Genomic DNA, 144,179 nt, shown 5'->3' with positions numbered 1-144,179 from the left:
CCTCCTAACCCTAGCCGCTCGACCACTCAACCCCTCTCGTTCCCCTCCGCCGCCACCCACACACGCAGGCATCGAGCCAGGAGAGCCCTGCTCAATCCCCTCTTCCCTCGATGCGCTGTCAGAGAGAGAGACCAGCGCCGCGCCCTCGTTCCGTTCCCGTCTGCCTCCTCCTCGTTGCCAGAGTCCAGCCACCTGACTAGCAGGAGGCCGCCGCCGCCATGATTGCCCGCAGGAGCACCAACGCCACCAGGCCGCCGTCCCGCGCCCAAGCTCCTCCGCCCCGAGCTCCGTTCGCGCTGCCGTTTTCCCGGATCCGGCGCCGGCCGACTGGATCCACCCGTCTTCGCTGTTCCCGGCGCTGTCGGAGCCATGCTTCGAGTCCTCGCCGTCAAGCTCTACGCCGCTCGCCAGCCTCGTCCGCTCCGCCCCTTCCTCTGCTCCACCTCCTTAGCGTCGAGCGCCGCCCTTCGCGCCCCTCCGTCGTTCGCTTCGGGCACCTCCGACCTTCCTCGCGCCCGATCTGCTCCAAGCCACGCCACCGGCCGAGTTCCTCGACCTCCACGTGTCCCGGAGTCCCTCGCCCACTGCTGCACGTTCCAGTCGTTGCTCCTCTCGGCTGCGCGTGTATGTCGACGCCAAGTTCTGTTGCCTGCTCGCCGCCATTGCCCTAGCAGGAGCTCCGCCTCCCTTGCTTCATGCCAAGACCAACGCCGGCCACTTCTTCCAGCCGCTGCTCGGCCATGCCCCGACGACCAGCAGCTCGTGCTACCTCCACGCACCTCCTGTGACCTCCCGAGGCAGGGCCTTGACAAGTCCCTTGACGCCCCTCCAGATGTGTCAATGCCTCTATTTAACCCATGTACAACTATCCGGTGATGCGCCAAGTACCCCCTCGGATCGTCAAGTTCGACTACACGGAACCGCCAAGTACCACTACGATTGCCGTGTACATCTACGGACGCCAAGACCGGAAAAACAGGTACCCCGACAACGTGTGTAACTCTAGCGTCGACCCCGTGGACGTCAAGTACCTCTACCGACGACCCCGAACATCTATGAAAATGGTACCACTACCGTCGCCGTGTACCACTACTTCGCTCGGCGACCCGTGAACAACTACTTCCACTACCGTCGAACCCGATCCACTCCGAAAATGCACGCTTCGATGGTATAACCGCCGAGACGACGCCCGTGAACGAATGATTGTGATGTATGAGTTGTTCATGTTCGAACCGTGTCCCAGTTGTCGCTTGCGTGTTCCTTGTTTCCATGCCACCGACATGTGGGACACCCGGTAATCGGGATCACCCCACCATCTTTTGCATGTTTCACACATCCGCACACTTGCTCTTTTGCACCGGTATCTCAATGAGTTATCGGATCATCGGAATGTTGTCGTGGCACCATTTTCGTTGTTGTTGCCGTGGCACCCCTTTTGTTCCGCCATGGTGACCAAATGCTTCATAACATGCTCATGTCAACATTTTCATAAAATTGCTTAAAACTTGCATATGTCATCCGCATCATGATAACAAAATTTAAAATGTTTATATTTGTTGTTTCCATTAAATTGCTAAATGACATGGAGATTTTCCGGAATTGTTGTTTATTGTCCCGGCCTCATTTAAACTTGCCTAGATAGATAGTCTTACTCTTCTTCACCCCTTGCCACGTTTAATAACATTTAATATTATTGGGTACATAACCGAGAGAGAACTAAATATTTGAATGTGGTGTTTCGTCAATATGCAACTCGTTGCATATTGAGCTCCACCTAATTTGTAGTATTGTTTGTTGCATTTTTCCATGCCATGCTTCATTTAAACCGGACATGCATCATACTTGATTGTGCATCATGCCATGTGTATGTGGTGGTTGTTTACTATGTTGTTTGCTTCTTTCCGGTTTGCTTCTCTCGTTAGCTTCGGTTTCGTTCCGGAGTTGTGAGGATCCGTTCGACTACGTCCGTTAGTCTTCTTCATGGACTCGTTCTTCTTCCTAGCGGGATCTCAGGCAAGATGACCATACCCTCGAAATCACTTCTATCTTTGCTTGCTAGTTTTCCGTTCTATTTCTATGCCGCGCTACCTACCACTTGCTATATCATGCCTCCCATATTGCCATGTCAAGCCTTTAACCCACCTTTCCCAGCAAACCGTTGTTTGGCTATGTTACCACTTTTGCTCAGCCCCTCTTATAGTGTTGCTAGTTGCAGGTGAAGATGAAGTTTTTTCCATGTTGGGACATGGATATGTTGGGATATCACAATATCTCTTATTTAATTAATGCATCTATATACTTGGTAAAGGGTGGAAGGCTTGGCCTTATGCCTGGTGTTTTGTTCCACTCTTGCCGCCCTAGTTTCCGTCATACCGGTGTTATGTTCCTTGATTTTGCGTTCCTTACGCGGTTGGGTGTTTTATGGGACCCCCTTGACAGTTCGCCTTGAATAAAACTCCTCCAACAAGGCCCAACCTTGGTTTTAACATTTGCCACCTAAGCCTTTTCTCTTGGGTTCTGCAGACTCAAGGGTCATCTTTATTTTAACCCCCCTCGGCCAGTGCTCCTCTGAGTGTTGGTCCAAACTAGAGCACTGTGCGGGACCATCCCTTGGCAACTTGGGTTACGTCGGTACCTGTACGCTTAGCTTATCCGGTGTGCCCTGAGAACGAGATATGTGCAGCTCCTATCGGGATTTGTCGGCACAGCGGGTGGTCTTGCTGGTCTTGTTTTACCATTGTCAAAATGTCTTGTAAACCGGGATTCCGAGACTGATCGGGTCTTCCCGGGAGAAGGAATATCCTTCGTTGACCGTGAGAGCTTATAATGGGCTAAGTTGGGACACCCCTGCAGGGTATTATCTTTCGAAAGCCGTGCCCGCGGTTATGTGGCAGATGGGAATTTGTAGAGAACTTGACACTCGACTTAATTAAAATACATCAACCGCGTGTGTAGCCGTGATGGTCTCTTCTCGGCGGAGTCCGGGAAGTGAACACGGTTCTTGTGTTATGGTTGTGCGTAAGTAGTTTCAGGATCACTTCTTGATCATTACTAGTTGACGACCATTCCGTTGCTTCTCTTCTCGCTCTTATTTGCGTATGTTAGCCACCATATATGGTAGTGCTTGCTGCAGCTCCACCTCACTACCCTTTCCTACCCATAAGCTTAAATAGTCTTGATCTCGCGGGTGTGAGATTGCTGAGTCCTCTTGACTCACCAGATACTTCCAAACAGTTGCAGGTGCCGAGGAAACCAGTGCAGGTGATGCAACCGAGCTCAAGTGTGAGTTCGACGAGGACCTTGGTCGTTACTATGTTTCGTTTCTTGTTGATCAGTAGTGGAGCCCAGTTGGGACGATCAGGGATCTAGCATTTGGGGTTGTCTTCTTTTATTTTGGTTCCGTAGTCGGACCTATGTGTGTACTCTGATTGATGTATGATTTATTAATGTATTGTGTGAAGTGGCGATTGTAAGCCAACTCTTTATCCCATTCTTGTTCATTACCTGGGATTGTGTAAAGATGACCCTTCTTGCGATTAAACCACAATGCGGTTATGCCTCTAAGTCGTGCCTCGACACGTGGGAGATATAGCCGCATCGTGGGCGTTACACTATAGCCTGATCTTACCTAATGACCATGTCAATGCTATCTCGAAGCATGTCTGTGGTACTCCAATCTTCAATAAAAACATTTGAAACACAATGCTAAATTTTCGTTATCAATTATTCAAACACCGTTGTTTGGGTAATGTCATGAACTTCCTCATCCCTAACCTAAATGGTTCTCTTCTAACCATTGTCCTTGGGAAGGATATACCCCTGAAATATGTGTTTAAACACATTTTCCTTTCCATTGTTCTGTTTAATCTGATAATCATATTTTCCTTTCCATTGGTTGGTTTAACGTTTCTGGTGATCATTATGATCTAAGTAGTATTAATTCCCTGCTTGTGCAAACACCTCGGTGTACAACTCTGTTAGTAAGACCCTGTTACTATTGTTGGTGACATTCGGTAACCACCGATGGTCGAGAACTTTGCGTACTGGTCCGCCTCGTCTTACGAGAAGGAAAATGGTTCTCTTCGTCCCTCGCCCTTGGTACCAACGTTGTTGCCAACATAATTGACAGGCTATTCTCTGACCTGCCTTGCCATCATGACCGTGCAAAATGATAGTGCCTTTCTAGTTTTAACCCACATGGTGGGCCCATAACCCACAGTTCCATAGGATCGGACCCTGACTCCCTTACATCCTTGATTCCGAAGCATCATTTTTCACTTGCCTTCATATGTAATTCATGTGCCACCTTCCTAGTGATCTATTCTAATATCAAACGCAATAATTTTTGTTGTTGTTGCTCTGAACCCCTTTCACCTTTTGATTAGGCATCGAATGATTGCCTGCCCGTTAAAACTTCTCATGGTACCTTCATACTTTGCTCTCGATGTTTTATTGAGTTTCAACTCGGGAGATACTTCCACCTCATTCCCTGAATTGTTCACCAGATAATTAACCATATAAGGGTCAGTTACTCTTTACTTCCCCACTTAAATCTCGGGACGAGATTTCTTGTAGTGGAGGAGATTTGTAACACCCCCAGTGTCATGCTACAGTAAACCACTGTGATTAAAGCAGATTGTTTTGCTAAACAGTGATTGATCAACTTCAATTCAAATATCATTTGAAATTCCACTTTGAAATGAAATTCTATTTGCAAGTGAAATATGGAGTTGCACCAAAGTTGCTGCAAAATAGTTCGTCATTTAGCCAAAATTCCATAACACTTAATTGTTAAGGAAAACAACATCACCTAAGAGCTAAGATGGACTGTAGCAATTATTACAGTGCAATTTCAGCATTTTAAAGTGCTATTTTATTTGTGAAAAATGCAAATGGATTCCTTTGGCCTCCAAACCTTTTTGTGGCACCGCCTAAAGATGCAAACTATTTAATAAGCCAAGTCCCACATTTTCTCAGCTCTTTTGGTTACCCTAAATAGTCATTTTCTATCTTTGTTTTTCAATAAAAGAAAAAAGAGAGAAAGAGAGAACCCCCCTCCCCTGGGCCTCTCGGTCCAGCTGGCAGCCGGCCACGGCCCACCCGGCACAACCGGCCACCCATCTCTCTGGCCTACTAAGGCCGCTGCACCCACCCGACAGAAACCCTAACCACTATCCCCACGAACCCCACTCTCTCCCTCGTCTCCCCCACTCGCCTGGATCTGGATCGGGGAGGACCCCATCCCGCGCCGCCTCGCGCCCCTGACGCCGGCGCCCATCCCCGACGCCGCCCCGCAGCCTGCTCCGTCTCGCCTGCCGCACAGGCTCCTGCCCCTCGACCGAGCTGGATCGGGGGCTCGACCCCGCGGCGCCCCGAGCCTCGAAGCCGCGTCGTCGCCGCTCCCCGCCACCTCGTCGCCATCGCCTTAACTCGCCCCCGACGCCCGTCCGCGTGCCGCCCTCGATCTGGAACTGGGACTCGGCCCCGAGGCCACCGCCACTCGGAGTCCCCCTCGCCGGAGCCACGACGCTGCCGGACCGCGTCCACGTCCCCTCCTCGCGCAGCTTCATCAAGCCTCGCCGCCCCCGTTCCTCTACACGCCCGTGAGCTCACCCTCTTCCCTTCCCCTGGCCTGGGCCATGTCCCGACGTTGCTAGCGCCCGCACGCCCCGGTCGCTGCAGCCGCACCACCGCGCCATTGCTCGCCGTCCGCCCGCGCCCCGCAGCCCCGATCCGGCCAACCGCCCTCGTCCGCGCCCAGCGCCACTCCGCTGCGCCACGCACTCCGGCGTCCGACGCCCGGTGCCCGCGCCCCCTGGGGCTCCGCCCCTGCCCGTTCGCCCGTAACCGCACATCCGCCCCGTTAAGGCCCTGGGCCTATGGCGGATGGGGCCCACGCCCCTGTCTTAAGAAAAACAAAAAAAGAAATGTTAATAAAAATAAAATAAGTACTAAATTAATCAGTGGTTCAGTTAATTAACATAATTGATTTTTCCTAATTAACTAATTAGCTAATTAGTTAGTCAGAGGACTCTATGACAGTGGGGCCCACCCCTAGTTAGCTTAATTTAAACGCCCCTTTTAAAATATGTGACATTGACAGATGGGCCCCATTGACCCTGTTGACTGGTCAATTTTGACCCAGTCAACGCTGACTGGGCACTGACCGGCCCCACACGTTAGGGTTGACCATGGTCAACTCAGTTGACTGATGACATCATGCTGACGTCATGCTGATGCAGTAATGCCATTTTCGAATTAAATTAATAATATTGATTTATAAATTGATTCAAATCTTTAAAAATGAATATGAAATAAACCGTAACTCGGATGAAAATGTTTTGTACATGAAAGTTGCTCAGAACGACGAGACGAATCCGGATACGCAGCCCGTTCGTCCGCCACACATCCCTAGCATAGCAAACTCGTAACTTTTCCCCTCCGATTCATCTTTCCGAAAACGCGAAACACCGGAAATACTTTCCCGGATGTTTTCCCCCTTCGCCGGTACCACCTCCTACCGCGTTAGGGCACACCTAGCACCGCGCATTGTCTTGTCTTCCATCGTCATGCTTATGTTTGCATTATATTCATTGTTTCTTCCCCCTCTTCTCTCCGGTAGACTACGAGACCGACGTCGCTGCTAGTGCCCCAACCGACTACGCTGTTGACGACCCCTACTTCCAGAGAAACCAGGAAAGCCCCCCCTTGATCACCAGATATCGCCTATTCTTCTCTATACTGCTTGCATTAGAGTAGTGTAGCATGTTACTGATTTCGGTTAATCCTATTCTGTTGCATAGCCTGTCATTTTTGCTACAGTTGTTACCGTTACCTGCTATCCTACTGCTTAGTATAGGATGCTAGTGTTCCATCAGTGGCCCTACACTCTTGTCCGTCTGCCATGCTATACTACTGGGCCGTGATCACTTTGGGAGGTGATCATGGGTATATACTATATAATTTATATACATGACACATGTGGTGACTAAAGTCGGGTCAGCTCGTTGAGTACCCGCAAGTGGTTCTGATGAGGGGGCTAAAAGGATAGGTGGCTCCATCCCGGTAGAGGTGGGCCTGGGTTCCTGACGACCCCCGACTGTTACTTTGTGGCGGAGTGACAGGGCAGGATGAGACCACCTAGGAGAGAGGTGGGCCTGGCCCTGGTCGGTGTTCGCGGATACTTAACATGCTTAATGAGATCTTGGTATTTGATCTGAGTCTGGCCATTTGGTCTATACGCACTAACCAATTAAGCGGGAACAGTTATGGGCACTCGGCGTCGTGGTATCAGCCGAAGCTCTATTTGACGTCAGCGACTGAGTGGCGCGCGCCGCATTGGACCGTAAGCTCGCGCTTCTATTAAGGGGGCTAGGTCTGCTTCCGGCCGCGTACGCAACGTGCAGGTGTGCAATGGGTGATGGGCCCAGACCTCTGCACGCATAGGATTTAGACCGTCGTGCTGACCTCTCTGTTGAGCCTAGGTGGGGCTGCGACGTGTTGATCTTCCGAGTCCGGGCATGACCCAGGAAAGTGTGTCCGGCCAAATGGGATCGAGCGTGTTGGGTTATGTGGTGCACCCCTGTAGGGAAGTTTATCTATTCGAATAGCCGTGTCCCTCGGTAAAAGGACGACCCAGACTTGTACCTTGACCTTATGACAACTAGAACTGGATACTTAATAAAACGCACCCTTCCAAGTGCCAGATATAACCCGGTGATCACTCTCTAACAGGGCGACGAGGAGGGGATCGCCGGGTAGGATTATGCTATACGATGCTACTTGGTGAACTTACCATCTACTCTCTCCTACATGCTGCAAGATGGAGGTGGCCAGAAGCGTAGTCTTCGACAGGATTAGCTATCCCCCTCTTATTCTAGCATTCTGCAGTTCAGTCCGCCGATATGGCCCTTTACACATATACCCATGCATATGTAGTGTAGCTCCTTTCTTGCGAGTACTTTGTATGAGTACTCACGGTTGCTTTTCTCCCCCTTTTCCCCTTTCTATACCTGGTTGTCGCAACCAGATGCTGGAGTCCAGGAGCTAGAGATCCCGAGGATGATTCTACGTGGAGTTCGGCTTCGAGGAGTAGTTAGGAGGTCCCAGGCAGGAGGCCTGCGCCTCTTTCGATCTGTATCCCCGTTTGTGCTAGCCTTCTTAAGGCAAACTTGTTTAACTTATGTGTGTACTCAGATATTGTTGCTTCCGCTGACTCATCTATGATCGAGCACTTGTATTCGAGCCCTCGAGGCCCCTGGCTTGTATTATGATGCTTGTATGACTTATTTATGTTTTAGAGTTGTGTTGTGATATCTTCCCGTGAGTCCCTGATCTTGATCGTACACGTTTGCGTGCATGATTAGTGTACGGTCAAATCGGGGGCGTCACAGGTTGGCATAGATCGAGATTAGGATTTGTCACTCGGAGTATCGAAGAGGTATCTCTGGGCCCTCTTGGTAATGCACATCATAATAAGCCTTGCAAGCACTGTGACTAATGAGTTAGTTGCGGGATGATGCATTACAGAACGAGTAAAGAGACTTGCCGGTAACGAGATTGGACTAGGTATGAAGATACCGACGATCGAATCTTGGGCAAGTAACATATACCGATGACAAAGGGAATAATGTATGTTGTCATTACGGTACGACCAATAAAGATCTTCGTAGACTATGTGGGAACCAATATGAGCATCGAGGTTCCACTGTTGGTTATTGACCGGAGAGGTGTCTCAGTCATGTCTACATAGTTCTCGAACCCGTAGGGTCCGCACGCTTAACATTCGATGATGATTTTATATTATATGAGTTATGTTATTTGGTGACCGGATGTTGTTCGGAGTCCCGGATGAGATCATGGACATGACAAGGAGTCTCGAAATGGTCGAGAGGTAAAGATTCATATATAGGACGATGATATTCGGACACCGGAAGTGTTCTAGGGGTATCGGGTACATACTGGGGCACCGGAAGGGGTTTCGGGCACCCCCCGGCAAACTACATGGGCCTAATGGGCCAAGAGAGGGACAGACCAGCCCCTAAGGGGCTGGTTCGCCCCCCTATAGGCCGAATAGGAGGAGAAGGAAAGGAAGTGAAGGGAGAAGGAAAGGGGAGGATTTAGCCTCCCCTTTTCCTTCCCTCCCCCCTTCTCTTTCCTTCCCCCTCTGATGAATATGGAAGGAGGGGAGGCCGACTTGGAGGAGGCGCCCAAGTAGGATCCCTCCTACTTGGGGCGCCCCTTTCTGCTCCCCTCCCTCTCCCACCTATATATATGTGGGGGGAGGGCACCGCTAGAACACACAACATTGATTCATAGCCGTGTGCGGCGCCCCCCTCCACAGTTTACGCCTCCGGTCATATTCACGTAGTGCTTAGACGAAGCCCTGCGCGGATCACTTCACCATCACCGTCACCACGCCGTCATGCTAACGGAACTCTCCCTCGACACTTTGCTGGATCAAGAGTTCGAGGGATGTCAACGAGCTGAACGTGTGCAGAACTCGGAGGTGCCGTATGTTCGGTGCTTGATCGGTTGGAACGAGAAGAAGTTCGACTACATCAACCGCGTTGTCAAACGCTTCCACTTTCGGTCTACGAGGGTACATGGACACACTCTCCCCCTCTCGTTGCTATGCATCTCCTAGATAGATTTTGCGTGAGTGTAGGATTTTTTTTTGAAATTGCATGCTACGTTTCCCAACAATACCGATGTATGCGGTCCGGTTAGTGTTGAGGCTCGCGGCGGGTATCGTTATTTTCTAAGCTTCACAGATGATTTGAGCAGATATGGGTATATCTACTTAATGAAACACAAGTCTGAAACATTTGAAAAGTTCAAAGAATTTCAGAGTGAAGTGGAGAATCATCGTAACAAGAAAACAAAGTTTCTATGATCTGACCACAGAGGCGAATATTTGAGTTACGAGTTTGGCCTTCATTTAAAACAATGTGGAATAGTTTCACAACTCACGCCACCTGGAACACCGTAGCGTAATGGTGTGTCCAAACATCGTAACCATACTTTATTAGATATGGTGCGATATATGATATCTCATACCGATCTACCACTATCGTTTTGGGGTTATGCATTAGAGACAGCTGCATTCACGTTAAATAGGGTACCATCTAAATCCGTTGAGACGACATCTTATGAACTATGGTTTGGCAAGAAACCAAAGTTGTCGTTTCTTAAAGTTTGTTGTTGCGATGCTTATGTGAAAAGGTTTCATCCTGATAAGCTCAAACCCAAATCGGAGAAATGTGTCTTCATAGGATACCTAAAGGAGACAGTTGGGTACACCTTCTAATCACAGATCCGAAGGCAAGACATTCGTTGCTAAGAGTGGATCCTTTCTAGAGACGGAGTTTCTCTCGAAAGAAGTGAGTGGGAGGAAAGTAGAACTTGATGAGGTAACTGTACCTTCTCTCGAATGGGAAAGTAGCTCATCACAGAAAACCGTTCCCGTGATGCCTACACCAACTAGAGAGGAAGCTAATGATAATGATCATGAAACTTCAGATCAAGTTACTACTGAACCTCGTAGGTCAACGAGAGTACGTTTCGCACCAGAGTGGTATGGTAATCCTGTTCTGGAATTCATGCTACTAGACCATGACGAACCTACGAACTATGAGGAAGCGATGATGAGCCCAGATTCCGCGAAATGGCTCGAGGCCATGAAATCTGAGATGGGATCCATGTATGAGAACAAAGTATAGACTTTGGTTGACTTGCCCGATGATCGGCAAACCATAGAGAATAAATGGATCTTCAAGAAGAAGACTGAAGCTGATGGTAATGTTACTGTCTACAAAGTCGACTTGTTGCGAAAGGTTTTCGACAAGTTCAAGGAGTTGACTACGAAGAGACCTTCTCACCCGTAGCGATGCTTAAGTCTGTCCGAATCATGTTAGCAATTGCCACATTTTATGATTATGAAATCTGGCAAATGGACGTCAAAACTGCATTCCTTAATGGATTTCTTAAAGAAGAGTTGTATATGATGCAGCCAGAAGGTTTTGTCGATCCTAAAGGTGCTAACAAAGTGTGCAAGCTCCAGCGATCCATTTATGGACTGGTGCAAGCATCTCGGAGTTCGAATATACGCTTTGATGAAGTGATCAAAGCACATGGTTTTATACAGACTTTTGGAGAAGCCTGTATTTACAAGAAAGTGAGTGGGAGCTCTGTAGCATTTCTAATATTATATGTGGATGACATATTGTTGATTGGAAATGATATAGAATTTTTGGATAGCATAAAAGGATACTTGAATAAGAGTTTTTCAATGAAAGACCTCGGTGAAGCTGCTTATATAGTGGGCATCAAGATCTATATAGATAGATCAAGACGCTTAATTGGACTTTCACAAAGCACATACCTTGACAAAGTTTTGAAGAAGTTCAAAATGGATCAGTCAAAGATAGGGTTCTTTCCTGTGTTACAAGGTGTGAAGTTGAGTCAGACTCAATGCCCGACCACTGCAGAAGATAGAGAGAAAATGAAAGTCATTCCCTATGCCTCAGCCATAGGTTCTATCATGTATGCAATGCTATGTACCAGACCTGATGTGTGCCTTGCTATAAGTCTAGCAGGGAGATACCAAAGTAATCCAGGAGTGGGTCACTAGACAACACGGTCAAGAACATCCTGAAGTACCTGAAAAGGACTAAAGATATGTTTCTCGTTTATGAGGTGACAAAGAGCTCGTCGTAAATGGTTACGTTGATGCTAGCTTTGACACTGATCCGGATGACTCTAAGTCACAAACCGGATACATATTTATATAGAATGGTGGAGCTGTCAGCTGGTGCAGTTCCAAGCAAAGCGTCATGGTAGGATCTACGTGTGAAGTGGAGTACATAGCTGCTTCGGAAACAGCAAATGGAGGAGTCTGGATGAAGGAGTTCATATCCGATCTAGGTGTAATACCCAGTGCATCGAGTCCAATGAAAATCTTTTGTGACAATACTGGAGCAATTGCCTTGGCGAAGGAATCCAGATTTCACAAAAGAACCAAACACATCAAGAGATGCTTCAACTCCATCCATGATCAAGTTAAGGAGGGAGACATAGAGATTTGCAAAATACATACGGATCTGAATGTGGTAGACCCATTGACTAAGCCTCTTCCACGAGAAAAACATGACCAGCACCAAGACTCCATGGGTATTAGAATCATTACAATGTAATCTAGATTATTGAATCTAGTGCAAGTGGGAGACTGAAGGAAATATGCCCTAGAGGCAATAATAAAGTTGTTATTTATATTTCCTTATTTCATGATAAATGTTTAATATTCATGCTAGAATTGTATTAACCGGAAACTTGATACATGTGTGGATACATAGACAAAACACCGTGTCCCTAGTAAGCCTCTACTAGACTAGCTCGTTAATCAAAGATGGTTAAGTTTCCTAAACATAGGCATGTGTTGTCATTTGATGAACGGGATCACATGATTAGGAGAATGATGTGATGGACAAGACCCATCCGTTAGCTTAGCATAATGATCGTTACGTTTTATTGCTATTGCTTTCTTCATGACTTATACATATTCCTTTGACTATCAGATTATGCAACTCCCGGATACCAGAGGAATACCTTGTGTGCTATCAAACGTCACAACATAACTGGGTGATTATAAAGATGCTCTACAGGTATCTCCGAAGGTGTTTGTTGGGTTGGCATAGATCGAGATTAGGATTTGTCACTTCGAGTATCGGAGAGGTATCTCTGGGCCCTCTCGGTAATGCACATCATGATAAGCCTTGCAAGCAATGTGACTAATGATTTAGTTACGGGGTGATGCATTGCGGACTGAGTAAAGAGACTTGCCGGTAATGAGATTGAACAAGGTATGAAGATACTGACGATCGAATCTCGGGAAGGTACCATACCGATGACAAAGGGAATTACGTATGTTTTCATTACGGTTTGATCGATAAAGATCTTCGTAGAATATGTAGGAACCAATATGAGCATCTAGGTTCCGCTGTTGGTTATTGACCGGAGAGGTGTCTCGGTCATGTCTACATAGTTCTCGAACCCGTAGGGTCCGCACGCTTAACGTTCGATGACGATTTATATTATATGAGTTATGTGATTTGGTGACCGAATGTTGTTCGGAGTCCCGGATGAGATCACGGACATGATGAGGAGTCTCGAACTGGTCAAGAGGTAAAGATTGATATATTGGATGATAGTATTCGGACACCGAAAGTGTTCCGGAGTGTACATAGTTCTCGAACCCGTAGGGTCCGCACGCTTAACGTTCGATGACGATTTATATTATATGAGTTATGTGATTTGGTGACCGAATGTTGTTCAGAGTCCCGGATGAGATCATGGACATGATGAGGAGTCTCGAACTGGTCAAGAGGTAAAGATTGATATATTGGATGATAGTATTCGGACACCGAAAGTGTTCCGGAGTGTATCGGGTACATATCGGAGTACTGGGGGGAGGGGGTTACTGGAACCCCCCGGGGAAAGATATGTGCCATATGGGCCATAGGAGGGAGACACCCCATCCCCCAAAGGGGTGGCGTGCCCCCCACAGGGAAGGAGGCCGAATTGGACTAGGGGAGGGGGCGGCGCCCCCCTTTCCTTCTCCCCCTCTCTGTTTCCCCCTTTTCCCCTCCGATAAAAGGAAAGGGGGGGGGCTGAATCCAACTAGGAGCCCAAGTAGGATTCCTCCTACTTGGGCGCGCCTAGGGCCGGCCTCCTCCCCCTCCCTCCTTTATATACGTGGGGAGGGGCGCCTAGAACAAAACGACGAACATTGTTAGCCGTGTGCGGTGCCTCCTCCACAGTTTACGCCTCTGGTCATATTCACGTAGTGCTTAGGCGAAGCTCTGCGCGGATCACTTCACCATCACCTTCACGAGGCCGTGTGCTGACGGTACTCTCCCTCGACACTTGCTGGATCAAGAGTTCGAGGGACGTCATCGAGCTGAACGTGTGCAGAAGTCGAAGGTGCCGTACGTTCAGTGCTTGATCGGTCGGAAGAAGAAGTCGACTACGTCAACCGCGTTGTCAAATGCTTCCACTTTTGGACTACGCGGGTACGTGGACACACTCTCCCCCTCTCGTTGCTATGCATCTCCTAGATAGATCTTGTGTGAGCGTAGGAATTTTTTTGAAACTGCATGCTACGTTTCCCAACAGGGGAGAGTTCCAATTGATATGCCACTGTACCAACCTTGGACATAACTGGAAATGGGCTAATATACCTTGGTGCAAGCTTTCCCTGAGTCTGAAATCTCTTGATTCCTTTCATAGGTGTGACTCGGAGGTAGACATATTCACCAGGTTCAAAACTGATCCGTCGGTGCTTAGCATCATAGTAGCTCTTCTGTCGAGACTTGGCTAGTTGTAATCTGTCTTAGATTCCCTAACTTGCTTCGCGGCTTCCATCATCAAGTCAGTCCCGAAAATACGACTGTCTCCAGTCTGGGACTAGTTTAAGGGGGTACGCACTTGCGTCCATACAAGGCTTCATATGGTAACATCTTGAGGCTGTCTTGATAGCTGTTGTTGTAGGAAAACTCAGCGTAGGGTAAGTTGTCTTCCCACTTGGGTCCTTGAGAGAGAGCACATGCCCTAAGCATGTCCTCAAGTATTTGATTTACTCGCTCCGTCTGGCCATCTGTCTGAGGGTGATAAGCCGTGCTATATTTCAATGATGTCCCCAAGGCTTGGTGAAGACATGCCCAGAATGCCGAGGTAAAAAGGGATCCTTGATCTGAGGTGATAGTTCTAGGTACGCCATGCAAACTGACGATTCGTGACACATAGAGTTGAGCCAGGTGATTTGTACGGTATGTGGTCTGGATAGGAATGAAATGGGCCACCTTGGTCAGCATGTCCACCACGACCCATATAGCGTTGTTTCCACAAGGGGTGGTTGGAAGACCGGTGATAAAGTCCATGCAGACATCGTCCCATTTCCATTGGGGAACGGGCAAAGGTTGAAGTAGCCCGGCGGGTTTTGATGTTCCGCCTTAACCCTATTGCATATATCACAGCAAGCGACGAAGTATGCAATATCCTTCTTCATTCCATCCCACCAAAACGTTTTCCTGAGGTCCTCGCACATTTTGGTATCTCCGGGATGGATCGAGTATGAGAATTCATGTGCTTCCTTTAATATCTTCCCCCTTAACTCTTCTACTTTGGGTACACATATCCGTCTTCGAAATGCAGGGTGCCCTGCTCATCCATCAGGAAATCTTGAGTCTTGCCTTCTTTTATCCGAGTGACTTGGTGTTGCAAGAACATATCTCCCGACTGAGCTTTGCGAATTTCTTCTTCTAGAGTGGGAGTGACTACCATCACATTGGGGCAGTCATCCTCTACAATGATCAAATTGAGTTGGGCCATTTCTTCTTGTAGCTCGGGAGGCAAATATGTCATTAATGTCTTGACTGTGGCTGGCTTGCGGCTGAGAGCATCTGCGACCACGTTAGCTTTACCCGGGTGATAGTTTATCCCGAGGTCATAATCCTTGACCAACTCAAGCCATCTTCTTTGTCTAAGTTTTAAATCAGGTTGCGTAAATATGTACTTTAGACTTTTGTGGTTGGTGAATATTTGACACCGCTTGCCAATAAGGTAATGCCTCCAAATTTTTAAGGCATGCACAACGGCTGCTAGCTCCAAGTCATGAGTAGGATAATTTCCTTTGTGTGGTCGTAGCTGTCTGGATGCATAAGCCACAACCTTGTCATCTTGCATGAGTACACATCCTAGGCCCTTTCGAGATACATCGCTGTACACATCAAACCTTCTATAGATGTCTGGGAGTGTCAACATGGGTGCTGAGGTCAAACGAGTCTTTAATTCGTTAAAGCTCTTTTCACAATCTTCTAACCATATGAACTTTTGGTCTTTCTTGAGCAATTCTGTCATGGGCTTAGCAATTTTGGAGAAGCCTTCAATGAATCGACGGTAATAACTAGCAAGCCCTAGAAAACTTCTGATTTCTGTCACTGACGTGGGTGCTGGCCATTTTAGCACATCCTTAATCTTGCTTGGATCCACAGCTATTCCTTCAGCAGAGAGTATGTGCCCCAAAAATCCAACTTGCTTAAGCCAGAATTCACACTTACTGAATTTTGCATATAACCGGTGGTCATGAAGCCTTTGCAACACTGCTCGGAAATGTTGTTTATGCTCTTCTTCTTCCTTTGAGTATATGAGAATATCGTCGATAAAGACCACCACAAATTTGTCCAAGAAATCCATGAACACTTTGTTCATCATATGCATGAAGAATGCAGGAGCATTAGTCAGCCCGAATGACAAAACTGTGTATTCATATAGACCGTAACGAGTGGTGAATGTGGTCTTAGGAATATCTTCTTTCCCGATCTTGAGTTGATAATACCCGATCCTTAAATCAATCTTGGAAAAGATTTGACCTCCGTGCAGTTGATTGAACAAATCATCAATTCTGGGGAGCGGGTATTTATTCTTGATAGTAACATCGTTGAGCTGACGATAGTCTGTGCACATCCGAAGACTACCATCCTTTTTGTTCACAAATATGGCAGGTGACCCCCAGGGCGAAGAACTGGGGCGGATGTATCCTTTCTTGAGCATCTGATCAAGTTGTTTCTTTAGCTCAATCAGTTCGGATGAAGGCATCCGGTAATATTTCTTGTATATGGGTGCCGTTCCTGGCACGAGATCAACCGCAAACTCGAGTTCCCGGTCTGGTGGCATTCCTAGTAATTCTCCAGGGAATACATCTAGAAACTCACTGACCACTGGTATTAATTCCACATCTGAGGATATTGCTGCAAAAGCCATTTCCTTCTTAGGCATGGTTCTCCAAGCCACAAACCTCGTTATCTGTCCTACCGGATTTGTTAATGTAGCTTCCCTGGTTGCACAATTTATGCAGACCTTATGCTTTGTCAGCCAATCCATTCCCAAAATGACATCCAACCTTTCGGATTCAATGACTACCGTGGCAGGGAACATGACTTCAAGAATCCGTATTTCCAAGTCACGACATACCAAATTTTTTTTGAGCATGGATCCCGGGGATTGCACCATCATTCCTTTCTCAAGAATAGAGCAAGAAGACTTGTTTTGGGTAACAAAACTCCACGAAATAAAGGAATGGGAAGCCCCCGAGTCGAATAAAATTATTGTGGGTATGTTATTAACAGAAAACATACCGATGACCACTTCGGGGTTTTCTTGGGCTTCTTCGGTGGAGAGATGATGCACCTGGCCTTGGATCAGCTCCTCCTCGGTGTAGGATTCCATGTGGTTGACTTGAGACTTGAGGGGTGCATTTGGCTTGTTGTTTTTGGGACACTGTTTTGCATAGTGTCTGGTCTGTCCACAAGAGAAACATGCGTTGCTGCGCTGATAGTCTTCCCGGACAGGATTGGTCACAATGTTCTTGACTTGATTCTTTGTCTTGTTGGTATTCTGCTTCTAGGTTGGTTTAAACTCAAACTGAGGCTGCTGCTAGGTACGAGCCTTCTCCACTGGCTGTCCATCCTTCTTAGGCTCGAACTTGTGTTTCTGATCATTATAAGTGGGCTTGTTTTCGTGAACGAGCTTGTGCTCCCTTTCTGCAATGAGGGCCTTGTTCACCAAAGTCTGAAAGTTGGGGAAGTCGAACATGCTGAGTGTGCATCGGAGGTGCTAATTGAGTCCTCCAAGGAATCGACCGATCTTCCTTTCTTCAGTGGCCACATCATAGAGGGAACAACAAGCCAGGTGATTGAATTTATGCAGATACTCATTTATTGTCAGATTTCCTTGAGTGAGAGCGAGGAACTCACGCTGCTTGACTTTCATGATACCGGCGGGAATGTGGTACCTGCGGAAATTTTCCTTGAATTTATCCCAAGTGATCTCATCGATCGCGGGCCACATAGCTTTAGCATTATCCACCATATAGCGGCAGCTCCTTCAAGATAGTGTGTAGCAAATGAAACCTTATCGACTTCTTTGGTGCGGGCAATTTCAAGCTTCTTCTCAATAGTCCGCAACCAATCATCGGCTTCCAAAGGATCGACAACCTGTCTGAAACTGGGAGGCTTAGTCCTCTGAAAGTCTGATAGTTTGGAGTAATTGCCATACTGATTTGCATTCTGCCCAACCATAGCCTGCACACTTCTCAGTATTTCCAGTAAGTCCTGGTTTCTTCTTTCTTCGAACATTCTCATAATCTGCTCTATGGTAGGTGGTTGCGGTGGAGGAGGTGGTGGTGGCTGATATGGTTCAAGGGAATGCCCTGCTTGTCGAGCGGAGCAACCAACAGGAGTATCGTCATCTGCCTGACTGCTGATACCTCCTCTTGTCATCCTATTTTTGTTTCCCAATACGAAGCATCGAGATGAGCAACATCCATAAATGGGGAAGAAAAGCAAGCGACAAAGCCCGAAACAAAGCAACAAGAAACCAAGGCGAATAATAACGGAAGAAGTTCGAACATAATTATACATAGACTCATACATGAAATGAAACATCATGACCGGCACGACTACACTCATACATGAAAGGAAACATCATGATAGGTACGACTACATCCGTACATCCAAGCATCATGACAACCTCAGATACTCTGGTGATCTAGTGCTCTACTGGTCCTGCTGGGTCCTCTCCTCACCCGGACTCGGATCCTGAACTGACGATGTTAACGGAAACCTCCGGGTTAAAGGTAACATGATGACGCTTCCTGAAGGGCTCTCCTTCAGGGGCGGGTGCTAGATGAGGCTGGAGCATAGGGGCTGCAGGAGTAGCGAGAAGTGAAGCCCACTCGGCAGGGGCACTGTGGGGAGTCACGGTCGAGGTGCCCGAGCTACTCGAAGGAGTAACCGGGGTAGCTGGCGAGCTAGAGCTGTGGAAATAACGGGGGTAAATCCTATGGAATGTGGAACGAAACTGGACCTAGCAGCCACCAAAGTAGTACGAGCTCGAGTCAGCTCTCGGGCCAGCTCGTGAATCAGAAGATAGCTAGCAGTGATATAAGCGGGAAAGGTGGCTAGCGGGACTCTCGGCCGCCGGATCAATAATAGGAAATTGGACACGCCCATCATCGTGCAGGGATGGGTAGTAGTAGAAGCCTGGGTGAGTCTGCATTTGGATCTCATTATAGCGTAACTCAACGAGAATCTCAAACGCAACAAACTGAACAACCTGAGTGGGGGTAGAAGCGAAACCACTCCTAGAAGAACGGGTGTATGTGCCAGATGTCGAACTGCAACGCAAGGTAACCACCGTGTTATACTCTAATACTGAGTCTGCTAGGCGCTCTCGGTACACCCGATACACTGGGTCGTCACCGTGAGGGTAGAGTCGATGCCAAACGCCTCGAAGAAGGTGCAGCGAAGTGCATGATGCCAGCTCCAACTGACACGCATACGGTACTGGAGCCATCTACACTCACAACCATTAGTTGGTTAGTAATAAAATAAACTATATACATGCAATGCATCAACCAAAAGCACACAAGCACTACCGACACTCAGAGTTACTATCTACCATTTGGACTAACACGTTAGCTATCTAGCGTGTCCTACAGTCAGCGCGGCTCGGATGCCAATTGTTGTGGCACCCCGACTCAGAGCGACCGGTTAGCCTTGCATTGCCAGCCCAGAGATCATGTCTTCTGGAAACACACAACAGATTGGTACAGAAATACAACCGCTTTATTGGTACTAGCGGAACATAGAGTTTGATATTACATCAAGTAGCGAGGCCAACTGGCACACACGATGCTGCTGAACATATGTACATTATTTAGTAGACATGAGTAGGGGCCTCGACATCACGATAAGACTACACGGCAGCGAAACGACGACGTAGAAGGACTCAATCTCACAGGGACACTGATGTGGACACGGTCTAGACTGCGATGCGATATGCAATTCCAACTCCGATATGATTTCTCCCAAAACTGGCATGACACGCCAGGTTAGTACATTGAATGTACTTGCAAGCTCACACAAACAAAGCAACAATAGCAAACAACAACAATGATATTTAAGTAGGTTAAATGCAAGAATTCAACATGCCTTTCATGAAGTGATTGTGCTCATAACAGGGCCTTTTAGACACGCTTACCATCTCGGTTACCTCGTAACCATGAACCTCATCATATCAAGGTGATCACTTCCGGATCACAAATGAAACTATCTCGATGGTCTCAACAACTTCACCAACATAACCAGTGCCACAAGTATTCACTTAGTGTGCAAGTTTTAATATTTTTGTTGTTCCACGGTGTGACCTACTACGAACTTGTGTCCATGACCGAGGACGCGGCTATTGATAGATTATACACACTCTGCAGAGGTTAGTACACTGTACCCACACCACGGAACCCATGGCCTCGGACTCCCATTCGGGTGGACCAACGATGTTCCGACAGAACCAGTCTATTGCCATGACACTCTCCCGGCCACTCTGAACAACTCCCCTTTGGGCTAAGTCATGGGTGGCCCCGATGCCACTCCGGGCATCCAACGACCACCGTCGTGGCAAAAAAATCATCCCAAATGGGGACATGGTACCAAAACAACTACGGGCACACAAGATTATACCTGCCTACCAGGCGAGGGTAGCGCCAGCGAATAACCTTCCCTAGTTGGAGGCAACAGTTAGAGGCATAACAATAACCGAGAAAGGCCCCCCCCTCATAAAGGCAAATGTGGTTGCACTTAGGGAAGCTCGATTCGGTGGCACCATGACTCAATCAACAACATGTTCAAGTTGGTTTATTATCAGGTTTCAACTTGCAAATAATTTTACCGAGTCATAGTATGCCATGAACCATATATTCATCATTTTAACATAATACCGATATGAACTAGATCAAGCATATTATCACCTTACTTTATCGCATAAACTTAGTTATTTAACAATAATGCTACTGATAACAGAACAAACATAGCAAGAACTTGTACTAGCATCAAATAACTTTATATGAATTTCTATATGCGTTTAAAATGATCATATTCAAGTAAAAACCATAGTTATTGAAATGACACTCTTGCAAATATTTGTGATGGCTTGCCTTAGTGCAGAGGAGGGCCACACTCCCTCTGGTGATCTTCAAGGCAAGTTTCTTCCTCTGAAAATAATTAAAATAGCAAAAAGAAAATGTCACATAACATTGTTTAATTCACCAGAAAATAAAGCAAAAATCTCATCTTTTGCATGCTGATAGAGAATTTCAACACAAAACAAATGCAAACAGAATCAGGTCATTCAGACTTATAGAATCGAAGTTATGGCTGGTCAAAGTTTGGTCAAATTTCTGATTCAAATTGATTTTCAGAAAATAAGAAAGGGGTGACGTCGAAGGGGTATTTTGGCCGATACGCCTCCGCTCATACCGCTTCGAGCGCGAGTGGTGAGGCTGACAGTGGTACCCGATCGTCATGTTTAGAGAGAGGGAGAGAGAAGCAGAGGAGGGACGGTTCATCGTCGGCGTTTCTCCGACGAGGAGAGGTCGGCGGCCGCCGGGGAAGGGATGGGAGGACGCGCAAGACTATGGCGCACCCGCACGTACCTGTAGCTTGGCGAGAGGTGGACGGACGATCTCAGTGAGGTCATGTCCAGCGGCTGCAGCGGGAGGAGCTCGTCGGTGAGGAAGACGCCTGCGTCGCGAGGTCGTTCCAGTGGCTCCAGAGGCACCAGCTAGCACTAGTGGATCACCAGGAACACGCCTGCGCAGTCGGTGGAGCTCGAGAGGCAGTGGAGTGGGGAGGGGCAGAGGAAGGGGATCACCGGCGAGCTCGGGAGAGGAACGGCGGCCAGAGGCCTGCCCTGCCGGGCCGCTGCTATGTAGGAGGGGTTGTGGTTCTAGAGGAGTGGAGTGGTGAGGAGAAATAAGCTCGGCAGGGTCCTATTTATAGGCGGAGCCGAGGCGGGGATCGAGAGCTCGCCGGAGGCTCCGGAAGCGGTGCACGACGACGAGAGGCGCCAGTGAGAGAGGGGGAAGCCTCCATGACTCACACGGCTATTATGGGAGGACAGGGACAAGCATAGGGCGCGGGTGGAGACAAGCACATTGGCACGGGCGCACTGTGCACTTGGTCGTGTCGTGCCCATGCTTGCTGTGGCGAACTCCAGCATCGACGAGCAGTAGGGAGAGGTCAAGGGCGATGAGTCGAGGCAGCAGGCGCTTGGTGGCAAAGTGGTTTGGCCTCGGGCGCATGCACGAGCGAAACAGAGGCGTCGGCGGCACCCAGAGCACGTCGAGCGACTGCCTGGCACCGTGTCCGCTCGCGGTCACCATGTGAACTTTGGCTACACAGCACGCCGAGCATTAAATTCATGTCTACGGTGTTGTTCATGCAAGGCTAGATCGATCCAATCATTTGAGTTGAAGCCAGGTCGACTGAGTGAGACTGTAGCCTCTTGGCAAGTTTCTGGACAGAAACTTTGGAGCTTAATAGATAAGAATATAGAGAGAGTTAGGAGCTGAGTTTTGGTGGTTAAGGGTTTCTTAGGAGGGTAATGAAGCCCTAAAAATTTCAGCTCCATTGGATAAAGGAAAAATGCACTTCCTTCACAACATGCATTTTCTGGCCAGAACAGAAAAAAGATTTCTGTAGCAAAATATTCCAAATAACCATGAAATAATTTTGCACAGGGAGGTTTGCCAAGGTCCAAAGAATATTCAAGAATTTTCTCAGATTTTTGTGGGCAAGAAAAATGAGGGTTGCTCTAGAGTAGAAGTGACCGAAAGGTTATTTCAGAGAGAAAATGAATATTTTTCATTTAAGAAAAATATTTCCATGGCCATATTTTGATATATCAGAGAGAAAGAAATGAGTTTGAGAGTGAGATGAGTTACTTGGGTGAAAGTCAAAGAAATTCCCAAGTGATTAAGTCCAAATGAGTTGATTCAAAACTCAAATTTAAATAAAAAAGCAAATAAATCCAGTAAAAGAAAGTGTGCAAAAACCAGGGTGTCAGAATCATATCATGTCTAGGATAGTTGTTCATCCATTTTTTCCATGTGTCGTATAGTTTCTTGTTAATTGTTTGACAAATGAAGTGGTTGATATAATGTAGTTGATCCTATTTTATTTTAATAATGATTGAGGGCTAGACCTAGATCTATTCAAGTCATGTTGTTGAATTGTGTTTGATTGCTTAACTTGTATGGTTTACAATGTTGGTTTGGTTGTCTTGTGCAACACTTGCTTTTCAGCTATTATATAATTGATGTATATGTTTGACTGCTATTGACCATTATAAATATTAGATTCTATCTAAATATTTATTTGTGGTTAACTTTTTACCTTCATCATGTCATGTTGTAATTGTGTGGTAAATGCATAGGATGGTTCCTTTTCATGTGTGTTGATGCCATTAGGTTTGTTATGTAATAGTTTCCGTATAGTAAGCTCAGATGTGTAGTGCTCAGATGTGTAGTGGGCACTGCTAATGGTTAGTATCATAGTTCGTATTAGAACGTTAGTCTTGTTGATAAGATTTGCTTAGTCATCTTCAACCTAAGCCCTACCTATCAGTCGAATACTTTGTACTTACCTTCCAATTGTGCTATCTCCTTTTGGAATCTCCATCTTGATCAATATCTTGCTATCTATCCACTCTTAAATTGTTTTGGATGTTATTTGGATTTGATATTGCTCTGGTATTTATAGTTTGTCTTTTTCTATCGTTATAACGAGTAGGGAGTGACGAGGTTGGACATCAACAGAACCAGGTTACCAAAGAAGGACTCAACAATGAAGGCATGCCTCCTTATTGATCATACTTATCCTATATTTTACAAAATTGCATTGTTTTTTATTGTTACTATATGCATACTATTTTAATTCTTGTAGCTAGTGTGTCGATTGACACATTACCTTGCTCCGTTTGTCGCCTATTTACTTGACACCTGAGTAGAAGTATATAGCTCTGGTAGAGTAGAAATGCTTAGCCATGCTAATCACCCTATAGGTGCTTTGTTGAATGACCTTTGGGTCATTGACACTTGAAACTTAACGCTGAGCTAGGCCAGTTGGCCCTTGTTGACCTTCTCTATCCTCTTCTACTCTGGGTGAAACTTACCATCTGAATACCGGCGCGGGCGACAGTTGAATCAAGGATTGAAGGAGCGATTGGCTGCCCTTCACAAGTTGAAGGGGCAATCAGTCGTCCGTGCCACAGAAGGCCTAATAAGTCTTGGATATGAAGATTGTGATAACAGTACAGCCACATGCTATATGGGCACTGGCTTGGTCAAGTAAGCTAGTCAGCCTTAGGTGCTGATGTCGCCGTACCGCAGATGGGATAGTTGCCCTATGGGGAGTATCCTTGGCACTGATGGGGGACCGGTTTGAGGACGTACTCTCAGTTGCGTGCGCTAGACCCGGTGGACATGTCACATCTTTGGGGGATCTAGTCCAAAGACCTCGTCACAATCTCCCTGCGCGTATACCAAATGGTGTACTATAACAGCGGCCACTGGTGGCATCAAGACGGGATTGTGTCATGTGGGTAAAGTGTACAACCTTTGCAGAGTGTAAAACTATTCGAATAGCCGTGTCCACGGTCATGGACGACACATGAATCTTTCTTGACATACATGCTCCATCTTGCTTATTCCCTCTTTGCCCCTATTCTTGGAACCTATGAAGAGTGTGAGCTGATCGATCCTCACTTTGATGAAAGTTATTCTGGACATAAAACATGTTTTCATCTAAAACTGCTTCTATCCAACTACTATGTTTAAAAAAATAGCTTTATGCAAATGAGCCATACAACCTTCCTTTGAAGCTACATGTAGCTGTTAGGTCCTTCTCCGATGGAGGCATGTTGAGTACGTAATGTACTCATGGCAATAATTTTCTTGAACAACAGAGTTGCACGAAGACGAAGGTTATGACTACAACGACTATGGCGAGCCGTAGGAGTGAGGTCACGTGGACTACATTGAATGCCTGTGGCTGATATGGAGTCGCTACGCATTTTACTTTTTGTTGTTTTCTGACTGTAATAAATGTCATGAGACATTTCACTAGGTATGTCTTGTGCAAATGTACTACTTGTAATACTTTTACGTATTGTGCAATGATACAATTTCTCTATGTTGTCAACAATGATCCTGGGGTTGACAAATATACACAGGAGGGTCTGGAAGTTAATTCCGGGTTCTCACAGATCCAATGAATTGTGGGTTTATGATCAGATTATCGATTGAAAGTAATTGAGTTTTTTCTGAATTTTATTATGCATGATTGTTATAGCTTTGTATTTCTCTCCTATCTATCCATTTGGTTTGGCCAACTAGATTGTTTTATCTTCAGTGGGAGAGGTGCTTTGTAATGGGTTCAATCTTGCGGTGCTCTATATCCTAGTGACATAGTAGGGGACAAGACACGTATTTGTATTGTTGCCATTAAGGGTAAAACGATGGGTTTATTCATATTGATTGGGTTTACTTTGTGTACATCATGTCATTTTGCTTAAGGCGTTACTTCATTTTTCATGAACTTAATACCATAGATGCATGCTGGATAGCGGTCGATTGGTGGAGTAATAGTAGTAGATGCAGGCAGGAGTCGGTCTACTTGTCTCAGACGTGATGCCTATATACATGATCATTGCCATGAATACTTCGTAACTATGCTTTTCTAGCAATTGCCCAACAGTAATTTGTTCACCCACCATATGCTATGTGTTCGAGAGAGAAGCCTCTAGTGAAAACTATGGCCCTCATGTCTATTTTAATCATATTATAAAAAATACTTTGCTGCAAATTATTTACTTTTATTTTACATTGCAATTTATCCATCTACCTATACAAGATTTGATCCTTGCAGCTAACAAGTTCAAGGGGATTGACAACCCTCTTGCCCGCGTTGGGTGCAAGTATTAGCTTTTGTGTGTGCAGGTGCTGAAGACGGTTATTTACGTGGTTCTTCTATTTGTTTGACAAACCTTGGTTCTCACTGAGGGAAATACTTATCTCTACTGTACTGCATCTCCCCTCTCTTCGTGGAAAATCCCAACGCAACTCATAGGCAGTAGGAAGAATTTATGGCGCTGTTCAGGGGAAACATCATCAAGTTCTTATCAAGTACCTTCACACAAACTATCATCTACTTGCTCTATTTTTTATTTTCCTTTTTATTTGCCTCTCTTTTTCATCTCCCCCACTTCTCATAAAAATCCAAAAACACAAAAAATATTTTACTTTGTTCTTTCCTAGTTTGCTTGCTTTGTCGCTATGTCTCAAGAAAACACTCAGTTGTGTGACTTTTAAAATACTAATAATAATGATTTTATTAGTACTCCAATTGCTCCTCCCGCCACTAGTGCAGATTCATATGATATTAATGATGCATTGGTAAATGATTTTATGAAAGAACAATTTTCTAGAAATCCTGATGAGGATGCTGCTTCCCATCTTAATACTTTCGTTGAATTATGTGATATGCAAAAGAAAAAAAGATGTGGACAATGATATTATAAATTTGAAGTTATTTCCTTTCTCGCTAAGAGAGTGTGCTAAAACTTGGTTTTCATCCTTGCTCTGTGATAACCCACAAGTATAGGGGATCGCAACAGTTTTCGAGGGTAGAGTATTCAACCCAAATTTATTGATTCGACACAAGGGGAGCCAAAGAATATTGTCAAGTATTAGCAGTTGAGTTGTCAATTCAACCACACCTGGAAAACTTAATAACTGCAGCAAAGTATTTAGTAGCAAAGTAGTATGGAAGTAACGGTAACGATGGCAAAAGTAATAGTAGCAGCTTTGTAGTAATTGTAACAGTGGCAACGGAAAAGTAACTAAGCAAAGATCATTATGTGAAAAGCTCGTAGGCATTGGATCAGTGATGGATAATTATGTCGGATGCAATTCCTCATGCAACAGTTATAACATAGGGTGAGACAGAACTAGCTCTAGTTCATCAATGTAATGTAGGCATGTATTCCGAATATAGTCATACGTGCTTATGGAAAAGAACTTGCATGACATCTTTTGTCCTACCCTCCCGTGGCAGCGGGGTCCTATTGGAAACTAAGGGATATTAAGGCCTCCTTTTAATAGAGTACCGGACCAAAGCATTAGCACTTTGTGAATACATGAACTCCTCAAACTACGGTCATCACCGGGAGTGGTCCCGATTATTGTCACTTCGGGGTTGCCGGATCATAACACATAGAAGGTGACTATTGACTTGCAAGATAGGATCAAGAACTCACATATATTCATGAAAACATAATAGGTTCAGATCTGAAATCATGGCACTCGGGCCCTAGTAACAAGCATTAAGCATAGCAAAGTCATAGCAACATCAATCTCAGAATATAATGGATACTAGGGATCAAACCCTAACAAAACTAACTCGATTACATGATAAATCTCATCCAACCCATCACCGTCCAGAAAGCCTACGATGGAATTACTCACGCACGACGGTGAGCATCATGAAATTGGTGATGGAAGATGGTTGATGATGACGACGGTGACGGATTCCCCTCTCCGGAGCCCCGAACGGACTCCGGATCAGCCCTCCCGAGAGAGATTAGGGCTTGGCGGCGGCTCCGTATCGTAAAACGCGATGAATCCTTCTCTCTGATTTTTTTCTCCCCGAACATGAATATATAGAGTTGGAGTTGAGGTCGGTCGAGCCTCAGGGGACCCACGAGGTAGGGGGCACGCCCCAAGGGGGTGGGCGCGCCCCCCACCCTCGTGGACAGGGTGCGGTCCCCTGGCATTGATTCTTTTGCCAGTATTTTTCATGTATTCCAAAAATATTCTCCGTGAAGTTTCAGGTCATTCCGAGAACTTTTATTTCTGCACAAAAATAACACCATGGCAATTCTGCTGAAAACAACATCAGTCCGGGTTAGTTCCATTCAAATCATGCAAGTTAGAGTCCAAAACAAGGGCAAAAGTGTTTGGAAAAGTAGATACGATGGAGATGTATCAACTCCCCCAAGCTTAAACCTTTGCTTGTCCTCAAGCAATTCAGTTGACAAACTGAAAGTGATAAAGAAAAACTTTTACAAACTCTATTTGATCTTGTTGTTGTAAATATGTAAAGCCAGCATTCAAGTTTTCAGCAAAGATTATAAACCAACCATATTCACAATAACACTTGGGTCTCATGTTTACTCATATCAATGGCATAATCAACTAGCGAGCAATAATAACAAATCTCGGATGACAACACTTTCTCAAAACAATCGTAATATGATATATCAAGATGGTGTCTCGCTAGCCTTTTCTGAGACCGCAAAACATAAATGCAGAGAACCTCTGAAGATCAACGACTAACTAAACATTGTTCCGAGGGTGATGGTCTTAATGATGAAAATGATAAAAGTGGGTTTGGAGAGGTCAAGACTTTAAATAGTGATTTTCCCACTACTTTGGTTTAGAAGAATTTTAATTTTGATAGTTGTTTTTAATTGAATGTATTTCCTTGTTGCAATCCATGATAAATTCACCTAATTCTATGAACAAAATAAAGATTTTATTAAACATACTGTAGAAGCTATGATAAAAGCTTGAGAAGAAAAGCTAGAATTGGAGGTTTCTATACATAGGAAATTGCATGATGAATGGGAACCTACTATTAAAGTAAATATTAAAGATTATGAATGTAATTATTTATGTGATCTAGGTGCCAGCGTTTCCACTATACCAAAATCTTTATGCGATGTGCTAGGCCTCACCGATATGGCTGAATGTTCCCTTAATTTGCACTTAGTGTATTCAATTATGAAGAAACCATTGGGTAGAATAAATTAAGTGCTCATACTTGTTAATAGAAATTATGTGCTCATGGATTTAATTGTTCTTGATATTGAATGCAATCCATCTTGTCCTATAATACTTGGTAGGCCTTCCCTACGAACCATATGTGCTATTATTGATATGAAAGAAGGAAATATAAGGTTCTAATTTTGATTAATGAAAGGGGTGGAACACTCCCCTAGAAAGAGAATTAAACAACCATATGAATTTATTATGAGGTCCACCTATGGAATTAATGTGAAAGATGACAAAACTTGAAACAATGCAGCCTAGCTAAGAGCATAAAACAATAACACTTCTGGGGAGGCAACCCAATAGTTATCTTAATTTTTTGCTTTTATTTTATGTTTTGGTGTGTTGACACAATTATCACTACTGTTATGATTGTGTTTTTATGTTTTAATTAGTGTTTGTGCCAAGTAAAGCCTTTGGGATGATTTGGTTGATGGTTGATTTGATTATGTGAAAAAACAGAAACTTTTGCGCCCAGTACTGGAATTACTATAATTCACTGGAATGCGATAAAATTCTGATTTTTTACACATTATTGATATACAAATTTTCCACGTTGTCCTAATTTTTCAGAATTTTTGGAGTTACGGAAGTATAGTGGTTTTTCATATCATTACAGACTATTCTGTTTTAGATAGATTCTATTTTCTATTGCATAGTTTGCTTGTTTTAATGATGCTATGGATCATATCGGGGGGTATAAGTCATGGATAAGTTAGAACACAATAGATATTATGGAAAATAAAATATGAATGGGTTCATGACAGTACCTAAAGTTTATGATTTGCTTATTATACTAACGGATCTCACGAGGTTTCTGTTGAGTTTTGTGTGCTGAAGTTTTCACGTTTTGGGTGAGAACACGATGGATGAAGGAATAAGGAGTGGAAAGACCCTAAGCTTGGGGATGCCCAAGGCACCCAAAGGTAATATTCAAGGAAGACCCAAATGTCTAAGCTTGGGGATGCCCCGGATGGCATCCCCTCTTTCATCTATAATCTATCGGTATATCACTTGGAGCTATATTTTTATTCATCACATGATATGAGTTTTGCTTGGAGCGTCTTGTGCCATATTAGTTTTTGTGTTGTTTGATTTTTAGTTTTTTCACAATCATTGTTTTCTGCACACACACCTTTTGAGAGGGACACACATTTATTCATGATTTGTTAGAATACTCTATTTGCTTCACTTATATCTTTTGAGCTAGGCAGTTACTCTAGTGCTTCACTTATATCTTTTAGAGCATGATGGTGGTAATATTTTAAAGAAATAGTTGCACCCTCATGATTCACTTAAATCTTTTTGAGATTCTAATAAATATTAATGGCAATTTGGATGGGTTATAAGACTAATCCATATAGGAAGGTATTGAAAGGGGATATAATAAAAAAAATCATGTAGATCACTAAACATGATAAGTTTAATTTCTTGCAATAGTTTTGCGATATTAAGAAATATGTGGGGGTACAAGTGTATGATTGTGGTTTAGTAAAAAATTTGATGTTAAGGTTTGTGATTCCCGAAGCATGCACGTATAGTCTCTAGTTTTGTGATGAAGTTGGAGCAGGACTTATTATTGAGTGTCTACCTTATGAGTGGCGGTCGGGGACGAGCGATGGTATTTTCCTACCAATCTATCCCTAGGGGCATGCGAGTAGTACTTTGCTTCGAGGGCTAATAGTCTTTCACAATAAGTATGTGAGTTCTTTATGACTAATGTGAGTCCATGGATTATACAGACTCTTACCTTTCCGCAATTTGCTAGCCTCTTCGGTACCGTGCATTGCCCTTTCTCACCTCGAGAGTTGGTGCAAAATTCACTGATGCATCCAAACCCCGTGATATGATACACTCTATCACACATAAGCCTCCTTATATCTTCATGAAAATAGCCACCATACCTACCTATTATGGCATTTCCATGGCTATTCTGAGATATATTGCCATCAAACTTTCGCCATTCCATTTTTACGACATACACATTCATTGTCATATTGCTTTGCATGATCACATAGCTGACATAGTATTTCTGGCTTAGCCATGGTTCATCACTATCATACATGTTATGCTAGATCATTGCACATCCTGGTACACTGCCAGATGCATTCATAGAGAGTCATATTCTTCTAGTTATTGAGTTGTAAGTAAATAAAAGTGTGAAGATCATCATTATTAGAGCATTGTCCCAATGAAGCGCTACGGGCCCCAATCACCCGCAGGCCAAGCTGACGCGTGGCGCTTGATGGGACGTGGGCGTCTCCACTTCCCCACACCGCGTAGCTATCATTGCCCGCTGCACTGGCCTTCTGCTCCCCTTCCTTCCCGCGGACTTGCGCCTTCTTCACCAGATTCCACGCCAGCTCCAATTCACTCCGCCGCCATGGCTCCCAGGACGAAGAAGGGGAAAGCCTGTGTGGCCGCGGAGCCCTCTCCAGGGCCGAAACCAGCGGTGGACCGGTCCACGATGATCAACCAGGAGGGGCTGGACAAGGTCCGGCAAGCCCTTGCCGCCGATTCCAACGATTGGAAGGCGACAACGGTCTGGCCTACCTCCCGGACCTTAGCAGACATGGAGGCCACCGAAATCCCCCTTCATCTCCACGCTCTCTTTGCCAGCTCGCTGCCTCCGTCCTCCAATTTCTTCAACGTCGTGCTCTCACATTACCAGATCCAGGCGCTGCATCTAGATCCTGGATCCATCATCCTCCTCTCTGCTTTCGCCTTCTTGTGCCAGGCCTTCATGGGCATTGCTCCGTCCATGGCCTTGCTCCGCCATTTCTTCTCCCTCCACCTAGTTAATGGTAGGCAATGATAACCCACAAGTATAGGGGATCAATTGTAGCCTCTTTCGATAAGTAAGAGTGTCGAACCCAATGAGGAGCTAAAGGTAGAACAAATATTCCCTCAAGTTCTATCGACCACCGATACAACTCTATGCACGCTTGACGTTTGCTTTACTGGAAACAAGTATGAAACTAGAAGTACTTTGTAGGTGTTTTTGGGTAATCTTGCAAGAAAGTAAAGAGCACGTAAATAAAAGCTAGGGGCTGTTATTATAAAGACACAACTAAATTAGTTTTAGTAGAGAGCTTTTTGTCACGAGAAAGTTATTTGTCCCTAGGCAATCGATAACTTGACCGGTAATCATTATTGCAATTTTATTTGAGGGAGAGGCATAAGCTAACATACTTTCTCTACTTGGATCATATGTACTTATGATTGGAACTCTAGCAAGCATCCGCAACTACTAAAGATCATTAAGGTAAAACCCAACCATAGCATTAAAGCATCAAGCCCCCTTTATCCCATACGCAAACAACCTACTTACTCGGGTCAGTGCTTCTGTCACTCACGCCACCCACCATAAGCAAATCATGAACATATTGCAAACCCTACAGCAGGAATCCCTCACACTTGCGCGACACGGAGAGCACCATAGGATAGCACCAATAATAAAACATGCAACTCAAACCAATCTTAATCATCAAATAGCCCATAGGACAAAACGGATCTACTCAAACATCATAGGATAGCCATACATCATTGGGAAATAATATATAGCGTTGAGCACCATGTTTAAGTAGAGATTACAGCGGGTAGGAGAGAGGTTACACCGCTGCATAGAGGGGGGAAGAGTTGGTGATGATGGCGGTGAAGTTTTTGGTGAAGATTGCGGTGATGATGATGGCCACGGCGGCGTTTCGGCGCCACCGGAAGAGAAGGGGAGAGGGGGCCCCTTCGTCTTCTTCTTCCTTGACCTCCTCCCTAGATGGGAGAAGGGTTTCCCCTCTGGTCCTTGGCCTCCATGGCGTGGGAGGGGCGAGAGCCCCTCCAAGATTGGATCTGTCTCTCTGTCTCTCTCTCTTTCTGTGTTCTGTTCTGCTGCCCTTTCACCGTTTCGTATATATATGGAGATCCGTAACTCCGATTGGACTGAAACCTTCGTCGTGATTTTTTTAACCAAAAATTAGCTTTCTTCGGCCGAAGAAGGGCATCAACCGCCTTACGGGTGGCCCACGAGGGTCAGGGGCGCGCCCAGGGGGGCAGGCGCGCCCCCTGCCTCGTGGCCACCTCGGGCACAGTCTCGCGTGGATTTTTCTTCCGGAATTTTCCAAATATTCCAAAAATAAGCTCCGTCCGTTTTTATCCCATTTGGATTCCGTTTGATATGGATATTCTGCGAAACATAAAACATGCAACAAACATGAACTGGCACTGGGCACTGGATCAATATGTTAGTCCCAAAAATAGTATAAAAAGTTGCCAAAAAGTATATGAAAGTTGAATAATATTGGCATGGAACAATAAAAAATTATGGATACGAGGGAGACGTATCAGCATCCCCAAGCTTAATTCCTGCTCGTCCTCGAGTAGGTAAATGATAATTTTTTTGATGTGGAATGCTACGTAGCATAATCTTGATCATATGTCTAATCATGGCATGAATATTAAGACACGAGTGATTCAAAGCAATAGTCTATCCTTTGACATAAAAACAATAATACTTCAAGCATACCAACCAAGCAATTATGTCTTATTGAAATAAGATAGCCAAAGAAAGCTCATCCCTACGAAATCTTATAGTCTGGCTATGCTCCATCTTCACCACACAAAATATTCACATCATGCACAACCCCGATGACAAGCCAAGCAATTGTTTCATACTTTTGATGTTTCTCAAACCTTTTCAACTTTCACGCAATACATGAGCGTGAGCCATGGACATAGCACTATAGGTGGAATAGAATATGATGATGGGGGTTATGTGGAGAAGACAAAAAAGGAGAAAGTCTCACATCGACGAGGCTAATCAACGGGCTATGGAGATGCCCATCAATTGATGTCAATGTGAGGAGTAGGAAGCCCATCGTTGGAATATACAAGCCAAGTTCTATAATGAAAATTCCCACTAGTATATGAAAGTGATAACTCAAGAGACTCTCTATATGAAGAACATGGTGCTACTTTGAAGCACAAGTGTGGTAAAAGGATAGTAACATTGCCCCTTCTCTCTTTTTCTCTCATTTTTTTTCTTTTTTTGGGCCTTCTCTTTTTTTGGCCTTTCTCTTTTTTTTCGTCCGGAGTCTCATCCCGACTTGTGGGGGAATCATAGTCTCCATCATCCTTTCCTCACTGGGGCAATGCTCTAATAATGATGATCATCACACTTTTATTTACTTACAACTCAATATTACAACTCGATATCTAGAACAAAGATATGTCTCTATATGCACTACAAAACAATACACTTCCGTGATGATACGTGTTTGTCACAGTAGGTCGCGTTTTTTGTCATGCATGTACATCCATGACAATTTTATGACAGAATCAAGATAGTCATACCTGTGCTGTCGTAGAAGTGTTCCATGACATTACCAAAATTATCATCACGGAAGTGTGCACTTCCACGACGATAAATCGCGCGTCACAGAAGTGCTTTCGTCAAGGGTGACCGACACGTGGCATCCACCGTAACAGACCGCCGTTAAGCTATCGGGTCGGGTTTTGGATCCGATAACCCGTTAACAGCCCCGACCAATGGGGATTTTCCACATGTAAAATCATCATTGGCTGGAGGAAACACGTGTCGGCTCATCGTTGGGACAGATGTCATCCACTCATTGGACAGAAGGCGCCTATGATACGTCGACACGTGGCACGGCCCAACAGAGGCCCATTCCTGTGAAAAGGCCGGCCCGTTTGACTTGGTCAAAAGGTGGCGGGCCGGCCCATGGAAAGCCTGTTAACGGCCTGTTCGCATATAGCCCATTTACAGCCTGCTAACCCAAGGCCCGTTACGCCCTATCCGAATTAGGCCCAGTAGCGTCATCTGGGCCATCCAATATGATTCCAGCCCGTTTTCACTTCTGGCCCATGTATGGCCCATGACGTCTTTTGGCCCATATGAGGCCCTATGTAACTCTTGGCCTATTAACGGCCCGTGGTGAAACTGGCCCATAATGAACAGTGTATCACTTTACACCCATTAACGGCCTGTGGTGAAACCGGCCCGTAATGAACAGTGTATCACTTTATACCCATTAACGGCCCGTTATTCTGTTGGGCTGTTTCCAGCCCATGTTATCTTTCGGCCTTCTCAGAGTCCATTTATTCTTGGGCTCATTTCCAGCATTCGTTTACTTACGGCATGTTACTGTCATTTTCTGCTTGTGGGCCAAATTCAGCCCGTGGTTACAGTCGGCCCGTTTGTGGTCCATTAATACGTTGGGCCGTTTTCATAGCGTCATCAAATACGGCCTATTAATGATGGCCCGTTATGGTCGGCCCATGAACGGACGATTCCAACTCTAGCCCGTTTACGGCCATAATGCGGCCTGTTATTGGCCCATGTTTGGCAAATCGATCATACGGCCCATATAAGGCCCATTGATGATACGGCCCGTAGAAGGCCCATTGTTTCTACGGCCCGTAGAAGGCCTACTGTTTCTACGGCCCGTAGAAGGCCCACTGTTTCTACGGCCCGTAGGAGGCCCAGTGTCACTACAGTAAATATTAGCCCATGGTTATTGTGGCCTAGTTTTAAAAAATAGGTTATTGCAGCCACTAGCAAACCGCGGAAAAAGAACTGCACTGACTACAAGCAAACAAATAAACAAGACAACAAGGAAATAAATAAGCAAGCAACTTATGCTAGGCTATCACGGCTATTACACATATTACATCCACTGGGCATCAAAGTTCGCCACCAGTGCAAATATAGGGAACAAAGCAGCATATAAACGCCGCAGCAAAACAAGTCCAGAACTGAAACCACTTCAGAAGAGTTCAAGAAACAATATCCTGGGTACCCATAATGTTGGCAAGATGCTTAGCAAGCTTATTAACTTTCTCTTGTTTGGCGCTTAAATCCTCCAGCGCTTGCTGTTGCACAAGAAAGTATGCATCTGAATTCTGCGGGGACTTCCTCAGTCCTTCGGCTTCTTGCCGCAGCACAGCTGACTGATGCCTTTCAGCTTGTAGCTGAGACTGAAGAAGCCGAAGTGATTCAGGCAGCGAGTTCGAAGAGCTTGTGCCAGCGGTACTAGCCAGTAACTCGAACACTACATCAATGCAGGACTGTGGGGTTTTCTCACTGTCTACAAGATCGTTTTTATCACCTTTCTTGGAGACCAACATGGTTGTCTCACTATCTTGAACCTTATCTGCATTACTTTCTCTACCATTGCATAGTGGGGTGCTCTTCTCCAATATTCTGTTTGCATACTACAAGAGAAACAAGCAGACACATCACAGGTTTAGCTTGTAGTATACGAAACTCATTTTGGTAAACCGGTTCAGTAGTAAGGTGGATAGGATAACAGCATGAAACAAATATATATCTATGTACTATGGTCACTGTATTGTCCATATCATTCTAGTTTATGTTCCCTAATCAAGATAGAGACACAGTTCAACTCATATATTTTTAAGACATAGCAGCATAGACAGAATATAAGTGTGAGAAACTACACAACATTGGCAGCACTTGTAATGTGCATCACATGAGAACATAACTGTTTATACAACTTAAACTGAAATCAACATAGAGCAACAAGTTAGAACAACAATCCAGTTAAAGAAATAGGTTTAAAACATACCTGTTGCGCCATTGGAGTTTCGGATCCTTCAAATTCGAAAGTAGTTGGTATGAGTAAATACAGTGATGCAACATCAAAGGAGTATGGACCATAGCTACGGAATCTGACCTGAGAAGAGTTGCTCTTCTGCTTTAAACGTGGAGTTTGGGTTAGCTGTGGTGGTCTTCGTGCTTTGGGCACTGCAGTATCTTTACAAACTGCTCGTGTGGGGGTACTCTGTGGTGGACATGGTGCTTTGTCAACTATAAGTGGGTTACTATCCGCTGGGGTTGCGGTTAGATGGGTTGTAGCTGGTTCTCTGCCCAACGGTGTAAGTGTGTAATCTGGAAGAGTCTCGATTATGTGTGGTGGGGCTAGTTTGTGGGCCAGTACAACCATGGTTCTATCTGCATCGACGGGTAGCACTGTCTTTTGTGAAGAACGGGTTTTTGCTCCCTTAGATACTGCCATCACCCCCTCCAATTCAAGTGGCTGATAAACAAGAAAAGAAATTGAGCGTACAGACATTGTATGATAGACAGATGTGGTAATTCACATATATGTTGTCTAACCAAACAGGACAGCATGACACAATTTCACATATATGATGCCTAACTAAATAGGATAGCATGACACAGTTTCAGACATATGATGGATAACTTAACATGATATAATCGCATAATTCAACATATGATGAGTACCTAAACAGGATGACATGACAAAACTATATGATGTCTTTCTAAAATAGGTTGGGATGAAATAATTCACATACATGTTGTCTAAGTATACAAGATGGCATGATATAATTGACATAATTGATTCATATACTAAGCAGCTGGCACTCGCATGTATGATCTCTAAACTAAGCAGATAGAATTCAATATTGTGCATATGATGTCTAAACTAAGCAATGCAAGACACCATATGCATCATATGAGAAATATAAACATTGCAACTTAGAGCATACACCTCAGGTGGGATATAGGACTGGTCATCTGTCTCTGAATCCTCCTTTGAGGAGCTCCCTGTAACCATCGAGATATATGCTTCAACAGGTACCATTGCCTACTCTGAAGACCTTGTTTTCACTCCAGATTTTTCCGTAACCGGCTCAAATGGCTGATACACATGAAGAGTAGTTCAATATACACAGATTGTCGACAAATGGAATACGTAATGAAAAAAAAGATGGCATGAGATAATTCACATATATGATGCCTGGCTCCATGGCGGTGCATAATTCACATATATGATATCTCGCTGAAAAACATGGCATTACATAATTCACATATCTGATATAGAAAGCAAACAGGAGGCATTCACACAAAGCATGTCTAATCTAAGCAGATGGCATGGCAATGCAAGACACCATATGCATGATATGAGCAATATAACCCAGCCAAGTTAGAGCATGCACCTCGGGGGGGGGGGGGGAATATGACTGGTCATCTCTCTCTGAATCCTCCTCTGAGGAGCTACCTATAACCAGCAAGAAATCTGCATCGACAGGTAGCACTGACTGCTCAGAAGACCTTGTTTTCACTCTATATTTTCCCATGACCGACTCAAATGGCTGATGCACAGGAAGAGTAGATGAATGTATAAACATTGTTGACAAATGGAATACATTATGGACAAAAATATGGCACAATACAATTCACATATACGATGACTGGCTAAACAGGATGGCATTGCATGATTCACGTATATGATGCCTGGCTAAAGAAGATGGCATTGCATAATTCCCATATACTCCCTCCGTTCCTAAATATTTGTCTTTTTAGAAATTTCAAATGGACTACCACATACGAATGTATATAGACATATTTTAGAGTGTAGATTCACTCATTTTGTTCCATATGTAGTCACTTGTTGAAATCTCTAAAAAGACAAATATTTAGGAATGGTGAGAGTATGATATAGAAACCAAACAGGTGGCATTCACACAAAGCAAATCTAAACTAAGCTGATGACATATAAGATGTTTAGGGCGTTCGAGCACTAGTAGCAGAGAAGCAGTGATCTAAATCAGCAGACGCTCGAGCAGGGAACGCACTAGCAGAGAGCAAGTCGTGCAGTAGCACCGCGAGCGAGTGCTAAAGCAGTAACTCCTGTAGCTGCCGGAGGTCGTGCAGCAGCAGCAGCGCAAGTGAGAGCAAGAGCAGAGCAGCAGCACGAACGAAAGCAGGAGCAGTGCAGCAGCGCGACCGACAGCAAGAACAGAGCCGCAGCGCGAGCGAGAGCCAGAGCAGCTGCAGCTAGTGCCATTGTGGAAGTCGCCGCCGAGGAAGCAACGACATGGGGGAGAGACGCCGTGGATGATGTGGCCGGCGACGGCGCCGTCGATGGAGGCACGCCATGTCTGCTCGGTATCGAGCACCAGCAGCCCCGTGAGATCGAATAAAAGATAAAATGCAGCGGTGAGTGCAGAACCTCCTTGGTGGCGCCGAGTTGGCCTCGGCTTCATCGGAGGAATTGGTGAGGGTGCTGCGGTTCCGGTGGGGCAGGTCAAGACGGCACTGTGGGGATTGAGGTGGCGTGATAGACGAGGCGAACGTCGGGGCAGCTCCTTGGAGGTGGAGGACGGGGCGGCTGATCCGGTGGGACGACGAGATCGACAACGGATCCTCATCCAGTGCGGTGGATGAGGGACGGCGAGCTGTTGTGGTGGACGACGTAGTCGGGGAAGAGTCTCCGGCTGGGCGGCGGTCGGGAGGCCGACGGAGGAGCGTGGGTTTTTTTGGGTTTTGGCGGCCTCGGTGTACGATTGGGGGGGGGGGCGAAGGGGGAGGGGGGAGCCAAGCTTAGGGACGCGCTTGTCCGAAATGTAGGGTAAGTTACCAGCGTACCCCCACCGGTTTTGACACCGCGACGTGGAGCTTCATTTCCGGCTGAGGGGTAGAAGGGGGATTTCGCGTGTCTGAGCTGCGGGAGCGATTTCGTATGAGGAGGGAGTTCTTGCGCGCGTCCAAATTTCAGGATAACAAGGCGCGGCGCGGGTTGAAGAAGCGGGAGTTTCAAAGCAGGTGAGACAAAAGATACTCGAGCTTGAAAATTTCGGGATAACAAGGTGCAGATTCCTTGTTCGGCAGAACAAACTTAACGTGTAAAAAAAACAATTCATACAAGACACAAGAGTCATGTCCCCTTTTACTATATTGCTATAGATGCCATTGAAAAAACTACAAGAAAAATGTAAAAAAAATCGGGAGAACAAGATTACCCTGCACAGTACCGAATCGATTCGCACTTCCCTCAACAACAACAGAAAACAAATCAATTCCCACCAAAGAAAGAGTAATGTCCCTTTTTATATGATTATAGATGCCATGATCTTGAATTTCAATTTTTGAATCCACGTTATGTTGAATTCGAATATATCGTTAGGTGACCTTGCGGTTTATAATTGATGTAGTCGTACATTTTGATCTTCCATCATATATGAACATTTTACTCCACCATGTGAACATATATATTGTCGTCTACCATATGGACTAAATTTGAATCAATTTTCCTTATTTGAATACGATTGTTGTCAAGTTATACAATAATTTAAATATTATCTTGATAACAAAAATATACATATAGCAGTAATCATATTTCACTATGAACTACATGTACCATACGCTCTCCAATTCAAATATTTGTATCCATTTTATGTTGAATTCAAATCATAGTATATTATTGGTCTAGGTAGCGAGATGTTTGGGATAATCTAAACCCTGTTTTCATACGTATAATTTTTGGCTGAATTGGGACAAGTTTTGGTATAAGCCTCTTGCAAAACCGGAGATTCTCTCAACAAGCCTCGTGGTTCCAAGAGGGAACGTGTCACCTTTGTGTGCGAAACGATATACGCTGCCTCCCCCTGATTTTATTTACAGAGGCAACATAGAACTATATGAGTGCCCTGTTAAATTTTGGAATTATTTCGGGTTCATTTGGCCTTTTTATACAGTAATTGAGTTTCTGGACTTTTAATGTGCATAATCTAAATATGAATTGCATGCACACTACAGGAAACAGCTACTTTGCCGTCTGCCACGGCGGACGGCAAAGGCTCGAAAGGCGGACGGCAAAAGGCTCCGGCAAAGAAGGCTACGGTAAACAGCTGCTTTGCCGTCTGCTTCCTGGCGGCGGACGGCAAAGGCTCTTTGCCGTCTGCGGCGGACAGCAAAGATAGCGGACGGCAATAATTGCGCTGTCAGTCCGTTAAGTGGCTAACGGCAGACCTTTGCCGTCCGCCGCTGACGGCAAAATTTCTCTGGTCTTTGCCGTCTGCCGTATGATGTCATCTACACGTCACTAGATGGCAGGTTCTTTGCCGTCTGCCACAGATGGCAAAGTGCAGGTTCTTTGCCGTCTGCCACAGATGGCAAAGTGCAGGTTCTTTGCCGTCTGCCACAGATGGCAAAGTCTTTGCCGTCTGCCACTGTAGGCAAACTGACCAAATGGGTCAGCTCCCAGGAAGCACAGTTGGCTGCCACGTGGCTTCTTTGCCGTCCGCGGTAGACGGCAAAGAGCTCTTTGCCGTCGGTGGCAGACGGCAAAGAGCCTGCATATTGGCTGTTTTTTCTGTTTTTTATTAAATCCCACAATTTGCACAGAAAATATATATGACATATATAGATATATTTCCATATCACATATCCAGCACATAAGTTTCATATCACATATCACATATCACATCAGTTTCATCCATACACATTGTTCATACATAAGCAAGTTCCATCCATACACATTGTTCCATCCATATATATATATTACAATGCAAAGTTTCATCAAGATAGCAAGTTCCATCATAGCAAGCTAGATACAATGCAAAGTTTCATCAAAGGAAAAGCAAGCACTCCATCATAGCAAGCTAGCTTCCATGAAGTGAATGAAATCTGCAAAATGGTAAATAAGAAAGTTAGAAATAGGTGACTAGAACAAGAAGAAGACTAGAACAAGAAGTATAAACTGGATCATTTATAAGCTAACCTAGGAGCTACTCAGGTAAATTGGGTCATTTTAGAGCTAACTTGGATAAACTGGATCATTTATAAGCTAACCTAGGTAAGATGGGTCATTTTGGAGCTAACCTAGGTGAAATGGGTCATTTTGGAGCTAACCTAGGTGAAATGGGTCATTTTAAAGCTAACGTAGGTAAAATGGATCATTTAGGAGCTAATCTACGTAAAATGGGTCATTTTAGAGCTAATTTAGTTGAAATGGATCTTTTTGAGCTAACTTAGGTGAAATGGATCATTTAAGAGCTAATTTAGGTGAAATGGATCGTTTTTTAGCTCACTTAGGTCAAATGGATCGTTTATGAGCTAAATTAGTTGAAATGGATCGTTTATGAGATAACCTAGGTAAGATGGGTCATTTTGGAGTTAACGTAGGTGAAATGGGCCATTTTAAAGCTAACGTAGGTAAAATGGATCATTTAGGAGCTAATCTAGGTAAAATGGGTCATTTTTGAGCTAACTTGGATGAACTGCATCATTTATAAGCTAACCTAGGTAAAATGGGTCATTTTGGAGGAAAATAAGCTAACTCTAGGTCATTATGGTAAGCATATTGGAGGAAATAAAGCTAAGTCTAGGTCTTTATGCATTTGTTAAGCAAAACACTAGAGAAACTTACCGTGATCAGGGAGGTGTAGGAGCGGGGTGGCTAGTGCCGCTACCTGGAGAAGGATCGTGCGATGCGTTTCTGGAGTTAAGCTGCACCAAAGATCATTTCCAATGTCTCGTTAGCATTACGACACTCAAATGTTAAGACTACCAAGTAATGTCCATTCAAACTAAACTCACCGTGCTCCCAGGAGCAATCACTGGCATCGGCGGAGCGGGCTGACCGGACTTCTCGCACACAGACTGCACATTTGGTTTTCAGAACAGAGTCATACTAGTTAGTAATGAGACTCAAATGTTAAGACTAGCAAGTAATCTGCAGAAGAAACTTACCACAAGGAGCTCGTACATGGCCCTTGCCTGCATGTCATTCCGTGCCCTCTCCTCCTCCATCATCTTTCTCGTCCTCTCCTCCATCTCCCGCTGCCTCTCCGCCGCCTCCGCCAGAAGTTTCTCCGTTCTATCTCTCTCAGTCTGTATAGCAGCCTGCAACACCACTCACATGACCATTTGTAATCATTGATGGAAGCGCACACAATGTAATGGAGAAAGATAACTGAGTACGTATCACTAACCTTGATGGCGAGTTGCACTGGCCGTTCACGAGGCCTTATCTCAGGAGCGGAGCTCGACTGGCGCGCCTTGATCTCCGGGAGAGTGCTAGGACAACGGATAAGTCCATCTCCAATGGCTATGGAGCCATGGGACCTCCCGCCACCAGATATCATCACCAGCTCTGGATCAATGGGACCCTGGCTCGGGTTAAAGTCCTCCCCTTTCCTCGCCTTCCCCTCATCTCTATATCTCACGAGCTTGTTGTGGGAGGAGATGTTGGTGAAGTTGTTTGCATCATCGAGGTCAGACTGAGAGAAAGCCTTGACTTTCTTGAAAGAGCCAGTGTGGGCCATGGCATACAGGTCGTACACCTCTGGCACCTTATCCGCCTTATTGTGGCGTGCCTGAAAGAGAGAAACAATGAAAATTAGTAATTAAAGGGCTCAAGCTAGCATGATGAATGAATTGCATGAATCATGAAGCAAACCACATACCCAGTTGCGCCCGAACTGATATAAGTTGGAGCTGCCTTGATGGTGTGGCACACCTTCCATTTGGGCACGTTTGTCCTTGGCCTGGTTGTGGAGGGCTAGCCATTCTTGTGAGCACCACTCATCGACCAACACCTCCCAACAATCCATCCGATCCGCACACCATCTCGGAGGCGCCTAAGTTAGCAAATAGAAACTTGAGCGCTACGGCTAAGAATTACTAAATGAAGGAACTTAAGTAGAAGGCCTTAAGAATTACCTTCATGTACTGCTCCTTACTCAGGAACTTATCGCGGCACGCCGGCTTGGTCTTCTTGATACCACGCAAGGCGTAGTAGTCTCGAACAGCCTGCACCCGAGCCTCGTGCCGTAAGTTCTGGAGTAGGCGCTTGCAGACGTTCTGGATAACATTTGCGCTGTCCTCCTCGTATCCCTCCTCACACCTGTAGAATGTCTGCAATCAAATGAGACAATATTGATTAGTACAATTAATAACTAGCTAGTTGAAGATTTTGAAATGTGTAAAGGAGAAATTACCCAGAACGTCCTGATCACCATGTCTGCCCTCGTGTCGCACACGACACCGTCGATAATGACATCCGGCGGGGCCGGGGCAGCCACGTAGTGCTCCCAGCTCAACCCAAGCTCTGGAAGCCGACCCTCACCAGGCAACGTGACAAACCCCGGGAAGTTTTGCCGGCAAAGAACTCCAAGGACGGAGTTGGGCCGGCGGACACTATGATGGTGGTCCCAACCCCTGCAGCATGACAAGGCCAACGCATTAGTTATTTGAAGAAACGTGAATGCAGAAGGTACAAAAATATTAAATGCACTTACGTACCTCTCCCCATCAGGGAAGATCAACCACCTCTGCTCGCGGGTCGCCGGCACGGACGGGAGCCGTGTAGCACCACGCTGGTAGACGGTGCCACCCTCCTCCTCAAGATCAGTCGGCTCCCCGCCATCATCAGCATGGCCACTCGGCTCCTCGGGCTGATCCGGCCAGGTACCCCATCCGGACGTGTGCTCCTCCGGGGTCTCGTGGGCCGAACTCTCGTGGGCCGAAGGCCAGTCGACCCGAGGCTCGTGGGCCCAAGACCCGTGGACCGGAGGCTCGTGGACCGGAGTCCGTGTAGCCTCCTCCTCGGACGAGTCCACCCTAGCAGTCACGTGCTCGGGTGAAACAGCTGGGGGTGGCGGCGAGGAAGGCGCCGTAGCAGTCACCCTACCTCCTCTCCCGCGACCACGTGCCCCACCTCCTCTCTTCCTACCTCGTCCCCTGCTGGGCACCGCGGTCGACGAAGAAGGGCCCGGCGGTGTGGACATACTGTCCAGCAACGCTCGGCGGAGAGGTACGTCTGGAATCGAAGACCTCAGACCACGCGCCGACGAAGAAGGGGCCTTGGCGCGCTCCCGACCAGCGCCCACCATCTTTCAACACCTGCCATGACAAACAGTAAACGAAATTAGTACAACATAAAAAAAGACCGACATGAATAATAATATGTGTATCACTTAAGTGTATCATCATCAAGTACAACATTAAAAAATTTAATACCTGACACTACTAATAATCTCGATCAGTATCATCAATAAATGCATAATCATCATCATCACTATAATCAATGACGGGCTCATAGGGTTCAGTGGCATCAACATGTGCAAGGCCACCTTGACGTAATCGGTCAAGCAATGACAGGTCATCCGCAGCAGTAACCTCTTCTTGTTCCGGCTCTTCTTGTTCCTCCTCTGGGGTGATGTCGGATTCACTGTCGCTGTCTACTTCAATGTTTTGGGGTGAAGTATAGCGGTTCTTGAAACGCTTTTTGGAAAGACGTGTCTCTTGGAAGAATTCTCCTTCATATGTGTCTGGGTTAATGTGAGGTTCATAATCCTCTTCCTTTGGGGGAGATAGTCTAGCACGTGGCGGCACTTCATAAACGACATCCCAACCTTTCAGATTTGGATTAGTTTGGCAGGCCCACGGTAGATAGAATACTTGGGTCGCCTGTTGAGCCGTAATATAGACATCAGGAACATCTAAATGGGTGCTTTGGTTGATTTCAACTAGCCCTATATGTTCATGAGTCCTTCTAGTCTCCTTCGGCTGAAACCAATAACATTTGAAGACTACGACATTCGGTGGGTTTTCACCATAGAATAGAAGTTCATAAATTGCTTCAACTCTCCCATAATACTCGGTACCTCCTTCGCCGATAGCAGATACACAACAATTTGTAGACTTTCGGTCGGCCATAGATAGCTCTTTGCCATAGGTACGAAAGCGATACCCGTTGATGTCGTATTTGTCAAATGAACGGACCTTATAGTCAAAACCATTAGCGACTTGTCTCAATTCGGCGTCCATAGACTCTGAATTAGCCTACAAGTTTAATATGAAAGGATTGTTGCATTACGCACAAATTAGCGAATGAAACCGGGATAGCCGCCTACAAATTAGCCTACAAGTCTAATAGAAATTACCGTTTGTTTGAACCAAGAGATGAAACCGGGATAGCCGCCTCCTTGCTTTGCGAGAAGCTCATACTCTTCGACAGAATCCTTTTGGATCACCGCTCCATACGAGAATAAGGCGACGTATCGACTGTATGAAATATCCAGGAATAAGAGCAGTTCAAAGGAAATAGAAGTTGCGAAACTATGTACCGAGAACTTACTCGATGTACGGCCGCACTTCTATCAGGTTGTTGAAGATATACAACGAAATGGTCCGCCATTGTTCGTTATCCAAAGATACTGGATTTGAAACACTGGCTGGTGCGAGATTCCCTTTGAATAGGCTGAGGTTGGATCCACCCTTTTTAGGGTCGTCAGCATTGTACCGAGGCTTCGGATTATGCAAATGACGATTTTTGGCTTCGTAGTGTGCTGTCACGAAGTTTGCCGCCTCCTCAGTGATGAATGCCTCAGCCATCGATGCTTCAATTCTACGTTTATTTTTACATTTTTGTCGAAGCGTCTTCTGCATCCTCTCAGTTGGGTAGCACCAACGATTTTGCACGGGCCCCCCCAATCTTGCCTCGGTCGGGAGATGCAAAATCAAATGTTGCATTGGATTAAAGAAGCCCGGTGGAAAGATCTTCTCTAACTTGCAGATCAACTCCGGCGCCAACTCTTCCATTTCTTCTAGCACGACAGGCGATAGTTCTTTCGCACAAAGAACACGGAAGAAATAGCTGAGTTCTGCCAGTACTAGCCATTCATCCTCAGGGATGAAGCCACGCAACATCACCGGCATTACCCGCTCAATCCATATGTGCCAATCATGACTCTTGAGACCAAATATCTTCAATTTATCAAGACTGGCTCCCCTCTGTAGATTCGCTGCATACCCATCGGGGAACATCAACTGCATTTTCACCCACAAGATAATTTCCCTCATAGCTGGCCTTCCAAGATTGAACCATGCCTTTGGCTTCGTCCAGTTCTGCTTTCCTTTCGGTTCTTTCATGTTTTGTAACGGCCTATCACATAGCGCCTCCAGATCGACTCTAGCCTTAGTATTATCCTTTGACTTCCCATCTATGCCGAACAATGTACCAAAAAGTGCCTCGGCGATATTCTTCTCAGTGTGCATCACGTCGATGTTGTGTGGGCAAAGGAGGTCTTTGAAGTAAGGCAGATCCCATAAGCATGTTTTGTGAGTCCAGGCGTGCTTAGAATTATACCCCTTGAAGTACCCTGGACGCTCTGGATCTGGCTCGAGAGCGTTTAACTGATCCAGGGTCTGTTGGCCTGTCAATGCATGTGGTGCAGAGTTTTTGACAACTCTACCTCTGATGAAGTTCTTCTTGTCTTTCCTGAACTTATGGCGAGGATTCAGGAACTGTCTATGCATGTCGAAGCAAGAAAACTTGCGACCGGCCTGAAGCCAACGAAACTCAAGAGCTCCCTTGCATGTGGGGCACGGGAACCTTCCATGCACACACCAGCCAACGAATAGCGCATACGCCGGCAAGTCATGCGTCGAGTACATGTACCAGACACGCATTATGAAGTTCCGTTTGCTATAGGCATCGTATGTCTTGAACCCATTATCCCAGGCTTCTTGCAATTCGTCCTTAAGCGGTTGCATGTACACATTCATATTTTTCCCCGGATAGTTGGGCCCTGGAATTATCAACGTCAGGAAAATGTTCTTTCTTTGCATAATCTGTCCGGGGGGAGATTGAGTGGAAAGACAAATACGGGCCAACAACTGTATTGGGCTGCCGTCATACCAAACACACTGAACCCATCCGTGCTGATGCCGACTCGAGGATGCCTCGGATCTGCCGCTTTGTCACCATGTAATTCATCAAACTTTTTCCACGCAACACCATCCGATGTGTGTACAATCATCAGATTCCCATCTGCATCTAGTTCGGTTCTTTTGCCCGTTTTGTGCCATGTCATCTGTCTGGCCGTCTCTTCGACCATGAAAAGACGTTGAAGTCTTGGTACGATTGGCATATACCGAAGAACACTAACGGGGATTTTGGTCTGTGTCTTCTCACCCATACCGTTGTCTACCACAACATACCTGGAAGACTTGCAAATGGGACAATAGTTCAAGTCCGCATAGTCAAGCCTAAACAAGACACATCCTTTCTCACAGGCATGTATCTTATCATAGGGCATCTTCAGTGCACGGAGGATTTTGTCCGACTGGTACAGGTTTGCAGGCATTACATGGCCTTTGGGTAGAAAGCGTCCAAATACTGTCATCATTGCATCGTAGCATTCTCTGCCCAAGTTGAACTGAGCCTTCAGAGCCATTACTTGTGAGATGGCATCCAACTGACAAAGCTCAGTGTGCTCATGGAGCGGACGTTTTGAAGACTCCAACATTTCATTGAAGGCCTTTGCAGATTCCTCCATCTCCTCGTCCGAATCCCGAGCATCATCAAAGTCTTGCACCATGTTTTCCATCCCGGTACCATGCTCGTCGGTGCGACGACGATCCACCTCAGCTCGGTCACGTTGGGCAGACTCACCATGAAATGTCCACACCGTATAATCGGGCGTAAAACCACTCTTCTGCAGGTGTTTGCCCATTTCAGCCTCTGTCCTCTTTTCCCAATTGCCGCACCGTAAACAGGGGCACCAGGTTTTCCTCTGGCCATTTGCAAATGCGGCTCGCACAAACCCCTTGGTTTTTGTGAACCATTCAGTGCTCCATTTGTTCTGACCAGTGTGACCGGTGTACATCCACGCACGATCACTCATCTTGACTTTCAGAGCTACTAGACACACAACAAATATATATATATATATAATTCACCATGTATGTATTCATCAGTTGATCTACTTTGTCAATTTTATTACGTCCATGCAACCTACACTCTAATAGGTAATGATAGGTCCTAATCCCACCCGAGTATGTTTAGATTGGGTTCATTTTCCCATGCTATGCCCCGGATCCTACGCAAAATTTCGGCAGCACCTCCCCGCTGTTCTCCTGATACACGTCTCTGCAATAAACAGAGAGGATGTGTACCCGGAGAACAACAGGGGAGGCACTGACGAAATTTATGCGTCGGATCCGGAGCAAAGCATATGGGAAAACGAACCCAATCTAAACATACTCGGGCTGTCCATGGATAGCGTTGGACAATTCGAAAGAATCAAGGTTATAAATATGCAAATGCATGCATATTTATAACTATGACGCTTTCGAACGGGAGACACATATTGGTTACGCATACTGATGATTCAAGACACATATATATCTAGCTATCAAGTTTCATCGGAATAGATCAAATAATTAATGGGGGAGGAGGACATGTCATTTGTGCTCACCCACGAACGAAGGGGCAGAGCTCGTCAAACGCACGGCGAGGTCGTCGAACACCAAACCTCGCAGCGATGAAACAACTGCACATTTAAAACTACCCGATCAACACAATTATATATGATGTTTTTCATAACAAAATCGAAAGATATATGACCTAACTAATAATTCACAAATATATGACCCCGTCGGCTTCTGGAAGGCCAAAGAACACCTTTTCGGGAGGTGTCGGGGGTCGGGGTGTCGTGTCGGTCTCGGGGTGCCGTGTCGGGGTCGGGGTCTCGGGGTCGGGGTGTCGGGTCGGGGTCGGGGTGCCGTGTCGGTGTCGGGGTCGGGGTGTCGGGTCAGGCTCGGGGTCGGGGTGTCGGGGTCGGGGTCGGGGTCGGGGTCTCGGGGTCGGGGTGTCGGGGGTGTCGTGTCGGGGGTCGGGGTGTCGTGTCGGTGTCGGGGTGCCGTGTCGGTGTCGGGGTGCCGTGTCGGGGTCGGGGTGCTGTTTCGGGGTCGGGGGGTCGGGGTGTCATGTCGGGGTCAGGGGGTTAGGGGGTCGGGGGGTCGGGGTGTCGTGTCGGGGTCAGGGGGTTAGGGGGTCGGGTGTCGGGGTGTGGTGTCGGGGTTGGGGGGTCAGGGGGTCAGGGGGTCTTCTCATTCTTCTACTACTTCTACTTCTTCTCATTCTTCTACTTCTTCTCATCCCCCGTCTTCTTCTTCTTCTTCTTCTTCTTCTTCTTTCTCCTCCTCCTCCTCCTCCTCCTCCTCCTCTTCTTCTTCTTCTTCTTCTTCTTCTTCTTCTTCTTCTTCTTCTTCTTCTTCTTCTTCTTCTTCTTCTTCTTCTTCTTCTTCTTCTTCTTCTTCTTCTTCTTCTTCTTCTTCTTCTTCTTCTTCTTCTTCTTCTTCTTCTTCTTCTTCTTCTTCTTCTTCTTCTTCTTCTTCTTCTTCTTCTTCTTCTTCTTCTTCTTCTTTCTTCTTTCTCCTCCTCCTCCTCCTCCTCCTCCTCTTCTTCTTCTTCTTCCCCCTTCTACTTAACCTTAACCTAAACTAAAAACCTAAACTAATTAAAACTAAACTATTTAAACTAATTAAACCTAAACTAATTAAACTAAATAACCTAAACTAATTAATTCTAAACTGAAAAAACTTAAACTAAAAAACCTTATCTAAACAGAAAAGAAAGACAAAAAAACAGAAAAAATGGGAGGGGCTCACTGTGGGGGGCGGCGACGGGTCGGGGAGGGGCTGGCGACGGGGGGACGGGGCGGGGCGCTGGAGGAGGCGGGGCGGCGGGGGCCGGGGCGGGGCGCTGGAGGAGGCGGGGCGGCGGGGGCCGGGGCGGGGCGGTGGAGGAGGCGGGGCGGCGGGGGGCCGGGGCGGCGGGGGGGGGGGGCGGGCGCGGGGGGCCGGGGCGGCGGTGGGGCGGCGGTGGGCCGGGGCGGCGGTGGGGCGCGGGGCGGCGGGGGGCCGGGGCGGGGGGCGACGGGGCGGTGGGGCGGCGGGGCGGTGGGGCGGCGGGGAGCCGGGGCGGTGGGGCACGGGGCGGCGGGGGCGACGGGGCGGCGGCGCGCGCGGGGTGGGAGGTGAAGGGCGAGGAGGAAGTGAGTAACGGGCGGGGGGGGGGACCTGCCGTTAGTCAAGTGCCCTCTTTGCCGTCCGCCAGCCTTTGCCGTCCGCCTTTTTGCCTCTTTGCCGTCTGCTAGCGGACGGTAAAGAGGTGGGCCGTTAAGATTTTTTCAAACGAGCGGGGGGTGGGGGCCACCACACTCTTTGCCGTCTGCTGGCAGACGGCAAAGAGCTGGCAGATGGCAAAGAGCTTCTTTGCCGTCTGCCTGTTCTTTGCCGTCTGCTTTTGGGTAGCTGATGGCAAAGAGCTTCTTTGCCGTCAGCTAGCAGACGGCAAAGAGCTGGCAGATGGCAAATTAGCTGATTCCAGTAGTGGCACATGCTCCGGTGCACCAAAGTGGGTTGAAAAATCACATGTGTGTCCTTGGTTGAATTTCTAGGTCCCATGGAAGAAATGAGAATGAAATTCAAACATCTGGGCGTCATGACTCGGCCGAGAACATCGAGAAACTTTGATTTTAAATTCATGTAAATCCAAAACTCGCCTGGAAATCATAAAACTTGGCATGGTGTCATGTCATGGCACTAACATGTTGTGGTAAAAAATTGGGCCGATTTGGAAGCTCGTGGTTCTAAGAGGGAACGTGCCACCTTTGAGTGTGAAACGATATACGCTGCCCCCCCTTGAGTTTCTTAACAAAGGCAACATAGAACTACATTAGTGCCCTGTTAAATTTTGGAATTATTCCGGGTTCGTTTGTCGTTTTTATACATTAATTGAGTTTCTGGTCATTTAATGTGCATAGGTCAAATTTGAACTACAAGCACATGCTCTCGTGCACCAAAGTTGGTTGAAAAATCACATTTGTGTCCTCGGGTGAATTTCTAGGTCCCATGCAAGAAATGAGAATAAAATTAGAACATCTGGGCATCGTGGCTCGACCGAGAACATTGAGTGGTTTTAAAATTCTTGTAAATCCAAAACACGTCTGAAAATCATGAAACTTGGCATGGATGTCATGTCATGGTACTACCATGTTGTGGTAAAAAAATTGGCCGAATAGGAACAGATTTTGGTATAAGCTTCTTGCAAACCGAAGCTTCTCTCAAGAAGGCTCGTGGTTCTGAGAGGGAACGTGCCACCTTTGAGTGCGAAACGATATACGTTGTCCCCCTTGAGTTTATTTACAAAGGCAACATAGAACTACAAGAGTGCCCTGTTAAATTTTGGAATTATTCCAGCTTCGTTTGGCCTTATTTGCACATTAATTGAGTTTTTGGTTATTTAATGTGCATAATTCAAATTTGAACTACAAGCACATGCTCCCGTGCACCAAAGTTGGTTGAAAAATCACATTTGTGTCATTGGCTGAATTTCTACTCCCTCCTTCCATCTATATAGGCCCTAATGCGTTTTTCGAGGCTAACTTTGACCAAACGTTAGAGCAATAATATATGACATGCAACTTACACAAAGCATACCTTCAAATTTGTATGTCAAAGGAGCTTCCAATAATATAATTTTCATAGTATATATCTCATGTGCTATTAATCTTGTCAATAGTCAAAGGCTGTCTTGAAAAACACATTAGGCCCTATATAGATGGAAGGAGGGAGTAGGTCCCATGCAAAAAATGACAATAAAATTCAAACATCTGGGCATCGTGGCTCGGTCGAGAACATTGAGAAACTTGGTTTTAAACTTGGCATGGTGTCATGTCATGGTAGTACCATGACATGGTAAAAAAAATTGGCCGAATAGGAACAAATTTTGGTATAAGCTTCTTGCAAATCAGAGCTTCTCTCAAGAAGGCTCGTGGTTCTGGGAGGGAACGTGTCACCTTTGTGTGCATAATTCAAATTTGAAATACAAGCACATGTTCCAGTCTCTGTTGGAAAAGGCAGTGCCTAGGGGGCGCTTAGGCACGCCTAGGCGCTAGGCAATGGCCAAACGCCTCGCCTAGGGCATAAATGGAGGTCTAGGCAGGGCAAGCAAGGAATTGCCTACCCAAGCAAGAAATCATGCCATGTACTGCACTGATATGCCAAACAGGTTATATTACAATGGCAGTAGCCAGTAATTAACTTATTTATATGCCCTAAATTAATACCTACACCCATATAATAATCACAAATACACTTCGAGTAAAAACTATATTACCGACTAGGCCGCGCCTAGGGCGCTTAGGCACCGCCTAGGCACTAGGCGAAGGCCAACTGCCCCGCTTACGCTGACCGCTTTTTCCAACCTTGGTTCTAGTGCACCAGAGTTGGTTGAAAAATCATGTCCTCGGGTAAATTTCGAGGTTCCATGCAAGAAATGGGAATGAAATTCAAAATTCTGGGCGTCGTGGCTAGGTTGGAAACATTGAGAAACTTAGTTTTTTAATTCCTGTAATTCCAAAACACGCATGAAAATTGGCTTGGTGCCATGACATGGCACCAACATGCTGTGGTAAATTTGCAGTCCGATTTGCGAATGGGCACACATTAACAATCAACAAAGTCATTTTGGAACAAGTGCTGTCACGTTACAATCGGAAACACAAGTATTATTGAAACCATGGGCGTTCTACTTACTAGTACCATTTACGTGCCGCCACGCGTCCCCATTTTTTATTAGCTAGGAGGCGCCGTGCAGGGTAGCTATTTGAGTACGAGAGGCGTGCGATCAGACCGCTGCGCGTGTTTTCGGGAGGAGAGCCCTTTGACCTCCATCTGCCATCCACCTCTCTCCCAAGGTCTCCATTAATGGCGCCCGAGCCTCTGTTTAATGGCGTGGCTATGTCTCACTCAACTGAGATTTAAGAGAGAAAAAAGAAAATCTGAAAGCACGGATCTTGATGTAAGATTCGACGGACCTATATAGCATCTACTGCGACTTATAGCAAGACTGATGAATATATAAGGACGATTAATTTTTTTTTGATCAAAGAAGGGCTTGCCCCTTCCGATTTTCATTACTGAAAACCACCACAATTCACAAGAAGTTCAGCACAACTCGTTGAGAAACCACAATTCAAGGGGCGGAGGCACAAGGGGCAGTGGAGCACGGTGAGGTCCATCGAGATCTTAGAGAGCTTCATCGTCGGGTCCTGTTCGGTTTGCATGATCTCGCCCTCCTCGTGCACAACCATCTCTTGACTTGGGCCGGGGTATTACAAAGCTTTACCGTCACATATTTTATACTACTTCAAGGTGCATTAAATCAACACATGCAAGTATCAAAAGGAGAGTCACGGCATGCATGCATGCGTTGTAATTAATGCATCGGTAAACGCAAATTATTGAAATATATTGAGTGTAGTGCTTTGATGTGTCGCGTCAACTCGTACATCAACGAGAAGTTTGATTATCCTCTCCCTCGCGGACTTAACTGCACCTGCCTTTGGCTGTATGACAAGTTGGCCACACACCTGTCGGGCCCACCTGTCATACACGCAAAGGCAGGAGTGTCCCTCCCTCACCCATGAGCGTCGTGGCTGGCAAGACTAGGAGAAGCTTTTGCTACACGCTCTCCCTCCCGCACGCGGTGGACATGCAGCAGTTCAATCGGTGTCAGATGGCCAGAAGCGTACTGTAGTACTCCTCCAGTGCAGTAGTACTCCATCATTGTTCGACTTCCCGAAGAGGCGAAGAGCCAAGCGCAGCCCGGACGCTCGTGTGGCAGTTTCATGTGTAGAGTAGTCTAGGATAGCATGTACCGTGCCTATAAGCTTAAAATCCTTGGGGTCGGCTCCATGCTATGTGGCTGTCTCGAAGTTTAAAAAAAATTAAAATAGTCTTCTGGCCCTACCTGACACCCTGGTGATTGTAGTTTGCACGCTCATCTGGTCAAGACAGGAATATATATTTTAATTTGTTTTTTCTCAAAAAGGGGGGACTCCCCGGCCTCTGCATCAGAACGATGCATACGGCCACATATATTTTAATTTTTGGTGGGTAAATGTTAGAGGTTGCAGCAAATATATTGTACACTGCGGGTCTTTCACCCAAGTTTAGAGGCAAGCATGTGGGGCCAGTGCTATGATGTGTCGCGTCAACTCGTACAACGAGGAGAAGCTTGATTTTACTACACGCCTTCTCCCTCACCCATGCGCGCGGTTGCTCGCAAACGAGGACAGGCTTTTGCTTAGTAGTACTTCTACAACAAGCTATCCGCCCCGCTCGCGGTGGACAGACATGCAGCAGTGGATTCGACACTATAGAAGCAGTAGTAGTAACATCATTTTTCGTCTTCTCGAAGAGGCGAAGAGCCAAGCGCAAACCGAACGTTGCAGTTGCGAACATTGGAGCACGCATATAGCCAGGCTCTTGCATGAGACAAAATTGCTATGTGAGCCCACTATTGTACTAGTACGTACAACTACTTGCTAGTATAGCCCTGTAAACCAGAAAGGAGTACTTGCCCTTCTAGAGATTTCAACAAGTGACTAGACTACATCGAGACGGAGTACATATGGAGCAAAATGAGTGAATCTGCACCATAAATAAATACGTACTAGTTCTATCGTTTTCCTCTCCGAGGTGCACAATATTGAGTATACTGACTAGTCTCTTTTTGACACGCATTTACGTTTTTTTACACAGTACAGAAGCAAGCGCTCATATACACGCGCATACACTCACCCCTATGAACGCACACACGCACGGCACTATCATCTTGAAATTTACGAAGTCACCATAGGCACCTCGTCGTCGACGGGTCCATAGGTGCTTGAATGCCAAGGAGGGAGAGGGTAGCGGTTCCCGAGACGTTGAACGGTCAATGATGCATCCTCAATTACATGCAGAGGGAATTAATTGGAGAAGCAGAATAGAGCCAGCACGATGTGAATGCAACACAGTTTGGACTCTCATATAATAAAGGCGCCCCACCACTCCAATCCATCTACTCCCAAGTCTCTGCGCAACACTGCTCACTCCAATCCAAGACCAAGTGACCAGAAGCCACAAGCACCTATGGAGGCGATGGACGCGAGCGGCAGTCGGCTATGCCAAATCATCCAAGGCGCTGGCCTGCGGCCCCACGCCGTGCAGCGTTTCCAAATGGTGCTGGCGACCGCAGGCATCGTAGCCCTCGCCGACGCCGGCTTCGCCTCTCGCATGGACGACATGATGGTCAACTCCATCCGCAAGTTCACCGCCGTCAAGAAGCGCGCGGTCGACCTTGCCGTACTGCTCCAGCCCGCGCGCCCAGGCTCCTCATTGCCTGCCACCCTCATCGGCCTCCATGGTGACGAACTCTTTCAAGCCCTGGTGGCCCTGCAGGTGCCGGAGGTCGCGACGAAGAATGTGCACCTCTAGGCCGCGCTCGCCGCGCAGCGCCTCACCATGCAAGAAACCGTCGACCTGCACATCCACGTCTACGCCTCGACGGTGTAGAGTGCCCTGAGGTTGAGCACACAGATGATCTACGTATGTTCAAAGACGATCAACCGTGCGACAGCAGTTCTAAATCGAGATGGAAAGGCGAAGAGTCGGTGGACGGTTGCCAGTTTGCCACGGTACACGAAGAGGCGCCCCGGCCTACACGTCCTTTCGGAAATTGTACAAAAGGACTCGCCGTCTTCTCACTAACATGTTGGAACGGGACCACATTTCAACGAAACAAGGTGTGTAATTTCTCGTGCAAAATGCGATCTGGCCGCGTTGGCCCGAGGTGCCGCATTAGTTATCGACCATTATTTTTTAACATACAATCTGAGTGGATAGCTCTTGTGGTCATCACACATGAGCGGATATATAGGTGGGCTAGGTGGGCAGGCGGCAACAATCTAAGTGCTAAAAGAGTTGATCTGGAAAAAAGAGTTGATCCAATGCTTGGTTTTGTTTGGATTTTCCAACTATGACCATTGGATAGAGTGGATCAATGGCTTACATTCAAAGTTATTCTCATTCTATAGAATGGTATAGGAACGTGGAGAGATTTGGTTGATTTTATATCGCTGAATAATATAAAATATTATGAGTGCACATGCTCCACCCCGAGGTTTGTAGCTCCTTCTCGGCCGTCGGGAATCTATGTTCTTCCACTCTTTCGTTTAAGACATGAGCTTTGTTCATCTTGTTGCCGACACGCGGGACATCTATATGCCTCCATTTTACAAAATCATACTATATGCCTCCATGACACGCGGGACATCTAGCATCAAGGTGGTGTGTCATGCAAGAAAATGGAGATATACAGTGCGTAAGTGAGTCGTGAACTTCGATGGCACTACTATGCAATATTTTTTCTCCTCGATGGCACGTGAATAGTGCACGTACTCAATGACAGAGCGACGAGAGAACAACGAGAAGCTTTCTTACTACGCCTTCTCCCTCGCCAACGCGTGCACGGTGGCTCGCAGCACGAGGAGAAAACTTTTGCTTACAAGCGGTGGACGTGCAGCAGTTCATTTGGTGTCAGATTGCCAAAAGTATTACTGTAGTACCATAATTATTGTCCGACTTCCGAAAGAGGAGAAGAGCCAAGCGCAAGGTCACCTACTAACCTAGTACAGTACTACTATAGCCAAAGCTGGTCCACCTTTTTAGAGCATGGTTAATTAATATAGGCGGCTCTTGCAGCGGCACATCATTTAGAGCAAGTACTCTCTTCGTAGGAACAAAGGAAGTGAAACAAAAGTTGGAGTGGATGCTAGATTGCCAATTAAAAGATGATTACATAGGGAAAAAAATCCTATAGCATTCTATCCTATGAATCAAATGACCAATGTAGGAAAATTATGAGGGGGGTCTCTCCAATAGTGTTCCTGGGCTCGCACCTAACATCACGGTGGTCGAACTTGGAGTCATTCATCTGGTACATGTGGCATCTCAGATCTGGACACAAGGTGACGCGACCTCTCACTTCCTCCGCCATTTGAAGCGGCGCGCCGGTGGAGGGCTAGCATACTCCAATATTAGGTTGGCTCTATGTGATGTGGCAACTTCATATACTAACCGGATGCTGGCTATACTACTACGATAGTCACACTCCAAGAAGTGACTCGAAAACCATTCATAAATTGAGTCTATGACATGCATTCGCAACTGAAATGTACCATTCATTAAATACAACAAGTCATCAACACACAACGACAACGAGGATACATGTTGCATTATAGATTATTTCCAACAAAACATTCTAGCAAATACTAAAGTTTTCATCACACAACAAATAAGAAGCAATGAAATGAACTTCAACTCAACCAATCCTCGGTGTTGGAAATGCTTGCTTTGAACCATAGGTGCTCTGGGAAGGGCCATCTATTGTCAATATCGAGAGCAACGCAGGAATGATCATCCAGGCTGAAGCGGCATATATCAGGACCAGGGTAGGGAACCACCGAAATGTCCGAGGTATATATACAGTTGCTTCTCATAAATGGTAGTAATGTTGTGTCAACAGCAGCTGGATCGCCTTTCACCATCATTGGATAGTTTGGTCCAAGGAAGAGCGAGTTTGTTCCAAGACTATCAATACTGAACCAGGGAGAAGGTGTTTGCGCTAGCACACTAGTATCCGTCCTCAATACCATGCAACGGGTGTTGGAATAGGTCAGGAGAGGGCGACCATGGGAGACAACACCTGCTTCCTCAGTAGTAACAGTTTGAGTGCACTGTATACAGACAAGAAGAGGTGATCCATCGGAATTAGTTGCCAGGCGCCACTGAGTATATAAGTTCTGCTCCTCCTCATGCTCGTGATCATCACCATCGTCATCTCCCCCTTGCTTATAATTTTTTTCAAGTATAGGTGGTGGAATGTTCACAGGACCTTGGAAACACAAGAAGAAGGTTAATTAGTAAAGGGAAACTTGCTAACCCGCATGCATGTGGATGAAACAATTATAATTACGGTGGAAGACAAACGTACCGAAACTACGAGGATCCCATGCAAAAACAGTGCCACGAGTGGTGGCAGCAAACACAAGATCCTCGTATTCAATTGCATCATAGTACACATCCGTGTATAGAAACTGATTTTTGAGCAATATCCATCCAGTCGAACCACGAAGGACGACAACAAGCTTGTCGAAGATAGCAACAACTTGATAGTTCTTGTAATTCCAAGAGCTGTTGGGAACTCGACAAATTGCTATCTTCCGTAGACGACAGTCACCATGATCGTATTTGAACGTACATAGATCATCTGTGTGCTCAACCTCAGGGCACTCGGAGATTTTTAGAAGCCGAAGCTTCGGTGGACCACGCCGGCATGGAAAGGGCCAACGCGCGCGAGCAACGCGCCCTATCGCACCTTTGGCAAGTCCGAGGCGAGGGGGAGGACGCCGGTGCCGGCGTTTAGTGTGTACCGCAGATGGCGGCCGGCATCGTCTAGTTAGCTAAGAGTAAGTTAGTACTGGTACGCTAGTAGAGTATTAGTGGAAGTAGATAGTTAACTTGGCTATGATGGTTGTCAACGTGGAAGTTCAGTACTCTATATGTGGATCAGACCTGTTACTTTGCTCTGAATGTTGAACTTTCCGTTTGAACATATGGAATGGGCTGTTATTTTTTTAAATGGGTTGTATTTGTCCTCCACGGGTTTAGAGGCTGACCTGTGGGCCTACCAAGTTGATGCGTACACAACCAGGAGATGATTGTACGTGGAGAGGATGACAGCAGGGACCCGCCAAGGTCATGGCAGTACGCAAGCAAAGTGCCTCCTTATTTCTATCCAATAAAAAAATGGCTCCTCGTAATGGATTTCTGACATCTGGGTCCCATGCCATTGTCAACGTAGTCAATAAACGAGAGAGTTGCACAACGAGCGGCTGACATCAGGGACCCAGCAGCTCGCCCAGTTATTTTTGTTTTGGGTTAATTTGATAAATGCCACTCCAAATCTGGTGTTTCTAAGAAATTCCATTGCAATTTCCAAACTTTGAAAAATGCCATTTCATGCCATCCCCAGTGGCATTTTTCTAAGTCTGGAGTGGCATTTTTCAAAGTTTGCAAATTGCAGTGGCGTTTTCAAAAGTTTGCAAAAATTGCAGTGGCATTTTTCAAAGTTTGGAAATTGCAGTGGCATTTTTATGAATCGCCATATTTGTTGTGGCATTTATCTAATTTGTTTTTGAGACGGAAGCAGGGTGTCAACTGGGCTGTGCGGGGCACTCTGGCATGTCTAGGCAGCCTTCTCTTTCATGTTTACCACAGACCAGCCCAGTAGTTTTTCTTTCTTTCTGAAAATGGCTAGCCCAGTTTTTTTGTGATTTGCCAAGTAAGTCGCTTTGTCAGGCCTATTGGGCTGCAAATATTTCAAGACGAGGAGAGCTTCATTCGGCTGGACGAGAAAATGGCCTATCAGTAATGAGAAATGGGCTGTACATTTTTAAAACACATCAAACCGGCAATTACTTTCAAATTTCTTTTTTTCATTTCAAGATTTTAAATTGCATTAATTTTTATGCGTGGACAATTTGTTGGATTTTATATTGATATACATTTATTTTTAAAATCAGTTTGAATGTGACTCAAAATTTCGGGATTAAAAACAGTTCGGACCGCACCGAAATATGCAACATTTCGTATAATTTTTTAACCGTGGCCACAATATGGGCTGTAATGCTAACAAAAAGAATATGGGCTCCAAAAAAACCTTCAGAATTAGCAAATGGGTTGTAAATTATTAGAAATAATGGCAGATGGGTTGTATGCTGTTTTCCACAGATTTGAGGCTTTCCTAAAAAAAAGGTTGACGCACAAGCAGTGACTGTTGGATGTCCATCCAACGGTCGTCGTGCTTCTTCAATCTCTGCTCTTCCTGCTCCAGCCGCTCAAACAAGCGCCGGCGGGACTGCCTGCTCCCTCCTCCCCGCGGCCGGCTGTGCTGCTGCGCAGGCTTCACCGCCCCACCATACTCCCATCGCTGGCCTAGCCATCCCTCTACTCACCCACACCTGTTGTTATTCTCCGGCGACGGTAGACGAACCAGTAAACCTTCGTATAGTCGTACTCCCCTCCGTGTGGGAAACAACTGCCGAGTCTTCCTGCCTCCGTGTTGTTCCCTTCCTAGGCCTCGCCGTCGTCCACCGCCCTGGTGCTCCCGGCGCGGCCTGGTCAACGTGGTCAACGACCGACATGCATCTGAAGTGGACTGTACGTGGAGAGGCTGACAGCTGGGTCCACGGCCGCACGCAAGGAAATGCCTCCTTATTACGTGCAAAATAATCATTCCTCCACCTAACATCTGGGACCCACCAAAAGGGCCTCTGTATTTCGTGAAAAAAATGTTACCGCCGCTGACAGCTCGGACCCACCAGCTATATCTTCGCACGCAAGGAAGTGCGTCCTTATTACGCACAAAAAATGAATACTCCCCCTGCTAGCTGGGACCCAGTATAGTGGACGGAGGGCTTTGTCAACTTAGTCAATATGCACGATTCTAGCTCCAGTGACTGTATGATGTCCATCCAATGGCCGTAGTGCTTCTTCAACCTCTGGTCTTGTTGCTCCAGCCACCCAAAGCAGCGCCGGTCGTGCCGCATGCTCCTGCCTCCCGTGGCCGGCTGTGCTGCCGCGGAGAACTCACCGCCCCCTACTATTCCCACTGCTGGCCAGGACCTACGGCGACGACAGCCTCACACCGCAGCCGAACCAGTGAACCCTCGTACTCCTCTCCGCGCGGGCTTCCACTGCCGCGTCTTCCCCGGCTCCGCGTCATCCCCTTCCTAGGCCTCGCCGTCGTCCACCGCCCTGGTGCTCTCGGCGCGGCGTGGTCAACATGGTCAAGGAACGGCTTCCATCGGACGTGGACTGTACATGCAGAGGCTAACAGCTGGGTCCACAGCCGCAGCAAGGAAGTGCCTCCTTATTACGCGCAAAATAATTATTCCTCCACCTGACAGCGGGGACCCACCGGACGGGCCACCGTATTTCGTGAAAAAAAAACGTTTCCCCCTGACTGCGGGGACCCACCAGCTACATCTTCGCACGCAAGGAAGTGCGTCCGGGCAAAAAAAAATGATTCGCCCCCTAACTGCTGGGACCCACCAGCTACATCTTCGCAGGCAAGGAAGTGCCTGACAGTCGGGACCCACCTGGTCGAAGCGTACGTAGCATTGTCATTCTGGTCGCGAACGTGTACGTACATACTGGTCGATGTAGAGGCACGCACGTGTCGTAGTAGAGGCGCGCACGTAGCATGTACACGTACGTACAGCGGCCAGTGTGCAAGAAAGAAAATACGGCCACGTACGTACATACGGGCAGGGTCTCGAACGCCTACTCGCGCATACGTACAGCCAGGGCTCGTGTGCATGGCTGGGTCAGAACGGAGAAACAGCGTCGTCGTCGTGTTCATGGGGAGCCAACCGGCTGGGTCGGAACAGAATGCGTCGTCGTGTTCATCGGGAGGGCTTGGACGGAACAACCGATGGAAACGAGGCCTGGCGTACCGCAGAACGGAGGAAACGGCATTGTGTTCGACCGGCCACGTTTGAAACGGGATCCTGTTCATCGGGAGGGGTCTGGCGTACCGCAAAACGGAGGAAACAGACCTCCTACGGTCGAAACAGGGGTCCTGTTGATCGGGAGGGGTGTGGCATACCGCAAAACGGAGGAAACAAACTTGTGTTGGAGCGCTACGGTCGAAACGGGGGTCCTGTTCATCGGGAGGGGTGTGGCGTACCGCAAAACGGGACTCCACGGGACACTGTTCATCTCCACCGTCGACCCCCTCCAGCCTCCACGGGCTACTGTTCATCCACCGTCGACCTCCTCCAGCCTCCACCTGCGACTGTTCATCCACGGGCTCCTGTTCATCCAGCCTCCACCACGCGCTACTCCATCGGCTACTGTTCAACCAGCCCTCTCCACGGGCTCCTGTTCAACCACCCCTCCACGGGCTACTATTCATCCAGCCTGTAACGCCCCGAATCCGATGCGCCAGGTGTCTTCCAGTTATTCGTCGTTGCCATGTCATTTTCTTGCATGTTGCATTTTGCCATGTCATCATCTGCATTGCATCATCATGTTTTTCAAAACATGCATCCGGCCTTTTTCCCCGTTGTCCGTTTCGCGATCCGACACTCTCGTCGCACCCGTCGCCCCTCTCAGACCTTGTTTCGTGAGCGGGAGAAAAATGTTCTCGGAATGGGATGAAAGTTGGCATGCGGTCTTATTATATTGTAGATAGACCGCCTGTCAAGTTTCGTCGCATTCGGAGTCCGTTTGATAGCCCAACCGCCATCTATAGCGGCCCCGTTGCCGGTCTAACGTCGGACGTTTTCGGTATCCGGAAACTACCGCCGGGCCTCTCCTTCTCTTCTCTGCTCTCAGACCACCTAGTCCCCACTCTGCTTCGGACCGCACGATCGCGATCTGAGGGTCCAAAACGGAGCAAACCCCTCTCCAAACCCTAATCCTAGCCACCTACTATAAATAGACCCATTCCCCTTCCAAATCGGGTCTAAACCTAGCCTAGCCCCTCCCCAACCTGCAGCCGCCGCCCCCTCCTTGCAGTCCGTGCCAGAACAGCCCCGCGCCGCCACTTGTCGCCGCCTGAGTCGTCGCGCCGCCACCTGCGCCGCCGCAGCGGACGCCCTCCACCTCTCATGCCCCGCCACGTCGCCACTCAGCCACTTCCCACCGCGCCAGGCCCTCCAGAGCCCGCAGCCGGCCCGCCTGGGCCCCGATCTGGGCCGAGGCCCGCTCCGCGCCACCGCCCCACAGCGCTCGCCTCCTGCGCCCGACGCCGAGCCTCCCCGCCGCCTCGCGCCTCCCTCGTCGAGATCGGGCAGGGCCCGGTCTCCCTCGCCGCCACGCTGCACCGGCAGGCTATCGGAGCCCCGCCGCCGACGACCTCGCCAGGCCGCGCCTCCCCGTCGCCCCTCTCCCTTCTGCTTCTCTCTCTCTCTCAGATCCCTCTCTCTCCAGGAACCCCGCCGCCCATGGAGCTCCGCCCCGTCGTCGCCCGACCCTGCCGTCGCCGGGAATGGATCCGGCTGCTCCAGATCCGGCCCGGTTTCGCCTCGCGTGCCCGTCCCCGCCCATCTCCGGCGAGATTCCGACGAGATCCGCCCCCGTTGACTTTCCCCCTCGAGGTCGATTTCTTCCAAGTCCCCGAATTATTGCATTATGTGCTCATGTTCATCATGCCATAACTTCTTGCATACTGCTTCGTTTTGCGTGCATAATATATCGAAACGTTCGCCAGGAGATGCTCTTCATTTTGTTCTATTGTGCGATGCTTGTTTGAGATACTCTTGATGCCCTAATAATCGTTGCAAGAGTGCTATATGATGTTATCTGCTGTCTGTTAACAGAACTTGATGATTTGTCTTTTTCATTGAATTTTGTGTGTGCATCCTATGAGCATGAGCTCTACATGTGTTTTGAACTACATCATGCCATCTTTACAGTGGCGCTTGTCTTGTATTTTTTTGATCTATGTGGTGACTAGCACAAGCGTGCAAAGTAGCCTCCGTGATGTTGCTGATTTCTGTGACTTGGTCATTTCTGCCAAGTCCGAGTCTGTTATATTTTGGTGCTATGTAAGCCTGCTGCTACCATGAGTTCTATGCATAATCTGGAGATGTTCACTAAGGATGTTTTGTTATACATGTTATACTCTATCCATCCATGCCCTTGTTTGCATTTATAGCCTGCTGTAGTTTGTTATAAGCTTGCTCTTAATTTGCTAAATAATGTTGCTGTCAGCCTGTTAATATTAAGTTCAGTTTTGACATGTGTTTTGCTAGTGGTCCATGCACCCTATGACTATGATATTGCCATGATTAGCTTCATAAGTTTTCCTTCTTACTGTTGGTTAGCTTGCCATGCCATGAATCTCTTTGTGGTGAGTGATTCAAGCTCACCAACATGCCTACTTATCGTTGTTTCTGCCATGCTCTATTTTTTTCTTGTCTGAATCTGTCATATAACTTGCTATGTTTACCTGGGTGTCATTATATCTTCTGTGCCTTTTTGGCTCGTATTCAGTAATGGACTTTTGTTCTATGAAATTAGTAGATTCATGCCATGCATTTGTTTGCTATGATATGTTCCGTAACTTGTTGTTTGATAGCTCTAAACTTAGCAACCTGATGTTATTTCTGCCATGTCCAGTAATTTCTGCCAAGTCTGTGAAACTGTTATTATTTGCAATCTTGCCATGTCCTTTTGAGCATGTTTTAGTGATTTCTGGAGATAGCTCAGTGTTCATGTTTTGCTATGCTTTGCCTGTACATCATGTCCATGCCTTTTGTTTTCATGTTGAGGTGCTGTAGCATATTCTTATGATGGTTGCAATATGCCTAGTTGCTGTTTTGGACAGTTTGTTGCTATATCTTGTTTGGAGTGTATGTGTTGCACCGTTGCTCCGTTTTGAGCATGCTCTATATGAAAATTGCTTAGTTTTGCATGTAGTTTCATGTTACCTTGTTGCATCCTTGTTTTGAGTGTGTTTGCTTGATGTTTGAATGCATTTTGCATCAATGCCATGTTTAACTTGTTTTGCTCATATCTTCTAGGCCGTAGCTCCGAATCTAATGAACTTTATATGTAACTTGACTAGAATTTCGTGTAGATCATCTTGGTGCATCTTAACTTGCTGTTCAACAAATTGAACATAAATTTTATTCAGTGCTGGACCAATTTCGAAATTTGCATATGAGGACTTGCCGGAATTGTTATATGTTGTTTCCGGCCTCATTTAAACTTGCCTTGATGTGTTGTTATTGTATGCATAATCTCTTGTCATGAGTAGCTTCATGTAGCTTTGGCATGCATCATACTTGGTTGAGCATCATGCCTTGTTCATGTGTGCTGTGTTTACCGTGTTGTGTGCTTCTTCTCGATAATTCCCGTTTCGTTGCGATCGTGAGGATTCGTTCGTCTACGATTGGTTCGTCTTCGTGGCTTCATCTTCTTCATGGACTCGTTCTTCTTCCTAGCGGGATTTCAGGCAAGATGACCGTCACCTTGGATCTCACTACTATCATTGCTATGCTAGTTGCTTCGTTCTATCGCTATGCTGCGCTACCTATCACTTGCTCTTCAAGCCTCCGAAATTGCCATGAACCTCTAACCTTTGTCACCCTTCCTAGCAAACCATTGTTTGGCTATGTTACCGCTTTGCTTAGCCTCTCTTATAGCGTTGCTAGTTGCAGGTGAAGATGAAGATTGCTCCATGTTGGATTATGTTTTTGTTGGGATATCACAATATCTCTTATTTAATTAATGCATCTATATACTTGGTAAAGGGTGGAAGGCTCGGCCTTATGCCTGGTGTTTTGTTCCACTCTTGCCGCCCTAGTTTCTGTCATACCGGTGTTATGTTCCTTGATTTTGCGTTCCTTACACAGTTGAGTGATTTATGGGACCCCCTTGACAGTTCGCTTTGAATAAAACTCTTCCAGCAAGGCCCAACCTTGGTTTTACATTTGCCTCACCTAGCCCTTTTCCCTTGGGAGTCGTGCTCCCGAGGGTCATCTTTATTTTAACCCCCCCGGGCCAGTGCTTCTCTAAGTGCTGGTCTGAACTGAGTAGACTGCGGGGGCCCCTCGTGGAAACTCGAGGTCTGGTTTTACTCGTAGGATGTCTCATCCGGTGTTGCCCTGAGAACGAGATATGTGCAGCTCCTATCGGGATTGTCGGCACATCGGGCGGCTTTGCTGGTCTTGTTTTACCATTGTCGAAATGTCTTGTAACCGGGATTCCGAGACTGATCGGGTCTTCCCGGGAGAAGGAATATCCTTCGTTGACCGTGAGAGCTTATAATGGGCTAAGTTGGGACACCCCTGCAGGGTATAAACTTTCGAGAGCCGTGCCCGCGGTTATGTGGCAGATGGGAATTTGTTAATGTCCGGTTGTAGAGAACTTGACACTTGACTTAATTAGAACGCATCAACCGCGTGTGTAACCGTGATGGTCTCTTTTCGGCGGAGTCCGGGAAGTGAACACGGTTTCTGGGTTATGTTTGACGTAAGTAGGAGTTCAGGATCACTTCTTGATCATTGCTAGTTTCACGACCGTTCCTTTGCTTCTCTTCTCGCTCTTATTTGCGTAAGTTAGCCACCATACTTGCTTAGTCACTGCTGCAACCTCACCACTTTACCCCTTCCTTACCCATTAAGCTTTGCTAGTCTTGATACCCATGGTAATGGGATTGTTGAGTCCTCGTGGCTCACAGTTTACTACAACACCAGTTGCAGGTACAGGTTTTTGCGATGATCATGACGCGAGAGCGATGTTACTTGTTTTGGAGTTCTTCTTCTGCTTCTTCTTCGATCAGGGGATAGGTTCCAAGTCGGTAGCCTGGGCTAGCAGGGTGGATGTCGTTTGAGCTCCTGTTTGTGTTTCATCCGTAGTCGGATGTTGATCTTATGTATGATGTATTGATGTATTCTTGCGGCATTTGTATGCCTTGTATGTATCCCCATCTATTATGTAATGTTGATGTAATGATATCCACCTTGCAAAAGCCTTTCAATATGCGGTTCTATCCTTGGTGGGACCTTCGAGTCTCTTTAGGATAGTATCGCACATTGGGCGTGACACAACCCTGCACCGTCTACTGTTCATTCTGCCCTCCACGGGGTGGTCCTGTTCATCCTGCCCTCCACGGGGTCCTGTTCATCCAGCCCCAACCGGCTCGATCGATCGCGGTCCTGTTCATCCAGAGGCAACACCACAGGGTCCTGTTCATCCACCCCCACCGGGAACTGTTCATCCACCCCCCCAGCAACGCTCATTGTTCATCCAGAGGCAGCATCCATCGGCTTCAGTTAGCAGCAGTAACGCGTAGCCTACAGTGCAGCAGGAATCGCTCAATCGGGTTCAGTTAACAGCCATCGATCGATCGCTCGGGTTCAGTAACGCGTAGCCTGTAGTGCAATCACTCGGGTTCAGTTATAGCCCAACGCCTCGCACCCACGCGCGTGCGTGTACAAGATAAACGCGCATCGCTCGGCCCCGACCACCCACCGTAACCGGGAACACCCCGATATTTTCCTCGCCCTCGCTTCTACCACGGTTTTTTCCGTCATGGACGGCCGAAAGAATGTCATGCAGCTGCGTCTCCGGCCCGCGCAGGACGAAAAGCCCATTTTCTGTCATGATTTTTTGTCATAGAAGTAGGACCCCACCACATCTATGATGATATCTGGTTTTGTCACAATTATCATCATAGAAGTGTCATAAGTATGACAGAAAAACATTTCGTTCAGCCCAAAATGTCACGGATGTGTCTTTTTTTGTAGTGATGAATGCCTCCGACGGTGTACCGGGATGTGCAATGATCTAGCGTAGCAATGACATCAAAAAACGGACAAGCCATGAAAACATCATGCTAGCTATCTTACGATCATGCAAAGCAATATGACAATAAATGCTCAAGTCATGTATATGATGATGATGGAAGTTGCATGGAAATATATCTCGGAATGGCTATGGAAATGCCATAATAGGTAGGTATGGTGGCTGTTTTGAGGAAGATATAAGGAGGTTTATGTGTGATAGAGCATATCGTATCACGGGGTTTGGATGCACCGGCGAAGTTCACCAACTCTCGAGGTGAGAAAGGGCAATGCACGGTACCGAAGAGGCTAGCAACGATGGAAGCGTGAGAGTGCGTATAATCCATGGACTCAACATTAGTCATAAAGAACTCACATCCTTATTGCAAAAGTCTATTAGCTATCGAAACAAAGTACTACGTGCCTGCTCCTAGGGGGATAGATTGGTAGGAAAAGACCGTCGCTCGTCCCCGAGCGCCACTCATAAGGAAGACAATCAATAAACACCTCATGCTCCAACTTCGTTACATAACGGTTCACCATACGTGCATGCTACGGGACTTGCAAACCTCAACACAAGTATTTCTCAATTTCGCAATTACTCAACTAGCACGACTCTAATATTACCACCTTTATATCGCAAAACTATTGCAAGGAATCAAACATATCATATTCAGTGATCTACAAATTTTATGTAGGGTTTTATGACTAACCATGTGAATGGCCAGTTCCTGTCATCTCTCTAAATAGATATAAGTGAAGCACGAGAGTTTAATTCTTTCTACAAAAGATATGCCCACGCTCTAATAAATATAAGTGAAGCAAAAGAGCATTCTACAAATGGCAGTTGTCTATGTAAAGAGAAACAGGCTATCCAAGCTTCAAATGATATAAGTGAAGCACATGAAGCATTCTATAAAGCCATACTCAAAAGATATAAGTGAAGTGCAATGAGCATTCTATAAATCAACCAAGGACTATCTCATACCAGCATGGTGCATAAAAGAAAAGTGAAAATTAAATGCAAAAGACGCTCCAATATTTGCACATATCACATGAATGCAACGAATCCGAAAACATACCGATATTTGTTGAAGAAAGAGGGGATGCCTTCCGGGGCATCCCCAAGCTTAGACGCTTGAGTCTCCTTGAATATTTACTTGGGGTTCCTCGGGCATCCCCAAGCTTGAGCTCTTGCCTCTCTTCCTTCTTCTCATATCGAAACCTTCTCGATCATCGAACACTTCATCCACACAAAACTTCAACAGAAAACTCGGTAAGATCCGTTAGTATAATAGAGTAAATCACTACTCTAAGTACTGTTGCAAACCAATTCATATTTTGTTTTTGCATTGTGTCTACTGTAATACAACTTTTTCATGGCTTAACCCGCTGATATAAATTGATAGTTTCATCAAAACAAGCAAACTATGCATCAAAAACAGAATCTGTCTAAAACAGAACAGTCTGTAATAATCTGAACATTCACCATCCTTCTGATACTTGAACAATTCTGCCAAAATTAGGAAAAATAAACAATTTGTATATAAATACAGTGCAAAAAGGATCAGAACCATTTGATGTTCCAGTAAAAAATTAAAAATCGCGCACTACAGCCAAAGTTTCTGTCCTGGACCGTACAAACCAACTAGTATTGTAAACATCCTAAAGGAAAACCTTGGCACATTATTTTTATAATACAATGGAATTGTACAAGGGGATACTTATTTTTGTTGAAAATTTTCTGTAATCAAGATTCACAAAGTTGCCGTGTGTAACGCCCCGAGACCGACGCTACAGAAGACTTCCAGATGCTCTGAGTTTCGTCGTGTGATTTGTTTTGTTTGTTGCATCTCTTGCATTGCATCATGTCATCATGCAACCCTTTTAAAAAAAAATACTCAGATAAATAAATTGTATGGATCTTTGGTACATTTAAATTGAGGGAACTCACATGGTGGTTTCTCTTTAAAACATATCCTCCTAATATTTAGGGAGCTATATTAAACCTTTCCATTGGCTTGGAATCACCCATAACACATATGCACCATACTTCAAATTTCCTTTTATCCTACTCAACTTCTTTTCTTCCTTTGGTGCCTTTTAGTAAAATTGAGTTGCAATTTTACTCTACCCATTAATGTTCCAAATCTGCCCATAAATCACATCTATTGTGTAGGGTCATCTCCTATAATTTCAACCCATTTGAAGTTCATTTGAATGGGTTTCGAAATTCAAACTTGCCAAGTTAAATCCAATGCGTGTGGATTTTACTTCCTCTAAAAATCCTCAGGCCATGTTTGTCAAATTCTGTGCATTTTTATGAGCCCGGGAAAATTATCCCCATGTCCAACTTCTTTCCCTAACCCTCTCTTTCTTTTCTTCTCTCTAATTCTTTTCTGTTAAAGAAAGTATGAGAGGGAGAGAGGAGAGAGACAGCCCAGGCCGGCCCATCCTTCCTCCCAGCAGCCCAGCCGGCGCCCCCACCAGCTCTAACCCTAGCCCCTCACCACACTCTTTCCCGATCCCCATCTCTTCCTCTCGTTCCCGTGCCCGCCGCCACACCCGCCTCGCGCCTGATCCCCATCTCTCCCTCCTCTCGCTCTCTTCCTCGTGACCGATCCCCATGGCCCCGACGCCCACACCTCCTGCTCGCCGGTCGCCTCCGCCGCTGTCCTCCATGGCCGCTGCTGGCCGAGCTCGAAGCTCCACCGCTGCACCTCGTCGCCGGAGTCCCGCTCCTCTGCCTCCCTGCTTCGTCCGCCGTGACGTCCGGCCGCCGTGCCGTCATGCTGCAGCGCCACCGGCCTCGACCTCCCCCACTCGCCGTGGCTACACCCTGCAGGAGCTCTGCCTCCTCTGTTTCGTGCCACCCCGGCAAGCTCCGCCGCCCCTTATCTTGCCCACGCTGGCGACCAGCAGCAGGTCGCTGCTCCACGCCGTCCCTGTCGTCTCCATCGCCGGACTGCTGGCCCTCGCTGCCGAGAGCCTCGTCGTTGGCCTCCTCCTTGCCTCTACACCTCCGGATCCTGTTGTTGCTGGACGCAACTTTGTCCACGATGAATACGCCAAGACCCCGAGATCGACTTCACGGACTGACAAGTACCACGGCGACCGTCGAGACCGCCCAGTTCCACTACCGGTGAACGTTTTGGAATCGCCAAGTCAGACTACAACGCGAAGACCATGTACAACTACGGATCCCGTGGATTTCACCAAGTACCTCTACCGACGACCCGAACATCTACGGAACGTGTACAGCTACTTCCACTTCGAACCCGTCCGCCCCGAAATGCACGCTTCGAAGGTATAACCGCTGTTGTGACCGCCATGAACGAATGCATGTGATGTGTTGTATGAGATGCCCATGGTTGCACCATGTTCGAATCGCCGCTTGATCGTTCCTCCTTGTTTGCCATGCCGTCGACTCGTGGGACACCTGGTTACCGGGATCACTCCCCGTCACTCTTGCATGTTCCGCACACTTGTTCTTTTGCACCGGCATTTCCACGAATTGCCGGATCATCGGAATGTTGTCGTTGCACCATTCCCGTTATTGTCGCCATGGCACCCTTTCATTCCGTCATGGCGACAAATGCTCTTATCATGCTTCAAAACATGCTCATTTGAACATTTTCATAAATTGCATAAAACTTGTAAATGTCATCTGCATCATGATAACGACATTTAAAATGTTTATATTTGTTGTTTCCATTAAATTGCTAAATATGCATATGGGGATTTTCCGGAATTGTTGTTTCTTGTTTCCGGCCTCACTTAAACTTGCCTAAATAGTTAGTTCAATTATGCTTCACCTCTTGCCATGTTTAATAACATTTAATATTGTTGGGTACATAAACGAGAGAGAACTAAATAATTGATGTGGTGCTTCGTCAATATGCAACTCGTTGCATATTGAGCTCCACTTAATTTGTAGTGTTGTTTGTTGCACTTTGCCATGCCATGCTCATTGAACTGGACATGCATCATACTTGATTGTGTATCATGCCATGTTTATGTGATGGTTGTTTACTATGTAGTTTGTTTCTTTCTGGGTTGCTTCTCTCGTTACCTTCGGTTTCATTCCGGAGTTGTGAGGATTTGTTCGACTACATCCGTCTGTCTTCTTCATGGACTCGTTCTTCTTCCTTGCGGGATTTCAGGCAAGATGACCATACCCTCGATATCACTTCTATCTTTGCTTGCTAGTTGTTCATTCTATTGCTATGCTGCGCTACCTACCACTTGCTATATCATGCCTCCGATATTGCCATGTCAAGCCTCTAATCCACTCTTCCTAGCAAACCGTTGTTTGGCTATGTTACCGCTTTTGCTCAGCCCCTCTTATAGCATTGTTAGTTGCAGGTGAAGTTGAAGATTGCTCCATGTTGGAACATGATTATATTGGGATATCACAATATCTTTTATTTAATTAATGCATCTATATACTTGGTAAAGGGTGGAAGGCTCGGCCTTATGCCTGGTGTTTTGTTCCACTCTTGCCGCCCTAGTTTCCGTCATACCGGTGTTATGTTCCTTGATTTTGCGTTCCTTACGCGGTTGGGTGATTTATGGGACCCCCTTGACAGTTCGCTTTGAATAAAACTTCTCCAGCAAGGCCCAACCTTGGTTTTAACATTTGTCACCTAAGCCTTTTTCCCTTGGGTTCTGCAGACTCAAGGGTCATCTTTATTTAAACCCCCGGGCCAGTGCTCCTTCGAGTGCTGGTCCAAACCGAGCGATGTCCGGCGCCCCCTGGGCAACCAGGGTCTATGCCAACCCGACGTCTGGCTCATCCGGTGTGCCCTGAGAACGAGATATGTGCAGCTCCTATTGGGATTTTTCGGCACAACGGGTGGTCTTGCTGGTCTTGTTTTACCATTGTCGAAATGTCTTGTAAACCGGGATTCCGAGACTGATCAGGTCTTCCCGGGAGAAGGTTTATCCTTCGTTGACCGTGAGAGCTTATAATGGGCTAAGTTGGGACACCCCTGCAGGGTATTATCTTTCGAAAGCCGTGCCCGCGGTTATGTGGCAGATGGGAATTTGTTAATGTCCGGTTGTAGAGAACTTGACACTTGACTTATTAAAATACATCAACCGTGTGTGTAGCCGTGATGGTCCCTTTTTGGCGGAGTCCGGGAAGTGAACACGGCTTTTGTGGTATGTTTGACGTAAGTAGGAGTTCAGGATCACTTCTTGATCATTACCAGTTGACGACCGTTCCGTTGCTTCTCTTCTCGCTCTTATTTGCGTATGTTAGCCACCATATATGCTAGTGCTTGCTGAAGCTCCACCTCGTTACCCCATCCTTTCCTATAAGCTTAAATAGTCTTGAACTCGCGGGTGTGAGATTGCTGAGTCTTCGTGACTCACAGATACTTCCAAATAGTTGCAGGTGCCGACGATACCAGTGCAGTTGATGCAACCGAGCTCAAGTGGGAGTTCGACGAGGACCTTAGTCGTTACTATGTTTTGTTTCCTGTTGATCAGTAGTGGAGCCCAGTTGGGACGATCGGGGATCTAGCAGTTGAGTTATCTTCTTTTCTTTTGGCTTTGACCATAGTCGGTCTATGTGTGTATCTTGAATGATGTATGAATTTATTTATGTATTGTGTGAAGTGGTGATTGTAAGCCAACTCTTTATCCCATTCTTGTTCATTACATGGGATTGTGTGAAGATGACCCTTCTTGCGACAAAACCACAATGCGGTTATGCCTCTAAGTCGTGCCTCGACACCTGGGAGATATAGCCGCATCGTGGGCGTTACACCGTGAGCATGAACAAAGTTCAAGGAGCTCTCCCACTTCAACAATGCTTGTCTTTCTCACTTTCACTTTCCTTTTTGAAAAGTTTTGGGTTCCCCTCTTTATTTTTGTTGTTTTTAAACTATATGAAAGCACTCAACAGAAATAAATGACTCTATAAAACTTCCGGGTTGTCTCCCTGGCAGCACTTTCTTTAAACCCATTAAGCTAGGCATATAGTGCTCAAGTAGTGAATCCACCCGGATCCCAAGGTATATCAAAGCCAATTTTTATTAGCAATGATTTGTAATTTAGTAGTGAGCACAAAGCAATATATATCATGCAACGACGAAGTCTAACTTCTCTTCCTATGCATCGGCATGTCATAAAAGAACAATTCGTGCACACATAGTAAAGGCCAATGCATAGTATAAACAGTTTCTTGCAATTTTTTGTGTTGGAAATATAGAGAGGTGGAGTTATAGTTCCTCTCTCATAATAATTGCAAGTAGGAGCAGCAAGCACATGCATATTATATTCATCAAAATCATCATGTGCAACGGTAAAAGGCAACCCATCAATGTAATCCTTAATAAGTGCAAACTTCTCCGATATAGTGTAGTTTGGAGAATTCAAAAAGATAATAGGACTATCATGTGTGGGTGCAATAGCAACAATCTCATGTTTAACATAAGGAACTATAACAAGTTCATCTCCATAAGCATAATTCATATTGGCATCTTGGCCACAAGCATAGAAAGCATCATCAAAGAGGGATATTTCAAGAGAATCAACGGAATCATAATAGTCATCATAGCAATCATCCTTCGGTAAGCACGAAGGGGAATTAAACAATGTATGAGTTGAAGAGTTACTCTCATTAGAAGGTGGGCACGGGTAGCTAATCCGCTCTTCCTCCTTTTGTTCTTCGCTCTCCTCATCATCTTTTTCATTCAATCAGCTCACAGTTTCATTAATTTCTTCTTCCATAGACTCCTGCAAAATGTTAGTCTCTTCTTGGACAGCGGAGACTTTCTCAGTAAGTGCATTAATATAGTAATTGTATTCATAATTCTCATAACAATATTTAAGGATAGCTAAATTTTCAGGTCTATAAACCGAATCATCAAAATCTTCAAACTCTTTAAACAGAGGTTCAATTTCATAAGCACCCATAAAAGCAACAAATTCTTCTATTTGCTCCACATCATAGTAATCATATATACCGTTAGCATAAGAAGCTAAGGTTTTATTATCATTAAATTTGCATAAAAAGGGAAGGTGTGGAGCCTTCATCCTAGAGCAGCAAGTATAATCATATCTCAAGCATAGTTGCCTAGCATACCACTTCAACATATAAATTTGATCCCATAATAGTTTCCCTTTTTGTGTCAAGCGATAATCCCTAAAGTATTCACGTTGATCCAACGTTACTCCCATTACAAAGTTGAATGGGGTTTTCTCAGGATTATCAAAGTAGTACATAATATCTGTCACATAACGAGCATCGAGGGTTTTAGGAGGTTCCCCATCTCCATGAGCAGAAAGTACGCCTAAATTTTTTGGTATTTCGTGTTCCATATCCATAAATAAAGATAAAGAACAACTAAGAACAGCAAATAAAAATTACTTAGTGATAAAGCAAACAAGCACACACGAGGATATTCACCCCACGCTATTCCTCCCCGGCAACGGCGCCAGAAAAAGGTCTTGATAACCCACAAGTATAGGGGATCAATTGTAGCCTCTTTCGATAAGTAAGAGTGTCGAACCCAATGAGGAGCTAAAGTTAGAACAAATATTCCCTCAAGTTCAATCGACCACCGATACAACTCTACGCACGCTTGACGTTCGCTTTACCGGAAACAAGTATGAAACTAGAAGTACTTTGTAGGTGTTTTTGGGTAAGCTTGCAAGAAAGTAAAGAGCACGTAAATAAAATGTAGGGGCTGTTTAGATAAAGACACAACTAAATTAGTTTTAGTAGAGAGCTTTTTGTCACGAGAAAGTTATTTGTCCCTAGGCAATCGATAACTAGACCGGTAATCATTATTGCAATTTTATTTGAGGGAGAGGCATAAGCTAACATACTTTCTCTACTTCGATCATATGCACTTATGATTGGAACTCTAGCAAGCATCCGCAACTACTAAAGATCTTTAAGGTAAAACCCAACCATAGCATTAAAGCATCAAGTCCCCTTTATCCCATACGCAAACAACCTACTTACTCGAGTCTGTGCTTCTGTCACTCACGCCACCCACCATAAGCAAATTATGAACATATTGCAAATCCTACAGCGGGATTCCCTCACGCTTGTGCGACACGGAGAGCACCATAGGACAGCACCAATAATAAAACATGCAACTCAAACCAATCTTGATCATCAAATAGCCCATAGGACAAAACGGATCTACTCAAATATCATAGGATAGCCATACATCATTGGGAAATAATATATAGCATTGAGCACCATGTTTAAGTAGAGATTACAGCGGGTAGGAGAGAGGTTACACCGCTGCATAGAGGGGGGAAGAGTTGGTGATGATGGCGGTGAAGTTGTTGGTGAATATTGCGGTGATGATGATGGCCACGGCGGCGTTCCGGCGCTACCGGAAGAGAAGGGGAGAGGGGGCCCCTTCGTCTTCTTGTTCCTTGACCTCCTCCCTAGATGGGAGAAGTGTTTCCCCTTGGGTCCTTGGCCTCCATGGCGTGGGAGGGGCGAGAGCCCCTCCGAGATTGGATCTGTCTCTCTGTCTCGCTCTGTTTCTGCGTTCTGTTCTGCTGGCCTTTCACCGTTTCATATATATATATATATATGGAGATCCGTAACTCCGATTGGACTGAAACCTTCGCCGTGATTTTTTACCAAAAATTAGCTTTCGTGCGGCCGAAGAAGGGCATCAACCGCCTTACGGGGACCCACGAGGGTCAGGGGCGCGCCCAGGGGGGCAGGCGCGCCCCCTTCCTCGTGGCCACCTCGGGCACCGTCTCGCGTGGATTTTTCTTCCGAAATTTTCCAAATATTCCAAAAATAAGCTCCGTTCGTATTTATCCCGTTTGGATTCCGTTTGATATGGATATTCTGCGAAACATAAAACATGCAACAAACAGGAACTGGCACTGGGCACTGGATCAATATGTTAGTCCCAAAAATAGTATAAAAAGTTGCCAAAAAGTATATGAAAGTTGAATAATATTGGCATGGAACAATCAAAAATTATAGATACGACGGAGACGTATCAGGCAACACTTGGGGTGCGTGTCGCTCCAGGCGGTGGCGGCGAGTGCCGGCTCCGGCATCGACTTCACACTCCGCTCGGACGCGAGGGGGTTCCGAAAGTAGAGGGTGTATGTGGACACCATAGTGTTCAAACCCCCGCTCCTTCTTCCATCGGTGCCGACGGAAACGAGCTCCGATTGGGGGCACGCGAAGCTTGCCGACCCGCGGGTCACGCACATCTTGTCCAGGCTGGCCAAGCTGAAGCCGTCGGGGGTGACGATGGCGATGGTGGTGAAGGAATTCGTCCGGCGGTGCATCGCTTCGCTCCAGCACCATACTTGCCCAATGTGGTCCTTCATCGGCCCCGGCAACCCCATGAGGCTCTAGGTGCCTTCGCTCCCCCTCAACACATTGCGCATGGTGCTGCAGCTCCTGATGGGTGGGGATCCCGTCGCTCTTCCCCTTGAGGGATGCCCTTTGTACAACTTCCTGAACAGGAAGGCCTTCGTCGAGAAGATGCCATGCTTCGACGAGTGGGGGCTGCTCCCCGAGGGCCACGGGTGGCTCCTTGACAACCCCATCTTGGTGGCTCCTGTGCTCGGACGTCCTGCAGTACGCGCTCCAGAGGTGGCCGCAAGGGAGCAAGCACCACCGAGCGTTCCTGGGGTGGCCGCTGGAGAGCAGGCGCCACCATGCGCTCCTGAGGTGGCGGCCTCCACCCTGGCAGGCGGCATGGGAGGAGCCCCGCGTACGGACGCAGCTGCCGCCCCTGTCGTGAAGGGTTGCACATCGGTCTGTGGCGTGTCCCTTCCAGACCTTGTGGTATCCTGCAACAGGAAGGGGCTCCGGAGCCATCACAACCTCGTCCCATGGACCCTGAAGAGGAGGAAATGGATAGCCATGGATGAGTAAGTACCTCGCCTTTCCCTTGACTTTTGCATGTTGCGCTCCCTTTTGACTTCTGCCCCTTAGGATCCCTCCCGTTGCGGGGGCTCGTGTGTCCCAGGCGCGTTCTCCGGAGGTCACTGGTCCTGCTGCGACCTTAAGCCTCGCGAGCCCGACACCCGCGCGCAGCACGACGCCTGTACTTGAGCCAGGGTCACCCTCGGGGAGCCATAGGATCATGCTGCCGGCGTCCTTCTCCTGGGGTGGTCTCTGGGGCACGGATGCTGTGCCGAGGGCTCCCCCACTGATCTTCGCCGGTAGCTGGGTGCCTTGCGGGATGACGCCGTCTTCAAGCAGCGGGACGAGTCCGCATCTGGCCCCAGCTTGGGCCATAGGAGCGGGCGAGGGAGCCCCAGCCTCCGGACCCCTGCCTGAGGCGGGCGAGGCCTCACACGCCTCTTGGGCTGACCCGGGCGTGGGGGAGAGCCCAGGTCGGGCGTTGGAGATCGCATGCGGGCATAGTGCCGTCCATCATGACCTTCTCCGAGAGGAAGCGAGCACGCTGGGGCGCCTCGAGGTGGAGCTTGGTGATGTCGATGCCCGCCTCAAAGCGGAGCGCTTGCGCCTGGCACACGAATGGCGCTTACTGCAAGTTGCCATCAACATCGGTCATCTGCAGCGCGAGCAGGCCCGCATGGAGGTGGAGGGGCCCCTGGCCACGGCGAGGAGGCTCGCGATCGCGCCTTGGAGGAGGCTCGAGCCGCGGACCTCCATCATGACTCGGTAGAGGCACGCGAGAGGGAGCTCCAGGCCTCTAACTCCATCCTTGAGCAGCAAGTCCGGGCGCGAATGGCCGCGCTTGCAGCTCCGGCGACAGGGCCGCCCTCGAGTGAGGCGAGGCTTCGCACGCCCAACGACACGCTGTCGCCGGAGGCAGTGGAGCTAAGCCTGGAGCGCGAGCGGCTGGAGGTGATGGAGCACCAAGTGGCCACAACCGAGGATGCCCTTGCCTCTCGGGAGGCAAGGATCCAACAAGAGGTCGACCAGAAGGTGGCAGGGATCCGCGAGGGCCTTATTGAGGAATATCGCCAGAAGCTGGGGCTCCAGGAGGCTTGCTTCAATCAGCGGCACGTTGAACTGCAGGGCAAGGCCGATGCCCTCAAGGTGAAGCTGGGTTCGGCAGAGCGGCGCGAGAAGGAAGCCCGGGCCACTGCTGAGGCCGAGCTGTCCTCCCTTCATTAGCAGGTTGAAGGTGTTATGTCCCTCGTGGAGAGAGCCTTGGACGAGGCAGACCGCCGCCAAACGCTGCAACGCGAGCGCTCCTTGATGTTCGACGACCTCGGGGTCAGGGCCAACCGGGCCCTAAGCACCATCTGCGACGAGAGCATCTCCCGCCCATACGAAGCTGATGATGTCGGCTACCTCCGCTTCTGCACCCAGGTCGTGACCTGCCTCGAAGGAGGGGCCGTGAGGGCGTGCCAGCTCGTCGAAGAGAAGAGCCGCGACCTCCTTGGACGCGCGTTCTCGCGTGTCTTCAGCCACCTTCTTAGCCTCGATCCCGACTTCGACTTCAGCGCCACGATAGCCCCCGTGCCCGGAGTAACCCAAGGCGACCTCGCGAGTTGGGTGGACGGCCATGTGGATGACCTGATCGCAAAATTCGCCCTGGCCGACGATGTGATTGCGCTCACAGCTGAAGAGGGCGGGGCTGATGACGATGATGATGACAGCGATGCTAATGGTGGCACGTCTCGCTAGGCTTGTATTTCCCTGTTTTCCTGTCAAGATTCTGAACGTGACCCCGCGGGGGTGCGAAAGTATTTTTGGAAGAATTTTTCCTGCGACGTAATAAGTGATATTTGCACTCCCTGTTGTCGTCCCTTTGCTTTTCGCGCGCTCATGACCCGTGAGCAGGGGTAACCGGCGTTGCCGTGCCTAGTCGTGGTATTTGGCTCAAAGGCCAAGATGGGTCGCCTGTTGAGGGTCCCGGGTGATGCCCGCCCTCTAGTTCGCTTGAGAGCGCCTCACGAGGATCAAAGAGGTGTGCGCGGGGCCAAGGCCACAGCTGTTGTGGTCTGGGCCCTCAGGGCGCTTTTAGCACTGGCGCGCGCACCATGCTCAGCCCCCGCTCGCGCGGCGCGGTGGGGCGAACCACGGGAGTCCGCCATCTTTCGCAAAAACGAAAACCAAATGAAGGAAAAACAGCTAGGAGAATGAACAGCTAATACGTCTCCGTCGTATATATAATTGTTTATTGTTCCATGCCAATATTTTTGGCAACTTTTTATACTATTTTTGGGCCTAAAATATTGATCTAGTGCCCAGTGCTCAGTGCTAGTTCCTGTTTGTCGCATGTTTTTTTGTTTCACAGAAAATCCATATCAAACGGAGTCCAAACGGGATAAAAACTGACAGAGATTTTTTTGGAATATATGTGATTTTTGGGAAGAAGAATCAACGCAATACGATGCTCGAGGGGGCCACGAGGCAGGGGGTGCGCGCCTGACCCTCGTGGACAGCCCGTGAGGCGGTTGGAGCCCTTCTTTCGCCGCAAAAAAGCTAATATCCGGATAGAGATCATGTCCAAAATTTAGCCCAATCGGAGTTACGGATCTCCGGGAATATAAGAAACGGTGAAAGGGCAGAATCTGGAACGCAGAAACAGAGAGAGATAGAGAGTCAGATCCAATCTTGGAGGGGCTCTCGCCCCTCCCACTCCATGGAGACCATGGACCAGAGGGGAAACCCTTCTCCCATCTAGGGAGAAGGTCAAGGAAGAATAAGAAGGGGGGCTCTCTCCCCTAGCTTCCGGTGGCACCGGAGTGCCGCCGGGACCATCATCATCACCACAATCTACACCAACAAATTCACCGCCGTCATCACCAACTCTTCCCCCCTCTATGCAGCGGTGTAACCCCTCTTTTACCCGCTGTAATCTCTACTTAAACATGGTGCTCAACGCTATATATTATTTCCCAATGATGTATGGCTATCCTATGATGTTTGACTAGATCCGTTTTGTCCTATGGGTTAATTGATGATCGTGAATGGTTTGAGTTGCATGTTTTATTATTGGTGCTGTCCTATGGTGCTCTCCATGTCGCGCAAGCATGAGGGATCCCTACTGTAGGGTTTGCAATATGTTCATGGTTTGCTTATTGTCTGCGTTGCGTGAGTGACTGAAACACAAACACGGATAAGTGGGTCATGGCGTATGGGAATAAAGAGGACTTGATACTTCAATGCTATGGTTGGGTTTTACCTTAATGATCTTTAGTAGTTGCGGATGCTTGCTAGAGTTCCTATCATAAGTACATATGATCCATGAAGAGAAAGTATGTTAGCTTATGCCTCTCCCTCAAATAAAATTGCAATAATGATTACCGGTCTAGTTATCGATTGCCTAGGGACAAATAACTTTCTCCCGACAAAAGGCTCTCTACTAAAACTAACTTTGTTGTGTCTTTATCTAAACAGCCCCTAGCTTTTATTTGCGTGCTCTTTATTACCTTGTAAACCTGTCCAACAACATTTCTAGTTTCATACTTGTTCTAGGTAAAGCGAACGTTAAGCATGCGTATAGTTGTATCGGTGGTCGATAGAACTTGAGGGAATATTTGTTCTACCTTTAGCTCCTCGTTGGGTTCGACACTCTTACTTATCGAAAGAGGCTACAATTGATCCCTTATACTTGTGGGTTATCAACAGCGAGGAACACACCCCCTTTTTCAACAACAACGCAAAAAGCTGCAAGTTTATTCCAAGAAACAACAGATTCGACTACAAGAGAAGGCAAGGAAAACGACCGTGTCCGGCACCTATGCTAGTCTTCTAGTCCCCCCCAGCGCGGAGCATGGGGCCTCCACTGGTTGTGGGCATAGCCATTGGGGGGCAGTGTCGTCCGCCAGCGCGGAGCATGGGGATTCCATTGGGATGTGGGTGGGAGCCCCTGTGAGACTCAGGGGTAGTGCTGAGGAGACTCCGGGGCGTGTACAGCCCCACTCATTATTACTTGAGAGTGTCACGAGCGGAGACTTGAGGGGTGCTTCTTGCCACCTGGGCGGGGACCCCACCCCGCGCATACCCCGACCACCCTTGGGGTGTCCGGAAACCAGAACATGACCAAGGGGTAAAGGGCTACACGGGCGGTGGTCAGGTGGCCGCAGGCCCTCGACTGGAGGAGGGCTCACCGGCGCGTTCCCCAATGAAGGACCCACTTCTGGATGGAAAGCGCCATCGCAATGGTGGCGCCCTGCACCCCGCGACGCGAGGGGGCGGGGGAAGCCCTGGCGCCGGGCTTCCTCGCTACGCGGCGCGCGCTCGCGCAACCTCCCGGCATGCCCTGCCTGCCCGGGACGGGTCCAACTTCTGGAGGTGCATCGTCGTGGCGTGGTTTACCTGGGAGCTAAGGTTAGCACGACATGTTCCAAAGGTACGGGTTGTAACTGGCGACCGTTGCTGTCGAAGGTGTCGGCGAGGCATTGGATCGGTTCGTAAGGGGCTCTGCCCCGCGTGGCCTTGGCGATCCCGACGTCCGGGCTGATGAAGGGAACGCGCGCAAGCCTCTCCTTTGCTCGTATAGCGAGCCCATTGATGGCAGCACAGCGGCGCCGGGGGCCATCATCCTGAGGTTAGCCCCCGGTCCCTACGGTCCATTGTGTCGGTGGGAAACAACACCTATGGGATCACAAGAATCCCTACTACGGTTGCCGGGGCGCAGGGTTGCGAGAAGAGCAGGATTAGTAATCAGCACAAGGATCGTTTACCCAGGTTCGGGCCACGAGGATGCGTAAAACCCTAGTCCTGCTTTGGTGGATGTATTGAGTGTTCTTGAGCCCTTGAACTAGCTACGGTGGCTGAGTAGTTCCAAAAAGCCGAATCCTTCTCCAGTACGCCATGGGCCTCCTTTTATAGTCGAAAGGGGCTGCCACAGTGGCACACAGGAGGTGGAAAGGCGTACAGTGCTCCGAGCTTATCGCTCATATTACAGGACTAGATGCATTTAATGCATCGCTTAGGTGTCCCCTTCCTTTATTGGGGACGGGAACGAGGCCCATCCCGTCCGTCGCCGCTCCTCCTTGCTTCGACACGCGCCCTGGTCAGCGATGCATGCGGCGCCATGTAGGCAGGCAAGCAGCTGAGGTGGCGCGGTGGCAAAGTCTTCATGAAGATCTACATGCTGCCACACAGGCGCTTGCTGAGTTGGCCTGGGAGCTGCATGTTGCCACGCAGGTGCCTGCCCAGCTGGTTGGGCTGGCAGCTGCATGCGAACGGCGATGGAGACTTGGCTGGTGCGGGCCTGGAGGTGGCCCTGCTGGCGCCTTTGGCGAGGGCCTTGCCGGGTGGCCCGGCAAGGGCCTTGCCGTGGCGTGCTGTCGTCCCCTGCAAGGATCTTGCCGGGGGTCTCGTGTCTCTCCTCGGCAAGGATCTTGCCGAGGATTGTTGTCTTTTAATCCTCATCTACTCTTGAATATTCCTTGTCTTCACAAAGATCTGCATGCTACCACGGAGGTGCCTCCCGAGCCCTAGTTCCAATGTGATTGGTTGAGTTGGAACCTGTGGGCGCAAGGGTGGCTCACTCTGTTGGTGAGGACGAGCCGCCCCGGCAAGGGTCTTGCCGGGGCCGCTGAGGCTGCCCCTGACAATGGTCTTGCTGGGGGAACCTGCTTCGCCTCTCTGCTTCTTTGTGTTCTTGGCCTTGGCGTTGCTCTGGCTGTCTTGGGCTTTGGTTTTACCTCGGTTCACCTCCCCTATTCTGCATGGTGCGGCCGTGGGCGCGGCTCCGACTGTCTGTGCACAGGTAAAGGGGTACAAAGGTGCGCCCCTTCTTTTGTACACTGACAGGAGCCCCCGAGCCTGGGCCACACATAAGCGCGACACGTTTTTGGGCCAGGCCCAAAATGGTGCGCGGGCAGAAGGGGCGGTTTTTACTGCGGTAATTTTCCGTCTGCTGCGCTTCCCCACGACCCGCGTTGAACGCGCGACATGGGGGAGGGGCGCGTGACGTGGGCGGAATGCGTGGGGCGGTTTCCGCACGCATGCGTCACATCGCAGTTAATGGGAAAGGAGGCGGCCCACGCCCTCCCCATAAAAAGGAATAACCCCGGACGCGCTGCTCACTTTACCCCCCTGTGCCTTCTCCAATCTCAGAGCCGCCGCCCCCTTCTCCTTCCTCCCTAAGCTTCACTCTTGCTCGCCGCTGCCGTATCTCCACCGCCTTCTGTCTCTTGCTCCCCCCAGCCGCCATGGCGCCCAAATCTACTAAGGGCAAGGGAGTGGCCAAGGACGCCGGAGCGGCGGAGCCGCCGGAGAGCGCGCTAGCGGTGCAGAGGACGCAGCTCGCCTATTTCCCTTCGACAGTCGACGTGTTCGAGTTCCGGGAGGCCTTCATACCCCTGTGGGAGGTGAAGACGGGGGGAGAGGAGATGGGGCATCCAGCCACGCGCGTCATCCCCACCAACTGCGCCGAGGCTGCCCCAAATCGGTACCCTTTCCTCGTCGATTACTTCTCCTGTGGGCTTTGTCCTCCCTTCTCCAACTTCTTCAGCGACATCATGCACACCTTTGGCTTCCGCCTCTTGGATTTTACCCGGAATGCTGTGGCGTGCATGGCCCTTTTCGCGCACCTCTGCGAAGGTTTCGCCGGGGTGCACCCCAACACGGCGCTCTTCCGCCACTACGTCTTCCCTCGGATCCAAAGGGGAGGCGCCATTTCCGATTGCATCACCTGGATCCCAAGGTCCAAGGGAGCGTACCCGAATGGCGCCATGAAGGAGAGGTGGGAAGAATGGTGGGGCCGGTGGTGCTGGACCGAAGAGAAGGACCCGCCAGCATTCTGCGAAGTTCGCCGGGCGCCGCCGGTCCGCAAAGCGATTGGAGCAATGTCGATGCCGACGACGAGAAGCTCACGATCGCCACCACCAGGATCCTTCGGCTCACCGAGGCCGGGCTCACCCTTGAGATGATTGGGGCAGACTTCATCCGCCACCGGATTGCTCCACTACGTAACAAGGGGAGGCTGGCCTGGCTCTTCACGAACGCCGCCGACATCATGAGGCTTCGCCCCGGCCTCGACCACAATTTCACAGTGATGGGGCGTGCCCACTTCTTCCAGCGGCTCTTCCAGATCGATGTGAACCGGATCGGCGAGGTCGAGCGGACCGGCAAGGCCGCGAGGGCCGCCACGAAGGCCGGCAAGGTCGCCAAGGGGCCCTTGTTCAAGTTGCCGGCAGGAGTGATCCCGCTGAGCAACAACTCGTGTCGGACCGAGATCATTGCCATGATGCCGCTCTACAACGCGCATGGCCCTGACCCGATCTGGGTCGAGCCGGAGGACATCCAGGTGCAGCAGTTCTTCGACTCCTTGCATGAGGGGTACGTCACCGCTGAGCCGCGGCTTGTCCAAGACACCACTCAGGCGGAGCTTGACTACGTCGCCGCCAGGGAGATGGAGGCGAAGCTTGCCGAGGAGGCCGGCAGCACTGGTGGCGTGGAGGATAGGGCCGCGACAGCCGCGGAGGAGGATGAGCTCGCCCAGTGGGCGGAGGCCGCTGGGGAGGCCAGCAGCGCTGGCACCGAGGCTCCTCTGGTTGAGGATGCGGCCGACGAGTCGTCAGAGGAGGAGGTCGGGGCTGTTGAACCTCCGGCCACATGGAGAGGGCAAGTCTTGCAACGGCCACTTCTGGTGAGCCGGTACGGCCCGTCAAGGCCGCATGGCGGCCAAAGTCTCCGGAGGAGTTCGCACGTCAGACGAGGGCCGCGGCGGCAAAGAAGGTGGTGAGGGCCGCTGTGGCGAAGAAGAAAGCATCTGCCTCCTCTTCGTCCAAGCGCGCCCAGACTCTGCCCTCCTCCCCTCCTTCGGCAGACGCCGACGCGGGGGTCACCATTGACTTCGGGTCACTCAGCCCCAGAAGAAAGATGAAGGCAACAGAGGGGGAGGTGGACGACGAGTGAGTATCATGTTCCTCTCTGTCATCTCCGTCTCCTCAATCTTTGCCACTTGTCTTAACTTATTTTCATCCTTGCAGGGACGCGGAGACGCTGGCCCAAAGGGTAAAGAGGGCCAAGGCCTCGGCGGGCGGCCAGTCACCGGATGGTGCTTCAAGGGCGCCGCTGGTGGTGTTGAGCAGCCCGGACAACAGCCCCCGGCGCAGCCCCCGGCGTAAGTTCGCCGCTCACTCCTCGTCGACATGTGTCAGGGGTATGATACTCTGGTGCTGACCTTGCCGCGTATGCAGGAGGAGAGCAGCAGTGGGAGGAGCCACAGAGGGCTACTCCCACCATGCCGCCCCCATCAACCACACCGCCCCGAGGGGCGTCCCCGGCAAGGGTGCCAAGCACCAAGCCCATGCGCATGGAGGAGGAGGAGGAGAACTTGGGCGTTGGTGGCTTCGCCTCGGCGCCAGATGTTGGCGGGGAGGGGACTTCTGCTTCCCAGCCTGGCACTTGTATGTCCCTGGCCTTTCGTCCATGCTTTTTCTCTTCTTTTTGAATCTTTGATCTTGGCTCTACCCCACCCTCTTCTTGATACCGAGATCCTCTCTCGGCGGACCGGGAGGACATGCACACTGTCATCGAGGACGTGGCCAAGGACGCCGCAGCGGAGGCCGAGAAGATCGCCGCCGAGGAGGCCGCCAGGGGCGCCACGGAGGACGCCGCCAAAGGGCCTGCCGGGGAGCCCGGCAAGGCTACCGCCGAGGAGGCCGGCAAGGGGCCTACCGGGGAGCCCGGCAAGGCCACCGCCCAGGAGGAGGTGGTCGATGACCAGCCTTCCTCCTCTGCTGCCTCCGGCTCCGGCAAGTACCTGAAGGTGAGCGACGACCTCTTTGTCCACCTCCGCGGCGCATTGAGCACCAGGGCCTCCGTCGAGGGAGAGGTGTTCGACGACGAAGTGCTCGCCTCCGCCGGACTCGAGGTCGTCGACGAGCCGAGCGTTGGTGGCGACGGCTCCCAAGAGGAGCAGCTGCTCCAGGCCAGGGGTGCCAACTTCCGGAGGCTCCAGGCGCTCCACCGTGCCCGCCTGGACAAAGCTAGGTCCAAGATGCCGGTGGCGGACCTCCAGAAGCGCGTCGCCGAGACGCATGACTGGTTCCGCCAGGCTCGCGACAAGCCGAAGGCTGCCCAGGGCGAGCTGGCCAAGCGCGATGTGGAGCTCACCATGAAGCTAGCTGACACCGAGAAGGCCCAAGAGACGGCGAAGAACATGGCCGCCGCCGCCGAGGCCACCCGGACCCAGCACGAGGCCGCACTGAACTCCCAGGAGGAGGACCTTGCCGTGCGCGAGGAGAAGCTTGCCGCCACGCTTCGCGGAAAGGACGAAGAGGTGGGGAAGCTTGTCTTGCAGCGGACCGGTGAGCTGGAGCAGAGGCACAGAGAGGCACTCGATGCCCAAGCCCTGGTTCACGCCGGCAAGGTGAAGGAGCTAGGGGTGGAGTGGGACGGGCTGAAGGAGCAGGCCCTGAAGTTGTCCCAGGAGAAGGACACACTTAACGGCGCCCTGACGGAGGCGCAGGGCGCGGCCGTCAGCAGGGACGGGGAGCTCTCCGAGGCCAACAACTCCATCAAAGACATCAAGCTGAAGCTGGAGGGTCTCGAGAAGCAGCTGCGGAAGAACGAGGCCCTCAACTTCAAGGAGCACGTGGAGGGCGAGAGCCGCTGGCTCGATCGCCTCGCCACCGTCGCCAACCAGGCCACCGCGCAGCTGCCACCATGGGGATGCCGGACGTGGGGTATGCCCCGGAGCAGAGTGTGAGCGCCAACTGCAGCCTGACCCTGTTCTTTGAGAAGGTCGTTGGTGCTTTGGAGCGGCTTCACGCCAACCGGGCAGCCTCGCAGGCCGACGAGGCCCGGAGGCTTTGCTAGGGCGCCATGACCAAGGTTCTCACCAAGGTGGCGTACTGGTACCCCGACCTCGACTTCGACACCACGCTGGAGAGCTTGCCGGAGGATACTGACCTCGCACCGCTCAGGGAGTGCATCAAGCCCATCATCAGCGGTGTCAGCGAATACTGAGGGTGGAGGGCCAGCGCCGGGATTAGGCTCCGCGTTTCTTATCGTCGCTGCAGGTTCATGGCCAAGAAAATTTCTATCTTTAGTTGAACCGCGGCGGCAATTGATGTAATATAACTCTGCAGTACTTCTGATGTTATGCACGTTATTTTCCTGTTCGATTTTCCTTTGTATGTCCACCCTACGTAACTGGGTAGGCCTGCCGGTGCGTAAACCCAGGGCGGCGTCTTGGGGACGGATCCCCATTGGCCTGCCGGGTGTGCTTGCTGCCGGGCGAACCACCTTACCGCCCTTAACGTGGCCGCCAGAACTGTCGAGCTTGACTCGAGTCAGAATCGAGAGCGTTGCCAGGTGCGGAAGGCTACCCCGCCACTCTCGACGCGGCCGCTTGAGCTATTGAGCGGACTCGAAACAGAACAAGGGCGTTGCCAATCGCAGGAGGGCCCCTTTGCGTGCAGGTTTTCCATACATAGGCAGGATCTCTGAGGGTGATAACCTTATATATAAAAGGAAATAACTCAAGGCTCTGAATGACTTACCTTTTCTATTGTCACGCTGGCGTCCTTCACGTTCGCAGGCGGCGCCCTTTTCTCCTGGCCGTCTCCTTCTTGGGAGCCACGGCGATGAAGAACTGCTAGGCCAACTACTAGACCAGATTCTCACAATTGCGCCCCCTACCTGGCGCGCCAAAGACGTCGGTGGGAAACAACACCTATGGGATCACAAGAATCCCTACTATGGTTGCCGGGGCGCAGGGTTGCGAGAAGAGCAGGATTAGTAATCAGCACAAGGATCGTTTACCCAGGTTCGGGCCGCGAGGATGCGTAAAACCCTAGTCCTGCTTTGGTGGATGTATTGAGTGTTCTTGAGCCCTTGAACTAGCTACGGTGGCTGAGTAGATCCAAAAAGCCGAATCCTTCTCCAGTACGCCATGGGCCTCCTTTTATAGTCGAAAGGGGCTGCCACAGTGGCACACAGGAGGTGGAAAGGCGTACAGTGCTCCGAGCTTATCGCTCGTATTACAGGACAAGACGCATTTAATGCATCGCTTAGGTGTCCCCTTGCTTTATTGGGGACGGGAACGAGGCCCGTCCCGTCCGTCGCCGCTCCTCCTTGCTTCGACACGCGCCCTGGTCAGCGATGCATGCGGCGCCATGTAGGCAGGCAGGCAGCTGAGGTAGCACGGTGGCAAAGTCTTCACGAAGATCTGCATGCTGCCACGCATGCGCTTGCTGAGTTGGCCTGGCAGCTGCATGTTGCCATGCAGGTGCTTGCCCAGCTGGTTGGGCTAGCATCTGCATGCGAATGGCGGTGGAGACTTGGCTGGTGCAGGCCTGGAGGTGGCCCAGCTGGCGCCTTTGGCGAGGGCCTTGCAGGGTGGCCCGGCAAGGATCTTGCCGGGGGTCTCGTGGCTCTCCTCGGCAAGGATCTTGCCGAGGATTGTTGTCTTTTAATCCTCATCTGATCTTGAATATTCCTTGTCTTCATAAATATCTGCATGCTACCACGGAGGTGCCTCCCGAGCCCTAGTTCCAACATGATTGGTTGAGTTGGAACCCGTGGGCTCAAGGGTGGCTCATTCTGTTGGTGAGGACGAGCCTCCCCGGCAAGGGTCTTGCCGGGGCCGCTGAGGCTACCCCCGGCAAGGGTCTTGCCGGGGGAACCTGCTTCGCCTCTCTGCTTCTTTGTGTTCTTGGCCTTGGCGTTGCTCTGGCTGTCTTGGGCTTTGGTTTTACCTCGGTTCACCTCCCCTGTTCTGCTTGGTGCGGCCATGGGCGGGGCTCCGACTGTCCGTGCACAGGTAAAGGGGTACAAAGGTGCGCCCCTTCTTTTGTACACCGACACACTGCCCACCATTTCTGGTGCCTAGTCGCGGCGACCAGGGGGTGGTCCTGAATCGCGGCTCCTGGAGGGGCCGCCGATCCCGATTGTATTTTGGGGGACGCGTCTTGAGCCGGGCGGCGACGGCACACGTGAGATCACCGCCGCGGGACCCTCCGGGCCCCCTTCGGAAGGACGAGCATACGCAGCAGGGGCAGGCGCGGATCCCCGGTGGCGTCCGTGACACTGGCATGGCGTGAAAAGGCTCCGTGCCCTCATAGGCAGCATCGAGTAGCTCAGCCACCCAGCCAAGCTGGGCGTCAGGGCTGCCTTATGCTAGCCGGCATTTCAGCAACTCCCGCGCGACGAGGAGCACCGTCCGCATGTTCGCAATCCCCTGGCGAGCATGCAGGGATGGCGTAGTGTGGTCACAGGACCGTGCGGTGGCACGGTTGCGGCGCCGCGCGGGAGGGGGAGGCGGCGGGCCCCGCCGCTGACGGTCGGTGACGCCGGTAGCGTTGTTATCCCCGAGAAGCATGGGGTGATGATGAGCTCCGCGGCCGAGGGGTGCCACTCGGGTGGTGCGAGTGGACCAACGCTCACCGCAAGCCCATGGAGCCTCCGCCATGGGTGCGACGAAGCGAGGACGGGACATGATTGAGGAAGAGGCCGAGCTTTGACACGCCCCTACCTAGCGCGCCAAATATCAGATTCAGGGCTCCGCAGACCCAAGAAAGGTTCGAACTCTGGGCATGTGCGAAGAACTCAACTTCTTCAGCCAACCAGCTCGTCACCCCCACGGCCTAGCTCGATGGTCAAGGAAGAAGATGGACACGACAGTTTACCCAGGTTCGGGCCACCTTGCGGTGTAAGACCCTACTCCTGCTTTGTGGTGGATTAGCCTCATGAGGGGCTGAGGATGAACTAGTACAGGGGAAGAACAACCTCGCCAGGTCTGCTCTGGTTTGGGTGTGAGTCGATGAGGTATGAATTCGATCTGTTCCCCTACCTTGGTGGTGGCTAACCTATATTTATGGTGGCCTCGGTCCTCTTCCCCCATATTGGCCAATTTGAAAGGGTACAAGTAGTACATATTATCCCGATGAAAGGTGGTCTTCGCCTGCAAAGCTTCTGGTCGTGACACTGCGGTGGGCTCGGTGATGACATCCGTCCTGCTGTCCTGGCGGTCTTGGCCTCGTTGCACGGGAATGGAATCCTTTGGCTGATTCCTTGGGACCCCACACCTACGCTTGCCTCCTTGGCACCAATGAGGAAACTGGCTCCTCTACGCCTGCTGGCGCCCGCCTGGCCTTGGTCGGCATGGCTTGCGTCACCCCAACCTCGTGAGGTTGGGCACCTGCATAGAAATCTCCGCTCCTCAGGAGGCAGTCAGGGAAGGCCGCTCCCTTTGGAGGTCTTCATGTCGCCTGCCTCGCGAGGCTTGGCCCCTCGCGAGGGTTTTGTCTTTATGGTACCGTAGATGGGCTGTACCAGGACGTTGATGGAGCCATGCCATGGGCTGGAGGCAGGCAAGTTTGGGTACCCTGGTTCCCAGAATGCTGACATTTAGTTTTCCACAATGGGAACACACTGCAACTCAAGATGAATTTTCACAACATCAATTCTTGAACCAGATATGAATGCAAATTAATTTCAACATCATAGAATACAATACCTATACATGAATTTTGCTAAAGATGCGTCAGATCCTGAGGCTTTATTGACTCTCTGAGAGAATCCATGTAGTAAACTATGTTTGTTGGATTTAGGGCTCTGCAGACCCAAGAAGGTTCGAACTCTGGGGCGTGTGCGAAGATCCCCATCCAGCTCAAGTCTCAAGCTCACCACCCCAAAGCCTAGACTCGTCGGGTATGTGTAAGGGGGAAGACGATGAACACAACAGTTTACCCAAGTTCGGGCCAACTTGCGGTGTAAAACCCTACTCCTGCTTTGTGGTGGATTGGCCTCACGAGGAGCCTGAAGATGAACTAGTACAATGGATGACCAGCCTCGCGAGGCCTCAGGAAGTAAGGGTGGAACGGATCCGATCCCCTCCTACGGTGGAGGCTTGTCTAAATTTATAGTGGCCTCGGTCCTCTTCCCTCGAAACTTAGGCGGGAAGGGGGTCACACAACGTCCAATTCGAAAGGGGACAAGTAGTACATCTTATCCTGACGAAAGGTGGTCTTCGCCTACAAAGCTTCTGGTTGTGATGCAGTAGTGGGCTCGGTGATGACATATATCCTGCTGAGCTTGTGGTCTTGGTCTTGTTGCACCAGAATGGAAAGCTTTGGGTGATTCCTCGGGAACCCGTGCTCGTCCTTGTCTCCTTAGAAACAAAGAGCCAACTGCCTCCTCTGCGCCCGCTGGTGCCCGCCTGGCCTTGGTCTTCATGGCTCACGTCATACGGCCTCCTGAGTTTGGGTGCCTGCATAGAAATCTCCGCTCCTCAGGAGGCAGACCCAGAGAGCCGTCCTCTAGAGGTCTTGGCGATGTCTGCCTCGCGAGGCCGGGGGGCTCATGATACGTCTCCAACGTATCTATAATTTTTTATTGTTTCATGCTATTATATTATCTGTTTTGGATGTTTAATGGGCTTTACTAAGCACTTACATATTATTTTTGGGACTAACCTATTAACCGAAGGCCCCATGCAAATTGCTGTTTTTTTGCCTATTTTAGTGTTTCGCAGAAAAGGAATATCAAACAGAATCCAAATGGAATGAAACCTTCGGGAGAGTTATTTTTGGAACAAACGTGATCCAGGGGACTTGGAGTGGACGTCAAGAAAGAAGCGAGCAGGCCACGAGGTAGGGCAGCGCGCCTGCCCCCTGGGTGCGCCCCCACCCTCGTGGGCCCCTCGCAGCTCCACCGACCTACTTCTTCCTCCTATATATATCCATATACCCCAAAAACATCCAGGAGCACCACGAAACCCTATTTCCACCGCCGCAACCTTCTGTACCCGTGAGATCCCATCTTGGGGCCTTTTCCGGCGCTCCGCCGGAGGGGGAATCAATCACGGAGGGCTTGTACATCAACACCATAGCCTCTCCGATGATGTGTGAGTAGTTTACCACATACCTTCGGGTCCATAGTTATTAGCTAGATGGCTTATTCTCTCTTTTTGGATCTCAATACAAATTTCTCCTCGATCTTCTTGGAGATCTATTCGATGTAATTCTTTTTGCGGTGTGTTTGTCGAGATCCAATGAATTGTGGGTTTATGATCAAGATTATCCATGAACAATATTTGAATCTCCTCTGAATTCTTTTATGTATGATTTGTTATCTTTGCAAGTCTCTTCGAATTATCAGTTTGGTTTGGCCTACTAGAGTGATCTTTCTTGCAATGGGAGAAGTGCTTAGCTTTGGGTTCAATCTTGCAGTGTCCTTTCCCAGTGACAGCAGGGGCAGCAAGGCACGCATTGTATTGTTGCCATCGAGGATAAAAAGATGGGGTTTATATCATATTGCTTGAGTTTATCCCTCTACAACATGCCATCTTGCCTAATGCGTTAATATGTTCTTATGAACTTAATACTCTAGATGCATGTTGGATACCGGTCGATGTGTGGAGTAATAGTAGTAGATGCAGAATCATTTCGGTCTACTTGTCGCGGACGTGATGCCTATATACATGATCATGCCTAGATATTCTCATAACTATGCACTTTTCTATCAATTGCTCGACAGTAATTTGTTCACCCACCGTAGATGCTATCTTGAGAGAAGCCACTAGTGAAACCTATGGCCCCCGGGTCTATTTTCTATCATATAAGTTTCCAATCTATTTTACTTCGCAATCTTTACTTTCAATCTATATCATAAAAAATACCAAAAATATTTATCTTATTATCTCTATCAGATCTCACTTTTGCAAGTGGCCGTGAAGGGATTGACATCCCCTTTATCGCGTTGGTTGCAAGGTTCTTATTTGTTTGTATAGGTACGAGGCGACTTGCGTGTAGTCTCCTACTGGATTGATACCTTGGTTCTCAGAAACTGAGGGAAATACTTACGCTACTTTGCTGCATCGCCCTTTCCTCTTCAAGGGAAAACCAACGCAGTGCTCAAGAGGTAGCAAGAAGGATTTCTGGCGCTGTTGCCGGGAAGAACTACGCCAAGTCAAGTCAAGTCAAGACATACCAAGTACCCATCACAAACTCTTATCCCTCGCATTACATTATTTGCCATTTGCCTCTCGTTTTCCTCTCCCCCACTTCACCCTCGCCGTTTTCTTCGCCTCTTTCCCGTTTGCCTTTTCTTCGCCTTCCTTCTGTTCGATCTTGTGTTACCATATACCTTCTTTTTGCTTGCATCTTTTCTTGCTAAAAGTTTATGGATCCTCATCCACTTGCTAATCTCGTTAAGAGATCCAATTATGATGAACCTATTGCTAGTGAGTTGAGTGCACTAGATTATCTTTATGAGGTTTTGCTTGAAATTCGTGAATTTGAAAATTGTGATGAAGTACTTTATGAAGTGATTCGCAATAGATATTTGAATAAAAAGCATGATTGCAATGATTTTATTATAAATTCTATTGATGTCAATTGTGCTAATAATATGCAAAACCCTAAGCTTGGGGATGCTAATTTTGCTATGTCTACTACTTGTTGCAATGATCATGATTGGGGTGATTCTTCTTATGATCTTGAAAATTTATTTAAGCCCCATGATGAATATGAGATTGATAATAGTGTTTGCAATAATATTTAAAGTGGGTTTGGAAGAGTGTCAACTTTAGATCCCACATATTTGGAGAATGTTCAATCTTATGAATTTTTTGATGAAAGTGGGTTTGGAGAGGTCATGACTTTAGTTAATGTTAATCCCACTATATTGGAAGAGTGTCAACTTTGCATACATGTGGATCATGTTAAGAATATGTTTTGTGATAGATATTTTGTTGAATTTGCTTATGATCCCACATATAATTATTATGAGACAGGAAAATATGGTTGTAGAAATTTTCATGTTACAAAATTACCTCTCGTTATGTTGAGATTGCTATTGTTTCTTTCCACTTCCTTGCATATGCTAGTTTTTGCTTGCTATGATAATTTGTTTGCCTATAAGATTCCTATGCATAGGAAGTATGTTAGACTAGATGTGTTTTTTATATGCTATATAATGCTCTCTTTGTGCTTCAATTCTTGTCTTTCATGTGAGCATCATTAAAATTATCAATGCCTAGCTAGGGGCGTTAAACGATAGCGCTTGTTGGGAGGCAACCCAATTTTATTTTTGTTCCTTGCTTTTGTTCCTGTTTAGTAATAAATAATTCATCTAGCCTCTGGTTAGATGTGGTTTTATGTTTTAATTAGTGTTTGTGCCAAGTAAAACCTATAGGATCTTCTTGGATGATAGTTATTTGATCTTGCTGAAAAGGTCAGAAACTTTGTGCTCACGAAAACAATTGTTAAAAATCACCAGAACGTGATAAAATACTGATTCAAATTTCAGTAGATCAATAAACAAATTATCTAGGTCTTCCTATTTTGGTAGATTTTTCTGAGTTACAGAAGTTTGCGTTAGATACAGATTACTACAGACTGTTCTGTTTTTGACAGATTCTGTTTTTCGTGTGTTGTGTGCTTATTTTGATGAATCCATGGCTAGTATCGGAGGGTATGAACCATAGAGAAGTTGGAATACAGTATTCTTAACACCAATATAAATAAATAATGAGTTCATTACAGTATCTTTAAGTGGTGGTTTGTTTTCTTTCACTAACGGAGCTCACGAGATTTTCTGTTGAGTTTTGTGTTGTGAAGTTTTCAAGTTTTAGGTAAAGATTTGATGGATTATGGAATAAGGAGTGGCAAGAGCCTAAGCTTGGGGATGCCCAAGGCACCCCAAGGTAAAATTCAAGGACAACCAAAATCCTAAGCTTGGGGATGCCACGGAAGGCATCCCCTCTTTTGTCTTCGTCTATCGGTAACTTTACTTGATGCTATATTTTTATTCACCACATAATATGTGTTTTTCTTGGAGCGTCTTGTATGATTTGAGTCTTTGATTTTTAGTTTACCACAATCATCCTTGCTGTACACACCTTTTGGGAGAGACACACATGAATCGGAATTTATTAGAATACTCTATGTGCTTCACTTATATCTTTTGAGCTAGATAATTTTGCTCTAGTGCTTCGCTTATATCTTTTTAGAGCACGGTGGTGGCTTTATTTTATAGAAATTATTGATCTCTCATGCTTCACTTATATTATTTTGAGAGTCCTTTAGAACAGCATGGTAATTTTCTTTGGCTATAAAATTAGTCCTAATATGATAGGCATCCAAGATTGGTATAATAAAAACTTTCATAAAGAGTGCATTGAATACTATGAGAAGTTTGATACTTGATGATTTTTTTGAGATATGGAGATGGTAATATTAGAGTTGTGCTAGTTGAGTAGTTGTGAATTTGAGAAATACTTGTGTTGTGGTTTGCAAGTCCCGTAGCATGCACGTATGGTAACCGTTGTGTAACAAATTTGAAGCATGATGTGTTCTTTGATTGTCATCCTTATGAGTGGCAGTCGGGGACGAGCGGTAGTCTTCTCCTACCAATCTATCTCCCTAGGATCATGCGCGTAATGCTTGGTTTTTGATGACTTGTAGATTTTTGCAATAAGTATGTGAGTTCTTTATGACTAATGTTGAGTCCATGGATTATACGCACTCTCACCTTTCCATCATTGCTAGCCTCTTCGGTATCGTGCATTGCCCTTTCTCACCTTGAGAGTTGGTGCAAACTTCGCCGGTGCATCCAAACCACGTGATATGATACGCTCTATCACACATAAACCTCCTTATATCTTCCTCAAAACAGCCACCATACCTACCTATTATGGCATTTCCATAGTCATCCCGAGATATATTGCCATGCAACTTTCCACCGTTTCATTTATTATGACACGCTTCATCATTGTCATATTGCCTTGCATGATCATGTAGTTGACATCGTATTTGTGGCAAAGTCACCATGCATAACTTATCATACATGTCACTCTTGATTCATTGCCCATCCCTATACACCTCCGGAGGCATTCATATAGAGTCATATTTTGTTGTAGTACCGAGTTCTAATCATTGAGTTGTAAATAAATAGAAGTGTGATGATCATCATTAATAGAGCATTGTCCCAAATAAAAAAATAAAAAAAGGAAGGCCAATAAAAAAGAGAAAAGAAATAAAAAGGGACAATGCTACTATCCTTTTTTCCACACTTGTGCTTCAAAGTAGCACCATGATCTTTAAGATAGAGAGTCTCTTGTTTTGTCACTTTCATATACTAGTGGGAATTTTTCATTATAGAACTTGGCTTGTATATTCCAACAATGGGCTTCCTCAAATGCCCTAGGTCTTCGTGAGCAAGCAAGTTGGATGCACACCCACTTAGTTTCTTTTGTTGAGCTTTCATACATTTATAGCTCTAGTGCATCTGTTGCATGGCAATCCCTACTCCTTGCATTGACATCAATTGATGGGCATCTCCCTAGCCCGTTGATTAGCCGCGTCAATGTGAGACTTTCTCCTTTTTTGTCTTCTCCACATAACCCCCATCATCATATTCTATTCCACCCACAGTGCTATATCCATGGCTCACGCTCATGTATTGCGTGAAGGTTGAAAACGTTTGAGATTTACTAAAGTATGAAACAATTGCTTAGCTTGTCATCGGGGTTGTGCATGATGAGAGCATTCTTGTGTGAAGAAAATGGAGCATGACCAAGCTATACGATTTTGTAGGGATGAACTTTCTTTGGCCATGTTATTTTGAGAAGACATAATTTCTTAGTTAGTATGCTTGAAGTATTATTATTTTTATGTCAATATTAAACTTTTGTCTTGAATCTTTCGGATCTGAACATTCATGCCACAATAAAGGAAATTACATTGAGAATTATGCTAGGTAGCATTCCACATCAAAAATTCTGTTTTTATCATTTACCTACTCGAGGACGAGCAGGAATTAAGCTTGGGGATGCTTGATACGTCTCCAACGCATCTATAATTTTTGATTGTTCCATGCTATTATATTATCAGTTTTGGATGTTTAATGTGCTTTACTAAGAACTTTTATATTATTTTTTGGACTAACCTATTAACCGAAGGCCCAGTGCAAATTGCTGTTTTTTTGCCTATTTCAGTGTTTCACAGAAAAGGAATATCAAACGGAATCCAAATGGAATGAAACCTTCAGGAGAGTTATTTTTGGAACAAACGTGATCCAGGGGACTTGGAGTGGACGTCAAGAAACAAGCGAGGAGGCCACGAGGCAGGGAGGCGAGCCTGCCCCCTGGGTGTGCCCCCACCCTCGTGGGGCCCTCGCAGCTCCACCGACCTACTTCTTCCTCCTATATATATCCATATACCCTGAAAACATCCAGGATCACCATGAAACCCTATTTCCACCGCCGCAACCTTCTGTACCCGTGAGATCCCATCTTTGGGCCTTTTCCGGCCCTCCGCCGGAGGGGGAATTGATCACGGAGGGCTTCTACATCAACACCATAGCCTCTCCGATGATGTGTGAGTAGTTTATCACAGACCTTCGGGTCCATAGTTATTAGCCAGATGGCTTCTTCTCTCTTTTTGGATCTCAATACAAAGTTCTCCTCGATCTTCTTGGAGATCTATTCGATGTAATTCTTTTTGCGGTGTGTTTGTCGAGATCCGATGAATTGTGGGTTTATGATCAAGATTATCTATGAACAATATTTGAATCTCCTCTGAATTCTTTTATGTATGATTTGTTATCTTTGCAAGTCCCTTTGAATTATCAGTTTGGTTTGGCCTACTAGATTGATCTTTCTTGCAATGGGAGAAGTGCTTAGCTTTGGGTTAAATCATGTGGTGTCCTTTCCCAGTGACAGCAGGGGCAGCAAGGCACGCATTGTATTGTTGCCATCGAGGATAAAAGGATGGGGTTTATATCATATTGCTTGAGTTTATCCCTCTACATCATGTCATCTTGCCTAATGCGTTACTCTATTCTTATGAACTTAATACTCTAGATGCTTGCTGGATAGCGGTCGATGTGTGGAGTAATAGTAGTCGATGCAGAATCGTTTCGGTCTACTTGTCGCTGACGTGATGCCTATATACATGATCATGCCTAGATATTCTCATTACTATGCACTTTTCTATCAATTGCTCGACAGTAATTTGTTCACCCACCGTAGATGCTATCTTGAGAGAAGCCACTACTAAAACCTATGGCCCCTGGGTCTATTTTCTATCATATAAGTTTCCAATCTATTTTACTTTGCAATCTTTACTTTCAATCTATATCATAAAAAATACCAAAAATATTTATCTTATTATCTCTATCAGATCTCACTTTTGCAAGTGGCCGTGAAGGGATTGACAACCCCTTTATCGCGTTGGCTGCAAGGTTCTTATTTGTTTGTGTAGGTACGAGGAGACTTGCGTGTAGTCTCCTACTGGATTGATACCTTGGTTCTCAAAAACTGAGGGAAATACTTACGCTACTTTGCTGCATCACCCTTTCCTCTTCAAGGGAAAACCAACGCAGTGCTCAAGAGGTAGCACCTCACGAGGGTCTTGTTCTGGGGGGGTCTTGTAGCTGGGCCGTACTAGGCCGCCGAAGGAGCCACATGATACGTCTCCGTCGTATCTATAATTTTTGATTGTTCCATGCCAATATTCTACAACTTTCATATACTTTTGGCAACTTTTTATACTATTTTTGGGGACTAACATATTGATCCAGTGCCCAGTGCCAGTTCCTGTTTGTTGTATGTTTTTGTTTCGTAGAAACTCCATATCAAACGGAGTCCAAACGGGATAAAAATGGATGGAGATTATTTTTTTGAATATTCGGAGAAGATGGGAAGAAAAATCCACGCGAGACGGTGCCCGAGGGAGGCACAAGGCAGGGGGGCGCGCCCCACCCCCCTGGGCGCGCCCCTGACCATCGTGGGCCCCCCATAAGGCAGTTGATGCCCTTCTTCGGCCGCAAGAAAGCTAATTTTTAGGAAAAAAACACGGCAAAGATTTCAGTCCAATCGGAGTTGCGGATCTCCATATATATACGAAACGGTGAACGGGCAGCAGCACAGAACGCAGAAACAAAGAGAGACAGAGAGACAGATCCAATCTCGGAGGGGTTCTCGCCCCTTCCACGCCATGGAGGCCAAGGACCAGAGGGGAAACCCTTCTCCCATCTAGGGAGGCGGTCAAGGAAGAAGAATACGAAGGGGCCCCCTCTCCCCTTCTCTTCCGGTGGCGCCGGAACACTGCCGTGGCCATCATCATCGCCGCAATCTTCACCAACAACTTCACCGCCATGATCACCAACTCTTCCCCCCTCTATGCAGCAGTGTAACCCCTCTTTTACCCGCTGTAATCTCTACTTAAACATGGTTCTCAACGCTATATATTATTTCCCAATGATGTATGGCTATCCTATGATGTTTGAGTAGATCCGTTTTGTCCTATGGGTTAATTGATGATCGTGATTGGTTTGAGTTGCATGTTTTATTAGTGGTGCTATCCTATGGTGCTCTCCGTGTCGCGCAAGCGTGAGGGATCCCTGCTGTAGGGTGTTGCAATACGTTCATGATTATCTTATAGTGGGTTGCATGAGTGACTGAAACACAAACCCGAGTAAGGGGGTTGTTGCGTATGGGATAGAGAGGACTTGATGCTTTAATGCTATGGTTGGGTTTTACCTTAATGATCTTTAGTAGTTGCGGATGCTTGCTAGAGTTCCAATCATAAGTGCATATGATCCAAGTAGAGAAAGTATGTTAGCTTATGCCTCTCCCTCAAATAAAATTGCAATAATGATTACCGGTCTAGTTATCGATTGCCTAGGGACAAATAACTTTCTCATGACAAAGAGCTCTCTACTAAAACTAATTTAGTTGTGTCCTTATCTAAACAGCCCCTACTTTTTACTTACGCGATCTTTATTATCTTGCAAACCTATCCAACAACACCTACAAAGTACTTCTAGTTTCATACGTGTTCTAGCGAACGTTAAGCGTACGCAGAGTTGTATCGGTGGTCGATAGAACTTGAGGGAATATTTGTTCTACCTTTAGCTCCTCGTTGGGTTCGACACTCTTACTTATCGAAAGAGGCTACAATTGATCCCCTATACTTGTGGGTTATCAAGACCTTTTTCTAGCGCCGTTGCCGGGGAGCAATAGCGTGGGGTGAATATTCTCGTGTGTGCTTGTTTGCTTTATCACTAAGTAATTTTTATTTGCTGTTCTTAGTTGTTCTTTATCTTTAGTTATGGATATGGAACACGAAATACCCCAAAAAAAATAGTTGTACTTGCTACTCATGGAGATGGGGAAGCTCCTGAAACCCTCGATGCTCGTTATGTGAAAGATATTATGTATTACCTTAATAATCCTGAGAAAAACCCATTCAACTATGTTATGGGAAACATGTTGGATCAACATGAATACTTTAGGGATTATCGCTTGACTTAAAAAGGGAAACTATTATGGGATCAAATTCATATGTTGCATTGGTATGCTAGGCTACTGTGCTTGAGATATGATTATATTTGTTGCTCTAGGATGAAGGCTCCACACCTTCCCTTTTCATGCGAATTTAATGATAATGATACCTTGGCTTATTATGCTAGAGTTATATATGATTACTATGATGTGGAACAAACAGAAGAATTTGTTGCTTTTATGGGTGCTTATGAAATTGAATCTATGTTCAAAGAGTTTGAAAATCTTTATGATGTTGTTTATAGACCTGAAAATTTAGCTATCCTTAAATATTGCTATGAAAATTATGAATTCAATTCCGATATTGATGCATTTATTGAGAAAGTCTTCGCTGTCCAAGAAGAGACTAATATTTTGTAGGAATCTATAGAAGAAGAAATTGATGAAAATGTGAGCTCATTGGATGAAAAAGATGATGAGGAGAGCGAAGAACAAGAGGAGGAAGAGCAGATTAGCTACCCGTGCCCACCTTCTAACGAGAGTAACTCTTCAACTCATACATTGTTTAATTTCTCTTCGTGCTTACCGAAGGATGACTGCTATGATGATGATCTCGTTGATTCTCTTGAAATATCCCTTTTTGATGATGATTGCTATGCTTGTGGCCAAGATGCCAATATGAATTGTTCTTATGGAGATGAACTTGCTATAGTTCCTTATGTTAAACATGAAATTGTTGCTATTGCACCCACGCATGATAGTCCTATTATTTTTTTGAATTCTCCCGACTACACTATATCGGAGAAGTTTGCACTTATTAAGGATTATATTGATGGGTTGCCTTTTACTGTTGCACATGATGATTTTGATGAATATAATATGCATGTGCTTGCTGCTCTTACTTGCAATTATTATGAGAGAGGAACTATATCTCCATCTCTCTATGTTTCCAACATGATAAAATTGCTTGAAACTATTTATACTATGCATTGGCCTTTACTATGTGTCGTGGAATTGTCACGGCAGATGTCCTCGTGCAAGGACTTAGTCGTGGAGCCATCGCAGCTAGGAAGCTTAAAGGGGTTAAACGGGACAAGGAACACGAGGGTTATACTGGTTCAGCCCCTTACGGTGAAGGTAAAAGCCTACGTCCAGTTGAGGTGGTATTGATTAAGGTTTCGATGACCAGGAGCTAAACCGTCCTGCCTGGTTATTGATTTTGTCTTACTTGTCCCTAAACCGCCGCCGGGTCGTCCCTTTATATAGAGAGGTTGACGCCCCGCGGCTCTCAGAGTCCCGGCCGGCTCATAACTGTGTCCGGCTCGGACTCTCAACTATTCTTGCCTTACACTACAAGTTTCACCCTCACGGCGGTTGTCACTACGGGCCTTAAACCATCTCCGGGTCTTAAGCCCATTATTGACCCGCCGTCTTCAAGTTTGGTACTGGGCTTCGCGTGATGACCATTATGACGTAACCCGGCCCCTCCTGGGCGGGTGACTCTAATGGTTATATCCTCAACATTAGGCCCCAGATTGATTTGAACCGGTTCATGTCAATCTTCAATCCCTTTGAGAGAAAATCTTCCGGCTTATATTTGTGCGAAGGTTATAACCCGCCGTGACGACATCTTCTGGATTCCTGGTAACCCGCCATGACGTCATCTTCCATTAAGTCCATTTTTTTATTCTGTCATACTCCAACGGATCTTTATCTTTAATGGCCATCCCAAAAATCGAGGCGCTTCTGTGGCGAGATAATCACGCCGTGGCCTCCTCGTTTCTCGCGCCCACTTATTAGCCGCACCTTATAAATAGGCCCGGCCCATAAGCCTTCATTCACTTGCCGCCTCCATCGTCTTCCTCCTCTGACACCCGAGAGCTCGAGCTCCGCCGCCGCCGCCGCTCTACTGGTCTTCGTCAACCTCGGCCGCTGCATCACCCTGACCTGTCCAGAAAAACGGCGGCGACCTCCGCAACTCATCAGCACCCGTAAGTCCTTGCCACTCCATAGAGTAGATCCGCTTTAGGGTTCTTGTTGTTCTCCCCTGTTCTTCGCAGTTCGTCGCCATTTCTTCACAGTTTCTTCTACACGGCCCCCTTAGATCCAGAAGACATATAGAACTCGTGCGGCTGTGGTTTCGCACCCATTTTCAATAGTAGCATGCCCCCTTTACTTGCAAAGAGATCCCCTTAGAGCTCATGAACTTCTCTGTATCAGCTTTCTAGGTCTAGAAATTTTTCCTTTTTAGCCAATCGTTTGATCCAAAATAATTACTGCGATCTGTGAAACTTGTTTGCGCCACACTTAGTCAAAAATTGCATCTGTTTAGCTCTGGCGGCTCATATCTCCGGCTTAAAAGAGGCCACGCGCTGTAAAATTTCCGGCTCATTTATGATAAAGTTTTAGACAACTTGAATTACTCACGATGCCCTCAGCGGCTTAGATAACCCGACGCAATTAGCCACATGTCATTAGGCCCCTTCATAAGCCGCCATCTTGAATATTGAACTGTAAACTTCCTCCGGCTTATAGTTGAATCGGACATTTCCTTTTGTCATAGGCTTTCGTCTATCACAATGCCACCCAAGGCTCCCAAGGCACCCATCACGTGCAACTGGATGAGATCCAATGTTACTGATGACACTTTAGCTGATTTCGTGAAGACGGGTTATGTCTTATCGTGCCCCTAACCCGTCGGAGGAAAGACCTCAACCAAGAGATGGGGAGGTGGTGATATTTGCTGATCACATGAGCCGGGGCTTCGCACCTCCCGGCTCAAAATTCTTTAGAGATGTTCTGAATTTCTTCGATCTGCGGCCGCAAGACATAGGACCCAATTCCGTGTCGAATATTTGCAACTTTCAAGTATTCTGCGAAGTATATCTTGGAGAAGAGCCCAGCCTACTGCTTTTTAGGGAGTTGTTTTATCTGAACCGCCAGAATGAGTGCGCCAACAGGCCTAGCTTGGAGCTTGGCAGAATCTCCATCCAACGACGGAGAGATTGCCTTTTTCCTTATGTTGAGCCGCCAAGCCACCCAAAGGACTGGAACCAGACATGGTTCTACTGCCAAGATACCTCTCCGGCTGATGAGAGCCCTTTGCCCGGCTTGAGTGCCCTGCGTCTGGAGCCAACTCACCCCCTGCCAGACAAACTATCTCAAGCTGAACGTCAACCACTGATCCCTACCATCAACAAGATTAAGGCTCTTCTGGGAAATGGCCTTAACGGCGTTGATCTGGTCCGGGTCTGGATTTCTTGGCGGGTGATTCCCCTGAGCCGCCGCCCCGGCTTAATGTGTGATTACACGGGCCGGAAGGATGACCCTCTGCGGCACAGCTCCAACAATCTTCCTGAGGATGTCGTGGACGACATGACCAAGTCTCTCTTGAATGAGAGCTTAGCCGACTGCGGGAGGACCGGCTTAAGCCCCTTCTGCCAAGCTAACCCGGCTCCGGCGGTAAGCTACCAATCTGAGCACTTTACTTTCCATTTTAACAGTTCGTTTTAACTTCAAGGAAACTTTTATTGTATTTTTCCAGGCTAATGACAAGTTTTGGAAGGTCAAGTATGACCATGAGGCTGCTAAAAAAGCCAGGAAGGCTAAGAAAGGCGCCAGGAGAGCCGCTCCCCGTAAGAAGGGAAGTAGGCCTAGTGCCTCAGAGCTGCTTCAGTTGGATGATAGCTCCGAGTCAGAGGTAACCCTTGATTCGTTAGGCTCCTATTCTGCTTTTTCTCTGTTTTTTAACCACCTTATGGACTTGATTATCTGCAGGATGATACCGGAGCGAGTAACCCGGTGACTGAAGAGGTAACTATACTTTCCTCCGACTCGGACCCCTTGCCAAGGCTGAAAGTCCGAAGAGTAACCCGGAAAGTAAGATTTTCGCATCCTTTAGCTTATCAAGATTCTCAATTTCTTTTGAAGCAACAGATTCATGAGAGCCGGAGACAAACCCGGGCCAGCAAGGATGCAGACCTCTCCTCCGGCTTACCCGAGGCATCAAGAAAGCGCCGGACTGAGGTTATCTCCAACTTATACCCTTTTCATCCTTTAGCGGGCGTCACTCGTCAACCACTCAATTCGTCTGATTCAAATTATCAGGAAACTTCACCTTCCTCTGGTGACTCCATGCAATCTAACCTGCCGGCTTTCAAGACCGCACCCGGGTAATGACAATCATCTCATTTGTGCTTATCTTATTTATGCTTTTGTACTAAATCTTTGATTTTCAGTGCCCAAGCCAAGCTCAGTAAAAGGGCCAAGAAAAATAAGCCGGTCGAAGAGCCGGTCTTGACTGAACCGGAAGCTTATGCTCATGAGCCGCCATCTGCACCAGCTCCGGACACCGCCGCCTCAACTGAAGAACAAACCATGGCGGGTTCCGACAACCCGGAGATTCCCAGCTCAGCTCAACCGGCCGATGACCCGGATGTGGTGATTACCCGGACTGAATATGTTGAGCCGGGAAGACCCACTGTGCTGGCCAGATGCTCTGCCAAGGAAGAGCTGCTAGAGCGCCGCCGGGCTAGACTGGAGATCACTGACTATGCTAACTTGAGCATTGGAGACATTGTTTCTGGTTACATTGGTCAAGTGCACAACAGACGGGACCTGGAGATTGATATGGTGAAGCAGATACAACAAAAATCTGAGGTACAACCCTCTTGCTTACTCCATAGTCAGTCTTACTATGCTAGCCCCCAAGTCTATTACTTACGATAGAATATGTTGTAGACTTAACTTCCGGCTTACCTTCATGAACCGGCAATTGTAAATAGAATCTTTCAGCTTACATTAGCCCCCAAGTGCCAACTGTCTTTCCTTGCAAAGTGCTTGGGACTTTAATGTTGCATAATAATCACTCAAACTATAACCCGGAATTTGTACAGGCTGCCTGCAAGAAATTTGAAGCTGAAATCTCTGAACTAAAGAACCGCCTGAAGACTCAGGAAATTGAGACCCGGAAGGCCAACGCCAAATTTGAGTTCAGTGTTGCGGCACAAGAAAAGCTGAAGAAGAAATTTGAAACCGAAAGAAAGACTTGGGCCGAGGAGAAATCTGCTTTAGTCAGCCAGGCCGAACAAGCGGAGGCTGCTCTGACGGAGAGAACCGCCGAACTCTCCGGCTTAAAGCGCCATGTGTCACAGATGGTCACCGCAATCTTCAGTAAGTCATTCTGCAAGCCTTTAACAAGCTTGCATTCTGTATGTCTTAGAAATCCCACAATTGCCATCAGTTCACCTAACTTTTTTATGCAGGTCCCAGAAGCTCCAACCTTAATCAGAATGTTCTAACCAAGTTGAAGGCCGTGTACACCTTGGTGGAGCAACTCTACACCGGGTCACAGCGTGCGTTAGCCGTTGTGGCTCTGTCCAACGAGGTTCCGACTCACCTGGCAGATGTACTCAGGCGGCTTGCTGTTCTTCCTCAGCGCTTCCAAGAGCTAAGACGGGCCCCTACAAGAGCCGGAGCTATAGCTGCTTTGAGCCGGGCCAAGGCTTTTCTTCCGGAGCTAGACCGGGCCGACATCGCTCTTGGATACCCCAGCCTGAAGGAAGACGGCACCCCCTTTGATCAAAAAGACTTTGCTGCCTGTGTGAAGAGCGTGCGCCCGGTGGCCACCCTGATTGGGAATGACACCGACCTTACCAAGTATCAGCCGGGCTACGACGCGAAAAATCAGAGGATCCCCACTCCACGTTATGAAGCCATCAGCTTAATCCCTCCGACTCATAAGCATACCTTCGCTCCAGAAGTTGACCCGGCCGGGTTAATTGATGACGAGGCTCAATTTGAAGCGTTGAGCGGCATTGACTGGAAATCATCAACCTTCCAGGTCATGGAATCAGCCGGAGGAGCGGAGAGGGATGATCCGGAAGCTTCAACTCAACAAGCACCTTGACTTTTAGGCAGCTCATGGTTACACCTTAAAACAATGCCTCACCTTTTGGACTCGGGGAGTCTTGTAATAGAGTAGGACAAACACTTAATTTTGTCGTGCCATCGTGCACGTGTTGAATGCTTAACTCCATTTAAGCTGCTTCTTCATATTCCTCCGGGTTATAATTGATCATTTTATTTTCCTTAAGCTCGAATAGCTGTCTTTAACCATCCTGCATAGAAAACAAGTCACAAGTCTCTGGGTGGCTTACCGCACCGAGAATCATAAACCTTATATAACCCGGAATATGAACCAAAGTCACCAAAGACTGGCCCTCAATTATGTCCTTGATGTAACCATAATAGTATACTTACAAGCCTTCAAGTATACTTCCGGTTTATGTAACCCGAATAATGAGGTTAAGATCTCAACTCTGGTTCACCAGCATCAATAATACTTACTGTATGCTATCAACGTTGTGAATCAAAATTAAGCCGGCGAAGTAAGATCCGCCCTTGCACACTGTTGATATGACCAAAAGAACTTGTTGTAAGTCAGGAGATCAAAACTTAGGGGCTTCCGGTTCGAATACGACCAGAGAACCGTCCCAAAGGGGTTAAGCTAAGATTCGAATGCGATCATATAGCCCCCAGTGGCTTTGGCGTTGCCGATCAAGAGGGTACCGACAGCTATGTTCTCTTTGGTTCTAATACGACCCATGTGTGAATAGGAAGCCCCCAAATGACCTTAAGAGTTGTTTAACGACGCTGATTCGAATACGATCCACGTCGGTTCCCAAAGGGGGTTGAGCTATGATTCAAATATGATCAAAGAAAACTCCCTAATGAGCTCGGCAATTTGCCAATCAAGTGGGTATCGACAGCTATGTTCTCTTTGGTTCGAATGCGAACTATGTTTGAACAGGAAGCCCCCAGGTGATCATATTGTTTACGGCTAGATTCGAATACGATCATGAGCCGGATCCACCTCCAAGTGACCATGTGATGTTGTAATGGCAATAACACGTTTACCTTTGGAGGAGAAAAGGACAGAGGTCCTGCTTTATTATTTATCATAATATATACATGGCTACAGAAATATGTACATTATGAGAGCCGGTGGCTCAAGTGTAATAAGGCCGAAGCTGAGCTATGTTCCACGGCCGACGGGTCTCTTCCTCCGACTTGCGTGATTCTTTGTGCTCCCGAACATCGATAAGGTAGTATGACCCGTTGTGCAAGTTCTTGCTGACCACAAAGGGCCCTTCCCAAGGCGGGGATAACTTGTGTGCATCTGTTTGATCTTGGATGAGCCGGAGCACCAGATCACCTTCCTGGAAGACCCGGGACTTAACCCGACGGCTATGATAACGGCGCAGGTCTTGTTGGTAAATCGCCGAGCGAGCTGCTGCCACATCACGCTGTTCGTCCAACAAGTCAAGAGCATCTTGGCGCGCCCGTTCGTTATCCGCCTCAACATAAGCTGCCACTCGAGGTGAGTCATGACGGATGTTGCTAGGGAGGACTGCTTCCCCTCCATAAACCATGAAGAAAGGCGTGTAACCCGTAGATCTGTTAGGAGTAGTATTAATGCTCCATAACACGGAGGGTAACTCCTCCACCCAACAACCCGGCGTCTGTTGCAAAGGGACCAAAAGCCGGGGCTTGATGCCCTTCAAGATCTCCTGATTAGCTCTCTCAGCTTGACTATTGGATTGAGGGTGAGCCACTGATGAAACATCAAGTCGAATATGCTCTCGTTGACAAAACTCTTCCATGGAGCCTTTAGACAGATTGGTACCATTGTCAGTTATAATGCTGTGTGGAAAACCAAAGCGAAATATCACCTTTTTCATGAACTGAACCGCTGTGGCCGCATCACACTTGCTAACTGGCTCTGCCTCAACCCACTTTGTGAACTTGTCAACTGCCACCAAGAGGTGGGTCTTCTTATCCTTGGACCTTTTAAAAGGCCCAACCATATCAAGCCCCCAGACCGCAAATGGCCAAGTAATTGGAATCATCCTCAGCTCCTGAGCCGGCACATGAGCCCGTCGTGAGAACCTCTGACAACCGTCACATCTACTGACCAAGTCCTCCGCATCAGCATGAGCCGTCAGCCAATAAAAACCATGACGAAAAGCCTTGGCCACAAGAGATTTTGAGCCGGCATGATGGCCACAATCCCCCTCGTGAATCTCATGCAAAATATCTTGGCCTTCCTCAGGGGAAACACAACGCTGGAAAGTTCCAGTGACACTGCGGCGATGTAGCTCACCATTGATAATTATCATTGACTTAGACCGCCGGGTTATTTGTCTGGCCAAAGTTTCATCCTCAGGCAACTCTCCCCGGGTCATGTAAGCCAAGTATGGTACTGTCCAGTCTGGGGTGATGTGGAGAGCCGCCACCAACTGTGCCTCCGGGTCAGGGACAGCCAAGTCTTCCTCTGTAGGCAACTTAACAGAAGGGTTATGCAAGATGTCCAAAAAAGTATTAGGTGGCACCGGCTTTCGCTGAGAGCCCAGCCGACTTAATGCATCAGCCGCTTCGTTCTTCCTGCGATCAACGTGCTCTACTTGGTAACCCTGAAAGTGTCCAGCAATGGCATCAACTTCACGGTGATAAGCCGCCATGAGAGGGTCCTTCGAATCCCACTTGCCTGATACTTGTTGAGCCACTAAATCCGAGTCGCCGAAGCACCTTACCCGGCTCAAGCTCATCTCCTTAGCCATCCGAAGACCATGGAGCAAGGCCTCGTACTCAGCCGCATTGTTAGTACAGGGAAACATCAACCGTAGCACATAACAAAACTTGTCACCTTTAGGGGAAGTTAATACAACTCCAGCCCCCGAGCCCTCCAATTGCCTAGACCCGTCGAAGTGAATAGTCCAATATGTATTATCCGGCTTTTCTTCAGGCACCTGCAGCTCTGTCCAATCATTGATGAAATCCACCAAAGCTTGAGATTTAACAGCAGTGCATGGTACGTAATTCAGACCATGAGGCCCAAGCTCTATAGCCCATTTAGCCACTCTTCCTATGGCTTCTCTGTTTTGGATGATATCTACAAGGGGAGCAGAACTAACCACAGTGATGGGGTGACCCTGGAAATAATGCTTAAGCTTCCGGCTTGCCATGAACACACCATAAACAAGCTTCTGCCAATGTGGATACCGCTGTTTGGACTCGATGAGCACTTCACTGACGTAGTAAACCGGCCGCTGAACCGGATATTCCTTACCCTCTTCCTTGCGCTCCACCACCACAGCCACACTGACGGCTCGTGTGTTAGCAGCTACATACAGTAATAAGGGCTCCTTGTCAACCGGAGCAGCAAGAACTGGGGGCTCAGCCAGCTGTCTCTTCAAATCCTCAAAAGCAGCATTAGCAGCATCATTCCAGATAAAGTCATCAGTTTTCTTCATCAAGTGGTACAGTGGCATGGCCTTTTCACCCAAACGGCTTATAAACCGGCTCAAAGCAGCGATGCGGCCTGCCAGACGCTGGACGTCGTTTATACACGCCGGCTTAGCCAGAGAGGTGATTGCCTTGATTTTTTCCGGGTTAGCTTCAATGCCTCTGTTAGAAACCAGGAAACCCAAGAGCTTGCCTGCGGGAACACCAAAAACACACTTGGCCGGGTTAAGCATCATCTTGTAAACCCGGAGATTATTGAAGGTTTCTCTAAGGTCATCTACTAGGGTCTCCTTCTCCCTGGACTTAACCATGATATCATCCACATAGGCATGAACATTGCGCCCAATCTGGTTATGAAGACAATTCTGCACACAACGCTGATAAGTTGCCTGTGCACTCTTGAGTCCAAAAGGCATAGACACATAACAGAAGGCTCCAAAGGGAGTGATGAACGCCGTCTTCTCCTGGTCCTTAACTGCCATTTTAATCTGATGGTATCCAGAATAAGCATCCAAAAAACTTAAGCGCTCACAACCTGCCGTAGCATCAATGATTTGATCAATACGGGGGAGAGCAAAAGGATCAGCCGGACATGCCTTGTTTAAGTCCGTGTAGTCCACACATATCCGCCAGGTGCCATTCTTCTTGAGCACGAGCACCGGGTTAGCTAACCATTCTGGATGAAAGACTTCGACAATAAACCCGGCCGCCAAGAGCCGGGCCACCTCCTCACCAATGGCTTTCCGCCTCTCCTCATTAAACCGCCGAAGGAATTGCCTGACCGGCTTAAATTTCGGATCAATATTGAGAGTGTGCTCAGCGAGTTCTCTAGGTACACCTGGCATGTCAGAAGGTTTCCATGCAAAAATGTCCCTATTCTCACGGATGAACTCGATGAGCGCGCTTTCCTATTTTGGATCCAGATTGGCACTGATGCTAAACTGCTGAGATGAGTCACCTGGAACGAAATCAACAAGTTTAGTCTCATCAGCTGACTTAAATTTCATTGCCGGCTCATGCTCCGTGGTCGGCTTTTTCAGAGATGTCATATCTGTTGGGTCAACATTGTCCTTGTAAAACTTCAACTCCTTTGTTGCACAAACAGATTCTGCATAAGCCGCGTCACCTTCCTCACACTCCAAGGCTATCTTTCGGCTGCCATGAACCGTAATGGTCCCATTGTGACCCGGCATCTTGAGCTGTAAATATACGTAACACGGCCGTGCCATGAACTTGGCGTAAGCCGGCCGCCCAAATATGGCATGATACGGACTTCTTATCTTGACCACCTCAAAGGTCAATTTTTCCGTCGTAGTTGTACTCATCTCCAAAGGCCACTTCCAGCTCGATCTTACCAACTGGATAAGCCGACTTACCAGGCACCACACCATGGAAAACAGTATTGGACTGGCTGAGGTTCTTATCAATCAACCCCATACGACGGAAGGTCTCATAATAGAGGATGTTGATGCTGCTGCCTCCATCCATGAGCACCTTAGTGAACTTATACCCTCCCACCTGAGGAGCCACTACCAGGGCCAGGTGTCCTGGATTATCAACCCGGGGAGGGTGATCCTCCCTACTCCACACAATAGGCTGCTCAGACCATCTTAAATAGCGTGGAACCGCTGGCTCAACAGCATTCACAGCCCTCTTATGAAGCTTCTGATCTCGCTTACACAGACTGGTGGTAAACACGTGATACTGTCCACCATTGAGCTGCTTTGGATTGGTCTGGTATCCTCCCTGCTGCTGTTGATGACCCTGGCCGGACTGCTGATTAAAGCCCCCTTGAACATTCTGAGGATTGGAATTTGAGCCGCCGTCCGGGCCATGAAAGCCGCCAGCGCCTGAGCCGCCGCCCGAGCCATTGTTGCCATTAAAGGCATTGGAATTCTTAAAGGCCTTCATGATTGCGCAATCTTTCCATAGATGAGTAGCTGGCTTCTCCCTAGAGCCATGCCTTGGACAAGTCTCATTCAACAACTGCTCAAGCGTTGGGCCTGAACCGCCGGCTCGGGGAGGTGGCCTCCCCTTACGTCGCTGGTTGTTACCCTGTGAGCTGGCATTGGCCACAAACTCTATGCTGCCATCAGCCTTACGCTTGCTACCTCCTTGGTTCGCCGGGTTATGCTGAGGACCCTTGCCATTGCCGTTCTTCTTTCCCTTCCCTGTCCTTTCATCATCTGACACAGGATCCCTGGTACTATCAGAGTCGGCGTACTTGACGAGAGCCGCCATCAGCGTACCCATATCATTGCAATCGCGCTTGAGCCACCCGAGTTTCATCTTCAGGGGCAGGAAACGACAATTCTGCTCCAACATTAAGACTGCAGAGCCGGCATCCATCTTATCAGATGAATGTATTATCTCTTTGACCCGACGAACCCAATGGGTTGTAGACTCACCCTCCTGCTGTTTACAGTTAGTCAAATCCACAATTGACATAGACTGCCTATAGGTATCTTTGAAGTTTTGGATGAACCGGGCTTTCAGCTCAGCCCAAGACCCGATAGAATTCGGTGGCAGCCCTTTCAACCAAGTGCGGGCAGTCCCATCTAACATCATGGTGAAGTACTTGGCCATTGCCGCTTCGCTGACCTCCAGCAACTCCATGGCCATCTCGTAACTCTCGATCCAGGCTCCGGGTTGTAAATCAGCCGTGTAATTAGGCACCTTCCTAGGCCCTTTGAAATCCTTGGGCAAATGTTCATTGCGGAGAGCCGGCACCAGACAAGGGACACCCCCAGTCCTCGTAGGTATACCCGCGTTGATGGAAGCCGTCGGATAAGCCGGGGGTGGCTGGTAAGCCGTCAACTGAGGCACCTGCTCCTCCTCTTGCCATGCTCTGTCTTGGTCTACCGCGTGAAAGGCTCCGTTATGAGCCGGGCCGCGGCCAGGAGGCAAGTCATGGCGTCGGACATTACTTGAGCCGGTCGCTGAGACCATGTGTTTGCTATAACTCGGGCTCCGACCTGGACGAGGGGTTCAATGAATCTTGTCCCGGCTATAAGAATATGCCTCTTGCTGCGCCAGAGCCGTCTGAAGGAGTACTCTGACCCGACGGGTTTCAACTGCCGTTGGAGAGTCACTATCAATTGGGAGAGCCGCCAGCCGCGCCACCGCGGTTACCATGTTTTCCAATGGGTTGGCATAATGACCCGGTGGTATTGGTACGTACTGAGGCGGGGCAGGGTTCACCCGGGGAGGTCCCATCACTTGGGGCTGAACTGGCGTCCCGGCCCCGGGCACTATGATCTCTGGCGGGTTACTAGACCCCGCACCCGGCGTGTTGAAGAGGTTTCGAGGATCGTAAACCGGAGGGAGTTGTGACACCCAAGTTTTTAATTGGATTTTTCAAAAGATTTTATTTGACTTGAGGGAGGTGATTTAAAATTTTCTTCAAAAGAACTCTCCCTTTCAAATATATTTTTTATGGCAAAAGTTTTATTTGGATTCACCCAAGATCTGTCTTTGGTCTTGGAGGTTCTTTCTTTTCATTTGGACTCAAGACAAAATACTTTTCACTTGGGAAAATGCCTATTGAAAATATCTTTGAAAATTGCACTATGGCTTTTGGAATAATCCTTTGCCACTTTCAACAATTCCTTCTTGCCATGGCCTTAGTGCAAATCCTCTCTCCTAACCCTTCCCTCACCTTTGGATCATGATTTGCATCAAATCCAGCAAGTTGAACCTCCCCATGTGATTATTTCCATTTAAATCTTATTCAAACAAATTTCTGTCTTCTATTCTATCCATTGGTGATTTACAAAGGAACTCTACTTTCTGTTTGGATTTTTGTCCCCAAACCAACTCCCCTCCCTAGTCCTTTGAACCCTCAACCAAGATCCATGAAGATCCACTGGTCTTCAGTTCAAATTTTTCAAACTACACTTGCTGCAAGTTTGGACCAGATTTGTCAAATTTGGTGAAATTCATTCAAATCCTTTTCCAAAAATTCCAAGTAAAATCAGGCAGCCTCTGGGTGCATTGAGTGGTCACCTCACCAAGTTACAGCCCCAGAAAAATTTATCTCATAGCCAAATCTTTCTGTCGAACACCTGCAGTGCATTGTCAGTGTCAAGTTTCAGTTAAGTTCAGAGAACATTGCAGTGCACTGTCGTTTTCTTCAGAACCCGACGTCGATCTCACCAGTGCCACTGTGTCGCCTTGCTCCTCGTCCCCTCCCCCTTGTTCCTGCACCGCGCGAACGCCTGGCACCTTGCGGACGTCGGCGACGAGCAGCAGAAGGTGCGCCGCCCCGTGACCGACGCCAGCGGCGGCTTTGCGGCCGCCAGCGGGAGGCACGGCGCTGACGGCGCCACCCAGCGCCGCCCAAACCACCGGAGCTCGCCGCGTGGCCTTCCACTCCCCTGAACGAGCTGCCGCTCTCGTCGTGAACCGCAGGGCGCGGAGCGCGCTCTCTGCCGCCGTCGAGCCCGTGCGGCCATCTCACCGTGGACCGACACCATTACGCCATGACCAACTCCATTTAGCTGTGGAATGACACCAGTAACCTCCACTGATGCTGCCTGGCCACTCAGACCTCCTGCCAATCCACTGCATCGCCGTAATCGCTCGCCGGAGATTCTCCGTTCACGGCCAACCCGTCGATCCGCCTATAAATAGAGGCCCCGAGCTTCAACTCGAGCACCCACCATCCCTGCACTCCACCTAGAGCACGCCTAGCCACTGGAAGAGCCCCGAGGAGGTCTCCTTCCTCGACTCCGGCCGCCACGACCCGCCACAGGATCCAGCTCGATTCGCCCCCGTGTGTGCACCTCCGCCTCCCTTCTCTTGCCAGTAGCTTCACTATGCATCCCTCCCTCTGACCCGCGCTTCAATTCGAAGTTTGCAGCCCTCCACCGGAGTTCCCCACCATCACCCGAGCCGCCGTCCGCTGGAGATAGTGTCACCGTCGACGTGGTGCTCCCCGTTGGTCGAGTCCACCACCCACCGACGCGGAAGAACACGTTGAAGCTCTTGGTACCCTCCGATCCTCCTAACTCGCCGTGGTTCGACGCCGGCGTCCACCGCAGTCTTCGGGCGCCGGCGAGCTTTTCAAACCTGACATGTGGACCCCGCATGTCAGCCTCTGTTATATTCTCCCTCGAACCGTTTCCTGTTGGCGCCTTCGGGCAAATACACTTTCCCTCTTGAGCTTGCGCTTTTCCAATCGAACCGTTTTCTGTTTTCTCAGTTAAAACCCTGGAAATTTTCTGTTTCATTACAGATAAGTCCCTGGACAGAAACCTTTATAACTTTTTAATAAAAAGGGATTTTTGAGTGATTCTTTTTCTGACAATCTTCAAATTTTGTCTAGTTTTTATGGGATTTATTTGAAAAATATTTGGAGAAGTTTCTGTGCACGCATTGGTTTTCACGTTAGTGCCCGTTTTCGTGATTGCCGTAGGTTCCGGAAGAAGTGACGGAGCCGCGAACTTCGCCGAGCTAGACTCCGACTTCTCCGAACCAAGCAAGCATGTTTGAACATTTGATATGATAAGTGTTTTGCATGTTTGCTTGAAAGTTTTGTGCGTGGCATAGGAGTGTCGGTAAATACCTCGTTGCTTGTAAGGTAACTACCCGCGTGTTCCAAAGTTGCGATGATCTCTGATGAGAGATGGCCTAATCATGTGGTGACATGAAGGGCAGCAAGGTGGTACTGTTGTAGCATACCAGCCTTGCGTCATCCGACTTTCTCCGACGTTAACGTGGACGAAGTCACGTTATCGTTCTTTCCCCCTTCCGTGCTACCACATGTTTCATTTGCCAGGATGCGGTTTAGTAAGTTGGTAACCTCTTTCTGTGTACACACCAAACAGAGAGGCCGGGATGATGGTACCTTGGCCCAGGATTAAAGCCAGTCATCCGGTCAGGGGGCATGGGTGTTTCCGGCTGGGACCGAGAGGGGGGGCACCCCCTTAGAGCGAGCGTATAGAAATTTGATCCCATGCTACGCGAGGTTGTAGCCTCCCCCTCTAAAGGTTTTTCTTCAATGTTGCCGAGGGTGATCCCTGGCTTCGGAAGGTTGAATTGGGTGTGTACTGGTTAGACGTGTTTCTTCCAAAACACCGTAAATGGAACTAGTCCCTGTGACTACTGAAATCCGTTGGCTGTGGTTAAGTACAAACTCTGCAGAGTCAATTCCTTCCAAGTCATCGTATCCATGATCAAGTAGTGTAATCAGTATATCCATATCTATCCGCGTGGAAAACTTGTCCCCGGTGAACAAGCTCAAGTGGTAAATCCAGTTAAATTATTATTCCTGTGGATGGACTAACTTTATATTTGTCTCGTACTTGTGATAATTTATGTTCCCGAACTATTGTATTATTGAGCTACAATATAAGCCCTTTATGTGACGTCGCGCAGACGTCCGACTGTGGCGTGTTTTTGTTTCTTACATTAAATATAAGCCCTTTAGGTGATGTCGCTCAGACGTCCGACTGTGGCATGTTCGTCTTTTATTTTCTGTTATAAGCCCTTTATGTGATGTCGCTCAGACGTCCGACTGTGGCATTATTATTATTCTTGCAGTTTCCTCTCGAGGAGTCATTCAGACACTCGTTTGGCACCAGCATTATTATTCTTGCAGTTTCCTCTCGAGGAATCATTCAGACACTCGTTTGGCACCAGCATTATTATTCTTGCAGTTTCCTCTTGAGGAGTCATTCAGACCCTCGCTTGGCACCCAGTATTTATTATCTCTATGTCTGAACGCACTGGATAAATTGTCCATATGCTTCATGTTTACATTTGTTATATCTTATGTCCGAACTGTCTTGCGAGTTCTTTCATAGTACTCACCTGGCTTGTTGATTTGGCCAGATGTTGACGAAGGCGATCTCTTGGATGAAGAGTTTGATAGCGCGTCCGACGCCTAGAGGAGTCCCAGTCAGTCCTGTGCGATCCCGGATATTGGTCACTTGTATTATATACGCTTCCGCCACCCGCAATAAGTCCCCTCGAGCCTCACTCCGACGCTCGAAGAGCTGTAGTCTTCAGGAGTCATATCACTCGCTTCGCGGTGATATTTCCACCACCGTTATTATCGTGAGTTAGTAGTACGCCACCCTATCCGCCGTCTTGTTTTATCGGCGTGCATGTAATAAATTGTTGGGCAGTCTCCGCTCAACCTTGTATTATATTTAATACTCCTGGTATTTTTCTTCTGTGACCAAGATATTGTCTACCAGTGAGAAGGAATTCTTCCTTACTGGTCCGTAAAAGGGAGTGGTCTCTCAATAATTATTTTATTGAAAAACCGGTCATGACAAGCTTGGTACCAGAGCCAGGCTGACTGTAGGAAGCCACTAGGTGCGATCGCTAATCGGTTATTAGCGTCTTTTGTGGTTTTTCAGCATTTTGCAATTGTAGCTATTTTCTGTTGGTCATCATAAATTTATGACATGACTACTCGGAATTTTTGCCTACTTTTGTAGATGGCTGGCAGCAGCTGTGAGAATCGAGTGTTCACGAACGTGCCTGAGGGGTTTGTCAAGCTCCTCGTCTCCATCACCAAGCTCGCGATCGGGCCAGCAGCTCGCCCGGAGTTCACACTCTACCAGCACAAGCTCAGTGACGACGTGTCTATGCACCAAGCTATGGTGCAATTCAAGGGAGGACGTTCTGCTGCTCGCCACTTCCGTTTTGTGGGAAGGGCCATGCCTACGGAGAGGCATGCCATGCAGATGGCTGCCCGTGAGGCGATAGCTCGTCTTCGGGACATCCTTCCTACGATGAAGACTCGTCGCTACCGCTACCTCCCATGCCATGTGCCTTACACCAGTCACTATGCATTTGCCTGCCATCGGGGAGAGCGAGTTGAAGCCATCGAGATGGTTGTGGAGTATCTCAAGGCTCTGGAGGAGTCTTTCGACAACCTCGTAGACGATCTTGTGGCTGCCCGCATGGACTTAGTCCGGGGCGGTCCTGCCAGCAGGAAGGAGCTTCTCCACACGGCACCGCCTCTGACATTCGTCTCGTCTTCAGCCTCGTATGCACCGGCCGTTTTGGCCACTGCTCGCCGTCTGCCTACCACTGAAGAGTTCGATCGAGTCATCGCTCCTACTCCAGTCAGAGCCGCACCGCCTGCCGCACCCGCTCTGCCGCCCGTCGCTCCCGCACCGTCACCGCAGCGCAGTGTTACGCGCCAGGAGCCAGCTAGAGAGGAGGTGGAGGTGGATTCTCCTGGACCGCTGAGTCTTGCCATCGGCAAGGGAAAGGAAATCTTCACCATCTCCGACTGAGAGCACCGAGTAGCCGCGCGTTATGTCTGCTTGTATGATGTGCTGTTTTATCTGTACGCTAGTTTGTATTGGTGTGTTTGCTGCCTTCCGGAGTAGTACGCTAGTCTAAATAACATGTCAGGAATGTGTACGCACATCCTGAGTGTTGTATCGTGTGTTTGCTTTTCGCATGTAAGATAGTTGCTAAGCAGTTCTTCTCCATGCAAAATCGCTTATGTTTTCTTGAAAACCTTGAGATCTTTTAAAATTTGTTGCCTTTGCAAGATTTTCCTTGTGCTGCACAGTTTTTCTCATGGGTTTTGCAAAATAATACCCCAGACTGGAAAAATGTCTCGCCCGTGGACTCGCTCCATGCCCAATCAGCCAGAAGAGGTTTACGGGACACAGACTAGCAACAATTTCACTCAGGGTCAGTCCAGTCAACAAGATAGCGAAGCAGCCCTGTCTCAAGTATGTCGTCTCTTCGAGCAAAGCCAGCAACAGCACCAAGAGATGATGAACCATGTCATCAATATGGGAAACCACCGTGAGCCCTATCAACAGCATTCCAAGTTATCCGAGTTACAGAAGACTCGCCCCTCAACTTTTGCTCACATCGATAGGCCGCTGGAAGCCGATGATTGGCTTCGCGACATTGAAAGGAAGCTGATCATTGCTCAGTGTTCAGATCATGAGAAGGTGCTTTATGCACCACACTACCTTACTGGAGCAGCTGCAGCATGGTGGGAAAATTTCCAACACATGCACCCCAGTGAACACAACATCACCTGGGAAGAGTTCAAGGAAGGCTTCCGTGGGGCACACATCCCCAGGAGCATCCTAAAGATCAAGAAGAGAGAGTTCGATGACCTGAAGCAGAGAGGCATGTCAGTAACAGAATACAATGGTCAGTTTACCCAGCTGTCTCGTTATGCCTACGACGAGCACATGACAGAAAGCAAGAAGATGGAAAAATTCCTGGACGGCTTGGCACCAGCACTAAGATGCCAACTGATTGTACACACCTTTCCGGACTTTAAAACTCTAGTGGACAAGGCCATTACCTTAGAGAATGAGCGCCGTAGTCTAGAAGATATCCGTAAGCGAAAGAGGGACAAGACGACTCTTGCTCGCAACAACCGAAGCAAGGCTGAGGTTCCACGAACAGAAGCAAGGAGATCCACGACTACTGATCCAAGGCCCGTCGGACAGTTCCATGCCAGGGATAAGGAGTACACATACCGTCCAGGGGTCACCTGCTATGCTTGTGGTCAAGAAGGGCACTATGCTAAACAGTGCCCAAAGCCAAAGAACTCGGCACCCAAGCCAAACAATGGTGGAAACAATCCAGCCCCCAAGCGCAACAATTTCAACCCCAACAACAACCACAGGAAGGGTCACCTGAACTATGTGACCAGGGAAGAGGCGCAGAATGCCCCAGACATCGTGCTCGGTACGTTCCCTGTCAACACAGTACCTGCCACGGTTTTGTTTGATTCTGGAGCTTCCCATTCATTCGTTTCGAAGAGTTTTGTTTTGCAACATGGTTTTCCGATACTTCCCTTGGAAAAATCTATGATCATCAAGTCCCCCGGAAATGAGCAAATCGCTCAGGGTTACTGCCAAGGAGTGGTCATTGAGTTCAAAGGACTACAATTCCAAGCAAATCTCATCGTGTTGGAGAGTAAAGGACTGGATGTCATTTTAGGGATGGACTGGTTGACCACCAACAAAGGATTCATTGACTGTTTCAATCGGACAGTGATTCTCACTCACCATCACGGCAAGACAATAAGGGTTTCCGCTCAAGAAAGGCCACGATCACAGCAACCAAAACTGAACAAAGTGGACATTGCAGAACTGAGAAAAGTTCCAGTGGTATGCAAGTTTCCTGACGTATTTCCCGAAGAACTACCAGGCATGCCACCAGGCTGAGAGATAGAGTTCAGCATCGAACTAGCACCTGACACCGTCCCCATCTATAAGAAGCCTTATAGAATGGCACCCTCAGAATTGGTGGAGTTGAAGAAGCAGATAAAGGAATTATTGGACAAAGGGTTTATTCGAGCCAGCTCCTCACCATGGGGTTCGCCTGGGTTGTTCGCAAAGAAAAGGATGGGACACTGAGACTGTGTATAGACTATCGAGCCCTCAATATGGTCACCATCAAAAACAAATATCCGATGCCGCGGATAAATGATTTGTTTGACCATCTCGCACAAGCCAAGGTATTCTCAAAGATTGATTTGAGATCGGGATATCACCAATTGAAGGTACGGACAGAAGATATCCCCAAGACAGCATTCACTTCCAGATATGGGTTGTACGAGTTTACAGTGATGCCTTTTGGTCTAACAAACGCCCCCGCATATTTCGTCCACCTCATGAACAAGGTGTTCATGAAATTCATGGACAAGTTTGTTGTGGTGTTCATCGACGATATTCTGGTATACTCAAGGACACCAGAAGAGCATGCTGAACATCTCCGAATTGTTTTGGGAGAATTGAGGAAACATCAGTTGTACGCCAAATTTAGCAAGTGCGAATTTTGGTTAAGACAAGTTGGTTTCTTAGGCCATATATTGAACCAAGAAGGCGTGGCCGTAGACCCAGAAAAGGTCAAAGCCATACTTGACTGGAAGCCGCCCGCCAACGTTACAGATGTGCGGAGTTTCCTAGGAATGGCCGGATATTATAGAAGATTTATTGAAGGATTCTCCACTGTGGCAAAACCAATAACACAGTTGCTCAAGAAGGACAAGAAATTTGTATGGACGGAAGCATGCGAGCAGAGCTTCCAAGAACTAAAGAAGAAGCTGACAACCGCACCGGTATTAACTGTGCCAGACATTCACAAGAGTTTTGACGTGTATTGTGACGCATCCCGAAAAGGTCTCGGATGTGTACTAATGCAGGATGTCAAAGTAGTCGCATATGCCTCACGGCAGCTGCGAAAACATGAGGAAAATTACCCAACACATGACTTGGAGCTAGCAACAGTTATTCATGCACTCAAGGACTGGAGGCACTTTCTGTTGGGGAATCGCTATGAAATATACACGAACCATAAGAGCCTCAAATATATCTTCACATAGCCGGAGCTAAATTTACGCCAACTACGCTGGTTGGAATTGGTCAAGGACTATGATGTCGGCATTCACTACCATCCAGGGAAAGAAAATGTAGTGGCAGATGCCCTTAGTCGAAACCCCAGCCCGGACAATGACGGTCCGCAAAACTTGAGGCCTGAGTTTCAGCAAGAGTTCACTAGGCTCAACATGATGTTAGTTTCTGAGGGCACCGTATCAAATCTAGAGATACAACCCACCCTGGTGGAACAAATTAAGAAGGCTCAACAGGGACATCCCAGCATCGAAGGCATAAAGAAGAAAATGAACCTTGGTAAGGCTTAAGAGTTCATCACAGACAGTGAAGGAACTTTATGGTACGGAGACAGACTTTGCGTACCTAACATTGAGGAACTCAAGCAACAGATCTTAGCCGAAAGCCACACCGCTCCATACTCGATCCATCCTGGAGGAACCAAAATGTACAAGGACATTCAGGAAAGATTTTGGTGGCACGGTATGAAAAGAGATATAGCCACATTTATTGCTTGTTGCGATTCATGTCAGGAAATCAAGGCCGAGCATCAAAAGCCAGCAGGGCTACTCCAGCCAAACAGGATACCGGAGTGGAAATGGGATGAAATAGGAATGGTTTTCATCGTCGGACTACCCCGATCACAACATGGGAATGACGCCATATGGGTCATCACAGACCGACTAACCAAGGTTGCTCATTTCATTCCCGTGAAGACTACCTACTCCACACAAAGACTGGCCAAACTTTATCTCTCCCGTATAGTTTGCTTGCACGGAGTCCCAAAGACTATAATATCAGACCGAGGCACCCAATTCGTCTCCAAATTTTGGGATCACCTACAACAAGCCCTAGGCACGTAACTAGCTTTCAGTACAGCATACCACCCTCAGACTGATGGACAAACGGAACGTGTAAACCAAATCCTAGAGGATATGCTAAGAGCCTGTGTGCTCACCTATGGATCCAGTTGGGAAGAGAGTTTGCCATATGCCGAATTTGCTTACAACAACAGTTACCAAGCCAGCTTGCAAATGGCACCTTTTGAAGCATTGTACGGACGAAGGTGTCGTACCCCACTGAATTGGTCAGAAACAGGTGACAGCCGTATCTTCGGCCCAGACATGCTTAAAGAGGCCGAGGAGAAAGTTAAACAAATCAGGGACAGACTCAAGACAGCACAGAGCCGACAAAAGAGCTACTATGATCAGAAGCATCGTGAGGTCAGCTTTGAACCCGGTGATTCCGTATACCTCCGAGTATCTCCTATGAGGGGTCTACAACGGTTCAAAATTAAGGGGAAGCTAGCCCCAAGATTTATTGGGCCATTTTGTGTAAAGGCACGAAGAGGCACGGTAGCCTACCAACTAGACCTACCCAAGGAGCTGTCAGACGTCCATGACGTATTCCACGTCTCACAGTTGAGGAAATGTGTGAGTAACCCGGAGAAGCATGTACCTCATGAGAACATTGATATGCAAGCCAGATCTCACCTACAGAGAAAGGCCAGTAAAAATATTGGAAGAGTCTGAAAGGAGGACCCGTCAGAAAACGACAAAGTTTTTCAGAGTTCAGTGGAGCAACCACACTGAGGATGAAGCTACATGGGAAAGGGAAGATTTTCTCCGGGCAGAGTATCCATATCTATTTGAGGATCAGCAGAAATCTCGAGGACGAGATTTTTCCTAAGGGGGTAGGTGTTGTGACACCCAAGTTTTTAATTGGATTTTTCAAAAGATTTTATTTGACTTGAGGGAGGTGATTTAAAATTTTCTTCAAAAGAACTCTCCCTTTCAAATATTTTTTTTATGGCAAAAGTTTTATTTGGATTCACCCAAGATCTGTCTTTGGTCTTGGAGGTTCTTGCTTTTCATTTGGACTCAAGACAAAATACTTTTCACTTGGGAAAATGCCTATTGAAAATCTCTTTGAAAATTGCACTATGGCTTTTGGAATAATCCTTTGCCACTTTCAACAATTCCTTCTTGCCATGGCCTTAGTGCAAATCCTCTCTCCTAACCCTTCCCTCACCTTTGGATCATGATTTGCATCAAATCCAGCAAGTTGAACCTCCCCATGTGATTATTTCCATTTAAATCTTATTCAAACAAATTTCTGTCTTCTATTCTATCCATTGGTGATTTACAAAGGAACTCTACTTTCTGTTTGGATTTTTGTCCCCAAACCAACTCCCCTCCCTAGTCCTTTGAACCCTCAACCAAGATCCATGAAGATCCACTGGTCTTCAGTTCAAATTTTTCAAACTACACTTGCTGCAAGTTTGGACCAGATTTGTCAAATTTGGTGAAATTCATTCAAATCCTTTTCCAAAAATTCCAAGTAAAATCAGGCAGCCTCTGGGTGCATTGAGTGGTCACCTCACCAAGTTACAGCCCCAGAAAAATTTATCTCATAGCCAAATCTTTCTTTCGAACACCTGCAGTGCATTGTCAGTGTCAAGTTTCAGTTAAGTTCAGAGAACATTACAGTGCACTGTCGTTTTCTTCAGAACCCGACGTCGATCTCACCAGTGCCACTGTGTCGCCCTGCTCCTCGTCCCCTCCCCCTTGTTCCTGCACCGCACGAACGCCTGGCACCTTGCGGACGTCGGCGACGAGCAGCAGAAGGTGCGCCGCCCCGTGACCGACGCCAGCGGCGGCTTTGCGTCCGCCAGCGGGAGGCACGGCGCTGACGGCGCCACCCAGCGCCGCCCAAACCACCGGAGCTCGCCGCGTGGCCTTCCACTCCCCCGAACGGGCTGCCGCTCTCGTCGTGAACTGCAGGGCGCGGAGCGCGCTCTCTGCCGCCGTCGAGCCCGTGCGGCCATCTCACCGTGGACCGACACCATTACGCCAAGACCAACTCCGTTTAGCTGTGGAATGACACCAGTAACCTCCACTGATGCTGCCTGGCCACTCAGACCTCCTGCCAATCCACTGCATCGCCGTAATCGCTCGCCGGAGATTCTCCAGTCACGGCCACCCCGTCGATCCGCCTATAAATAGAGGCCCCGAGCTTCAACTCGAGCACCCACCATCCCTGCACTCCACCTAGAGCACGCCTACCCACTGGAAGAGCCCCGAGGAGGTCTCCTTCCTCGACTCCCGCCGCCGTGACCTGCCACGGGATCCAGCTCGATTCGCCCCCGTGTGTGCACCTCCGCCTCCCTTCTCTTGCCAGTAGCTTCACTATGCATCCCTCCCTCTGACCCGCGCTTCAATTCGAAGTTTGCAGCCCTCCACCGGAGTTCCCCACCATCACCCGAGCCGCCGTCCGCCGGAGATAGTGTCGCCGTCGACGTGGTGCTCCCCGTTGGTCGAGTCCACCACCCACCGACGCGGAAGAACACGCTGAAGCTCTTGGTACCCTCCGGTCCTCCTAACTCGCCGTGGTTCGACGCCGGCGTCCACCGCTGTCTTCGGGCATCGGCGAGCTTTTCAAACCTGACATGTGGACCCCGCATGTAAGCCTCTGTTATATTCTCCCTCGAACCGTTTTCTGTTGGCGCCTTCGGGCAAATACGCTTTCCCTCTTGAGCTTGCGCTTTTCCAATCGAACCGTTTTCTGTTTTCTCAGTTAAAACCCTGGAACTTTTCTGTTTCATTACAGATAAGTCCCTGGACAGAAACCTTTATAACTTTTTAATAAAAAGGGATTTTTGAGTGATTCTTTTTCTGACAATCTTCAAATTTTGTCTAGTTTTTATGGGATTTATTTGAAAAATATTTGGAGAAGTTTCTGTGCACGCATTGGTTTTCACGTTAGTGCCCGTTTTCGTGATTGCCGTAGGTTCCGGAAGAAGTGACGGAGCCGCGAACTTCGCCGAGCTAGACTCCGACTTCTCCGAACCAGGCAAGCATGTTTGAACATTTGATATGATAAGTGTTTTGCATGTTTGCTTGAAAGTTTTGTGCGTGGCATATGAGTGTCGGTAAATACCTCGTTGCTTGTAAGGTAACTACCCGCGTGTTCCAAAGTTGCGATGATCTCTGATGAGAGATGGCCTAATCATGTGGTGACATGAAGGGCAGCAAGGTGGTACTGTTGTAGCATACCAGCCTTGCGTCATCCGACTTTCTCCGACGTTAACGTGGACGGAGTCACGTTATCGTTCTTTCCCCCTTCCGTGCTACCACATGTTTCATTTGCCAGGATGCGGTTTAGTAAGTTGGTAACCTCTTTCTGTGTACACACCAAACAGAGAGGCCGGGATGATGGTACCTTGGCCCAGGATTAAAGCCAGTCATCCGGTCAGGGGGCATGGGTGTTTCCGGTTGGGACCGAGAGGGGGGGCACCCCCTTAGAGCGAGCGTATAGAAATTTGATCCCATGCTACGCGAGGTTGTAGCCTCCCCGTCTCAAGGTTTTTCTTGAACGTTGCCGAGGGTGATCCCTGGCTTCGGAAGGTTGAATTGGGTGTGTACTGGTTAGACGTGTTTCTTCCAAAACACCGTAAATGGAACTAGTCCCTGTGACTACTGAAATCCGTTGGCTGTGGTTAAGTACAAACTCTGCAGAGTCAATTCCTTCCAAGTCATCGTATCCATGATCAAGTAGTGTAATCAGTATATCCATATCTATCCGCGTGGAAAACTTGTCCCCGGTGAACAAGCTCAAGTGGTAAATCCAGTTAAATTATTATTCCTGTGGATGGACTAACTTTATATTTGTCTCGTACTTGTGATAATTTATGTTCCCGAACTATTGTATTATTGAGCTACAATATAAGCCCTTTATGTGACGTCGCGCAGACGTCCGACTGTGGCGTGTTTTTGTTTCTTACATTAAATATAAGCCCTTTAGGTGATGTCGCTCAGACGTCCGACTGTGGCATGTTCGTCTTTTATTTTCTGTTATAAGCCCTTTATGTGATGTCGCTCAGACGTCCGACTGTGGCATTATTATTATTCTTGCAGTTTCCTCTCGAGGAGTCATTCAGACACTCGTTTGGCACCAGCATTATTATTCTTGCAGTTTCCTCTCGAGGAGTCATTCAGACACTCGTTTGGCACCAGCATTATTATTCTTGCAGTTTCCTCTCGAGGAGTCATTCAGACCCTCGCTTGGCACCCAGTATTTATTATCTCTATGTCTGAACGCACTGGATAAATTTTCCATATGCTTCATGTTTACATTTGTTATATCTTATGTCCAAACTGTCTTGCGAGTACTTTCATAGTACTCACCTGGCTTGTTGATTTGGCTAGATGTTGACGAAGGCGATCTCTTGGATGAAGAGTTTGATAGCGCGTCCGACGCCTAGAGGAGTCCCAGTCAGTCCTGTGCGATCCCGGATATTGGTCACTTGTATTATATACGCTTCCGCCACCCGCAATAAGTCCCCTCGAGCCTCACTCCGACGCTCGAAGAGCTGTAGTCTTCAGGAGTCATATCACTCGCTTCGCGGTGATATTTCCACCACCGTTATTATTGTGAGTTAGTAGTACGCCACCCTATCCGCCGTCTTGTTTTATCGGCGTGCATGTAATAAATTGTTGGGCAGTCTCCGCTCAACCTTGTATTATATTTAGTACTCCTGGTATTTTTCTTTTGTGACCAAGATATTGTCTACCAGTGAGAAGGAATTCTTCCTTACTGGTCCGTAAAAGGGATTGGTCTCTCAATAATTATTTTATTGAAAAACCGGTCGTGACAGGAGTCGAGATTGGGCCTGTTGATGCCTCCTTCTCATGACCTCATTGGACACGTTTTGATCCATCATGAGCTGGAAGGACTGTGCCTGAATCAGCTGAGTCTGGGCGTCGAGAGCCGCCCTCTCTGCAGCCATCCTGATCCCCTCCGCCGCCAGATCCTCCTTGGCCTTTGCTAGATCCAACTTTAACTGTGCCACCTCCGCGTCATGCTGAACTTGATCCGCCGGAGCAACCGTAGCGGTCAACAGGATCGTCATCTTGTCTGTGAGATCCATCAGCACCTGAGCCGGCGAGGGCACAGGGCTTCCTGACCCGGCGGCGGGGCTTTGAACAGGTTGTGCGCCGGCCATGAAGATTCCAACCCGGCTCGGCGGCTCAAAGGGGTCCGGAATGCTGTGGCCATCGGAACAACCCCTGAGCCTGCCATCCTGAAGTTGATACAACGAGTTTGACTCATCCGTAGACGACTCGCCGTCAGAGCCGGCGGCCGTCTCATCACCAGATCCAGATCCTTCACAGAGTCCTCCATGGACACATCCCACGAAAGCATGCTTCAAAGCAGGTAGAGCCCGGGCGGGTCGTGCATGCTGAGCCGTCTCGATGAGATCGGCACAGAGATCCGGCTCTGGGCCCGGCTCACCAATCTTGCCAATGAAGACATGAATTCCGCCGATGGGGACCCGGTACCCGTACTCGATTGAGCCGGCGTCGGGGCCCCAGTTTGCATCGTCGATGTAGAGCTTGCCGCGACGACTCTTGGTCATCCGGCCCACCGCGTATCCCTTGAGCCCTTCGAAGCTGCCCTTCAAGAACTCAAATCCACCGTGCGCTGGCCCCACGGTGGGCGCCAACTATCGTGGAATTGTCACGGCAGATGTCCTTGTGCAAGGACTTAGTCGTGGAGCCATCGCAGCTAGGAAGCTTAAAGGGGTTAAACGGGACAAGGAACACGAGGGTTATACTGGTTCGGCCCCTTACGGTGAAGGTAAAAGCCTACGTCCAGTTGAGGTGGTACTGATTAAGGTTTCGATGACCAGGAGCTAAACCGTCCTGCCTGGTTATCGATTTTGTCTTACTTGTCCCTAAACCGCCGCCGGGTCGTCCCTTTATATAGAGAGGTTGACGCCCCGCGGCTCTCAGAGTCCCGGCCGGCTCATAACAGTGTCCGGCTCGGACTCTCAACTATTCTTGCCTTACACTACAAGTTTCACCCTCACGGCGGTTGTCACTACGGGCCTTAAACCATCTCCGGGTCTTAAGCCCATTATTGACCCGCCGTCTTCAAGTTTGGTACTGGGCTTCGCGTGAAGATCATTATGACGTAACCCGACCCCTCTTGGGCGGGTGACTCTAATGGTTATATCCTCAACACTATGTGCGCATGAATTGTTCTTTTATGACATGCCGATGCATAGGAAAAGAGTTAGACTTCGTCATTGCCTGATATATGTTGCTTTGTGCTCACTACTAAGTTACAAATCATTGTTAATTAATATTGGCTTTGATGTACCTTGGGATCCGGGTGGATTCACTACTTGAGCACTATATGCCTAGCTTAATGGCTTTAAAAAGAGCTGCCAGGGAGACAACCCATAAGTTTTAGAGAGTCATTTATTTCTGTTGTGTGCTTTTATAAAGTTTAAAAACAAAAAAATAAAGAAGGGAACCCAAAACTTTTCAGAAAGAAAAGTGAAAGTGAGATAGACGAGCATTGTGAAAGTGGGGGACGTCCTCGAACTTTGTTCATGCCCATGGAAACTTTGTGAGTCTTAATTACAGAAACTTTTCAACAAAAATAATTGTCCCTTTGTACAATTCCATTGTATAATAAAAATAATGTGCCAAGGTTTGCCTTTAGGATGTTTACAATGCTTGTTGGTTTGTGCGGTGCATGATAGAAACTTTGGCTGTAGTGCGCGATTTTACGTTTTTTACTGGAACGTCAAATGGTTCTGATTATTTTTGCACTGTTCTTCTATACAAAGTTTTTATTTTTCCAAATTTTTGCAGAATTTTTCAAGTATCACAAGTATGGTGAATGTTCATATTATTACAGACTGTTCTGTTTTAGACAGATTCTGTTTTTGATGCATAGTTTGCTTGTTTTGATGAAACTATCAATTTATATCAGTGGATTAAGCCATGAAAAAGTTATATTACAGTAGCTATAATGCAAAAACAAAATATGAATTGGGTTGCAACAGTACTTAGATTAGTGATTTGCTTTATTATACTAACGGATCTTACCGAGTTTTCTGTTGAAGTTTTGTCTGGATGAAGTGTTCGATGATCGAGAAGGTCTCGATGTGAGGAGAAGGAAGAGAGGCAAGAGCTCAAGCTTGGGGATGCTTGAGGCACCCCAAGTAAATATTCAAGGATACTCAAGCGTCTAAGCTTTGGGATGCCCCGGAAGGCATCCCCTCTTTCTTCAACAAATATCGGTATGTTTTCGGATTCGTTTCGTTCATGCGATATGTGCAAATCTTGGAGCATATTTTGCATTTAGTTTTCACTTTTCTTTTATGCACCATGCTGGTATGAGATAGTCCTTGGTTTATTTATAGAATGCTCATTGCACTTCACTTATATCTTTTGAGTATGGCTTTATAGAATGCTTCATGTGCATCACTGATATCATTTGAAGTTTGGATTGCCTGTTTCTCTCCACATAGAAAACCGCCATTTGTAGAATGCTCTTTTGCTTCACTTTCTTTGTTAGAGCGTGGGCATATCTTTTGTATAAAGAATTAAACTCTCTTGCTTCACTTATATCAATTTAGAGAGATGATAGGAATTGGTCATTCACATGGTTAGTCATAAAATCCTACATAAACTTGTAGATCGCTGAATATGATATGTTTAATTCCTTGCAATAGTTTTGCGATATAAAGATGGTGATATTAGAGTCATGCTAGTGGGTAGTTGTGGATTGTAGAAATACTTGTGTTGAAGTTTGTGATTCCCGTAGCATGCACGTATGGTGAACCGTTATGTGATGAAGTCGGAGCATGATTTATTTATTTATTGTCTTCCTTATGAGTGGCGGTCGGGGACGAGCGATGGTCTTTTCCTAACAATCTATCCTCCTAGGAGCATGTGCGTAGTACTTTGTTTCGATGACTAATAGATTTTTGCAATAAGTATGTGAGTTCTTTATGACTAATGTTGAGTCCATGGATTATACGCACTCTCACATTTTCATCATTGCTAGCCTCTTCGGTACCGTGCATTGCGCTTTCTCACCTCGAGAGTTGGTGAAAACTTTGCCGGTGCATCCAAACCCCGTGATATGATACACTCTATCACACATAAGCTGCCTTATATCTTCCTCAAAATAGCCACCATGCCTACCTATCATGGCATTTCCATAGCCATTCCGAGATATATTGCCATGCAACTTCCATCATCATCATATACATGACTTGAGCATTTATTGTCATATTGCTTTGCATGATCATAAGATAGCTAGCATGATGTTTTCATGTCTTGTCCGTTTTTTGATGTCATTGCTACGCTAGATCATTGCACATCCCGGTACACCGCCGGAGGCATTCATATAGAGTCATATCTTGTTCTAGACATCGAGTTGTAATATTGAGTTGTAAGTAAATAAAAGTGTGATGATCATCATTATTAGAGCATTGCCCTAGGGAGGAAAGGATGATGGAGACTATGATTCTCCCATAAGTCGGGATGAGACTCCGGACTTTACAAAAAAATAAAAGAGGCCAAAAAGCCCAAATAAAAAAAGGCCAAAGAAGCCCACCAAAAAAATAAAAAATAGAAAAATAAAAAAAATGAGAGAAAAAGAGAGAAGGGGCAATGTTACTATCCTTTTACCACACTTGTGCTCTAGGGTAGCACCATGTTCTTCATATAGAGAGTCTCTTGAGTTATCACTTTCATATACTAGTGGGAATTTTCATTATAGAACTTGGCTTGTATATTCCGATGATGGGCTTCCTCAAATGCCCGAGGTCTTCATGAGCAAGCAAGTTGGATGCACACCCACTTAGTTTCCAGTTTGAGCTTTCATACACTTATAGCTCTTAGTGCATCCGTTGCATGGCAATCCCTACTCCTCACATTGACATCAATTGATGGGCATCCCCATAGCCCGTTGATTATCCGTGTCGATGTAAGACTTTCTCCTTTTTGTCTTTTCCACACAACCTCCACCATCATATTCTATTCCACCTATAGTGCTATGTCCATGGCTCACGCTCATGTATTGCGTCAAAGTTGAAAAGGTTTGAGAACGTCAAAAGTATGAAACAATTGCTTGGCTTGTCATCGGGGTTGTGCATGATTTGAATATTTTGTAGGGATAACTTACTTTGGCTATGTTATTTTGAAAAGACATCATTGCTTTATTAGTAGGCTTGAAGTATTATTGTTTTATGTCAATGATAGACTATTGCTTTGAATCACTCGTGTCTTAATGTTCATGCCGTGATTCTACATGATCAAGATTATGCTAGGTAGCATTCCACATAAAAATTATCTTTTTTATCATTTACCTACTTGAGGACGAGCAGGAATTAAGCTTGGGGATGCTGATACGTCTCCGTCGTATCTATAATTTTTGATTGTTCCATGCCAATATTCTACAACTTTCATATACTTTTGGCAACTTTTTATACTATTTTTGGGGACTAACATATTGATCCAGTGCCCAGTGCCAGTTCCTGTTTGTTGCATGTTTTTGTTTCGCAGAATATCCATATAAAACGGAGTCCAAACGGGATAAAAACGGATGGAGATTATTTTTGGAATATTCGGAGAATATGGGAAGAAAATCCATGCGAGACGGTGCCCGAGGGAGGCACGAGGCAGGGGGGCGCGTCCACCCCCCTGGGCGCGCCCCTGACCCTCGTGGGGCCCCCGTAAGGCCGTTGATGCCCTTATTCGGCCGCAAGAAAGCTAATTTTTAGGAAAAAATCACGGCGAAGATTTCAGTCCAATGGGAGTTACGGATCTCCACATATACACGAAACGGTGAAAGGGCAGCAGCACAGAACGCAGAAACAGAGAGAGACAGAGAGACAGATCCAATCTCGGAGGGGCTCTCACCCCTCCAACGCCATGGAGGCCAAGGACCAGAGGGGAAACCCTTCTCCCATCTAGGGAGGAGGTCAAGGAAGAAGAATACGAAGGGGCCCCCCTTTCCCCTTCTCTTCCGGTTGCGCCGGAACGCTGCCGTGGCCATCATCATCGCCGCAATCTTCACCAAAAACTTCACCGCCATGATCAACAACTCTTCCCCCCTCTATGCAGCAGTGTAACCCCTCTTTTACCCGCTGTAATCTCTACTTAAACATGGTGCTCAACGCTATATATTATTTCCCAATGATGTATGGCTATCCTATGATGTTTGAGTAGATCCGTTTTGTCCTATGGGTTAATTGATGATCGTGATTGGTTTGAGTTGCATGTTTTATTATTGGTGCTGTCCTATGGAGATCTCCGTGTCGCGCAAGCGTGAGGGATCCCCGCTGTAGGGTGTTGCAATATGTTCATGATTCGCTTATAGTGGGTTGCGTGAGTGACTGAAACACAAACCCGAGTAAGGGGGTTGTTGCGTATGGGATAGAGAGGACTTGATGCTTTAGTGCTATGGTTGTGTTTTACCTTAATGATCTTTAGTAGTTGTGGATGCTTGCTAGAGTTCCAATCATAAGTGCATATGATCCAAGTAGATGAAGTATGTTAGCTTATGACTCTCCCTCAAATAAAATTGCAATACTGATTACCGGTCTAGTTATCGATTGCCTATGGACAAATAACTTTCTCGTGACAAAAAGCTCTCTACTAAAACTAATTTAGTTGTGTCTTTATCTAAACAGCCCCTACTTTTTAGTTACGCGCTCTTTATTATCTTGCAAACCTATCCAACAACACCTACAAAGTACTTCTAGTTCCATACTTGTTCTAGGTAAAGCGAACGTTAAGTGTGCGTAGAGTTGTATCGGTGATCGATAGAACTTGAGGGAGTATTTGTTCTACCTTTAGCTCCTCGTTGGGTTCGACACTCTTACTTATCGAAAGAGGCTACAATTGATCCCCTATACTTGTGGGTTATCACCACACCATGGGCCACAAGCAGGCAGGTATGGGTACCCCCGATCCCAGAACGCTGACAGTAGCCCCTATTCCTAAGGCGCTTAGAGCTGGCTTCGAGGTGAAGCCAAGGGGCAAGGGCGAAGCGCCACGAGCCCCAATCGACAGTGGGCCAGGGCTGACGCGTGGCGCTTGACGGGACACAGACGCCTCGACTTCCCCATGTCGCCTCGGCAACTGCCCAGGCTGACAAAATGGTGGCGCCACCGCAGAGCTATCATTGCTTTCCCTTGCCTTGCTCCTGATCCCCTTCTCTCGGCCAAAAGCTTCTCCAGATCAAATCACAGCTCCGCCCCCTTCCTTCTACATCCTCAATGCCGGTGACTACACGAATGGCGCCCGGGAAGTGGAAGCCTACGGCCCAGGCCACGAGCTCCTCCTCTCCTGCGCCAGCACTTGGCGTGTCCTCGATCGTCGAGGTGGGGCATCTCGACCCCGTGCTCCCGCAGACGGCGAGCGAAGACAACGAGTGGGGCGAGACTGTTGGGGAACGTAGTAATTTCAAAAAAAATCCTATGCACACGCAAGATCATGGTGATGCATAGCAACGAGAGGGGAGAGTGTTGTCCACGTACCCTCGTAGACCGAAAGCGGAAGCGTTAACACAACGCGGTTGATGTAGTCGTACGTCTTCACGATCCGACCGATCAAGTACCGAACGCACGGCACCTCCGAGTTCAGCACACGTTCAACTCGATGACGTCCCTCGAACTCCGATCCAGCCAAGTGTTGAGGGAGAGTTTCGTCAGCACGACGGCGTGGTGACGATGATGACGTTCTACCGACGCAGGGCTTCGCCTAAGCACCACTACGATATTATCGAGGTGGATTATGGTGGAGGGGGGCACCGCACACGGCTAAGAGATCAAGAGATCAATTGTTGTGTCTATGGGGTGCCCCTGCCCCCGTATATAAAGGAGCAAGGGGGGAGGCGGCCGGCCTAGGAGGAGGGTGCGCCAAGGGGGGGAGTCCTACTCCCACCGGGAGTAGGACTCCTCCTTTCCTTGTTGGAGTAGGAGAAGGGAAGGGAGAAGGAGAAGGAAGGAAGGGGCCCCCCCCTCCCTAGTCCAATTCGGACTAGTCCATGGGGAGGGGTGCGGCCACCCTTTGGGGCCTTTCTCTCCTTTCCCGTATGGCCCATTAAGGCCCAATACGAATTCCCGTAACTCTCCGGTACTCCGAAAAATACCCGAATCACTCAGAACCTTTCCGATGTCCGAATATAGTCGTCCAATATATCGATCTTTATGTCTCGACCATTTCGAGACTCCTCGTCATGTCCCCGATCTCATCCGGGACTCCGAACTCCTTCGGTATATCAAAACTCATAAACTCATAATAAAACTGTCATCGTAACGTTAAGCGTGCGGACCCTACGGGTTCGAGAACTATGTAGACATGCCCGAGACACCTCTCCGGTCAATAACCAATAGCGGAACCTGGATGCTCATATTGGTTCCCACATATTCTACGAAGTTCTTTATCGGTCAGACTGCATAACAACATACGTTGTTCCCTTTGTCATCGGTATATTACTTGCCCGAGATTCAATCGTCGGTATCTCGATACCTAGTTCCTCGTTACCGGCAAGTCTCTTTACTCGTTCCGTAATACATCATCTCGCAACTAACTCATTAGTTACAATGCTTGCAAGGCTTATAGTGATGTGCATTACTGAGTGGGCCCAGAGATACCTCTCCGACAATCGGAGTGACAAATCCTAATCTCGAAATACGCCAACCCAACAAGTACCTTCGGAGACACCTATAGAGCACCTTTATAATCACCCAGTTACGTTGTGACGTTTGGTAGCACACAAAGTGTTCCTCCGGTAAACGGGAGTTGCAGAATCTCATAGTCATAGGAACATGTATAAGTCATGAAGAAAGCAATAGCAACATACTAAACGATCGAGTGCTAAGCTAACGGAATGGGTCAAGTCAATCACATCATTCTCCTAATGATGTGATCCCATTAATCAAATGACAACTCATGTCAATGGCTAGGAAACATAACCATCTTTGATCAACGAGCTAGTCAAGTAGAGGCATACTAGTGACACTCTGTTTGTCTATGTATTCACACATGTATCATATTTCCGGTTAATACAATTCTAGCATGAATAATAAACATTTATCATGATATAAGTAAATAAATAATAACTTTATTATTGCCTCTAGGGCATATTTCCTTCAGTCTCCCACTTGCACTAGAGTCAATAATCTAGTTCACATCGCCATGTGATTTAACATCAATAGTTCACATCACCATGTGATTAACACCCATAGTTCACATCGTCATGTGACCAACACCCAAAGGGTTTACTAGAGTCAATAATCTAGTTCACATAGCTATGTGATTAACACCCAAAGAGTACTAAGGTGTGATTATGTTTTGCTTGTGAGATAATTTTAGTCAACGGGTCTGTCACATTCAGATCCGTAAGTATTTTGCAAATTTCTATGTCTACAATGCTCTGCACGGAGCTACTCTAGCTAATTGCTCCCACTTTCAATATGTATCTAGACTGAGACTTAGAGTCATCTAGATTTGTGTCAAAACTTGCATCGATGTAACCCTTTACGACGAACCTTTTGTCACTTCCATAATCGAGAAACATATCCTTATTCCAGTAAGGATAATTTTGACCGCTGTCCAGTGATCTACTCCTATATCACAATTCTACTCCCTTGCCAAAAACAGTGTAGGGTATACAATAGATCTGGTACACAGCATGGCATACTTTATAGAACCTATGGCCGAGGCATAGGGAATGACTTTCATTCTTTTTCTATCTTCTGCCGTGGTCTAGTTTTGAGTCTTACTCAATTTCACACCTTGTAACACAGGCAAGAAACTCTTTCTTTGACTGTTCCATTTTGAACCACTTCAAAATCTTGTTAAGGTATGTACTCATTGAAAAAACTTATCAAGCGTCTTGATCTATCTCTATAGATCTTGATGCTCAATATGTAAGCAGCTTCACCGAGGTCTTTCTTTGAAAAACTCCTTTCAAACACTCCTTTATGCTTTGCAGAATAATTCTACATTATTTCCGATCAACAATATGTCATTCACATATACTTATCAGAAATGTTGTAGTGCTCCCACTCACTTTCTTGTAAATACAGGCTTCACCGCAAGTCTGTATAAAACTATATCCTTTATCAACTTATCAAAGCGTATATTCCAACTCCGAGATACTTGCACCAGTCCATAGATGGATTGCTGGAGCTTGCATATTTTGTTAGCACCTTTAGGATTGACAAAACCTTCTGGTTGCATCATATACAACTCTTCTTTAATAAATCCATTAAGGAATGCAGTTTTGTTTATCCATTTGCCAGATTTCATAAAATGCGGCAATTGCTAACATGATTCGGACAGACTTAAGCATCGCTGCGAGTGAGAAAATCTCATCATAGTCAACACCTTGAACTTTGTCAAAAACCTTTTTCCGACAAGTCTAGCTTTGTAGATAGTAACACTACTATCAGCGTCCGTCTTCCTCTTGAAGATCCATTTATTTTCTATGGCTTGCCAATCATCGGGTAAGTCAACCAAAGTCCACACTTTGTTCTCATACATGGATCCCATCTCAGATTTCATGGCCTCAAGCATGGAATTTGGGCTCATCATCGCTTCCTCATAGTTCGTAGGTTCGTCATGGTCAAGTAACATGACCTCCAGAACTGAATTACCGTACCACTCTGGTGCGGATCTCACTCTGGTTGACCTACGAGGTTCGGTAGTAAATTGATCCGAAGCTTCATGATCATCATCATTAACTTCCTCACTAATTGGTGTAAGCATCACTGGAACTGATTTCAGTGATGAACTACTTTCCAATTTGGGAGAAGGTACAGTTACCTCATCAAGTTCTACATTCCTTCCACTCACTTCTTTCGAGAGAAACTCCTTCTCTAGAAAGGATCCATTCTTAGCAACGAATTTGCCTTCGGATCTGTGATAGAAGATATACCCAATAGTCACCTTTGGGTATCCTATGAAGACGCATTTCTCCGATTTGGGTTCAAGCTTATCATATTGAAACTTTTTCACATAAGCATCGCAACCCCAAACTTTAAGAAACGACAACTTTGGTTTCTTGCCAAACCATAGTTCATATGGTGTCGTCTCAAACGGATTTATATGGTGCCCCTTTTTTTACGTGAATGCAGCGGTCTCTAATGCATAACCCCAAAACGATAGTGGTAGATCGGTAAGAGACATCATATATTGCACCATATCTAATAAAGTACGGTTACGATGTTCGGACACACCATTACACTGTGGCGTTCCAGGTGGCGTGAGTAGTGAAACTATTTCACATTGTTTTTACTGAAGGCCAAACTCGTAACTCAAATACTCTTCTCCACGATCAGATCGTAGAAACTTTATTTTCTTTTTACGATGATTTTCCACTTCACTCTGAAATTATATGAACTTTTCAAATGTTTCAGACTTCTGTTTCATTAAGTAGATATGCCCATATCTGCTCAAATCATCTGTGAAGGTCAGAAATTAATGATACCTGCTACGAGCCTCAATATTCATCGGACCACATACATCTGTATGTATGATTTCCAACAAATCTGTTGCTCTCTCCATAGTTTCAGAGAATGGCGTATTAGTCATCTTGCCCATGAGGCACGGTTCGCAAGCATCAAGTGATTCATAATCAAGTGATTCCAAAATCCCATCAGTATGGAGTTTCTTCATGCGCTTTACACCAATATGACCTAAACGGCAGTGCCACAAATAAGTTGCACTATCATTATTAACTTTGCATCTTTTGGCTTCATTATTATGAATATGTGTATCACTACGATCGAGATCCAACAAACCATTTTATTGGGTGTATGACCATAGAAGGTTTTATTCATGTAAATAGAACAACAATTATTCTCTAATTTAAATGAATAACCGTACTGCAACAAACATGATCAAATCATATTCATGCTCAACGCAAACACCAAATAACACTTATTTAGGTTCAACACTAATCCCAAAAGTATAGGGAGTGTGCGATGATGATCATATCAATCTTGGAACCACTTCCAATACACATCGTCACTTCATCCTTAACTAGTTTATGTTCATGCAACTCCCGTTTCGAGTTACTACTCTTTAGCAACTGAACCAGTATCAAATACTGAGGGGTTGCTATAAACACTAGTAAGTACACATCAATAACATGTATATCCAATATAACTTTGTTCACTTTGCCATCCTTCTTATCCACCAAATACTTGGGGCAGTTCTGCTTCCAGTGACCAGTCCCTTTGCAGTAGAAGCACTTAGACTCAGGCTTAGGTACAGACTTGGGCTTCTTCACTTGAGTAGCAACTTGCTTGCCGTTCTTTTTGAAGTTCCCCTTCTATCCCTTTGCCCTTTTCTTGAAACTAGTGGTCTTGTTAACCATCAACACTTGATGCTCTTTCTTGATTTCTACCTTCGTCGATTTCAGCATCGCGAAGAGCTCGGGAATTACTTTCGTCATCCCTTACATACTATAGTTCATCACGAAGTTCTACTAACTTGGTGATGGTGACAAGAGAATTCTGTCAATCACTATTTTATTTGGAAGATTAACTCCCACTTGATTCAAGCGATTGTAGTACCCAGACAATCTGAGCACATGCTCACTGCTTGAGCTATTCTCCTCCATCTTTTAGCTATAGAACTTGTTGGAGACTTCAACTCCTGGAACATCTCCTATGGTCCATGACGTTCAAAACGTCTTTGAAGTCCCGATTCTAAGCCGTTAAGCATGGTGCACTAAACTATCAAGTATTCATCATATTGAGCTAGCCAAACGTTCATAACGTCTGCATCTGCTCCTGCAATAGGTCTGTCACCTAGCGGTACATCAAGGACATAATTCTTCTGTGCAGCAATGAGGATAATCCTCAGATCACGGATCCAATCCGCATCTTTGCTACTAACATCTTTCAACATAATTTTTCTCTAGGAACATATCAAAAATAAACACAGGGAAGCAATAACGCGAGCTATTGATCTACAACATAATTTGCAAAAATACTATCAGGACTAAGTTCATGATAAATTTAAGTTCAATTAATCATATTACTTAAGAACTCCCACTTAGATAGACATCCCTCTAATCCTCTAAGTGATCACGTGATCCATATCAACTAAACCATGTCCGATCATCACGTGACATGGAGTAGTTTCAACGGTGAACATCACTATGTTGATCATATCTACTATATGATTCACGCTCGACCTTTCGGTCTCTGTGTTCCGAGGCCATATCTGCATATGCGAGGCTCGTCAAGTTTAACCTGAGTATTCCGCGTGTGCAACTGTTTTGCAACCGTTGTATTTGAACGTAGAACCTATCACACCCGATCATCACGTGGTGTCTCAGCACGAAGAACTTTCGCAACGGTGCATACTCAGGGAGAACACTTTTATCTTGAAATTTTAGTGAGAGATCATCTTATAATTCTACCGTCAATCAAAGCAAGATAAGATGCATAAAAGATAAACATCACATGCAATCAATATAAGTGATATGATATGGCCATCATCATCTTGTGCTTGTGATCTCCATCTCCGAAGCACCGTCATGATCACCATCGTGACCGGCGCGACACCTTGATCTCCATCGTAGCATCGTTGTCGTCTCGCCAACTTATTGCTTTTACGACTATCGCTACCGCTTAGTGATAAAGTAAAACAATTACATGGCGATTGCATTGCATACAATAAAGCGACAACCATATGGCTCCTGCCAGTTGCCGATAACTCGGTTACAAAACATGATCATCTCATACAATAAAATATAGCATCATGTCTTGACCATATCACATCACAACATGCCCTGCAAAAACAAGTTAGATGTCCTCTACTTTGTTGTTGCAAGTTTTACGTGGCTGTTACAGGCTTAGCAAGAACCGTTCTTACCTACGCATCAAAACCACAACGATAGTTTGTCAAGTTGGTGCTATTTTAACCTTCGCAAGGACCGGGCGTAGCCACACTCAGTTCAACTAAAGTGAGAGAGACAGACACCCGCCAGTCACCTTTAAGCAACGAGTGCTCGCAACGGTGAAACCAGTCTCGCGTAAGCGTACGGGTAATGTCGGTCCGGGCCGCTTCATCTCACAATACCGCCGAACCAAAGTATGACATGCTGGTAAGCAGTATGACTTATATCGCCCACAACTCACTTGTGTTCTACTCGTGCATAGCATCAACGCATAAACCAGGCTCGGATGCCACTGTTGGGGAACGTAGTAATTTCAAAAAAATTCCTACGCACACGCAAGATCATGGTGATGCATAGCAACGAGAGGGGAGAGTGTTGTCCATGTACCCTCGTAGACCGAAAGCGGAAGCGTTAACACAATGCGGTTGATGTAGTCGTACGTCTTCACGATCCGACCGATCAAGTACCGAACACACGGCACCTCCGAGTTCAACACACGTTCAGCTCGATGACGTCCCTCGAACTCCGATCCAGCCGAGTGTTGAGGGAGAGTTTCGTCAGCACGACGGCGTGGTGACGATGATGATGTTCTACCGACGCAGGGCTTCGCCTAAGCTTCGCGATGATATTATCGAGGTGTAATATGGTGGAGGGGGGCACCGCACACGGCTAATATATCGTATATCAATTCTGTGTCTAGAGGTGCCGCCCTGCCCCCGTATATAAAGGAGCAAGGGGGGAGGCCGGCCGGCCCTTGGGGCGCGCCAAGGAGGGGGGGAGTCCTCCTCCTAGTAGGAGTAGGACTCCCCTTTCCTAGTCCAACTAGGAAGAGATAAGGGGGAAGGAAAGAGAGGGAGAGGGAGAGGGAAAGAGGGGCTGCGCCGCCCTCCCCTAGTCCAATTCGGACTCCTCATGGGAGGGGGCGCGCCACCTCCTGGGCTGCTGCCCTCTCTCTCCCCTCAGGCCCACTAAGGCCCAATACTTCCCCGGGGGGTTCCGGTAACCCCTCCGACACTCCGGTTTTATCCGAAACTTCTTCGGAACACTTCCGGTGTCCGAATATAGTCGTCCAATATATCAATCTTTATGTCTCGACCATTTCGAGACTCCTCGTCATGTCCGTGATCATATCCGGAAATCCGAACAACCTTCGGTACATCAAAACATATAAACTCATAATAAAACTGTCATCGTAACTTTAAGCGTGCGGACCCTACGGGTTCGAGAACTATGTAGACATGACCGAGACACCTCTCCGGTCAATAACCAATAGCGGAACCTGGATGCTCATATTGGTTCCCACATATTCTACGAAGATCTTTATCGGTCAGACCGCATAACAACATACGTTGTTCCCTTTGTCATCGGTATGTTACTTGCCCGAGATTCGATCGTCGGTATCTCGATACCTAGTTCAAGCTCGTTACCGGCAAGTCTCTTTACTCGTTCCGTAATACATCATCTCGCAACTAACTCGTTAGTTACAATGCTTGCAAGGCTTATAGTGATGTGCATTACCGAGTGGGCCTAGAGATACCTCTCCGACAATCAGAGTGACAAATCCTAATCTCGAAATACGCCAACCCAACAAGTACCTTTGGAGACACCTGTAGAGCACCTTTATAATCACCCAGTTACGTTGTGACGTTTGGTAGCACACAAAGTGTTCCTCCAGTAAACGGGAGTTGCATAATCTCATAGTCATAGGAACATGTATAAGTCATGAAGAAAGCAATAGCAACATACTAAACGATCGAGTGCTAAGCTAACAGAATGGGTCAAGTCAATCACGTCATTCTCCTAATGAGGTGATCCCGTTAATCAAATGAAAACTCATGTCTATGGCTAGGAAACATAACCATCTTTGATTAACGAGCTAGTCATGTAGAGTCATGCTAGTGACACTCTGTTTGTCTATGTATTCACACATGTATTATGTTTCCGGTTAATACAATTCTAGCATGAATAATAAACATTTATCATGATATAAGGAAACAAATAATAACTTTATTATTGCCTCTAGGGCATATTTCCTTCAGTCTCCCACTTGCACTAGAGTCAATAATCTAGTTCACATCGTCATGTGATTTAACATCAATAGTTCACATCACCATGTGATTAACACCCATAGTTCACATCGTCATGTGACCATCACCCAAAGGGTTTACAAGAGTCAGTAATCTAGTTCACATCGCTATGTGATTAACACCCAAAGAGTACTATGGTGTGATCATGTTTTGCTTGTGAGATAATTTTAGTCAACGGGTCTGTCACATTCAGATCCGTAAGTATTTTGTAAATTTCTATGTCTACAATGCTCTGCACGGAGCTACTCTAGCTAATTGCTCCCACTTTCAATATGTATCTAGACCGAGACTTAGAGTCATCTAAATTAGTGTCAAAACTTGCATCGACATAACCCTTTACGACGAACCTTTTGTCACTTCCATAATCGAGAAACATATCCTTATTCCACTAAGGATAATTTTGACCGCTGTCCAGTGATCTACTCCGAGATCACTATTGTACTCCCTTGCCAAAATCAGTGTAGGGTATACAATAGATCTGGTACACAGCATGGCATACTTTATAGAACCTATGGCCAAGGCATAGGGAATGACTTTCATTCTCTTTCTATCTTCTGCCCTTGTCGGGCTTTGAGTCTTACTCAATTTCACACCTTGTAACACAGGCAAGAACTCTTTCTTTGACTGTTCTATTTTGAACTACTTCAAAAACTTGTTAAGGTATGTACTCATTGAAAAAACTTATCAAGCGTCTTGATCTATCTCTATAGATCTTGATGCTCAATATGTAAGCAGCTTCTCCGAGGTCTTTCTTTGAAAAACTCCTTTCAAACACTCCTTTATGCTTTGCAGAATAATTCTACATTATTTCCGATCAACAATATGTCATTCACATATACTTATCAGAAATGTTGTAGTGCTCCCACTCACTTTCTTGTAAATACAGGCTTCACCGCAAGTCTGTATAAAACTATATCCTTTGATCAACTTATCAAAGCGTATATTCCAACTCCGAGATGCTTGCACCAGTCCACAGATGGATCGCTGGAGCTTGCATATTTTGTTAGCACCTTTAGGATTGATAAAACCTTTCTGGTTGCATCATATACAACTCTTCTTTAATAAATCCATTAAGGAATGCAGTTTTGTTTATCCATTTGCCAGATTTCATAAAATGCGGCAATTGCTAACATGATTCAGACAGACTTAAGCATAGATACGAGTGAGAAAATCTCATCGTAGTCAACACCTTAAACTTGTCGAAAACCTTTTGCGACAATTCTAGCTTTGTAGATAGTAACACTACAATCAGCATCTGTCTTCCTCTTGAAGATCCATTTAATCTCAATGGCTTGCCGATCATTGGGCAAGTCAATCAAAGTCCATACTATGTTCTCAAACATGGATCTCATCTCAGATTTCATGGCCTCAAGCCATTTTGCGGAATCTGGGCTCATCATTGCTTCCTCATAGTTCGTAGGTTCGTCATGGTCAAATAACATGACCTCCAGAACAGGATTACCGTACCACTCTGGTTTACCTACGAGGTTTGGTAGTAACTTGATCTAAAGTTACATGATCATCATCATTAACTTCCTCACTAATTGGTGCAGGAGTCACAGGAACAGATTTCTGTGATGAACTACTTTCCAATAAGGGAGCAGGTACAGTTACCTCATCAAGTTCTACTTTCCTCCCACTCACTTCTTTCGAGAGAAACTCCGTCTCTAGAAAGGATCCACTCTTAGCAACGAATGTCTTGCCTTCGGATCTGTGATTAGAAGGTGTACCCAACTGTCTCCTTTAGGTATCCTATGAAGACACATTTCTCCGATTTGGGTTTGAGCTTATCAGGATGAAACCTTTTCACATAAGCATCGCAACAACAAACTTTAAGAAACGACAACTTTGGTTTCTTGCCAAACCATAGTTCATAAGATGTCGTCTCAACGGATTTAGATGGTACCCTATTTAACGTGAATGCAGCTGTCTCTAATGCATAACCCCAAAACGATAGTGGTAGATCGGTATGAGA

Source organism: Triticum aestivum, chromosome 3D (genome assembly GCF_018294505.1).
Source record: "Triticum aestivum cultivar Chinese Spring chromosome 3D, IWGSC CS RefSeq v2.1, whole genome shotgun sequence".
Classification (NCBI taxonomy): domain Eukaryota; kingdom Viridiplantae; phylum Streptophyta; class Magnoliopsida; order Poales; family Poaceae; genus Triticum; species Triticum aestivum.
The sequence above is the reverse complement of the archived record's forward strand: the minus strand, read 5'-3'. Positions refer to the sequence as shown.